The 144,179-nt window shown below is 47.5% G+C and overlaps 3 protein-coding genes and 1 long non-coding RNA gene across 4 annotated transcripts; 1 reads left to right on the top strand and 3 right to left on the bottom strand.

The window, feature by feature from the left end:
- Nucleotides 1–2,698: 2,698 nt before the first annotated feature.
- On the bottom strand, nucleotides 2,699–12,138 carry LOC128271586 (retinal homeobox protein Rx). Its single transcript, XM_053009172.1, has 4 exons — nucleotides 11,192–12,138; nucleotides 6,465–6,600; nucleotides 5,875–6,371; nucleotides 2,699–3,026 (listed from the first exon to the last, which is right to left on the bottom strand). Exons 1-4 carry the CDS (start codon nucleotides 12,136–12,138, stop codon nucleotides 2,699–2,701), a joined length of 1,908 nt encoding a protein of 635 aa, XP_052865132.1.
- A 21,479-nt stretch (nucleotides 12,139–33,617) lies between these two features.
- Nucleotides 33,618–34,165, bottom strand: LOC128274158 (uncharacterized). The gene is made up of 3 exons (XR_008269290.1): nucleotides 34,013–34,165; nucleotides 33,889–33,943; nucleotides 33,618–33,821 (listed from the first exon to the last, which is right to left on the bottom strand). It is a non-coding gene; the product is annotated as an uncharacterized LOC128274158 (long non-coding RNA).
- A 25,865-nt stretch (nucleotides 34,166–60,030) lies between these two features.
- On the top strand, nucleotides 60,031–70,305 carry LOC128274180 (mite allergen Der f 7-like). Its single transcript, XM_053012287.1, has 5 exons — nucleotides 60,031–60,116; nucleotides 64,116–64,245; nucleotides 64,316–64,468; nucleotides 66,459–66,610; nucleotides 70,065–70,305. Exons 1-5 carry the CDS (start codon nucleotides 60,031–60,033, stop codon nucleotides 70,303–70,305), a joined length of 762 nt encoding a protein of 253 aa, XP_052868247.1.
- A 3,279-nt stretch (nucleotides 70,306–73,584) lies between these two features.
- On the bottom strand, nucleotides 73,585–142,977 carry LOC128273367 (protein eva-1). Its single transcript, XM_053011310.1, has 10 exons — nucleotides 142,845–142,977; nucleotides 121,015–121,137; nucleotides 116,953–117,062; nucleotides 84,585–84,723; nucleotides 83,459–83,608; nucleotides 82,759–82,902; nucleotides 82,345–82,626; nucleotides 76,260–76,507; nucleotides 75,842–76,028; nucleotides 73,585–73,796 (listed from the first exon to the last, which is right to left on the bottom strand). The coding sequence occupies exons 1-10, from the start codon at nucleotides 142,975–142,977 to the stop codon at nucleotides 73,585–73,587; spliced, it is 1,728 nt and encodes a 575-aa protein (XP_052867270.1).
- Between the last annotated feature and the right edge of the window lie 1,202 nt (nucleotides 142,978–144,179).

Below are 144,179 nucleotides of genomic sequence, written 5' to 3'. Positions count from 1 at the left end.
ACGTGTATCCTTCGGTTTCGGTGCTTTAAGGTAAGCAAATAATCGACCCAACTGTCCGCTTTTGGGGCAGGGCACCTAACGAGGTGCAGCAACAAAGCCACCAGCCGATTGAGGATTGAAGCGGTTCCGATCGAGCAAAGCGGCCAGGTTCTAGGCCATCGGCTAACGTCAGCTTCCGGAAAGGAGAAGATTACGTTTCGGGCCCCGGTCCCGGATGAACTCAAATCCAGGACCGTGTACACGGGTAAGCTAGAACGGTCTTCAATAGCAGCTGGACGAGGTGAGAAAATCTCGGCGAGAACGGCGGCGGCGCCCACGAGCCGAAATGACCGACTGGAAGCGACTGGTAAATGCTTGATTGATTTGGAAAATGAATAGAAAGCGCAAGCAGGGGGCCAAAAACAGAAGGCATAGAGCATCCCCTTTTCACCATCCGAACCACGCCGGGACTTTCCACGCCGGGAGTTTTGTGGGTGCGCCTCGTACGCTCGAGTGGTCCCGATCGCCGCCGGGCAGGTACGGTTCGGGAACGCTCAAATCCTTTCAACCAGAACCAAAGGGGCCAAGGAAACCGTGGGTCAAACCAAATCCCAAACCAAACAAACCGACGTCTACTTTCGGTCTGTTTCGGGGGTGAAAATTTATCCGACCTTCGACAACAAAAAAGTCCTGGAACTCGCCAAAAAGAACCACGGCGCACCCGTGAATCCCATTTCGTGGCAAATTTTCGAACCAAACTTCCGAAAGTTCCCCCGACCGTATCTGCCGACCGGACGGGGGGCGGGATGGATTCGATTTCGATTCAAAGCCTTTTCCACGGGGTCAGAGTTTTCCACCTTCTGGCAACACCGGGGCGCCCTTTTCGGGTGGCGCCCTCTAGCCGCTCTAGTGTTTAATCGAATTTAATTTATTTCTATTTTGATTTCACGTTATCAGTCCGAGCCGGCGACCGCACTTCTGAAGGGTCCGACGCGTCAAGGGCCACCACGAAGCGCACCACCCGCGGTGCACCACAATTTAATGTGGCACCAGCGAGGATACGCATTTTTTTCCCCGGGTTCCCATCGATGGGTTTTATTTTGCCCTGCCCTATCCTGGTATCCGGTTCCCCCATCTACCACCGTGACCGAAATAATCGATACCGGCACCGGCAGACCGGCCCCCCGGCCCCAGTGTGGTCGATCACATCAAATGCGGACAGCCGCCGCCGCGTGTGTGTTTTTCGGGTGTAGTGGGCAATCTCGGGGCTCGGAAAAAAAGTTTGACCGGAAAAGTCGGAACCGCGCGCGCACCGGGTGGTGTCGATAAATCACGGCTCCCGGGCCCAGACCCACCACCACCACAAGTTCGGCCAATGGTTTATTTATTAGCCCCAGTGTTCGATGGAAAATTTTTGCTTTACAGCGCGGCAGCGCCCGGTTTGTTTTATGGTCCTCGGGCAAAAACCCCCTGGAATGAGCCCTCGCTGGACGGCTTGAAGGCTTTGAAGAGCCGATCAAACACTTGTTGTTCTTGAGGCGGCTTCGGTCGGGACACTCGACAAACGAATGGCCCCCGCGGCACACGGTGGAGATGTTTGCCGGCAAAAGGTTAAAGTGTTACTCACCGTGCCGGGACCTTTTAAGTCGTTTGATTTGATTAGACCGGAAAAAAGGTTGCTCCACGGCGGTTTGGCTCGCGGAGTGTGAAGTTTTGGCTATTCTTTATCTTAGCGGCTGATGAAGATGGTCCGTGGCGCCATTCGCCTTAATTCTAATGGGTTTCTCCTAAACTTCTCCTAGCTGAAGGGCCTCCTGAGGGCGCGCGCAACAGGGCGTTATTGGCGCACTACCATCTTGAGTGGGAACCTTTTTTTTAGGGCCCACCGTCGGTCATTTACCGGCACTTGGGCCATCAATATGAGGTTAATTATTCAACGCGCGCCACATTTCGCGCTAAAAGGATGATTTTTGTTTCGTGGCATTCAGGCTGATGAGTGGATCCTGTCCGGAACCGGACTACTGAACCGGCTGATTGCGGACCGACCTGGATGACCTGGACTGGACTCAATACCGCTCATAACTGTGTACGACAATCTGGTGCTGGTCCTTGTTGCTTGTCGAAAGAAAGCTGCTCCACGTCTGTTACCTCGTAGCGCCCGAGGTGACAATCGGATCTGGGCGACTTGGCGTAACAAACGCACAAATGCTGAATAATGAATTGCGTCTCAAGAAGAGAGTTTGCTGCCCACGGCACTGGCCCTCCAGAGAAGGGCGCGGATACGTGAGCTCTGGGCCCCGTAAAAGGGTTCGTCCTTATGGCGGCGGCAGAAAAGAAAAGCGGGCTACCGGGAACCGGGTCCCAAGCAAACATTCTCTTCCGCTGATAAAGCGGTTAGCGCGGCTGATAAGGGATACCTCCACCTGACGGCACAATGGTCGCTTTGGTGTCTGATTATTTCGCAGAAGGTTGGGTTGATTCGTGGCCGCACGTGGGTTCGATCCGGTTCGGATTCGGCAACCTGAAACCGGGGGGACCACCGGATTAGGGACCACCGGTCCACGGTGGTTCGAGAGAGAGAGAGGTTAGAAATGCCTAAACGACTCGAACCTTGAACGGCCAGGCGGCGGCGGCGGCGGGGGAGCGGGAGCGTGCGTGCGGGAGTGCGGGAAGGCGGGGGTTGTTGCTGCTGGTTGTGAACCCTTCCTGATGCTCTCGATCAGGGCAAAAAAGATGGAAGTACGTAGCTGTGGGTGACGGTTTCCTCGGACTTTACCATACCTAACGAATCGGCGTCATCCACGCCGACCCCGGCCGAACACTGGCCCTGCTGGGGCTGTGCCCCTCCCGGCCCTCCTTGCTGCTGCTGCTGCTGCGTTGGTGGTGCTTGAGATTGTTGCGCAGACTGCGGGGGACCGTAATGTCCCTTCATCGACGGGTCTTCCAGCTGGTGACAGTTACCGTACTTGGGATCGCCATCCGGATTGTAGTGCACGTCGACCGAGTGGATGTACTTCGCGTCGTCCACGTATTTCCCGTTCGTTAGGCTGTGGTCGGGCGAAAGCAAAGGCGTAAACGTTGGCGTTAGTATCAGTGTCAAATAGGTCCCTAGCGCAAGTCACACACAATAAAAGGAAACGAAGATCTGGTTTACTGGCCAAAAGAACTCCATGCTCAGGGCTTATTTCAACCAAAGAGCAAACCACCCGGCGGTTTATTAGCAAGGACTTCTGTCTCGATTGAATCAACGTTATGTCGCCGGCACCGACTCCTCGTTAGTTAAACACCAGAGTTCAGGGGGCTGGAAGCTGAAACAATTAAACTTATCAAGTTGCATTTACTTCAGCATTAAATTGAACAACCGCCCGGTGATGCCGATCATGAAGAGATAGTTTAGGGCGGCAAGGATAAAGTTCAGCCGGAGAGTTGACTTACAAAGGGTATGCTCGAAAAAAAAACACGAAAAAGAAAATCCAAGGGAAAAGTTTCCGCTTCCCAAGAGGTTCTCATTCACCCCCCGGGCTGCCGTACTTGTCAACAGCGCTTGAGTTGCAAGAGTCTGGAAAATTTTAATTATCCCTACTACCCGCCCCGACGGCGACTCTGGCGGCACACCTTGTGCTGACGGCGCGACGATAAACTCGGAGGTTAACTGGGAATCATTTACTCAAGTGTCATTATCTGAAGATGCCTGCGGAAAGCCAACCGCCGGCGGCGGCGGCGGCCCGTACTCTCGACATTATCACCGGGGGCATTCCGATGTTTCCGATCGCCACGGACGCGCCGTCGCGAGTTTACAGATCTCGAAAACTTTCCTCGCCAGCTGCAGCCCCAAGTGTTGCAAACGTCAAAACATTCCAGTTGCGCCAGGTCCAGGTGCGCCTTTTTTGCCCCCATGTTCGAGGAGTGCAACTGTTACTTTCTTCGTTTGTTGCAGCCGACCGAGCTGATTGTAGTTTGCAGTTTGCGAGCCCCGGTGCTGTAATGAAGCATCAGAAGGTCCTGATCACCGGCGGCCTTCCACTTCAACGGTTCCACGTTTCGGTTTCAGCCTTGTAGGTGTTTGAAATGCAAACAAAGTTTCACAAGACTTTCCAGAAGAAGTTCCGATGGTTCCCGGTTCCATGGTGGTCCCTTTTGTCCGATGTATGGTGCCACCGTAGCGCCGCCCGTGGAGGAATCCGGGCCGGGGTCGTCAACCCGACGCCCAGCTTTTCCCCAGGAGTTTCCAGGAAGTTTTGCTGCACTTTGCAACTTTGTTTTCCCGCCCCGTTATTTACGGGAACAGTGTTTTGCGGATTTTTCTCCTGCTTCGGAAGGAACCTTCACGTGGTGGTTGCAGCGCCGAAGCGCACCGAAAAACGAATATGATGGATGCGAATCCCGCTGCGAAGAAGCATTTCCGAATATCTACTCCCGACGTTCGGGAGAAGTCTTCCGCCAATTTATCGATATCCAATCGGGCGAAACTTGCACGCGCATATCGATTATTACCGGGATGCGCCGGGCCAGGGGTCCGGGCCGGTAGGGTTCGCATAAAGTAAGGGCATAACATGCTACAACATTTGCCGGTTGTAAGCGAAACGAAAGTTTTGCACAACCCATCCGACCTGCCGGGCGCAAGATAAATGGATGCGCCTTTGCAACGCCCGGTGGCTTCGGGTTCTTCAGGTTCTTCTGCGTACAAACCGTCGAAAGGGCTCGTTCTTTACGAGGTCTTCGTATAGAGTGTTGCTCAAGTTTCGATAAAATTTTTGCTATTAACTATTTCCCTGCCCCTTTATGGTTACGCCAGACGTGTGATAGGGACCGACGTTGCCGACGGCGGGCCCAAGAACATAGTCGACCTTAAACACCGGTTAACACGTGCTGGATGCAGAAGGTGGGCACGATGACAACGGTAGTGAGATCTACATGTGATTTTTATTCCGAGAATAGAAGTTTCTAGACGCCAAAGGTATCAATGATCAGTTTCTCAGAAGTTCCAATGGTTTCGTTTTCGAACTGAATTCCAATTAGTACTTGCTAGCACTGGACATTGTTCCATATGCAAGCAAAAGGGTTCTATTTGTTCTTTCTTGAGATTAAGCCTTTGAGGAACAGCGAGGAACTTGTGGTTGCATCGTAATGCTACATGTCGGATGACCTCTGGGGAGCTTTCCAGAAGTGGGCGGGTTAAGACAATGGTTGCCCGAAGTAGGCAACAACATCCATTCTCCGTTGTCTCAGATGCTCACAAATCAAACAGGAGTTTTCAGGAAACCGAGCACAGTGTAAAGTGCGTAACTATTCGGTTCTAATAGCTCTATGTCGGGAAAATGCTGCCTCGTGGACGTAGCAGATTCAGGTCAGTCAATAATCCACCTGCCAACCTTACGTCAAGTTTGCTCAGCCAGTCGTCGTTTGTTCGTCGCTTCCATCCATCGGTTGGCCGATGAGTTAGTATCCCGGCTGGCTAACCAACTACGTAGCGATTAGCCGTGCCACGCAACCGTCGTGCATCGGAAGCCCACCCCGAATCGGATGCGAAGGAATCGCCCGCTAGATGCAAATTGTCTATCGTAACAAATGTACTTCCGATTGGGATACTGGTACGGTACGGTACCACGGCCCGGTGAAACGGAAGTCCCGATGAGGATTCTTCACCATTTCGCCAAACGCCTTTGCACGGACAGAGTGCCCCGGAGGTCTAATGGGAGGCCGGTGTGCTGCTGCTTTGGCTTCCGATGGCCGGTGACGACAACCCGAAGTGGCCTCCGGACGGGCTCCCGGGATAAATACGTCTCCTGTCACAGCGGATTGTCTCTAAATCTCCGTAAATAATCGGCGGAATTGTTTCATTTCCGATTGAAACCAACCACACCGGGGAATGTTGCTGGGTGGAATGTTACTTACCCATCCGGTAGACCGGCCACACAGTGCGTATCGAACTTGTCGTCCAGCGACGCGTAGTGGTCAGTCTTGTGCCCGTGATGTACGTGATGCACGTGATGGTGGTTGGCGTGGTGCGGGTGCGGATGGTGCTGATGCTGTGGCTCGTCGGCCCCAGGACCGGAGTCCCCGACGCCCGGCCGGGATGGGCTGCCGTAGTCGAGGTGCTGGGTCCGCACGGGAAACATGTGGCTCTCGGGCATCGGGTAAGTACCGTATTGGGCGCTATACCCGTACGGGCTGACGGCCGGTGACAGCAGATTGATGTGCGGCCCAAGGTCGTACGGGGCCTGGTACGTGGACCAGCTGTCGACACTTCCCGGCGGCGTTACCGTTGCGGTCTGCGGGAACTGGGCGAACGACGTGCCGATCGGGCCGTTCATCGGGGCCGACGGGCTGTTGTTGCCGAGGTACGCCGACTTCCGGGGTGGTTCCCGTTTGCGCCACTTCGCTCGTCGGTTCTGGTGATGACAGCACACGGGTAAGCGATGGTAAGTAAACAGGGGCGGAAAAGGGGTGGCCAGTGGCTTAACGGGGACGGGGCCAGTTATTACCTGGAACCAAACCTGCACTCGGGACTCGCTCAAGTTGAGCTTCAGGGCCAGTTCTTCACGCGCAAACACGTCCGGGTAGGGCGCCCGTTCGAATGCATGCTCCAGCTCCTCCAGCTGGAACGAGGTGAACGTCGTCCTGAAACGACAGAGCGAGAGAGAGAGTGAGAGATATGTTGGAGGAATGCTTTGAATGTCTACTTCCGCAGAGACCATTTACAATAGCGTAATCCAGTGCAACATGCAGAGTCAGTGCCATCCTGGGGCGGATGTAACAGTCGGCGCCCGGAGGGGCTCAACAGAAACTGAAAGAACGGGCCGTTCCCGGTCCCGAGCACATCAATAGGTTGAGGGCTTCATCTCGGTCTGCGTCCAGACCAACACGGTCTGCGTCCAGACGGTGAAAGCCACAAACCCGGCAACCCACAAAACAATAGACAAAACGACGCATTATGCTTCGACACAGAACCGCCGAGTTCCGGTATCCAGCGTGCACGTGCCACGCCGGAGCTGGAGCCGGAACCTGGGCCAAGGTCTGGGCTGTCGAAAAATATGGCCAATAGCATTCCTAATCGCATTTGGTAGCGCAGGGAGCGACTCGTGGGAACCACCATGCGAGACGGGTAAGATTTGTGCCGAGACATTGGCCACTTTGGTTATTTACAATCGCAAACCAGTTCAACCAGTTCGGATTGTGGTTTGGGAGACTGGGTGACTGGGTGGAACACGTCTTTCCAGGAGCACCACCACATCGCTACACGGAAACTTGATAATAACAACAATATTCAGGTCAGTAGATCTTCCTCGTAGGTCGGTTCCGCAGCAGCAGCAGCGGAGGACGGCTAATGAATACAAATGCTCCGGCTCCGGTTCGCCGGGAGTGCGGGTGCGGGTTAGTGAATTAGTTCGATTCTTAATGTAGACCCGAAGGTCTGGAAGCGGAGCAGTGAAAAGGATTTTGTGGACCCGAGTGCGGCATGCCACCGGGCCTTCCGACGGCCACGTCTCCGAGGCCGTGTTGTACGAGGTCGTGCATGAAATTTTTATCGCTCCTCATCGGGATGCTGCTCCGGTTGCTGCTGCTGCTCGGGTGTTCCCGTTTAGGCCGGGACACCGGCACACCACTAATTAGATTGGGCCACCGTGACGTACTTGCCGTCTTTTCTCGCCCATCCGAGCTCAGGAGTTGGCAGGCTCCGATTGCTTTAGAACGGGATCAGTTCAAGATTTGGGGCTCGATTGGTCTAATTCGACTTTATTGTTGGGGTCGGTGCCGGGAAGGTTCGGGTACCGACCGACCCAACTCGGCTCATTTCTTGGCCATTGTGCCCTTCGTATTGCACCGTTTTTAATCTAAGGTGCGAGCATCTACTGCACTCCGAGATGCACTACCCTGCAGGAGCTTAACGGTGCAGTGCCTAAACTTGCGATTACCATAAACTGTGACCGTGCCGTACCGTCGGTAATGCCCTGGGGTAGAATGTTTAGTGTTAATGGTGAGCCAGCAGCGGGTATTTATTACGCCCCGAAAAAAGGCGTGCGATTAGTAGTTGGGCGCCTTCTGGGTGATTTGTTCCCAAGGAGACCGTGTGCACAGTGGACAGCGCATTACCGGACTCGATTGATTCTATTCAGGTCCGAACCGAACCGGAAAAAAGATTGATCACAATAGATCAATCCAATCGCTACCTCGGGATCCCGGTGACGGTGAACCGGGTTTGGCGAATCGGGTTAAGGGGGACAGCAGACGCAGTGCCACTTGACCTGCCCTGATACCTATTTGGTGCCTTTGGAATTGAAAAAAAGAGGAGAAAAAGGACGAAGGTGTAAGCGACCGAAACACGTTTACATATTCCGGCCGGTCCGGCCGACCTCAACGGATAAATAACTTACACTTAATCAAGGTTTACGGACCCGGCCCCAAACCCAAAAAGGGGCCACAAGAAAGGGCCGTCAAGGGCGTCCCGGCATCGGGACTATTTTCGGACGAATTGCTCCATTGTGGCGCTGCTGATGATGATTACAGTGTGCGGTTGTGTTGATGCACAATAAGCGCTCCGTGAGGTGTGTGCGTGCGGGTTTAATCGGATAAAGCCGGGGACGCGAATCAAGCGGTTGTTGGCAAGCGCACCCACTGAATGGGTGATTAGGATTAAACAAGTGCGTCTATCAAGCACTGCACCGAGGACACTTCGGGTGCACTTCCGAGCGCCGCCAGACATGACCTTTTTTAAAAAAACAGGACCCCGGACTGCCCGGGTCGATGACTCGAGTGGATGCTACACGAGATCCGCACAAAGCAAATGGCACATCGAACACCACGTCACGTCACTTGACGAGCCGTCCAGAGCCGGGCCCGGTTCCGTCTGTCGGTCTTGTTTTGTGTGGCCAGTTTTGACATTTGCCAGTTGTTTTTCGATCCCATTTGCGCTCCATCCGTCAGTAGGCCATTTTTCATGTCAAAAGTGGGACTGGTGCTGGTGGTATTTGCCAGCCCGCCCGGAATATGCTCAGTCATCGGAAAACGCTTTAAAGCCCACAGGCGGCAGGCCACGAGCGACCGACGGGGATGATGATGATGATGATGAATGTCGATAGAATGTGGCCACCACGCCGTGGCCGCTTTTATTTTCGCATCTTGTTTTCCGCTATCGTTGTTGTTGTTTTGCTTTCGTACACTTCGCCATTCGCGGCCCATTAATTGGGGCGCGAGAAGCCATTGTGATTGTGGCGCCGCTGTTAAGTGCGTGAAAGTGCGTAACTTTTGCTGTGTGTTTCCTTCGATCGCACAATGCACACCCATTACGGGGCACATTCTGGGGCGGGATCCGGAATTTGGGATCATAAACAATCCGCACGAAACGCACACAACAGGCCAGGACTCGCCAAGGTCCAAAACTGCACACAGTATCTAACACGCGGACGACTATGCCATTAGGGCCGAAGGGACCCTAAACAGTGTCACTAACAAACTTAACGGAGCCCTTCAAAAATACTCCAATTATTGTAACACATGGAATCTTTAAATTAACGACACAAAATCTGAGGCGATATACTTTACAAGATGCACAAGCCAACGTCGAATCCCAAGTCGTTGTTTAAAAATTAACCCCGAAATGTCATGGAAACAATCAGCAAAATATAAGGCTGGCCAAAAAGTCTTAGACGTTTTTCACGATAGATGCCTTTAGTGTTCGATATCTAGTGAAGTATCGATCGTACAGTTTCAAGTTGAGGCTCGTTTTAAAGTTTATAGACGTTTTATTATAGACTTTAAAAAAATGCTCTCATTGTTTTTTGTTTGTTCCATTCGATTGTAAGTTACAGGGTATTAACAATGGAAGTCCAAAAGGAATTAAATCGAACTATTTCTTAAACGGATGGGTGCTGGGGATGAGAACTGGGATAAATACGACTGGGAAACCAATCATGGCCATAGCTTGGTGAAGCATCTTAACCGGTGGTTAAACCAGGACTCACGGCCAGGAAGGTTCTACTACTTGGTAGGACTTGAAAGGAATTGTTTATCATGAGTAGCTTCTGTGTGGCCAAACACTAAATTCAGATCTCTACTCTCAAGAACTGCGCCGTTTGAAGCTAGTGATTGATCAGAAACGACCAGAATCGCCCAATGGAAGAGGTTTTGTGTTCCACCAAGACAACGAAATGTTGCACACGTCTTTAGTGACTCGCCAGAAAGTTCGGGAGCTTGGTTGAGAAGTTTTAATGCATCCAGCATATAGTCTGGACCTTGCACTAAGCGATTGAGACCTTTTTCGCACATTACAAAATTTCCTGAGTTATGGAAAACTGAGATCAAAAACATATGCATATTTGACACAAATCGAAAGCATCGAAATCGAAAGACAATTGAAAGCATCTTAAATAAAGTTATGAAATTCACGCAAAAAACGTCGATTATATACTTTTTCCCCAGCGTTATTTTTAGGAATACTCCTTGATAAGCGTCTAACCTTCCACACGCGAAAGCATAGGTTTCAAATGTGAAAAAATATTTCGAGGGACATACTGCTTCATCAACAGAAAATCCAAACTATCAATAAGAAACCAAATCCTTATCTACAAATCGTTAATCAGACAAATCATGTTATACGCGGCTCCTATCTGGCCCTGTTGCGCCCAGACACACTTTTCCAAACACAAAATTTTCAAACAATCCAGAACAAATTTCTAAAAACCATCCTCAACCTACCACAGAACAACAGACTTTCACAAAATGGGCAACATCCTCTCTTCCACCAACACTTTGCAAAGTTGACACAGAGTTCCCATCAAAACAACAGAATAGTTCAGGAAATAGGACACACAACTACCCAACCTGCTCAACCAAGTGCAAATTAGTAAGGAAATAAGCCAAATAATCTTAAGTTAGCAAGGAAACGACTAGGTTATGTTTAAGTTACTTTTAAAACCAACCACCGCAGGTTTTTTCTTGTACAAAGTTTTCCTGCATCTACGTCTCCAGCCACCAACAAAGGTTTAATAACAAAAAATGCGTTACCACCAGATTAGGTCTCAAATTCATATTGAGGAGAAAAAACTGTACCCATTAAGAGCCAAACTTGCAAAATATACTATTACTACTACTGCTACTACACAACAGCCGAAAACACATTCCGTCGGTCGGTTATCGATCCACGCGGTCCACTGAAGTCCCTTGTGAGGGTCCTGTTTTTAATCTGTTTCGATCGACCGACCAATCTCCTTACCTGGTTTTCTTTTTCTTGATCCCGTTCGGGTCGTTCTTCTTCTTGTCACCCTTCTTCCCGTTCCCGCCCGGCCCATCGAGCCCGGCACCGCCGGTCGTGGTGGTCGGAGTCGACGAACCGGACGCACCACCGTTAATGTCGTCGGTTTTGCGGGGCTTCGGCGCCCCGTTCATGAGGCCCCGCTCGTCGACCACCACCATCCCACCCGGGCCGGAAGTGGCCACACCGAGCTGCTGCTGGGAGCCGGGCGGTTGCTGCGGCGGTGGCGGTGCCGGCTGCTGGAACATGGCGATCGTCGTCTCGTAGTCCAGCTTGCCGCCGTTGCCTGCGCCGCCGCCACCGCCGGTCACATACTCGATCTTGGGGCCACCGGGCGACGACGAGGACGAGGTGCAGTAGTCCAGCCGGCCGGTGTTCCCGTTGTAATCTAGGGTTTTAACATACTCGAGTTTATTGCCGTGCTCGCCGTGGCCGGCGACGGGCAGCGCGGTGTAGTATTCGAGCTTACAGCTGACGTACTCCATCGGCTTGTTGGCCGGGCCCGGGCCCGGTTGCTGCTGGTGTTGCTGGTGTTGCTGGTGCTGCTGGTGCGGAGGTCCGCAGCCGCCCGGCGGGGAGTACGAGCCGTCCAGCTTCGTGCCGTTCGGCAGATGGTGGTACTCCACCTTGCTGAGGTTCGTGTAGTCGATGCTCTTGTAGCTCGGCGACCCGGACGCCCCCAGGATGCTGGTCACCTCCGGTAGGCGTTGCTGTTGGCCACCAGCACCGCCGCCACTGCCACCGTCGTGGGTCGGCGAGTGGCCCAGACCCATCATCACCTGAAGGTTACCGTGTCCTCCCGCCGACGGGCCCACGTGAATCGGTTTGGCGGCGGCGGCGGCCAGCGAGCTGAGCGTGTCGCTCGTGAAGTCACCGAAAATCTGGTCGTCGAAGGTGGACGCTTCCATCGCTTCGGTGGCCCGGGCTGGTTTCGACCACCCGTAAAAGTACGTAAATAACACCCCGACACCACGCGAAGTCACTAGAAGGTAATCCGGAACGGGAATGGATTTAACTAATTAGACACACACACACACAGACGAACACATTCTCCTTCTCTCACTCGTCGTTACACGGGGAAACATTTTCCGCACCGCACACACACACATACACGCCAGAATGCACTTCAATTCGATTCCCAACTTCTTAAACTGGCGGCGATGACTTCATGACTTTCCGATTGTCGGTGTCTCCTCAACCACACGCGTCCTTTCGCGCGCCACCACACCTACGCCGGAAGGTGGTGGTGGAGCAGGCTGTCCACTCCGGGGTCGTTCCCCTCACCTACGTCCCCTCCCCACCGGCACAAACACTCCGGGATTAACAACTGGCGTCCGCGGGGCGACGCGACCACCGCGCCCAACAACAACAACAACTGTAGGACTGCGGTCCCAGGACGATGACGAGGACGACAACCGGCGACGATACCCGGTCGGGTCGGATGCAAAATTATCAATGAATTAAATATTGCGCCTGATCAGCTTTTTATACCCAATTAAGCCCAATCAAGCAGACTCCGCCCTGGCCGAGCAGAGGCACCCTGCGGCGCGAGGGCGATCTGTCCCCGGGCCCGGGCGCGTACCGTGGACCACCGGCAGCCATCTTTGTTCCGCTCACGACCGGCGTGCTCTGGTGTGTGCGTGTTTCCGTGAGATCGGCCAAGGGGCGGAGCTACGGTGCGGATCCGATCAGATGATGCTGGTGGTTGAGTCACTTACGCAGGGTACCCTCGCTTGCGGGTCCTTCGGCGCCGCGAAGGGCCGGCGCGCACAGCATACGCTCCCATAAGGGTCACGTGTGCGCGTTGGGAAATCTTAGGCTGTGGGCTCGCGGTTCGCGCAAAGTATCTCGGGTCGGTCGGAACCGGGACGGGTCAGATGGTCGGATGTGTGTGCGCTCGGCTGTTAACCTCTCGAGCGCGTTTGGAAGGGGCCCTCATACGGGCGAGCGCGGTGACTTATGGACCAAGGGTCCCATCGCCTTTTCCCACACTGACACTGCGCGAGTGCGATCGGCCACGGGATTTCCACACGGTGCGCCGTGCGGTGCTGGTGTGCTGGCTGGACCGTCGCCGTGCTTCCTTCCTTCCTGAGTCGGAGCAGAGGGGACAGTTTTGCATTTGGTGCGGGCGTGATGTCGGCCTCTGTCGGTGAAGGAATCTTTTTTCCGCGCCGTTCCACGACGGTGACCACGATGCAGGGCGTTCGAAATCGTGCGGGAGCCCGGTCGAATCCGGAAGCCCGGGAATCGCGGGAATCCCGGATCGCCCCAGCCGGGCACTTTAGGTGCGACCTAATGCGACGCTGCGTGCTGGTGGTACCATTAGATAATGGTACGGTTCGAACCCAGGGATCTGATCCGGGTTGTCCGGGTGAGCCTTTTCCGTGGTTTAGTCACGATGATGGCACGAACTGACGCCTTATGGTAGGATACCCGAATTACTTTCAATCTATAAGTCAAAGGATGATGCCCTTAGTAAAAAGGAAATGCGTTTTATTTTTGCATAAACTTCTCGGATGCATACGTCTCGGATGCAAACGTCAAAATTTGATTAATTTTGTAAACAAACCGTGTGCTGATTACAATTGCAACTGTAGCAGCGAACCGTCGTTATATATTTCTACACAGTATGTCTTTTAAATAACGAGGTTTTCTTACGAGTTAGTAACATAAAAAGGTACGTTCTTTCTCCTTCAAACGCATTCAACTTTATGCAAATCGGTTGACAGATTAAAAAGTTGTCTGCGTTAATGTGTCAGTTAGTTTATGACGTGTGTTAAAAAGTAAACAAAGAGCCAATATTAAATTTTGTTTAAACATTGGCAACAACAGGTACTGAGATCTTCAATTTGTTACAACAAGTTTATGTTGAAGATTGTCCGAGAGAAGCAAGAGTTTTTGTTTCGTATAAACGATTTCAAGACAACCCTGAGGACTTGGAAGACAATGAAAGGCCTGGGCGTCCACAAGATCGAAACCATTCAGAAATGGTTCGAAAAGTTTGTGAAATCATTGTTGTGGACGGAAATTCCACTGTAAAGATATTGGCTGAAGAGCGTAATACAAGTAAAGGCAGTTTTTGGCAAATGTTAGCTAATTACTTGAAGAAAAGAGAAGTTTGTGCTTGTTTTGTTTCGCATGAATTAACAAACAATCAAACGGACCTGAACTGATCTGACTCCATCTGACTATTTCCTATTCCTCAAGCTCAAATGGGCCACGAAGGAATCCTAATATGACGACATTCCTGTGATTCAAGTAGCTGTAACACGGGCACTAAACCTACTGACACATGAACACGCATAACTTTGTAAACTGTTATCGTACATTTCAAACGATGTTACTCATAGCTATACCTGAATTTTATATTTGACAAAAATATAAAATCTCATTATTTAAAAGGCATTACTTTGTAGATACGCTTGTGTCAGTTGTGTGAAGGAGACACACTTGCCAAGCGATCGATTAAAATAAGCATTAATCAGCCTGAATGACGTTTCAATATAACATCAAACGTCGGAGCAGTATTTTCGAAGGTTTCCCTTTTGCCGGAAGCGTCGTTTCCTAGAGCCCCACTGCCCACGGATGCTCACCTCACCATGGCAGCAATTAGCTCGCTTGCGTGCCACAGGTCGCCGAATGTCAGGTCCTTCGCTCCGTCAACAATCTCGATGCCGGGTCGGGCCGGTGCCGGGATTGAGGATTTCTATTAATTCATCGATCGATCCTTCGAGTGATTTTTCATCACCTTGCTACGCCTCAGCGCCTTGTTCATTCGGCGGTCCAAGAATAGCCTCCCCCTCGGGTGGCATGTGCACCATCGAGCGATTCGGATGCCGAGACTTAATTACGCCCGGAAGGGTACATTCTTGGAAGGCCTGGCCTTACCGCTGATCGATGATTTGCCGGCCTTAACGCCTTCGTGAGTGCGGGATCGGTAGAAAAAACGAAAACACACTTGAGTGTCTCGTTGGACGGGCGGAAGGTACCACCATCACCTTCGTGCGAAAGGAGATGCGAAAAACCGGGAACCATGCAAACAAAGGTGGGAAGGCGCAAACCGCGTGATAAACATTGAATGTGCAAATTTGTGTAGCATTCGGTTTCGGGAACACCGAAGAACAAATCGATCAAACCGGGTTGGGTCGGGTCCAGGCCACGCCGTCTGGCGGGTGAACTAAAGTACACACAATTATGTGGCTTACCAGCGTCTTAAGAGCTTTCCCCGGGGCGGCCAGATCGATGGCTGACGGAAGTAGGGCGAATGTGGCATGCATTTGGCACACCCACTCGGTGTTGGGTTTTGTGTTCCTTCCCGCGAGGGCATAAATTAGGGTTTGCCTCGCCGTGGCACAGCTCTGTTCACGCGCGCGGTCGATGATAATCGGACAGGCACCGCGCGATTGGCCCTGCAGAGTGGCAGGACCCACCGGAGGATCGTTGAAGAACAAAAGCAATAAGTAAAAATCAATAAAAGCTTCTGTAAAATCCGCCCGATATTTATTTCAAGTCAAAGTGGCATTATTTATACTTGGCCCCGCCGTCGATTCGGCGGGATGGGTTCCTTCACCACTACAGCCACCGGTACTGGTGCTGCCGGAAAGCAATTTGTTCGCACGAGGGCGAGAAAGCGAAGTGAGCTCGTACATATCGATTTGGCGCTTGATTACGGAATGTTTTATGCCACGCCGTGGAGCATGCTCGCCTGTGATGCAAAGAACGGGCGCAAGGAAGCTGGAAGGATCGTATTCAATTTTTGCTCGTGTTCGTTTCCCTTCAGGACCCGGTCCGTGATCCGGTCCGTGTGTCCGTGAGCAGTGCGCTGGAGTGGCCATTTCTGGATATTGGCTGTACGAGCAGAGATCATCACTGTGAATGACGATTATCCGAGTGAACAAAATGAAGTGCAGGATTTACTAAATAACCATTGGCCCCGGGGTCGCGGGCTGTGACTCCCTCCGGGTGGGCAGGGATTGCGTCCCGGCGATACAATGCCGTTGGTTATTCAATCTGAATGAAGTGGTTGGTTTGGATGGTTTCCATTGTAGCTCCCGTCTTCTCGGAAGAGCCGCGTTCAATCGCGGGGAGACCTTCTTTTCTGTGGCGCGGAGAAGGTTCGCTTTCAGTTGAATAGTTCACTGAGGATTCGTGAAATTTTGGCAATCAATACAATCGTGAATGGGGCCGATACAAATATCTGGAATAGTGAAACTGTCTTATTAAGTTTTACTCCATCGCCATCAACTCGTTCGCAGAGCATTCGTCTACGCGGGAACGATAAAATGATTCCAAGGCTGGTGACGATAGTTCGTACTTTAGTAACGCTTCCAAGTGAAATTGGGAATCCGGGAGTGAAATTTTCTCACATCACAAATCTCTAGAAAACTCATCGAAAGACGTTTTAAAAATCATGCGAGCCACGACTACAACTCTGCAAAGGGACAAGGAAAATAGGTTGATGGTTTCTAGGGATAACGTGTCCTGAGAAGAACACTCTCAAGTAAGAGTTCTCCTCTTAATTCCAAGTCTTGCGGAACGAAATAAGGTTCATGTTGCAGAATTCGCTAGGCGCTAGGAGATAGCAGCCGAAGCGAAGAATGTGTAGTTCCCGGAGGCTATTCCCAAAAAGAACTTCTCAGACCGTTTCAAAAATTGGAACAAATGTAGACATAGCATAGAGTAGCGGATAAATAAAATGAAACGACATAGATTTAGATAAATTTGGGATTCCCGATAACTTTTGGCCACTTTAGTAAGTAATAAAAATATTATCAACAAATTCGAAGCCTCAATGCTGGCGACTTTGTTGGAAACTGTTCAAAATTGAACCGCTCGCTCGGAACATGAGCACTGATCCATTTGCGACTGACAGCCCCTAGCTGCGGAATGTTTAAAGAGAACTTCAATTCGCCCGTCCGTTAAATTTCATCGCACGTCGCCGCAATGGGCTGGAAATGAAAGAAACTGACTCGGTCGGACTCCATGTTTGTTCTACCATCACACGGGTGTTCACCTTTGGCCAAGTGCTAAACGAAGCTTACGGTCCTTACTCAACGTAGTGTAAGAAAAGCAATGAAAAAAAAGAAGAAACGAACAAAAAGCTGCCCTTCCGGTGTCAAGGATACACAACTGTTGAAAGAGCAATTCAGCCGCAAAGTGCCGCGGGCCCTTTTTGTGTGTTGTTCCTGATTGTTCCTGAAATGATGGAAAACCTCCGGCACGAGCCACGAACCGGCGTGGCGTGGTGTGGTCGGTAGAGCTACGAGCTTCGTCAACCTGTCGGAACCAGCCAACAGGTCCTACCGTCGCTCGGCCTACCTTGGCACGGAACCAGATGAAACAGTGAAAAATAAAAAACCACCGCACACTCGCCAAAGTCCACCGCGAATTGTTTCCTTTTCCTGAGGCCTGGCCGAACCGGGCGAACCTGCGAAAAAAACGAGCGAACCAATAGAAAAACGAGAAGAAAACAATCGTGTTTATTCCGCATTGGAAGGATGGCTTTGATGGACAATAATTTGGCGCTGATTGGCTCGCGGCTGGAGCAAGAAAGTTTTGTTTGAAAAATGGCCAGCCCATCTCCGTCCGGCGTAGGTGATGTAATGGGGTGGGAGGAAAAAATGAAACGCCACCAACAGCATGATGCTTATTTATGCTCCCGGGCGCGACGGATTCTCGGATTATGGCCGGACAGTTGTGTGTATCGATGGCACCGGGATCGGTGGCGATTATTTTTCTCCGCCGACGCTTGCGTTGACAACGTAATGGTCAGCGTTGATCACCTTCGCGAATCGCCTGCGCTATTAGCTTGGCGATTATCCGATTCGACGTGCCGTGGGCCGATTGCACCGATTGTTTGGCTAAATTATGAACACACTCAATCACGCGTGGAATTATTTGGTAAGCCGAACGGGAAGCAAAAACTGGCCGAGAGAATTCGCATTGCTCACGGCAGCGACGGCCGCGGCCTACGCAAGGACCTACGCAAACGGAACGATGCGCATATCGCAGACCAATGGCAGGCCGTATGATTGTTTCCACACATTCACCACCACCACCACCACCGCCCTCGCCCAAAGGGCTTCTGTGGGCTCGATCTATTGCTGTCCACGGGCCCGCGTTTATCTCGTGTTTCATCTCGTGTTTGTATTGGATTTCTTTATTTGATTAATATGTGATATGTCTGCTCCGTGGCGCAATCGTGGTGCGCTCCCTAAACGCGAACACGGCCCAACGGTCGCCGCTCGGGGCTGTTATTAATTGTTTTTTCCCATGAACTCCGGGCGATTATGGTGTTCCTTTTTGCGCTGCGCTGCCCCCCGCGGACTAATGTTGCTGGGCGGCCCGGACCCGGGCCCGGCGACCGGGCGGTTTTTGCTTATTTTCACCGGAAACGACGGATACAGAAACAAAGGGCCGTACCAAATATCGGGTGGCGGAAGCCACCCAGAATCCGAAGCACCGATGATGATGGTGATGATGGTGATGGTGATGATGATGTGAATTTAGATTCAGCCGCCCAGCGGCCGTCCGCCGCGCTCGGCTTTAAGTAGGATCCCTTGTTTACTTTTATCAGCAAACCGAAACCGCCGCCAGCGGCTTGAGGTGATAGGTTTTCAACTTCCATTCCGTTTCCGTTTAGTTTTCCGATTGGTTTATGCCCCCGTGGAAGGGCCTCGTTTTTGTGGCGCTTCTTGTTACGTGAAATTGCATTCGGTTTTTCTGGCCCCTCCGGTTGGTTCCGGTTCCGGTGGTAGGTACGGAACGTTGTACTCATAAAGTACCGTTGTTTGTGCGGCTACAGAACGAAGCCGAATCCCGGTGGGGCTGTTGAGAGTGTGAAATATGGAAAACAGTGGCCAACATTAGTTACCGACAGTACCGAGGATCGGATTGGGGCAGCCACGGGCAACGGGACACGGCTTTTTTCGGATTTCACGTCCGGCGATTTATTGGGTTAGTAATGAGACAGAAAAAGTCGTGTTAACACCACTTCTTCAATTTGGAGTGCGATCATTATGCTGTGTGCTGAGTTTGGACTTTTGCATTCAGATAGCGCAGGTTTCGATTGTGATACATCTAAAGTTATCAAAACAAAATGTCAGGCAGCACATGGCTTTAATGTTGTCTAAACGTTAGAGTAAGAAAGGATTTCTGTACAGGATAATAACAAATGAGTTGAAAAGTTATGCCCCGCCTAAAAGTTATGCCTAAAAAGGTTCAAAATTAGTTTTATTCATTAACGTAATCTCCTTCAAGAGCCACACAATCATTCCATCGCAGCTCTAACATTTCAATATCCTTTTTGTGGAACGATCTATTTTTTGCCTCAAAATAGGTTTCAGTTTCAGCGATAACCTCCTCATTCGAATGACATTTTTTACCAGTCAGTATGGTTGAGGTTTGCGAAAAACCAGTAATTTTTGGGACCCAAATCTGACGAAAACGGTGAAAGTGGGACCGACTCGAAGTTCAATTCACGTAGTTTAGCCACTATCTTGATTGACTTGTGACACGGTGCTTTGTCTTGATAAAACAATATATTTTTTTTCTTTGCCTTAAGCGGTCGTTTATTTGCAATTACGTACTTCAAACGCTACAAAAACCGTATATTCACTGTTGATGGTATTTCCCTGCTCAAGAGGAATGTTACACAAAGAACGCCCCAAAATACCGAGGCCACAGCCTTTTCAGCCGATCGTTGTGCTTTCTATATGTTAGGCCCAAAGCTTTTCAGCCCATGTGTGCATTATTTTAAAATTAGAAGAAAAAATGATGCACTTCAGCAATTCCAGATGAAAACGTTCGTAGGGTCTCCCTGGCTCAGGGTGTAAGGTCTCTCCGATTTGGTGGGAACAGCTAGGGACTATATATCAGGTTGGGGAAAAAGTAATCGACGTTTTTGGCGTGAACTTCAAAACTTTATTTAAGATATTTCCAATGGTCCGATTTACGTCAAATATGCACCGTTTTGTTGGAAAATTTGTTGCCTTTTTAAAAATATCTTCATATTGCCTCTTTTTAGAAGGCTTAGTCGTTATTTTGCGAAAAACTCGAGTAACCCATTTTCACAATCCTTTTTTGATCTCAGTTTTTCATCACTTAGGAAATTTTGTAATGCGCGAAAAAGGTGTCAATCGCTTAGTGCAAGGTCCGGACTATACGGTGGATGCATTAAAACTTCCCAACCAAGCTCCCGGACTTTGTGACGAGTCACTAAAGACGTGTGTGACATTTCGTTGTCCTGATGGAACACAATTTTTCTTCCGTTGGCCGATTCTGGTGGTTTCTGGTCAATTGTTATCTTCGAACGGTGCAGTAATTAAAAGTACAGATCTGAATTTAGTGTTTGGCTTCACGGAAGCAACTCATAATAAACGATTCCTTTCAAGTCCTACCCAAATACCCAGTAGAACCTTCCTAACCGTTATTCCTGATTTGACCACCGGTAAAGCTGCTTCACCACGCTTAGACCACGATTTTTTTCACACAGTATTGTCGTATGTATCCCATTTCTCATCCCCAGTACCCATCTGTGTAAGAAATTGTTCGATTTTATTTCGATGACTAAAATTGTGCAGATGGAAATTCGAGCCATAATGTTTTTTGGTGTAAATGGGGTGGTGCTCAAACATCGAGCTTCTTTGTGAATCCAGATTTGCACAAATGGCTTAAAACTGTCTGACGGTTAATCTTTAGCTCCTGGTCGATGCTCTGACTACTAACATGCCGATCAACTTTGATTATTTCTGTGATTTTATCGACATTTTCGATGACAGGTCTGCCTGAGCGAGATGCATCTTTAACATCAAAAATAATCGAAACGGGTCAACGAACCCAAAATTAAACGTTACTAGCTTTTAAAGTATCGAGACCATAAACACCATGCACAATTTCAGCGGCCTAGCATGAATTTTCGCCTTTATCGGACAAAAACTTTAAAATATACCGAATTTTCTCATCGTTGACCTCCATTGTTAACACCCTGTAACTCACAAACGAATGGAACAAACAAAAGACAATGAAAGCAGTTTTTGAAATGTAAAGTATCAGCTTTAAAACGAGCCTAAACTTGAAACTGTACGATCGATACTTCACGAGATATCGATCACAAAAGGCATCTGTCGTGAAAAACGTCGATTACTTTTTCCCCAACCTGATATTACGAACTGCTTGACTCCTTGGTGTTCTGCACATCAGGAACACAATTTTTTTGAGGTACTTCCCAAAATGAACGGAAGAATCGTAAATCTTTTTGAAACGTAACTGAAACTTATTTCTCAATTTGACATACCAATTTGCGTCCTCGTTATCGAAGATATTAAATTCCTCGCTCGAACCAATGAAACCTATTTTTGCCTTCTACTGCAACGCAAATTGGCTTGTTTCTTAATGCGTTGCATCGTGTTCACATCGCCACACCCGGCTGTGATTACATTTTATGCTTCGCTAACGATACGAAAGCCACAAACTCGCTGAGATGAAATGATTCGCATTTCAGCATCAAACCCGCCCGGCACAGGTACCACCCGCAGGGGAAGCCTTGATCTTGGCGTGCCAACGAATCTCGCATAGCCGTCGAGCCGGTATTCGCGTAGCACTCGAAGCCGGCAGCATTCATCAAATGTGCACCTGTCTGGTAACGGATGCGTGAATCTTACACACATACTCACGCTGGCTGTCAGGGCGCGCCATCTTGCCTGACGCACGGTTGTGTTGCGAGTTTCGATTGCAATGCCTGCCTGCGATCTCGAAGCGCCGAACGGAAAATAATTGAAGTCCTGCCGGTGAAGCGGCTCACAAACGCCGGTTAATCCTGGACGGGCTGCTCTGGTGAAATGTGTGATGTACGGAGCGTTCGGAGAAGTATTTCCGTCTCCGGCCAGTCGACCGATAATTCGACCACCGACCGGGGTCCTTACCGCTCCAGCACCCCCGGCCGGTATCTATATTATTACCTCATAATCATTTCCCCACCAGCCGCCATCGTCGCCGTCAGCATCGGTTGTTGCTTTAGCCCTCCTACCAGAATCGCAACACCGTGTCCGTGATTCACCCGTGTGGTGTCAGCCTCGCCGGCGTCACCATCGTTGTTGGTGTCTTCATTTGCAGACGTCGTTATGTTGGCATTAAAGAGCTACTAAGCCAAGCCATAAAACGTCTACATAGCTGGCCGCTGTCAGAGGCTGCCGCTGGGATCGCGGAAGCGACCGGGTTACCGAGTAAAGATAGAAATTTAATAGTGCTAAGAGGTTAGTTTAAGAGGTACGCAAGCCGTGCCGCGCCGCTTGCCTACCTTTCAGGCGCACGCGACCATCGCCGGGCGACTGGAAAGCAATCACCGGAACGCGGGCGCGCCCGCGCAGGTATCGCATTCAAGTGCCCTGCCGGAAGTGCCCGTAGATGTGGAAGTCAAACAAAATGAAGAGTGGCGTAAACAATCTTTTTTCACTCTCTCTCTCTCTCTCTGTGCCACCCACGACCTGTGTGCTGTATCCTGCCATCAGGCATTGGCAGGTCAGGCAAAAGGCTGTCGGCCACCGGAACACAGGGACAGGGAAGAAAAAGTGATTCTCGGCGGGCGCGCAAAAAGTTGTTTGTTGAGTAAATTCTCACAACTCCTGCCCGGCCGTGCCGTGCCGTGCCAATGGTGGCGGCAGAGAGAGAGGGAGAGACAGGGAGAGAGTGGGTTGGCCATCTGGTAGCGTCTAGAACCGTTCAACCATCCAGCCACGCAACCAACCGTGGAATGTTTGTGAACGCATTTCATCGACCGAGCCACGGTCAGGTGAGAAGCGTTGGTCCCGGGTTTTGCCCCCCACCACCCGGCGCTCCCACACGGCTCATCTTCGAGGACGTGGCAAAGCCACCGCCGTCGTCGCCTCCATCCTGGTCGACGGCCGGTATAAAAACGGCACCAACCGGCAGTGAAATGCCCGGTGTGTTCCGTGTGCAGTTTGTAGAGCGTGACAGGTTCTGGCTCCGGCACATGATACAGGATCCGTCCGCCCCGCTTTTCGGGTTGGTCAGGTGGGAGGGTTTTTATGCTACTCCGCTGACGTCGACCCACCACCAAGCCACCAACTGCCAGGCGCGTCTGATGAATTTGTCATGTTTATTGTGGTCGATTTTGTGCGCTGCGCGCCTGGCGGAGGCATTAGAATGGAGATGCAGTCACTTTTTACGACCTGACGGTGTAAAGTCCGGGCACGAGTGGTGCTGTGCCAGCGGAACGGGGTACGTTTTACGCCATATTGTAATTACAAAACAACCCGTTTCAGCGTTGGAACGTTTTCAACGAGCTGTCTAACGGAAGGATGGACAATGTAACAACAGTTCCCGGCATGGCATCGGGTTTTTGATTGGTCCAAAATGTTTATTCTCGAACACTTTTTCGCTAATGAATGCCATATCCGGTTTTTTACAATGCGTTAACTACACTAGCTCGATATTCTCGATCGGCTCGAGTTCCATTGGCCGGACGGATTTCGGTTCCTTATGATCGCATAATTGATTGGGCTGATGCGTGAATTATTTAACAACCGTGTTAGCTTCCAAATTATTCATTCTTTCGCAATGCGATACATAAACCACGCCAACCGGCGTGAATTTGTTTCTATAGTTCTAGTTTTTTTTTCACCCAGGACCGCGAAAGGACGGCTTTCTACAGCGTAAAAACGGTTCTTTGTTCGTATTAATTATTTACTTTGCATGTTTTTGAAAGTTTGCATATCGTAGTGCCGTTTTTTTGGAGGTTCTCATAATGAAAAGCGCAACCTGATTTGCCTGTTTTTCGCTGCCTGACCGACGTGTATGCGATTGACTCCGATAATGTGGGGAATTCGGTTTTTCGGAGCATGCATTTCCTGCTGCACATCATTACTTGCCTGTCAATCAACAGCTATCTGCACCCGGGTGTGACGGCTCCCGGTGTTGTTTCCGCGTGTTTCCGAAGTCGCTCATCAATTGGCTGGAAATGGCGTGAGTTATTCTTGTGAAAAGCCAGATTTTCTCTACTGGATTCGCGGGACTGCTCAATTCAGCACATTCAGCGGAATACAGAGTGGCAACGTGAAAGTGATACAGATACAGAAAGGGTTGCAATTATGTCATAAAAATCAAAATATGTTTTATTTCTCTCTTCTTCCTGTTTTAATAATATGTTACAGTAGTAAACTTACAATGTATTAAGTTCAATTAAAATCTTTCGCTTTTGTTTTTGATTACGGCCCGAAGTCGCTTTTCGAAAGCATCACACTCCGCACACACGACTTCGTTCGGCATTTTATCCCAGATTTTGACTAAACGATTCCTTAAAGTGTCCAAACTAATATGCTTTAGATCGCCTAACTTTCCTAGCATGTATCCCTAGATTCTAGAGTGGCTTCAAATCAGGAGACGATGCGGGTCATTCAGAGGAAGTAATGAAACCTGGCAAATTTTGTTTACACCATTTCTGAACAACCAATGCTTTGTGCGTAGGTGCTGAATGCTGTTGAAAGCAAAAATCTTCATCTCCAAAAAGTTCCTTGGCACAATGAAGCTTCTGATGCTAAATGGCTTCTGATAACGATTTGCAAGTACATACTACTCCTTGTTGATTTTCACGCCCCGATCGATGAACAACAGTGGTAGTTTCCCTTTTGCTGATATTGTTCTAACCAAAAACCATCACAGCTGATGCATTTTAATACCTCTCGACCTCTCGGCTGGAACATCACGATCGGCTGGTACATCACGAAGACTTCCGCTATAGATACGATCATTTTGGTTGTTCAAAGTTGCCTCCAAAGTAAACAATTTTTCGTCCGAAAAAATTATGTTGTGCGCAGCGTGCGTCTTCAGGAGCATCCGTGAGAGGTGAGATCCAGGAGGTGAGATCTGGCAACCCTGTCGGCAATATTTTTCAGAGATAATCTTCTGCTTCTTAAAAGGCCTATATTCAAGATCCTTTTTGATTATGTTTTGCAAAATTCGAGCGGGCCGGATTTCGCCGAATACGCTGATTCACCGCTCCTCGTTATCTAAATGTTTGTGATGTTTTGAAGATGCAAGATCTTGATTTACATCTATCCAGATCCATTACAATTTTCTGGTGAACGAAACACAAGCACTGACTTTATCACGTATGAATAAACTGCAAACATAGTACTTGTTCAAATAGTAAACAAAGTTCAGACCTAAAGCTGTAAAAATTAAAAAACGATGAGCACTCGAATGAGTGTATCACTTTCTCGTTGCCACCCTGTATGCCAGAGTTGCGAAGATGATGGACCCGGGGGTCCTTACGGTGCCACTTCCGTTGGTAGTGTTGGGAAAAAGAACCAGTAAATCGATATTCATCGAATAGCCTCCGTTAAGTACACTTCGGAGCTGTCGATGTAAGCTGTCGGACACCTGACCGGATGCGGTACCTCGGCGGCGCTTGTCGGAGCATCCGGAGTATCGGATTACGAGCAAGAATTATGCTTGATGGGACTTTTGATTGACTGGCTGTATCGAGCCGTTAAAATAATGGGCCCGAGAGCGCAAAGTTTGGCCGAGGATTTTCTGGCTGAAGACTTTGCGCTCCGGACCAAGGTCCGGACATTCGCTTATTTATCTTGGAGCGCCGGAAAAGTTGCGTTCGGAAGCGAAAATCAAAGGAAAGTTGCTGGGAGTTTTGAAGTTGGCACATCCGGGTTCCAGCACCAATCCGTTGGTGTTGAAGTAGGACACCGGTTCTCCAGTGAAATGTGTCTTCCGAGCCGGCATTCGACCGGCGTCCTACGTTCTTGACCGGCATCCGGGTCCGACCCATTCGGGCTGCCCAGCGGCATTATCGTTGCCATGGCCGCTTTCTTGGAAACGAACGCCGTGCTTCACGAGGACAGAGCTTCGTCGCGGTAGCGCTACTATGTCTGCCGGACGTTCGACGAGTGGCGTCGTCGAACGGGTGCAGCACTTCCGTGACGCGAACGGCGAACCGTTGATTGGTGCTCGGCGGAATGTGAGATTGATGGCCCCGTGAAGCGGTTGCTTTTCGGCATGTCCCCACCCCCACGTCGCATGCCGTCGTGACCTCCGGGGGGGCGTAATGACTGTGGCAGGCAAATGAAATGGCCTCCCGGAAGCCGCCGGGTCGCTCCGGTTCACGCTCCGGATGTGCGCTTCTACGGTCTTCGACTTGGGCTGACGCGCAATAGGCACATCACCGCCGACCTGGCGACAGAGAGAGCGAGAGAGAGCGAGAGAGAGAGAGAGAGAGAGGGAGCGAGGGAAAGATATGCGAGTGATGAAATTATGTTCACCATGATTCATTCATGTGCCATCAATTAAATTACCAGCCAACGGGCCTCGCTCGTCTGGGTGACTACGTAAACAGAGCATACCCTTTGGCCGCACATGGGACAGCCAAAGCCGGTGGTCCCTTTCGGGAGGTCGTGAGCAACCCACACACACACACACACAGACACGGACACGGACACAGTTATTGTGGGGCGCGCGTTTGCGTTAATCGCTAGGATTTAAAATTTAATCTAAAACATGCGCATCGAGCAAGTTGTGGTCAGCAGACCCGGCGGGCGTCGCATAATTTGGCGGACGGGGCTGTGGGACGTAGAGAACGGGCGGGCGGGTTAACGACTTTCGGTTATCCCTTTATCGGCACCGGAACGGGCCGACACCCGGAAAGTATGGTATCATTAAAATATAATTAATAGTTGCGGAAGATTTACCGTGGCAGGCGCAACGGTCCTATCGCGCCCGCCTATGACCGATCGTCGTCCTGGCCGGCGTGACAGATGGAGCTCGGCTGGAAACTAAACGTGACGTGAGGCGTCCCGAGTGGCGTGCGATGAAATAAGGCTCCATATCCTGCTCCGGTGGCATTTACATCGCACGGCATTCACACACCTCGGACCGAATCGACCGACTAACTCCGACTGCCCCCCGTTTACGAGCACGATCCCTGATTACCCGCTGTAGTAAGGCTGGAAAGTTACTTTCCACCGGTGGAGCCATTTATTGACGCCTAATTACGTTTCAGATTAGATCGCTATCGAGCGGCGAAATGATGTGGCAAAAGCGAAAAGCCGTCCTGACCGAATCAAAGCTACCTCTGGCGGAAGTTTACACCTAGTACCTGCCTGTTCACACGCCTGTTTGCTCAAAGCCCCTCCCCGGTTCCGGTAAATCCCGGTAATGGGCACGGGCAAAGCATAAGCGATTAGGGCCCTGCTACCTCACAGGTCACTAGTGTCACGCAAGGCATTTTTCAACCGAACCAGCTCCGGAAGGCTCCGTCTGGGGGCGAGGTTGCCATCAACATCGCTTCACCTTCGACCTGCGACCCCGGTAAACCGCTAGACGCTCCCATCTCCGGACGCCATTATTGATGCCTGGTGTGTGTGCCTGGGTCTAGTGGCAATCAGTTAATTTGCTAATCATTTATTGAAGCTTCACGCCATTTATAATGCTATCTTCCGTTCGGTTCTCGCCCGTCACCGCCGGTAAGGACTACCTGCAGGACCGGTTGATGCCGGTCTGTCTGATTATATCTGTGATCGTCGCACGGGGGATTGTCGCACAAGGATACGACCACTCCGACGACGACGACGATGATGATGATGGTAAGAAGGTCTTTTATCTCATCGAAACCATCTCGTTTTTCGCCCAGCAAAGTATGGGCCTGCATTGGCCGAGAGGACAGAAATCAGTCCGAAAGAAAGGCGAAAAAACGGTGATTTAGTACGAGGTTCCCCGAGGAGCCTGGTTCGCTGGACTGGGCCAACAAACGATAGCCCTCTGTTGCCCAATTTCGTATTGGACCATGTTAGTTATCCATCTCCTGAGGACGTACGACGCGACGGGCACTGCTTCGAAGTCATTCACCCCCCGGATTCATTTCTCAATCCAGCTCGCAGGATCGCATATTAGGTGCCACCGAGGGATGCATCCCCGTGTCCTGCCAGCATTCCCATGGCAGCAATGCAGCGGGTCGAGCTGGTCGTAGGGGTGCTATGGGATGGGCAATTTTCGCCGTGCGCCGTGGCGCGTACCAGCATGAGAAAAATCGCTGTCTTAAGGTTCGCGCAGTGAGCGACGCGACGAACGGTGACTTTGGTGGCAGTGATGCTGGCGCAAGGCACTGTGGAGTGAAAGTGGCCCCATCGCACAGGCAGGGGTTACGGGCCACAGTACCTGCTGAAACTTTTCATAACTCCGCAAACTTATCGATCGATCAGCACGCGGCGGCGGCGGCCCAGAAACAGATCCTTAGCGCCCCGGCACCCCGGGCTCGGTCGTCGTCTTGGCTGATTGAAAGTCGTACGTGCTGATGATGGCGATGATGGTAGCCGACTTTTAGTTGAAGAACCCACCGTTAGACTTTATTGTTTTCGCGCTAAGATATCGAAGGGAGGGCGTTTCGGAATCGATAGTTTCGTCGCGCATTGGCCTGTCGGGACGCACGGGACACGGGTTTGACATTGCCACATGCCAACTGAAGGGTAACTGACTCATTATTTCGTTTCATCTCTTTGCGCTGGCTTTTGGGCTTACATTTGCATCCTGCAGCCTTTATTGAACGATTAATTCTTATTGCACTCGATCAACTTTAACGGTCAGCGTGCAGTGACAGGGTATAACAATAATTAATTTGTTTCGTGCGGGTTGGTCCGATTTAAGGTCGATTGTGTTCCGCGGGACAGGTAGATAAATAAAACGTACGGGTCCCAGGTATCGGTTTAATGAATCCGGCAGCAAACAACGTGGATGCGGATTTTAAGGACACCGTGTATGAGATTTAAAAATAAATTAAACAAATTAAGTACTGTGGACGACAAATAACGGGATTTTGCCTATAACTCAAAAACTCTTTATTTTTTCTTCTAAATTCATTTCAACCATCTCAAAATAGTTCCACCCGGATACAATAAACTGGTGCTTATGTTTTTTTCCAGTTTTCAAAACATGGCGCAAAGTCTTCTTCCGGTGTAGCCTTCTATTAGTTTTCCCTTTCGGAGTCTATCTCTTCTATAGATTCAAAATGGTGGCTTCTTGAGTGTAATTTAATTTAATTTATTAGTAACCGGTGTTCGCCGTCAGGCTCGACACGGATTCTTAACACTAAAATATTTACAATAAGGGAGCTTACGTGTAACAGAGTGAAGGTATAGAAGGATGAAAGATGAAAGATGCGAATGGCCAACAGTCACATGGTGGCATGGTGCTGGTAGCGGTTGCGGAACGATATGTCAATTAGGTTAAGTTGCCCGTTGACTGTTTTTCTTTTGTAAAATAAAATAAAATAAAATATGGATCAAGTTTGTCACGAAACGATCACGAAAATGTGATGCAAAACGATCACGTTTTTTGACACAAATCCACATTTCATTTTTCGTAGGCGCGAAAAAGGTCAATTTCACTGGTCTTTACGATATCCCAGCAAGGTCAGCAATGTTTCGAACTGTCAATTGACGATTTTGGAGCACCAACTCTTTGATTTTATTGACGTGTAGCTCATCAGTTGATGTTGATGGTCGTCCTGGCCGTGTCTCGTTTTCAATGCTTTCTAGGCCCTCTTTGATGTTCACCGAAGGCCTTCTGCAACATGTTATGGCAGCAAATTTCATTCCACACACCTGCTTCCTGCTTGTTGAATAGTTTCAGACACATGGAAAAAAGAAGAAATTACTTTTAACTGTTTACAAAAGGATCCGTATCGCAAACACTAATTAGTATTTCGAAGAATAATTTGACACAGAGCTGTTGGTGACAGAGTTGCCAATATAAAAATAAAGTCACAGTTCAAAACCCAAATTCTCGTTACTTTTTGCCCACAGTGCTATGTTAACAAACAAACCGCAAAACAACGCGGGGGCACTGTAACCATACCGAAGCGAAACTATATCTTTCGCCAGCGCCACAATCAACGCCACGGAAACAATTGCATATTTATTGCCGAACGATTGATGATCCTTTTTTTGTCCTTTTCGCCCATAAACATAAAGCGCACGTTGCCGGTTCGCGCAAATCGCGTTCAAGTGTTTTTTTTTTGCTCATGTTTTACTTACTGTACTACCTGGCCGTCGGGGTCCATAGAGTAATTAGAGCTTTCGACAGATAATTTCACGCCGCCACCGAGCTGGTCGGTGCGGTGGCCCAGGGGGAAGCCTCGTTGCCGGAATGTGGGTCACGCGGTGCGGTGTGCGCGGTGCTGTCGGTGTCGGACTATAAATAGTGGATGCCCCCACCCGGACGCTCTCTTTCATCCTTCAAAGGCAATTAATATGAGAAGGGGCGGTGCTGAGGGGGGCGTAGTGGTGGGCGGTGAATGTTACTGTTACAGCCTCGTATCAGGTATGCCATCTTTCCGTTGCGTTAGGCTCCATTAGGGATCCACCGGGGCCCCGGCACCGGCTGATATGGGCCCCGGCGCCGGTGAAGTGGAAAACTATGGAAAACATCGTTTGTTTCCGGTTCCGGTTGGCCAATGGTCGGTCCGGGTCCGGGTGGCCCATCAAAACGGGACGATCGCACGATAGGCGCTGCGGTCGGGCTTGGGCGGTCAAAAATGTGCTTACACCAGTGTTTTCAATTAATTCGGTATGATTAATTCCATTAGTCCGCCCGCCGGCGGCCGTCTTTTAATCTGTGTCGATTAAGTCGATTGGGCGGCGGATTCGGTGTTAGGAACGCACTTCAATTAACCGCCCGGACGTGATTGCACACACTTCCTTCGGCGCAGATTGAAGGTCTTCACATTGATCTTGAAGTTTGTCCATTTCGCGCGCCCGCGTTCGAGCAATCAATTAGTCGCAGGGACCGGGACCGGGGCCGGGGTCTGTCCTGCCGGCAGCCAGACCCCGAACGACATTTATTGATTCGTGCAGACGCTTCGGGGAACGGCCGGCGGTTGATTGGATTACGCAATGTTGATGTTTATTCCGTTTTTAGCGATCGCTGGCCCGGCTGGTCGGACGGGTCGGGTTGTGCGGGTCGTTTTATAATTGTTACACGATTGCATTCAAATCGGCCCCACCGTTGTGCGTTACTTTATTTGTTTATTGAGCGTTCCTGTTGACCCCGAGCCACTGCGCCCATTGTTTCGCACAATCGAGTGCACCTCGAGCCGCATTGTTCGCGCAACATTTATCGCGCGAGTGGTTTGTGTTTTAACCCGCCCATCGTCAGGACTATGTTGCCGCATCTCGCTCGCCCTACCTCCAGATCGGCTCACCAGACAAATGAAATCCCGATCCTTACTGGAGTGTGCCGCGCACTTGTAACGAGCTGTACGGTGTATGACGTTGTCGAGCACTCGGGGCATCGAGTGTCGGGGAGGACACCCACCCAAACACACACACACACGCACTCCTATCACTTGAAGCGGTGAGAAACTGTTCACCTTAAGGGCTGTACCGGGGTGTTCACTAGAGCCCTTCACGGTGCAGCTCATCGGCCAACGGTCCCTGATTCCCTGGCAACGGTTGCGAGGGTGGGCATTAGTCAAGGAGCCGCTAGTTCAAAGGGTCCGTGGAAATTTGCATTTCGTTAGCATAGTTTTTCCCCCCAGTTCGCAGAAAGTAGCAGCAGGGCCGGCAGGGCCCGTTGGCCTCGGGGGGGTCTCGCGTTGCTCAAGGAGTCATGCTGGGGTCGCGCTGGGCACGCTGCCAGCTGTAGGGCCACGAGATGAGCAAATTGTTCCCGGTTCGCATTTAAACGGCAATGGCGGGCAGGGGCGTTTGGGGTCCGTTCCATCAAATACCGATAACCCGGGGCCCGGGGTGTCCTTTTTGCGGAGCCTTGATCGTTGTCGCTCCAAGTGGGATTTTGAAAGACGCCGTCGACGGGACGGTGTTACTACTCTTCGTTGGACTCTTCGACGACTGGGTAAAGCCCAGGACGCGACGAACGCTCCCGCTTTCGGCCGGATTCAGTTTTCGGGTATTCGCTATTTTTCCGGTCTTCAAATATCTCTTGCAGCGATGTTCCCTATCGGCCAGCCAGCCGGCTGATGTGACCGTTTGATGTTCCGGTCATGCTGGCCTGTCCCTGCTGTGTGCCCAGGCCTTCCTGGTAGCCCGTGAAAAAAGGGTTCACAAAATGTAAGGACTTTAGTGTCGGAAAAACGATTCGCCTACAAGAGGACGAGTGGCCGGTGTAAGAATCCTTCCGAAGTGACCCTTGCGTCGCGTTCCGGCTGCAGGAGCCTCAACTTTCATGCGGTTAACCTACCGCGCGGCCTACAGGGGTGGACAACTGCTGAGAAAAGGGTTACGCTGTTTGCTCAATATGTTTTGCGGGGCGAGGCCCCACCTGGTGATGGTTATCTTCGGTTCGGGTCAACGGAACTGAACGGTACTGAATATTTTACGCACACACACGTTGACCGTTCGGGGTGGTCTGTTTGCCTTTGCCACCCGAAACGGCTAAACCGGACCGTCCGAATTTGCATTCTCCTTAGCCCGCCCCGCCCCCGGCACGCCCCCCGGGGGGACCAGATGTCTCGGATTTCCCTCGGCGGAAACCAACCTCGGCTGCGGCTGATGAGCCGGGAAAACCGGGGACCGGGACGCTGTCCGGGCGCATTAGATTTTTACGGGATTGCGGTCCGATGACACTTTGGCGGGTTGGCGACCGTTCCGCAAACAACTTCCGGGGGACGGCATTCCCGGTGATTCGAAACGGGAGCGAATTTCAGTTCTTCCCGAGGCTCCCGGCAGCTGGCAGACCGGGCCCCGAGGGTGGGCGAATTAAAATTGAACTGAGACCGCAAAAAAATAATGGTGGCCCGGCACAGGGTGGTCGTTGACTTTGCGAACGGAAAACGGGAAGCCAGCGCTCCCCGTGACAGGATCACTTTTAATTGCATTTGAGTTCAATGCGACCGCCCCCCGGGCGGGCGGGAAGACGGTAAACCCGGCGGGGGGTTCGTGGCCGACGTCAGCACTAATCGGGGAGGGTAGGTGCCGATCGGGCGGGTGCCACATTATCATGATAAGAGCGTATTTGCAGTACTCCGGCGCGCATCCTGTGTGCATAGGATCCGGGGATCCTCGGGGCTCGGATGATAACGCGACGAGATGTTGGCGCTCACATTAGACTATGGTAAAAAGGAGTTTTAATACCCAGTGAACAATTTTGAGTGCCCGAGCCCGAAATTTCACGTTCCAGCTGACGGTTCGTTCACGATCCTATACGATTTCTTTATGGGTCGCTTGCTGTGGTTCGCCAGTGGTTCGCGAAAGGGCCCAACTGAAGGAACGTGAAAAATGAACTCTCGAGCGTGCCCCTTGTCTCCTCCCTCTTTTCTATGTGTCCCCTCTCTTTCCTTCGTACTCTATTTTCTTTCTCTTCTATCCCAACCCCAAAACAAAATAGTTCGTGTTTTCGAATCGGTATATTTTCTCTCTTTTTCGGTTTCACTCTTCGCACTTCACTCGTACATTCCTGGCGCTATGCAGCGTTGGCTGTGTGTGAGGTCTGCGTTGGTGGCGGTAGTGGCATCCGTCGAACACATTGTTCCGCGTACACACATTGTCGGTGGGTCCAGCCGGGTTTATGTTTGTGCGTAGATTATTTCACGCGTGGTCTTCGATGCATTTCTCTAAGGAAGAGAAGAAATTAAATTGTTGTTAGATTGTTTGCATTGCAATCCTGTCATTTTTTCTTACCTTTTCCACAAACTGACGAGACAACTGACGAGACACAGTTGTGACACAGTTGACACTGAAACGAGCAAAGTGAAAACTTTTGAACATTATTTCGCTGTCACTGAACACTGTCCAATAAACTTACCTGTATTATTTTATCAGGATCAAACATGATGGTACGAGATGCACTTGCACTTGGAACATTGCACTTAGGAGTAACAAATTGAGAAACTGGCACTTAGAGCAAGGTAAATTTGCAGAGCAAAATTGGTCTAAGTCCCGGCAGCATGCTTTCCTGGACTCAGACAGTTTTAGATTGCAAGCAGCAGCTTCGGCCGGCTTGCTCGACCTCGCTGTCTCTTTTTTTCTATTCCTTTCCCTTTCCCTCGTCCGTTCGTCTTCCACATGCTCGCGGTCGCTTCGCGTCTCGGCCCTTCAGCCCTTCCCTCTCCAGGTAATTCAAACCCACAAGCTCGCGTTCGTATTGTCTCTCGGCTCTGGCACCCTTCCCTCCCCGGTAAATGAAACCCACAAGCTCGCGCGTGAAACTCCCTCCTCTCGTGGTTTCCTCCGCTCTTTTCCGCCGCTGCCCACGAGCGGACCCTCATGAACCGGCCCCCTTGCCCCTTCTCGGCCTCGTCGCAGGCAGCGGGGGTTCGGTTTCAGCCTTCCTCGTCCCTTCCTCAGGCGCAGGGGTACCTCGGGCACTCAAAATTGTTCACTGGGTATCATCATTTCAAGTCTTTTTACAGGGGGTCCTTTTACGCAATCCTAAAGTCCAGTGCCCGTAAGCGCTTTAGGGCGTAAGTGGTGTGTTATCTCGTATTGGGTTTGCTCCTATCAAGTAATCTATTGTATATAACAAGGAATGAAGGAAAGTGAAATTTGTTTGGAAATTGCCTATCTTGTCCGAACGGATAACGAACAGACTCAGCAATATTCTCCGAGCTTGAAAAATGAAACTGGCAATAACTTGGAACCAGCCCAAGTATTTTAGAGTTTAGCAGATTATCATCAGAATGGGTAAGAGCTGCAAAAGCACCTAAAGACACAAAGCCCCATACATTGGCTTGGGAAAGGTTTACTGTACCGAACTGTAAAAGCTGTGTTAGTATTGGGTTTTGGACATGATCGAACTTGACTATTTATCTTAGAATAACTGATCGGTCAACCTGACTTAACAACATGAAATTATTACTATTATTATTGAATAACTCATGTCAACCAGCCGTAAGGTGTAATTGACTAGACCTTCTGAAGACTGGCTAAAGGGTAACTTATAACATACAAAAAGTAATACAAACGGATACAAAGACGCAACACAGATAACATTTGATTAACGTCAAAGAACTCGTTCCCTTGATAAAATCTTTTGCTCATAAAATTTTCAGGTTTGAACTGTCCTAATCTGGTAGAGTACATGACTGGAGTCGGTAATGAGAAATTCCTGAGCCGGGTAGATGACCTTGGAGAGTCAATATTGTTAAAGCAACATGTTAAAGCTGGAGAGCTTTAAAGCAGCACTGAGCGCGTCTGGAGTAAAAATATTCAAGTCCAACCAGAAGTCATCGGATGATGCCCAAGATGATGGTAAATACAAGAAAAAAGATAAGGAAAGTATAGTTTATTGTAATCTATTCGGCATATGTTATTTATATACAAATACGAGTATTATGCAATCTTTCGAACTAAGCAATAGCATCAATTACTCAATTGTAAAGTTCGTTAAAAGTTGATGTACTTCGCAGATTCCTAGAAACAGATTAAAATTTTAGCCATCCCTAAGGACCCCTCAAACTAATGGAACGATAAGCCTTCTATAGACAACAAATCGGGAATTAAAACTCATCTTATGATAAAAAATATGAATGAAGCTGCAAAAAATCCTTATAATACTGATTTCCAAGACTTTAGGCAATCTTTTTAGTCCCCATTTAAGGGCCCATCGTGACATGAACACTCACGGACTAATAAAAACGTAGAAAGTCCCTGAGGTCAGTAAGTACAATACAGGTATTTACGTCAGTATTAGGCTTATGTAAATATTTATCAGGTTTATAAATTGAAATAAAGTAACTCCCAAAATAAAGTAACTTGGATTTTCGCCGAATTAAGTGCATTCTCGGAATTTACTACCTTTGCTTTTTCAGTTGAAGAAAAAGCAGTCAAAGCACATCGTTTACTTTTGAAAGCTTGTGAGAGATAGTTTCGTCACTTTAAAACGACCGTTTGTTTTGAGAACCATAACCGCCCAAAAACTGTGGTTTTTGCCCTGATGAAGTCTGCTCCCCCATGGCCAATTTAAATCGTTTCTGTAGAAAAACGATGCACTTGGATTGGTGAGACCTCGAGGATATGGTGTACCATAAGCTTCTAAAAAACAGGCGAAACTTTGAGTACATGAATAAATGATTGATTTAAACTTTGCATTGGAAGAAAAAGGACCAGAATGGGCTATGTCATTTTACCGCATGACAATGGAGCGACGCATACCGCTAAAGTCGTGAAAGGTGCAAAAAGAACCGTAATTGGGAAACACTACTACCCGGTCCCGTCAGATTATTACCTATTTTCTTCAATGGTACATACAGTTGTAGAACAGCACTTCGCCACAATATAAAGATATCGAAAAATTGGTCGACGAATGGTTTTCGACGAAACCTAACAAGTTTTATTGGAAAGGAATCTACAATTTTCCTGAGACATGGGCAAAATGTGTCGGAGATTACTTCGAATAAAAATATGTTGAGATTCTCCTGAAAATTGGGTTTCTTCTTCGTAGAACAAACCGAACATCTTTAACGTGGACAGTGGACAGAAGTCCACTTAGACCGTTGACTTACCACCAAGTTCTACATTCACAATAATTCAGATGTGGAAGGACATTACTAGATGTTATGTTAAATTCTTTCATAAATAGAAAATCGAAAAGAACTAAAGAACAAACTACTCATTTAGGAGACACGTTCCATTAGCTGAACACTCTTCAGTTGTTAACTGTCATTAAGTTAAAGTAATACAGTTAGCAGTAAATATGTTTGTGGCAAAAAAGACAAGTTTTAACCAAGTTTTTTTCGGTCTACCAATTAGATTGATCAGTCGTATCAAGGGCAGAAACATTATCGCTCTGTAACGATGTGCAATCTGTTATAAATAAATGAAATACTGTTATGACTATGAAACATACGAAAGAATTCCCAGGATCGTCATCTTGTTACGAACGGCTGATGCTCCCTGTACTTGCCCTGCACTCGACACAGAGCCCCCCCCCATGAACGCGGAATGGCTAGCATCAACGTACCTAATTAATGCTCATGTACGTGTTTGATTCGCGTTATAAATTAAATCGAATAAACCCTGCGAGCGCCAAGCAATACAGATGTTCCCGGCACCTGGGGCGGTGGGTTAAGCATCACCTTCCGCGTTTTCATTGCCGGCACCTTTGCCCGTAAAAAACACAACACAACAACACACCGATGGCATAAAAGACTGGAAAAGCTCCCACAAGCGATCCTTTCTCGAGTAGCAGCAGCAGGGCTGAATTGAGGAATGACATTAAATAAAAAAACAAACACCCCAAAGTACGGCCTCCCTCGTTCTGCACCTCGTTAATGTGTCCTGGAGGCCACGGAGAGGGCGCATCCGAGGAACCGCCGGGTGGCCGGGCAGGCGGCCGGGCAGGCGGCCGGGCAGGCGGCCGGTTTATTTCTTCATTTAATGCCTAAACAAAGCGGATAAACCCGTAAAACGATTTTCGTTTACGGTACATAAAACCACCGTTTGACGTCGTCCGGGAGGCCTGGGGCCGTCGAGGGCAAAGTGGTCATGGTCACCAGGGGGAGGAGGACGGCGGTACGCACACACGCCGTTCCCAGCGAGAAAAACCATCCTTGACAAACGTCTCGTGAGGTGTGTCCGAGTGCAACTTTGTGTTCTGTGTCTGTTCGGGGCTTCGCTTTTGGTTTTCTTGTTTTGTCCCATCGCCATCTTCTAGCCTCTCGTTTCGGTCCACGAAACCCGTTCCCCACTTCGGGAAGGGTGCAGCATAAACTCCTCCAACAGTGGCCGGAGATGAACGCGGTCAAACGCGGATGACTGCCGTGGCCGCGGCGTGACAAACTGTAACACAATGACATGATATTATAATATTTCATCATTTATATATCATTATATATGTGCCCATCATCATAAAAAGCGGGTTACGGTGCGGGACCTCCCCCCCCCCGGGAGGGGGGCCGAGAGGTCCCGGCATAATGATATGGCTTCGGCCCGGCGGCGCACTGTGTGTGAGACAGCGGAATTTGACATGCTCCCATCGCCCATGTTGCCGCCATGTTGTTTAGGATTTTTGTACGGCTTTCCGTTCCACGCTCGGCTGCTGGGATGCTGGGATGGCGAGAGGGGTCCGCCAGAGAGGCCAACCTGTCACTCAGGGTATCCCCCGTCCCGCCCCGCCGCTACAGGTCGCGGCCGCGGCCTATGCTCGGCTCGGCGTGTATTATGTTCCTCTCGGGTCTCGGGCCGGTTGGTGGCTGTGTTGTTGCCCGGCCGCGGCCATTTTATTTTCGCTCGCCCCTCGGCCCTCGGCGGAGGTGATTTATACTGCTTGTTGTCACTGCTCGCTGCCCCCGTCCCCTGGGTTCGTGGTTCTCCGTTCGCCATCACCAGCGATCGTCACCAGCGATCGTCGGCGGCGATGCGCGGCCGCGGCTTCTTCGCTCGGTGCCGGCGGGATGCGGGAGCCGGATTTTTGTTGTTGTTGCCTTTTTTGTTGTGGGACTTGTCGGCCCCGAGAACTGGTCCGACCGACCGTTGCTGCTGCTGCTGCGAACCGCTCCGATGGCGCGCAGCGACAACAGTGCGCCGCGGCCACTCTGTCAACCGTAATGCCGCCTGACATACCCGCAGAGGGGCCTATTAAATAATTAAGCTCAATTGAAATCAATTAGAGAACGGCTCTCCTGCGCTCTCTCTCTCTCTCTTTCTTGCTCTGTCTCAGGCGGTGTCTCCGTCGCGAGCGTTGTACAAGTCAACCCGTGACAAACAACGATTTGCTGCGGTCGGTCGGTCCGCTGGACGTGGCTCGAATCGTTTCGGTCCGGTCCCGGGTTTTATGGCAGCCTCGGCTCCGTCGCGCGCGCCTCGCAGGACTGACGTCGGATGGCTGTTGGGAACGTGCTGACTTGCCCGGACTCGGACTTTCTCGAAGACGTCCAACGGATACGACACACATCAGCACCAAATTGGCGGCCCCTCGGAGGCCTGTCGAAATCCCGCACTCAGCAGGACATTCGACGGCGAGCGTGCTCAGCGGGGCCCGCGGTCATTAGTGCGATGGCGGGGGACCGATCCCGCGGACATGACTCCGGACCTTGGTTGCACAAGGAAATCAGTGGAGATGGAATGCGTGGTCCACGTCACTCAGGTTACGATTACTTAGGTCCTAGGCAGGGAGTTTAAAGAATGAGTCATTTCTCCATATCATACCGCGAAGACACGCCGAGGTCCTTCACTGGATCACTGTTGCCAACTTCCTTTTGTTGTGTTACTAGGGTATAAAAACGCTTAGTGGCATTGGAACATTTAGGGATTCCAAGGTCCACCTCGGTTCGTTCTCATAATTATAACACATGGGCGGAAAAGTCCCGAGCCTAAAAAAGAAAATGCGTTTGTTTGTTCAAACTAGGCTTCATTCAACAACGGAATCTCCATCAAGAGCCACACAAGAACCACCACCATTTTTACATTTCTGTACCACTTTTGTAGAACGATCTATCATTCGGGCGAAATTTCTTACCGGTCCGCATTTTTTGAGGTCTGTGAAAAGCAAGTAGTTCCTGGGAGCCAAATCTGACGAATACGGTGCAAGTGGGACCAATTCGAAGTTGAATTCATGTAGTTTTGCCTTTATCTTGATTGACTTGTGACGTTGTCTTAAGGAAACAAAATTTTTTCTTGTCCATATGTTTCTTTGCAATTTCGGCGTTCAAACTGATTCACTGTTGATGGCATTTCCCTACTCAAGATAGTCGATGAATGTTACACAACGTACATCCCAAAATACCGAGCCCATAACCTTTCCAGCTGATCGTTGTGCATTCGGGCGTTTTAGACGAGGTTCCCTAGTTGCTCTGCACTCACTTGAAGATCGTATTGATTCCAGAGTGAGGTGATGAATCCATGTTTGAATTTCCGTAGTGAAGTGATGCTCAGAATCGTCCAAACATTCTTGTTCTTGTCCAACAGCCTCAAATGTTCATGCCAACACCTTCTTTTGGTATCCTTTCAATGTCAGCTAATTCACGCTAAGTTTTCAATCATTCAAAACAACTATGTGGATTTTCACGCGTTTGAATTCAGCAAACCAACGTTTTATTCATAAACCACAAACTTATCTGTAGAATATTAAGACATGTTATTCGCTTCCTTTCGAAGCTTAGTACTAACTAAAAAAGTGATGAATGCAAAAACAAGATTAGCGCCATCCATGTGTTAGGTCCGCGATTTGTCAGCCCATGTGCTATTGGGTAAATTAAGTAAAATTAGATCTACACTTTGCGGACAACATCGTCCCTCAGCGATTGTCCCGGGACGGTCCCGGTATCTGTTGGATTCTAGTTTTACGCCACGGACCGCTAGGTGCGTATTACAGAGAACGGAACTTGATCAGGAGCAGACCAGCAGAGTGTACTGAAACAATTTATGCCGTAGCTCACGCACAATCGAGCCAAGTCCGTCTCCAGAGAAACACTGATTCCCACGAAATTGTTTCGTGGCGACTTCGGCGGTGAACGCCCCCCCACGCTTTGGACCTTCAATTGGATGGACTTTATATTGCTTTCTAGCTGAACCATGCAACTGACCGGGGGCCCTGATTTTCTCGCCAGGAAATGTTGTGGAAGGACAAAAGAGCCGCACGAACCGTTCGTTGCGCATAAGAAGCAGTGCGCCGGTCACGGGGGAAGCCACGCTTTGGTGGGTCCATTGTGCCATTGCACAATTTTGGGACATTGCGGTTCCCGTCTATCGCCGTGGCGCGTCCGGGATTCAATCTCTACAATCCACGTCCTCGGCGCTCGGCCCGTACCGGGTCCGGATCTCGGGGCCAGGCCACTGCGCTATGTGCACTGACGCTATGTGATTGGTGCCGCCTGCCCATAGAGGGCTATTAAAATCTTCCATCATTCACAGTTGGTGACCGGTGATTGCACTCTGCTCGTCTTACGCCTCAAGTGCGGGCGGTGGTGGTCCCCGTGGTCCCCGTTGCTTTGGTGAGCACCCGACCACCCAACCCAAGTGACGCCGAAGAACGGAAACCCGGCCGGTGGCCGGTGTAATAGATCTTTCCAAATAAATTAGGAACATTTCACGGAAGCTGGCGTGCAGGGCACCGTCCTGCTGGGCTTAAGGGAGTGCTCCGGCCGCTCCGGCGGTTCTCGGTTGGCGGACCCGGGTTTTCGGGAGTTCGAGTGTTCGACGGTGGCGAAGCGAGGAAGACGGGCAGGAAAAAATCTGACCCATCTCACGACGAGGCTTCGGAGAAAGAAGCCCCTCCGCGACTGTCGTTTGATGTTGGCAGCGGTGGGCACCATCAGGGAAGCCATTGGGGATCCTGCGCTGCTGCCCGGCCATACAGCGTTTTTATTTCACGGTATCCTGCGCACGCCACATGGCTCTCCGGCACGGTCAACAATTAGTAGTGCCTAGTTGGGCCCCACCAGCACTGTCCATAAATATCACATATTTCACTTTCTTCCGGGGACGGGGCCCAAAATGGCCATCCAGGGCCGCATACATACGGCCACAACAAGACACAACGTTGACAGTAATGGCAGTAATTCATCACATTACACACTAGAAGGCAGCACCGTTCCGGTGGCCCGGGTCTGGCACTTTGAGGGTGCTGCTTTCGATTCTTCGGACATGGACGGCGCGCTCTCTCGCATGGGAGCGTGACGTCATACACGTTACTTTAGTTCTTCAAAATTTTATAATTCTCTCAAAAGCTCTCTACAATCCCAGAAGATGCATGCGGACCGTTAAAAGATCGTCTTCTTCGCTCGGCCGACCAATTTGCTACTCATAATGTTTACTTATAGTGTTGTATGTCGCCATTATATTTTAGTTTTATTTAAGAAAGCCTAACGGCAATAGACATTATTGCGTTTGCCTTGTGGTGGAAGGCAATCTCGTGCTCTGTCACTCCTGGGAGCATTTGAACCAGCTCACTATAGGGAAAGACGAACATTGGACGTTATATTTCAGTTATACACAGTTATATTTCCTTAAAACAGATCCGAATTCGAAATTTTAGTCTTCTGGGTTGCGTAAATTCCGAGAATTGATCTGTCAAAGTCAAAAGAGTGACATCGTATATCCTTCTTTGACATGAAAAAATCAAATATACTCATTTCACATTTCTTGTACATTTTTGCATATAGAACACTAAGACAAAAATACGGTTTATAAACTTTGATAGCGCAGCATAAAAAATGCTTCACCTAAACTAGGTGTTTAAATAAAAATATAGTTTTATTTTAATGTTTCCAGCAAGTTTCATATGTTAGTTTTTGCTAGCTTGACCGCTATGGTTAATTTAAGATAACACTTCTTTGTACCAGGAAGGCCTGGTATTTTGTAAAACATGTACAATTGACCATGCATAACATATTTCCTTAATAAATTGTTGTTTTCTGCCTTGTCACTTTTGCAAATGTGTTGTACATTATTCTTTTATTGAGGAGAAATAGGTAACATATTTAAGTTTTTTTTTTCGAACAATTGAATATGCTTATTCAGGTAATACGCATTTAACTGATATGGAATATACGGTAGCATAGCATTGTTATTTTGTTTAATTTAGGGGATGTAAACTGAACTGTGAGTTCTGATGAACGGTAGTTCCGAAACTGGAAATATCGGGAACGTTGCTGTTGGACATAGTAGAGCACGTGTGTCTTTGGAGAGGGAGAATAAATGAAATGCTCAAATTATTGAAATACAAATACAGTTTGGAAGAAGTGATTGGCTTGGCGAGGAAAATGGTGAGAAAAGAAGGCAATTATCAGGTCTAATTTGTTAGGACGCTTTGGACGTCAACTTAGCAGGAAGTAGACAATATCGATATAAGTTTGGATGAAGAAATCAACTAATTAATATTACTTTGCATGCTTACAGCAATTACTGATAACATTTCTATCAGAATTTTGATATTTACAGATGACTATTCATTAAAAAATCATAACTATGATTGATATCCGAGCAGTTGTCAATATAGTATTCCTGAATGCGTCTATTAGCGATAAAATGTTGGATTTGATCAAACCACATGTAAAACAAACAAACCAGTTTAAAATAATCCGCGGATTTTTCCTGGAAACCACCATTGCCCGCCTGCCACATACAAATCCCTCAGAGTGCAGCTGCTTGGCGAAAACGTTTGAATCGCATCGTGAACGGGTTGTTAAGCTTTGTAAATGACATAACGATGAATAAAATTACAAATTGAAATGCGAAAAGCACAAAATGATGCGGTTTTGTTAACTATCGTTCCGATAGTCGGTGAACTGTAAGACATAAACTAGACCACTCACAACGTGAGTGTGGTTTTCGAGTTAATTATTTTGGAATTTAAATTAATTGGTAAGTTTTTCGTGGCCTTTGGTGCTTCAAGCAGTGCTAACTTCTCGGTGTATCAATATTCATTTATTAAATATCGTCTGGCGAACTGTTCATACGAAGCGTAGCTGGCGTGAAGTCGAGCGATGCTGGATGATGTTCGGATGAAGCAGCGCATTTAAAAAAAAAGTACATCATCAAGAATAACAAAAAAAAGGGGCAAAGTTCCAATTCGAAGTATTTGCTGTTACGCTCACTCGGCTCACTCGCTTACATGGAAGTGGCAGTAATTTGCGCTGTTCAAATTAATGCTTTCTAATTAGCCGTTAAAAGCAAACAAATCCTGTGGCCACTGCACAGCACCTGCCACAGGACCGGCAGGTGCTCTTCGGCGAAGCAATGTTGGGCGTTGGCGTACCCAGTGATTATCGGTTTATCGGTACCGGCCCGTCGACGTGAGGTTAATCAGCTCAAAAAAGCACAACAACGAGAGCCGAAACTCGGCGCATTCATCGTGGTGCGCTGGCGTTTATTGAAATCTGCATCGAAAACTAATAATAACGGTGCCGGAATGCGCTTATTCACTCGCGCCGGAAGCGCACCGAGCACGTGCCGGCCGCATAAACAGCACGCTGCGCCGCCGAACGGACACACCCGGCGGTGCATGGCAGTGGGATTCATAAATATTGTTTCGCCGATTGGCGCTCATAAACACCGCGCCGCGGTTAGGTACAATTGGGCGTGAGTCAGCCGACGGTCGGGCCGGGTTTCGGAAGGTTGGCGTAATTAAATCGCACCCCGATTTTCGCTGCGCGCCTTGTGGCAGGTGCCGATCCTGCAACAGGACCGCGTGCGTGTAAAGCGCACACTTTTGCTGCATAAAATATGTTTCTCCCAGCCCGCGTTGTGTGTGTGTGTGTGTGTGTGCGTTTGTTCAGGTGGGCATTTGGGAGACCGGCAAAAAAAAACAAACTCCACCGCGCGGCATCCGGTTCGATTGTACCGTCAAAGGATATTTCACCCGGCGGAAGAGTGTTTGCTCGATTAGAAGGGAATTGTTGAAATTCACAAAATCGCACCGAAAACCGCAACCAACCGCACCGGTGACGGCGGCCGTCGGCCTGGAGTGCGGTATTAGGAGTCGGGGACGGGGTGGAACCGCTATTGAAAGTTTTCGTCCGATGCATTGATAATGGGCAATGATGATAACGTGTGCGGCGAAAAACCGATGATGCACCGGAAGCAGGAAGGGGCGCACCGAGCGGGTGTGGCCACCACCCACCGTGTCAGATCGTTTATTGACCACTGTTGCATTTACATTCACGGGACCGAAATTGAATTAGTGCGATGCGAAACATTGAGCGGAAACGGTGTGGCTTGTGTGTTTGGGATTTGCAGGTTGTTTTTGCTGGTCCTTTGCGACTCTCTGGCCGGTAACCTGGTGCATCGGTTGAGGGAAATGGCAGAGTTCAACGAAGCCACTTTCCCGGCCAGGTGTCCGGAGAGTGCCTGGCGATGAGTTTTGATTGGTCTGTGGCGGCCTGTGACTTGCATTCTCTCGTAAGTGGCACCGTTTTGTGGTATGTGTTATGGGCAAATTCAATGACACAAATGTTACATTTGCTGCAATACAAATGCGTGGTTCAGACTTGTTTCCGACCTCAACATGGCGATGGCAGCACTAGTAAATCTGACAGATAATCACCAACATTTCAGCGATTTTGGATGCGCAGTTTTTGTGTAGCAATTATTTGAGTGAATTGATGCCAGTGTTTTTGTGAACATGGATTGATAAACGTTCGGGACGTCTCAAAACTGTAACTACCGGCGAAAAGTTCACCAAACGGGGCTAGAGGACCACCAAATTGAGTTAGGAAGATAGTAGATGTTATGAACATGTAAAAAATTGTCCGCGCGACTTTTTTGACGATCCGTCTTGTTCACCAGATTTAGCTCCAGGTGGGTTCGTTTTATTCCCTCATCTGAAAATGTCGCTCGGAGGACAAAGATTTTCGTCAAATGAAGAATCAATCAGCTTCGTGGACAATAATTTGAGGAGCAAAATAACCTCTTTTCCGAGTACTAAAGTGTGGTAAAAAAACGTACACTTTTGCATTTGTTTATCAACAAAAAACGATTGAATATTTTTCGATGCTTGAACTTTTATTTGAAAGGTAGAATCTTAACATTTATGTATAAAATATAATTTTGGTTGCAGAAAATTGGGAAATATGAAACATTTATTTTCAAAGTGATAGGTCTTCAACTCAAGCGGTGTGATATTTGAAAATCTCATTCCAATGAAGCTAATTTCTGCCTCGTTGGTTATGTTAATAGTTACGTAATGGTTTGTTAATACTTATAATAGTTACGCCAACAAACCAGCAAATATTGACAACCTCAAGACCGAAATTCAAGTTGCTACAGCCGAGATAGGATCACATAATGTCGAAAATGTATTCAAAAATAGGTTGACAGAACCAGGTACTGCCAAGCCAATCTTGGTGAACATTTGACCAAAATTGTTTTCCATAAAAGAAATGGTATGAAATTACCTTTCAAATAAAAGTTCAAGCATCGAAACATATTAAGCCGTTTTTATTTTATAACCATATGAAAAGGTGCACGTTTTTCTGATCACCCTGTATTTGGATGGGTTGCAGAGATGGAAGCATCGAGCATGGGAAAAGTGTGTCGAGTTACAAGGGAAACTAAAAAGTAAAATTCAGGAAAAATGTCTTTGTTAGGTCGGAAATTGTTCAAGTCACCCTCGTATTAGCGATTCAACAACCGGCGTTGGGTCTGGAAGCTGAAATAAAGCGCCAGCGATCGATCTGAAGACAGCTCCGAATTGTTCGTTTATTTCCTCGGTAGCGAATGCTTCCTTTTGCATTTGACAGCGTTTTCCCTTAATCAACAATTTCCCTAGCTTTTCCGATTAGAGAGCTACGCCATCAGGGGCAGCTTATCCGGGGCCGTCCGAAGATCCAGTGCAGGCCAAGGTCGCGAGACCATCGTCCCTGTGCAAGAGTTAGTGCGAGCCTCGAGCTACAGACAGATCTGACGGGCGGCTTCTGGCAGGCCAAAGGCCACGCCACGGCCGAGGTGCTCCAGAGGGAAAATAAATCTTTGAAGAAACGTATCAAAACGTGATACAAATAAACGATTTCCTTCGAAGACGCTTCCGAGCTCACCTGCTCGAGGACGTCCGGCATCCACTGCCCTATTTGTACAGCTCCTACAATCGATTTCGACATATTTCGACGACCAAATGAACATGCCAAGACAAAGCCAGAGGGCTCAGACAGCGGAAGAGAGAGACAGGGATCTGTTTGCTGGCTCGATACTTTCCTGACCGTCTTCTTTCCGGCCGAAGACAGGACACCCATCTGCTACCGGGCACCTTCGTCCGGGCGTCTTGTCTATCGAGCGGAGACTTCCGATCGCATCATCATTCGGCTCCGGTGTTTACCGGCTTCGAAGGCAGTGAAGGAAGCAAGCCGTTCCGTGCACCGCACCCGCTCGTCCCGCGCTACCGTCTTTGCAAATTCGTTGCAAATTTTCCTTGAATGTACAATTTCTCTGCCGCCTGAACACAGGTTCTCACAGGGCTCGGGGGTTCGTGTTGCTTTGCCGGCCAACCCGGGCCAACGGTGGACAAATAGCAGACGGAAATGCAAAACTGCATCGGAAATTGCAATTGAAGTTCAATGGTGCGTTGCCCGGGTGCTCCGTAGGGAGCGACCCGAGAAGTTTATCATTTCTTATGATAAAGGACCGTGTTTCCGGTTCGGCGAACGGCTTTCTTCGGCTTCGGCCGTCGGCACCGCGAAGCAGCCGCACCAGGCCCGGGGCATAGGGTTTTATTGTGAGCACGGGAGCCAAACCCAAGCTGTCAGCGAAATAAAAATCGTTTTCAATTCCGTCCGTGCTACGGCCACGCTATGCACACCGGCGCCGGAGAGTGATCATTTTTCGCTGACGTTAACGAGGGTCCCGAAAGCACCGCTCCGGTGCCGCTCGTCGTTGCTGGGGCTGCCCGGGGCTGCTTGCGTGAAGATGCTCCGTGGCAGCTGGCATCGCATCGAAGATGATCGACTGAGACAATATGCTGCGCTAAATCACATTTTGTTCATTGCACCGTGTGCACGGGAAATTTTCTCGGCGAGCTTCGAAAGGAAATGAATAGGGGATGCATCCATTTTTAATTTCCACCCCAAGTTCGGGCGCAGTTCGGACGGGGCGGTGCAATAGTCGACGTAGAAGCTGTCGAGTATTTATGTTCACGGTGCATCGATTCGGTGCCACATGATTAATTCCAACTGTCATAACTAATACAACGCTGCTTTATTTATGTCCGATACTAGGAGCTTTTCGTGAACTTACTAAGGAGTTGACTTCTCCTTGCTCCATTAAACAAACTCCAGTTTTTAGTTCGTTTCCACATAAATCAACCATTTGAGTGGCCATTATGTAAAGAATTGAATTGTCAAACTTGGCCCAAGTGCCACTGGTCATCGTCGGGTCTCCCAGACGCGCTGCAAATTTTACGTCTTTTGAGGAAGTTAACCCACACCCGGCAAACCCGGTCGGTGCAACTTCTTGGCAGGATGACCACCACCACCACCCACATAATCAACCAACCTCGAAGCAATCACTCGGATCGAATTATCAGTGTTTCGAGATCGAAAAGTTTCGCTCGGCAATCCGAAGGCAAATCATGCCGAGCGGAGAATCCTTAAGAAAACCACACCGGGCGGCACTTCGGCGCCCTCGGATCCGTGCCGGGGCAAGGCGTGAGGTGGATGCTGGCAATGCTTGCACAACTAATGATTTTCAGTGGTCTTCATTCTTTCGCTGGCTTCGATGCCGAGCAATCGGCAGCTCTTTCCCGGCGTTCTCCAGAGACCGTCGATCATCGTCAGTTAAGACGAGCGCCCCCGGTTCGCTACTGCTGCTGCTGCTGAGGGCTTTCATGTCGAAATCGGAAACTTTGGCCCGCAAGCTTTCGCCTTTTGCTGCCTTCGTGCCGTGCCGAAGCATCAAACGTTGATCCTTCTGCTAGACCGGGCTCGGTGGGTCCAAAAAGGAAAATATAAGAAAAGATTTTTCGAGGGAATAAAGCACCGATCAGCCCAACAACGGGATGTGGCATTTTTACCACATCCTCTTCATCGTTGTCGGCCATAGCGGAGCTGTCATGAGCTACGGGCGCTGGCTGGTCGTCTGCCGTGTCTGACTCTTCGGCTCGGATGGAGTGGGGAATGCAGAAATTGGCTCCGGCAACTCCGGTAGCCGACTACCCGACGGTGATTTCTTATTTTTGTGCAGCCTTTTGCGGGGAGCCCGAGAACGAAAAGAAGAATAAGCGTTACTCAAGCAATTACAATAAAAAAGCAGTTCACAAAAAGGGGGTTCAGTTGTCATCGCTCCGATGCTACGATGCTCCGAAGTTGCCGTCGTGCCCAAAAGGAAAAGCTGCTACTGGCCACAGTAAGTCGGAGAGGCAACCGAGTACGGCCTTATGCACATCCATCATAAAGTATTCATGTTTATCGAGCACACCCGGGTGCATTCGCCATTTTTCATTGACTGCACGAACCGCTGGCAGACTCATAAATCAAGCAGCGCTCGTACTAGAGAGACGCCCGGTGCATCATTACGGCATGGGAACCTCGGCTGCCCTGCGTCGTCGTAACTGCTGACGACTGTGAACCCTGAATGGACGGGAGGGTTGTTTTTCTTTGCCAAAGTAGTGCACCACCAATCTCTGCCCATGCTCCATGACCACGAGTGTGGGAAGGTAAGTCTACTCCACTCCACTCCCCCTCGGCCGTACGTTCTGGCGTATCCTTGCAACCAGCTCGAACGTCATCATTAAGCCGATACATCAATGGGGGACTAGGTACACCATCGAGGCACGATATTGTACTGCGGCAATATTTGGTCGGTTTCGACTCTGATAAGGTAATTGGCAAACTCATGGCTACCGTCACTGGGGGTACTTTGCGATCTCCATAAATAAACGAGTCTCGAGGAAAGGGGCAGGCACTTTCGCAGCTGACGAGATGATGAATCGATGCGTTACATGTGGAGACACTCGTCCCTCCTGCTGTGTGCAGCGCCATTATTTGCCTAACCTAACGACTAGTGAGCAGCGTGCCCAATGAACGGCCTTGTCATGTCTGGGCAGACAAGAAACGGGCTACTTTACCGATTGGCTCCAGAGGATCAACTTTTAAAAGCATTGCCTCGAGTGAAACTTCCCAAAAGTTGAATTCGATGTAGTTCAATGAGCAGATACACACCCGCTTCTTGGCCGCCCAGGATTCACTTGGTGCCCATGGTCTGGGATGTCACCCGATGGCTCGGTCGGTGTGCTGTGTACTCGATGTTGTGTTTAAGTTGTGGTTGTGGTAGTCGTTGTGAAACTCTTTGCTTACAATCATCACCACCAAACGATCAAGTGAACCCCTTTCTATGGTCACCCTGTGAATGGTGAGTGCAAAGTTTGTAATTACAATTTAAAATCGTTCAAGCTCAATATATGAGATTTTTCATTGAAGCGCTGCTCACGCTGGGAAACTGTAGTTTCATTACATTTTAATATTTTTCGAGTTTCGAGGTACATGTGCATGGATATTCGAAGCAATGTTTTATGTTCGAATTCATGTTTGCTCGAAGGAACTAACATTATGCCATGTATCTACAGGGTGTGTTTCACAATTATTTGTGGTGCTATTTAAAAACAAACCTTATCAAGTTTCTAGAAAAACTCATTTATTACACCCTTTCGTGATTTTATGGGTAATTTTTTTATTCTACCGAAGTAAAACTTCTGTTTACATAAAATTTGGCTATATTTTATGTCACAAAACATGCGTTAAGATTTTTTTCAAATCTTAGAAGAACGAACCTTAATAGTTAACTTAATCTAACCTAACAAGGTTATCTTAATCAATATGTCAATATAAATATTTCCTCCACATCAGAATAGTCTTATCCCGGGTTAACTCGGCTGCGTTAAGATTAGTGATATGTTTTATTTTGTTCCCAAGAGCCTGAAATGTTGACATAACCAGATACCGCGAAGTAAGATTTTTAGTAGAAATAGCGTATTTTATCTTGTATCAGTCGCATGACTGTATCAGTCCACATGGATCTTGGAAAAAAAAATTCAAGAGTTTTACCCTTTTTCCACTTACCTCAAGGTTTGTTCACCAATATTTTCTTCAAAAATAATAAACTGGTTATGTGGCATATTCGGAATCTATCCAATAACTCTTTTATTAATCATAGTAGCCATGAAACTCCTCCTCAGAATCATTGCTGTCGATAGTCAATAGATTACCGAAAGACTCAGCTACATCATTAACATGTGGATCATGTTCAATTTCATAAACTCTTTCTTCATAAATTGCATTCAATTTCTTCGTTTCATAACAGTTTCTTCATAAATTGCCGCATCCTCAGTTCCATCCAGCATAATCTAAATTCCTGTGTTCTTAAAAGACCTAATGACTTCTTTCTTGAGGCTGTCTCAAGCATGAAGGACACATTCACAAACTTGCTTGATACTAGCTCTATTTACTAACTAATAAGCTTAAATTCAGCTGTGTAGCAAGCGCGTTTACACTTCGCATTTATTTTGGATTGCAGATAATCGCAATCTAAAATTAAGAAACAATAAAAGTAGGAAGAATCAGCACTATGCATAAAGAAACGTTTATTAAGCTTGAGAAAAAACTTTCAACCTACATGTGAAAAAGTTTTCTTCGAGTGCAAGACATTTTAACTACCACTGTATGAGTCGAAAGCGATTTTTAAGCCCCAAAAAAGCGGACAAAAAGTGCGACTGATACAGGATAAACGACGGCACATTACTCTTTCTGTGTCCAGATTAATTGGGGTTTAATCGAGGGTCAAAAATGGTAATGCGCTTCAGCTTCTTACATTGTGCACGACGTTATGATGAGGGGCTAGATTTGTTGATTCCAAGGCAACGCTTTCCCAACCCACAACTATTCCGAACACTCCCGACAAACAGTAAAGTGCCTGCACCCTGCACCCTGCCGACGACTGAACGGGAAGGTAATTTATTTCGTTGTTTTTGTTTTGGACCGAAATGGCGAAAGCGCAACGGAACTGGCGAACGATATCTAAATATAATTAGTACAGTTTGGGGCGATATTTTGCCAGCCAGTCGCGCAACGCAACGGAAACGGAAACAGACTTGCGGGCCCCCCCGGGCGCCGCGACTAACTGCAAACTTTTTCGGGCCTCGCCAACCGCCGGCGGCAACCAAAAGTTTCCAAAATTCGGTTGTCACAACGGTCGTTATGGCTGCTTCATTTGCATCCCACCGACCAAGGACGCCGCCAGCCCAGGGACTACTACATTGGCCCGGTGGCGGTTTCGGTGGTACCTGTCGCACCTTTAGCGGGCCGGCCGACTTGCCCGGAATTTGTCACAAAAGTTCTACTGAAACCGTGGTTTGTTTCGATAAAAGCAAATCAACGAGGAAGTCCTCGCGGCACCGGCGGCGCGTGTGGGTACTTCGGCAGATTGGAAAGTCAGACTCGGTGAGGCTCCGAAATCTACTAGCAGCAGCAGCAGCAGCAGCAGCAGGAGCAGCAGCAGCAGGAGCAGCTGTCAGCAGCGTTTTCCGTTGACGGACACGTGAGGTAACCTGCGCTGCCATGGTGCGCGTCCTGCAGCCCGAGTGTCGGCTTCCCGTCGTGCTCGCGGCGGTGTGATGATACGCCCCGTGTCGCCCCGTCATCGGCTGCACCCGGAAGTGTGAAGCTCCGCGGTGAGACGCCATGGTTCGTGTGTGCATTTTCATAAATTTAAAGCCCCTGAATAAACCAGTGGCGATGCAGAAGTGAAGCGCATCAGGTTGTCAACGGCACCGTTGTGGCGGGCTGGAAGTGGGTCGTGTTATCCAGACGACGAACGTGGCATCACACGGTCGGAGCCTGGTCGCTACGAGCATGAAATAGGATGACGCCGTGAATAACTCCCCGAAGGCTGCCCGAAGGTTGAGCGTGGGAATAGAAGTTCGCGAGCTCCGGAGTAGTGATTGCGCTAGTCCTGCAAACCAATGTGCGTTCGCTGCGCTTCCGTCGACGGTCGACGATACGACGATGATGACGATGATGATAGATGATGTACGAGTTGATTTGTTTATTCGGTTCCGTGCTTTTTTACGGATGTTTCCCCATTCGGTGTCGACTTCTAGGCTAACGACGAGAACGGCGGACGAGAAACTCTTCACGAAAATCTCGTTCCAATCTCGGTTTTCTAGAGCACCAGTTCCCGCCGTGTTGCCAGTGCACATGTGTGCCGTTCCCGTTCCCGTGGCCGAAGCACTAATGTGCCAACGCGGTGTGGTCTTCAAGTTGCCGATTTTGGGCGGTCGTCAGGCGACACCCGGAGCGTAATGTCAATTTTTGCCCGACGTTGCTGTGTGGCAATAGGTGTTTGACTTCATCTGATGCACAGTGCAGGGAGGTAGAATTACAAAGTAAAACAACGAGGCAACGGCAACATTGTGAAATACAAAAATGTTCGTAATAATATGTTTTCTAGCCGGTGAATCTATTTACACAACAGCGATAAGTGGATGCCTCGTGAAAATGAAAATGGCAGTGTAGAGATTGGTGGCGTAACCTTAAGCTTGCTTTCGGGATTTTAATACTATGTCATGTGAAGGATTTCATCAACGTTCTCGCCATTTCCAGGACAATGTAGATGAATTCTATCGGAGTACAACCTCGGGGATTTCTCGAGGAGGTAGCTCTTTTAATTTCCCGTTCGACGTTATTTTTGGAGAATTCTTAAAACTTATTTCAACATATTTTGAAACAACATTTTAAAGCTCTAGTATGGATGGGTGGGTTTTGTGGATGGATTCAACGGAATTCGAATTCCAAAAGACTAGTTATTGAAGTATTCACTATCCGCGGGTTTGTAAGTAGCTCTACTTCAAACGCTTGGAACATTGGCCGACTTTTTGCCGATCGACTTACTTTAGAGGTTTAAACATGTATATTTTCAGAACGGCATAAAGCAGGATGATCCGACCTCACGGTGAGTTACAGCATCTGAACCCTGTAAGCCCCCAAATAATTTAAGTTTTACAGCGGTTTTTTATAGTAAAAATACGTTTTACCGTATAATTCTTGTAGAACTTTTCATATGAATTCGTATATAAGAAGCAGGGTTGTCTAATGATTCGACGGGGCTATAGTCTTGTAAAAACTATGTCCTAAAGATGAAACTTTATAGAACTTTCAGAGATGTTTCGATCCACTGGAAATTTCGTTTTTTGGGTGTTTTAAACGGACTTTGTCACAAACGTTAATTTATTATTTTACTAGCTGATCCCAGCGCGCGTTGCCACGCCTCATTTCATCCTCATTTCTCGATTATCCGACGTTTCAACGGACTTCCTGGTGACGTATCCGATCAGCTTCCCTTTGCATTTCCCGTTACTTCTACTTTTCAGACGATCGGGCTTCCCGGTGACGTATTTGTTCAGTTTCCCTTTCCTCCTCCCGTTACTCTGTTCCGAATGATAGGGCTTCCCGGTGATGTATCCGATTGGCTTTCCTTCCCGCTTCCCGTTGGATACATGGCAAAACTCGCACCAGCTAAATTTGACTCAAATTGTTTGAACACTTTTCGAGTTTTGCTTAAAATTTACCCTAATTTTGTATGGGCCCCACCCTTTGTAAAGTGGCGAAGGGTTTCAAAAATTCACCAGAACATTTCCTCTTCCCAAAAACTCCCACCTGCAGAATTTGGTTCGATTTGTTCGAAAACAACCCGAATTATGCTGAATGTTGTGTTACGTTTGCATGGGAGCCCCTCTCCCGGGAGGTGTGAAATGTATTTTTTCTATTATATGATCCTAATTGAAATCTAGAAGGCTGTAGCAGTCCGTTGCTATCTCTTTCTCTCTCTCTACCCATGTCTTTCTCTTTCTCTCTCTTTCTTTCTCTCTTTCTCTCCCCCCATCTCTCTCTCCCTCTCTCTCTTCCTCTCTTTCTCACCTTCTTTTAAAATTAAACGCAAACTACGCAGTTCCCCCCAACATCACACTACTTCAAGATGGATGGAATGAGGGGTAGTGATAGGTGGAAGAAGGAAGGAAAAGGCTTTTAAGTAAAACCAATCGATTTACAGACCACCAAAACCTAAGAAACCATACCCATATTGCCCTAGGACGTATTTTTAGGATTGGGGTTGTATGGGGACCCCCCCTTCCCCTCGTCCTGCAAGGACCAAATTTCGTCACATGGTTTCTCAGGTGACCAGCAACTATTGTGCAAGTTTTGATTAAATTCGATTCATAACTTGTGGAGTAATTGATGTTTTTAACAGTTAGTTGTATGGGTGGGCAAAGAAAGAGGGGGGTGAGGGGTTTCTAACCTTGACTATTGCACTCCCCGGCCCCAAAAACCCTTGTATACCAAATTTCGAGTCAATCGGTCCAGTAGTTTCGGAGTCTATAAGGAACATACAGACAGAACTTGATTTTTATACACTGCTTTTCCTAATGATAGAATCACCCGTTTTTTCAGACTGAGGCTAAGATAAAACGCTGAACCGATTTTTCGGAAATGAAGAATCGATTTATTTAGCAAAAGAAATAATATCCATTGTTTGGTTTTGCGAAAAAAAAATTATTTTGACTTGGGGAGCCAAAAAACGATAAAACGGCTGTTTCAAAACGATAGACTCATTATGTATTATTCAAGAAAATAGGGCCACCCAGTAAAAATGAATAACAATTATGATGTTTTAATAATCAGTGGCCTCTCCACTACGATTTATTACTTGAAATATCCTTTTTGGCATACTTTCGGATAGGTTCTTTAGCACGTTCATCGACAGGGAACGCCAAGCATTTCTAATCGCCACTTTCTTTTCGTACTGCTTGCCATCCGCATAGATCTCTCGGATTAGAATTCCCCAAACATTCTCAATAGGGTTGAGGTCTGGAGAAACAGCCGGCCAGGTCATTAAATTGACTCCCAAATGTTCCAAGTAAGCTTTTGTGGCTCTACTTGCATGGACAGGTGCATTATCCTGCTGGAAAATTAGCGGGTGGTGGTTGAAACGATGCAGGTATGGCTTCAAATTACTCTCCAGAATGACTATATAGCCTTCACTGTTCATTCGTGAAGGAACTATTGCTAAATTATATTTAGCTTGCCTGCTAAACGCACCCCATATCATGATGGAACCTGCGCCATAATTTCGTCTTCTAAAAAAACGAGGTTCCCGTCTCAAATCTTGCCAGTAGTGGCAAAAACCATCAGGCCCATCGAGATTGAATTTCTTTTCGTCACTCCAAACGACCTGAATTAAAAAAAAAACTCAAATATTGGAAAGCTCAATGTATCGATAGCTTACATAATTCCATTCGTCTTTCCATGACATATGCTCGTTCGCAAATTGCAATCTTGCTGCTTTGTGGTGGGTCTTCATTGCTGGAATTTGTCTCATTGATTCTCTGACAATGCTTACAGAGGAACTAAGAGTTCTCCAGATTGTAGCATAGGAAACATTCATGTGGAATTCATTCTTAATACGCCGACAACTTTTCGTAGTGTTAGACGCAGCTTTAACTACTCTTTGTTCATCGCGAGGGTTAAGTAATTTTGGCCGGCCAGATTGGCCAGATGACTTCCGAGTCCCACATTTCGATGGATCTTTCAAGTAATTATTGATAACCTTTGGAGATCGTTTCAGTAATGAGGCTATTTCATGATTTGACTTCCCAACACTACGGTACGCTTCAATTTTCCCTTTTTGCCTTCTCCTAATTGAGTTCCACGACCCATTTTTGATCAAAATGGCCAATAAACTACAGGAAATATGCGAGACTACTGAGATTAATAAACTCAGTTACTTGACAATTCAACTAGTGTTAGTAGGACTGGACTAGGACCGAGTTTTACAAGTGAGTCTATCGTTTTGAAACAGCCGTTTTATCGTTTTTTGGCTCCCCAAGTCAAAATAATTTTTTTTTCGCAAAACCAAACAATGGATATTATTTCTTTTGCTAAATAAATCGATTCTTCATCTCCGAAAAATCGGTTCAGCGTTTTATCTTAGCCTCAGTCTGAAAAAACGGGTGATTCTATCATTAGGAAAAGCAGTGTATATATAGAGATAGAGATTTAACAAACGAATTTGTTGTCAAACCTCAACTGCGCATCATTTCGCTACTAATTCGTTTCTCAAAATAATTTTTGACTATCGCCCATCCCGGGAGCGAAAACAACAAACCGGAGTCAACAAAGTAGTTGAGCAGTGCTTTGCAGTCAGAAAAACAAATCGGAAAAGGGCTAAGAAGAGACAGACCACGCAATGTCTCTGCCATGTCGCAATGGCGGCGGATGATGCAAGGGTTAGCTAGCTGGGATCGTCTGTGCCAGGGGAACCGTGGTATGGACGGGCGGGGGAGGGACGTCGAAAAGAAGAGGTAAAACCTGTGAAAAGTAAGATTCCGTAACGGACATAAACGCCTGATCATGTGCCTGTATTTGTGATCACTCGTTGCCGTACGGAGAGCGTTTATGTTGGCCGCGCGTGGCCGTAGCCGCGGTGTTTGGCAGCATTCGTGAGTGCAGCACCATGCACGGAGTATGCGGGACCTCAATTAATCTTAATCAATTTTAATTGATGGTAGCTGTAGTGGTGAGGTCCGGTCCGGTTGCCGTCGCCCGCGGGGCGGCTTTGAATGCCGTCAGTTTCATGGATTTTTTATGATCGCTGGAACCCGCTGGTCAGTCGTTCGTGGTTGCTGCCGATAGACGAAGGAACGCTTCTTGGTTTTACAATAGATTTGGAGACCATCGTTTGCATTTATGGCATTTGCCGGCGGGCAAGGAATCATCCGGCATCCGGCGACAGCGCGGGATGGTGCGGGCCGCCAGATATAGGACCATAAAGCGTGTCCTTACTCTTCACAACAACAATACTTCCATCTGGGCGTGAGCAAGCGACAATCGGCACAAGGCGCATCGGCTTCAGGGCGGCGGTTGGTACATTCGACGGTAATTGTTGCTTTGTCCACTTGCTCCACTCTTTTGCTCCGTAAGACCAACCGAATGGGATTTGGTTTACGCGTAGTGTGACAAATGTTGCAAGCCACGTTGATCCATTTCCAAACCAGTTTACTGGCCGCAATTTGTCGGATTTTAGCAACACAATAATTCTGTTTGTGTCTTTCTTTGCTTGTCGAAGCATGTTTTATAATTCACGAAAGCGATGCTTTCAGTGTTTGTTTTCCGTTCGCTACGCGCCAAAGGGTTAAACATATTGGCTCAATCTTGATACACCGACCGACGGGGTGTATTGCATGGGAATAATATTGAAATACCGAGAGTAAGCACGATAATAACCAAAAAATGACCCCCGTCTGGCTTGAGGGCTTCGGAAAATGATTCCGCGCCACCCGATAGCGCGGCTACCGGAGAGTAGGAGTGAGAAGCGTATTATATCGGATCTGTTACAGCCGCCCTGGGCACAATCCGAGTTGAGGCCCTAGCGCCCATCGGTCCCAGCTTCACCGGTTCATTGGGTCTCGACGAAATTCGACAACGGTTCAACGATAATTCTTTTTATTAATGCATTTTGTTCGGGGCCAGAAGTTTCGCTCGCGAAGTTTCGGAACTTCTCCGAAAATCCCTGAGTCTGGCGTCTGGTGGTGGTGAAGTGATGAATAAAAAACCAGCACCGAGCAAACTGGCACAGTATTCGAGGGTTCCATTTTTGCCTTTGCCAGCGGGCAGCCAACTAGTAATCGAAAAAAATCGATTTTTTTACGGTACACGTGGAATTGTTCCCCCGGTCTAGCCCCTTGGATGCACTTTTCCAGCGAAAGCGTTAAATAAATACTGAAACGAACTCGAAACAAACCGGGCCGCGTTTGGGGATGTCCTGTCCCTACTGTGTCCCTGCCCGTGGTCAGATTTCGCATAACGGTCGCTCCGGGTCGCACGATCGGTTCCCATGGTTGCGCCGGAACGGAAGCTGCGGTACAGTGAAACTCCGAACATTAATAAAGATTAGAAAGAAAATTTATTATCATTTTTATCAGTTTACCTATATTAAATTCCGTAGCCGGTGTCAACGGCTCCGGCCGGACCGCCGGTGCGAGTCCAGGGAAATCACTTGACCACCGCCAGCCGATCACCGCCTCTAGCGCCACCTGGGCGGACCCAAGTACCTGTTAGAATCACACGAAGAGTCGGTCGGCCATTTTTGCACGAGGTCGCGGACGAGCTTGGAAGAAGTTCATCCCGACGGCGATGTCCTCGAATGCAGATTAAAATAAAGACAGGACAAGCAAAAAGGAAACCTAATACCACTAACAGCTTTTACTCGACCGTGCTTTAGACGGGAGCCCGGGAAAGGACCGAGACGCCGATCCGGCCAATTCGTTGGGATCGGTTTCACGGCCTACGGGCTACACGGCCCTCGGTTGCCAGGTTGGATCATTACACTGCGGCGGCTTTGGCGGTCTCGTTATGGCGTAGACAGGGCGCGCTGCCATTTTTAATGAGACCGACAGTACCTCCCGGGGAACCTGGCTGTCTGGGTCGTTTTTTTAATATTCATAATTTGTGTTAATAGCGTAAGGGTGGTCCGAAAACACCTTCTTAGCGTTGACAGCTCGAACCACGCCGTTAGCGTCATCCTTAAAGCTTCTTGGTCCGGAGATTGCGCGACGGTGCCTCGGTGCTGGGCCGCCGAAACATCGAGTTTCTGGTGAAGTTTTCAATTCTACGAAAGTAATTCTTTGTGACACCGCCTCGGGGGACCTCAAAGTGCCAAGCGGTGCCGGCTAGTTGCGCGTAGTTTTGGGGTTTGCGGTATGGCGTCGAACTTTTCCAATCACAGACCCTTGGCGACACCGCAACGATAGCTGCAGTCCCGTGTGCAGTTCGGTGTCATGGCTGCGAAGGGCAACTCCGCACTGACCGAGCGATGTTCGATGTTCAGTTTCGATGATAGATGTTCCGAAGTTCCACCATCCAACATTGGGCCCATCGCTGACCCAACCGCGGCTGGAATAAGGCTAGTCGGTTATCGGGTTGGTCGAGTGGAAGCAGGTGTTTTGATTTGGGCTTCGGATAACAACAGGATAACCGACCCGTTTGGGTCCACCGTCCGTCAATTGTTTTGATTCGTAATCTGCGTAATCTAGCGCGGCTAATCACGGTGCGACCGATTACGGTTCGCGAGTCGGACGATAAAGTTCCAGGAGGTCCAAGGTTTGCATGGTTGCTCCGAATCGACGGGTAATCTTATCGAGCTGCAGCGAACGAACGGCCGAATAGAGGGGCCCGGAATGCTTGGGACATCTTATCACGGTAGCTTCCAAGTGCGTGGCCAGGTTTATAAAAGATGTCGCGAACGTCTTGGAAAGGTTTCAGTACAGGCGGCAGTGTTGGGCATCGGTGAACTCTTCTCCAGCAGTGGTTAGTTGTCGAGTGTGTGTGTTAAGGTTTCGTGCGTTCAGAAATGCGTGTCCTTTCGGTGGCTGCCTTCGGGCTCGTGTGCGTCCTGGCGCTGGTCGGTGCGATCGGTACCGAGATCGAGGATGAGACGTAAGTTCAGCTTCAATGTCAATTCCCAGGGGATTCCTATAGTCAAATCGATGGTACGCATTCTGGAGAATAGAATATCTCCATTGGAGTCTCCTTCTGCCACGGAAAAGTCAACAAACCTGTTTTGGTTTAAGTCCACCACCTAAACTGGGTAGTTTACTGTTTTGATTAAAACTGGAGTTCATTAAGGCCCTTAAATGAAGTGTGCGTTACATTCGTGGCGCAGAATGGTACCGGAAATGGCACCACACCGGATTGCCGGAGGCCCAGTGCTCAACACCTCTGTGAACAGCGCACTTAGATTAATTAAAACCGATAAGCCGAGCCCAAAACGAGCCTTTGTTGGCCCGGTCCCCGGCGGGCGGTGGGGTTGCATGGGGTGTTGCTGGGTGTAATCTATGACAACGGATTTACGGCATCGACCACCACGACGGTAGCCGGGTTGGTCCGTGCGTCAGTTCTCACATAGTGTTAATGATTGAACTTTGAGTTTTTGGATCGAAAGCCCAGTCCCACCCCGATAACGGGGGGGGGCATCGGGTGAAGGATGTACTCGGAGGCGGCGGTGGCAAATATGCTTCACACACAAAGCACGCCTCGTTGGATCCGGATTTTTGCGATGCGGAATGTAACCAGGGATGGTTGTTGTCCGGGAACCATCCGGATCCGGTTCGGATATTTATTGGCCCAAAAATATTCACTGACCGGGACCGGAGCTTCGGAATATGGAAACTTTGGCCAAACTGAATAGAAAAGATCAAAGAATTGGTGCTCACCGGTGCAGCCCCGAATGCAGCGCGTCATCCATTCAATCGCCATGATTTGTTCGTCCCTTTAGAATATGGTTGTGAAGGGATACGAGGAATACCCAGGAGGAGGCCAACTATTCTTTCGTGTTATGACCGTATATTTTATAGGACGTTACTAGGTTGTGTATTACGTTTTGCGGGTCGCTATCCGAGGGCGCTGCTACGAGCCTATTTTTTTTGCTATATTGGTGCATATGAACGTTTATGTAGTTTCATTCCAATCGGTTTCTTAGTTTTTTTTACAAGCCATTTAGTATCGACGTGTCACAGTACTTTTTACAATGGAAATAATCAAGTATCGTGCAGTGATTTAATTTTTTTTTTAAAGGTTCAAAAGCTAAGGAAATTTATGAACGAACATTGAAAGTATTTAAGGACTCTTTGCCTTTCATTAGGGGGTTAAAACGTGGGTTTCTGAGTTTAAACGTGGTCGTAGTATCCTTCAAGACGATCCACGTCAAAAACGTCGAAAAACAGACACAACATCTGAAATCATAGAAAAAATACAGGATGTCGTATTGGAAAATCATCGAACCACTGAAGGAAATATAATACAGGGTGTCCAAACAAGCCTTCTTTTTTTCATTTTGTTATAAAAGAGAAACGGCTGAATATTTTTCGATGCTTAAACATTTACTAGGTGTGTGCGTTGAGAAGCGAAATATTTTAACACACAAAAAATGTTTCTAAAATTTTTATGCAAATTTCTTTTTTATTCGAAGTATGTGCCATCGTTAGCTATACATTTCTCCTATCTCTCTGCTTAATCATGGATTCCCAGACGAAAGAATGCTTCGACTTTTTAAGTAAACTAATTAGACATCCAATTTCGACTTCCTCGTGGAAAAACGAAGGGCTGCTCAGCCAATACATGTCCCATCGATGAAAATGAATGATATTCGGAAAGAACCAAGTCTAGTGAATAACGCGGGGAGGGATAGCAGCTCCCATCCAAGTGATTTGATAGTATCCTGAAACAGTTTTGTTTTTTGGAGCGCCTGGTGCTTGATTCCACGGGCCACCAGGCGCCCCCATTGGAACCCACTAGAATTGCATTTTGGTCGTTTTTCGATCAATGCATGGTTCAAATTGATCATTTGTTGTCAGTAGCGATCGGAATTAACGTTTCCATCAGGTTTTAGGAGCTTGTAAAACACCACACCTTTCTGTCCCATCAGAAAGTCCGTTTTTTGGAGTCCTTCGACGCTTTTTTTTGTTAAGTCAAAATCGCCATTTTGAAGTTTTTTAAACCACTTCCAAACGCGATCTTCCAAAAACAACGATCTTCCAAAAACAACGATCACAGCGATCTTCCAAAAACAAGTCCCGACAAGCATTTGGTGCGATTCCGAAGCAGTTTTCTTCAACAGGGGCAGAAAAATAATAATCCCCGCAAAACGTCAATTTCAGGCACAAAAGTTGGCATGGTCTAACCCTTTCAACGGTCGTTTAATAACTGATTAAATTTTTTGCGACCTGGACTGATTTACCTGATGTCAAAATGAGTTAATGATGAATGAACCGCAAAACTGGGAAGTCCCAATCGGCAGGTACAGCCATCATTCTAAAATTTCACTTCTCAATGCACACACCTAGTATTTGAAAGGTTGATTCTTAAATTTTTTTTATGAAAAATAATTTTGGTCAAATGTCTACCACAATTGGTTTGGCAGCAGCCCATTCGGTCGACCTAGTTTTGAGCACTTTTTCGATTGTATCTGGTCCTATTTCGGCAATAGCAACTTAAATTTGGTTCTTGAAGTCGTCAATAGTTACTCGTTTGTTCGTGTAAAATGAATATCAATTGTGGCTGCCGATGTATGGCACGTAGCGCCGTCCTGTTGAAACCATATGCCGTCCAAGTTCTCAGCTTCAATTTCGACGAAAAACCAATCAGCCAAAATCCGCACCAAACAGTAACTCGTTGTGGGTGCATTGGCTTCTCTTGCACGATATATGGCTTTTCCGAACCATAATACTGCTTATTAACATAGCCACCGAGGTGGAAATGACCTTCAATGAAATGTGCTTTTGACGAATGATTTGAGGACCTACCACTTTGGAAAATTTTTTTTCATATTTCCTAATTTTCTACAACCAAAACTTTATTTGATACATAAATTCTAAGAATCTGCCTTTAAAATAAATGTTTAAGCATCGAAAAATATTCAGCCGTTTCTGCGTTATAACGAAATGAAAAAAAGAAGGCTTGTTTGGACACCCTGTATAAGGCCTAGCCATTTCATTGAGCAGTATAACCAATATTTTGACTGTTCTTTCTTGACAACATTTAAAGCGTTTTCGATAAGATTAAGTGGATTTTGTGCATTGAATCATCACTATGGATGAGACTTGGGTCTATCACTATGATCCTGAATCTAAACAAGTGGCTGAAGAGTGGTGTGAACTCGGTTCTTCAGCTTCCGAAACGAGTTCGTGTCTAGCAATTGCCTAAAAAGATGCATCAGCATCAGTTTTGTGGGATGCGAATGGAATTTTGTTAGCGGATTACTTGCAAACTGGTAAAACAATAAATTTTGATTGTTGTTGTAACATTTTAGACCAACTGAAAGAGAAAATTCGTAAAAAAAAGACCCGGTCTGCCGAAGAAAAACAACCTCTTTCATCAGGGCAATGCACAAGAGCAATTTGAAAATGGCAAAAATCCATGAACTAAAGTTCGAATTTTTGGAGTATTCACCAGATTTGGTCCCTAGTGACGTCCATCTGTTTTCAGACCTAAAAAAAATCGTGCGCGGAAAGCGTTCTTCATCAAATGATGACGTCATAACATCTGTAAAAAATACTGACACGTCGATACTAAATGGCTTCTAAAAAAATTAAGTGACTGATTTAAATGAAACTTCATATACGTTCATATGAAGAGTGTACCAATGTAACAAAACAAAAATTAGCCTCGTAGCAGCGCCCTACAGTATCGACCCGCAAAACTTAATGAACAGCCTAGTACGTTTCGTGCATAAAGTTCGACGTTGGGGAACTGGTTAAATAATGCGAAACACAGGATACAAGTTTTGGGCCAACTTTTATGGCAACACCTGACGCTCGTTGTGAGACCGCTTAAAGGTGATAGAGCTGCTTCAACGAAAACGTGTCCCGGCGCAGCGCTGAGATTCGCCTTGCCTGGGCTGAACTAGACAGTAATGAGCTTCCATCACTCACCACACAGGCAACGCAACACACCGACGTCCGCCAACATGAAAAGTTACGTCGACGTGATTATGATCCAGGTGGGACCGTGGATGAACCAGAATCTCGTTCCCATGGCGCTGCCCGATATCGTGGAAGGATTCGAGCACGTATGTAGACCCCGGGGGGCCCGAAGGCTGCGTAGCCCTATGTTTCTAACGCTTCCAACGGTGCTTGCAGCGCCCCATTCTGATCACCTACCACGGCGAGCTGGCCCTCACGAACGGCGTCTTCCATACGATCCACAGCGTGGGCCGCGACGGAAACGCCATGATGCACTACGATCGCCAACTGCTGCGCGTGACCGTCGGTGGCAACATTCGTCAACTGGGCGTAAGTACATCGGGTCGGGTCGGGATGGGCAGCGCCGGTTCCATTTGACCCCACGCCGGACCACTGCCGGGAAAATTTGTTTTACTTAGGAAGAGTCCGCCGGCCAACAGAGCAACTGTCAATTGAGGATACGACTTGACGGTTACCGCCTGGTGAAGGTGATTATAGCACCTTTCCCGAACCTGACGCGGAAATGCGCCACAAGTTCGGGTACACCTTTCCACCGAGCTTGGCGAAGGAGCGTGAAATGAGTTTTGCTATTGGCGGCGGATGTATATGTTGCTGGCACACTTTTGGTCCGTGGCTCGTTAACCCCGGCCAGGCCGCCAGGTGGCAGCTGCGGCATTCGGCTGCACGGCTCCAGATGAATTATTCAAAAACCCCCAAAATTATTCTTCCCCGCAAGGCAGCTGCAGCGCCGCGGAGCGATCGTCAAATGGCCGCCCCGGAAGGACGCTGGCTTCTGGAAGCACCGAGCTCTCTCAAGGGGTTCCATTGAAGACGCACCGCTCCAGGACCGCAGATGAACCACACAACCGGACCCCGGGGGGGGGGGGACCTGGTGATTTATTCAACGCAAGCGCCGCCGTCGTCGTCAATTGAGTCATCCTGAGCCTCTGAGCGTTCGGGAGTCTTGGAGCAGAAACGTGCGAGAGTTCGTCAAATGCCGGCGAGGTGCGTTGCCTCGCTGTCAGATTACGGCGAAATTCTTGCGGTGTGTTTGCGTTTAAGGCGATCGACACCCCCACCCCGTCCGACTCGCCGTCGTCCCTGGGCTGAAGAAACTGGAGACGGATACGGGGTATTTGTCGGGCACTTCATCGTCCGTTCGCTCTCCGCCGCCAGGTGTGCGGTTATCTCGCCCCGGGATGGCCGTTAGATGAGGTACACGCGAATGTGCAGGAAAACAAATTTGTCTAAATTTATCATTTTAACGACCTGCGCCGAGCGTTGGCGTAGCGCGTCACCCGCGTACACACCGCGCACGATTCCGTGCGTGCGTGCTGATGAATATATTCGCGTACGCCAGGGAGCCTGCCTCGTACCTGGTGCCGGATGTGGTGATACTGCGGAGCGTCCGTGTAAGTGTCCGTATGCTCCGTGCCCTCCAAGGAGCCATCAAGCCTCGAAGTTGGCAGACTCCAAAATCTTCGCTCGTTCGTCGGTGGGTGTGATTAAAAATACTTGAAAATTTATTACCTCAGATTTGCGATACCGTGAACAAGTCGCATTTAATTTCCCACTTTTCCACTTCTTGCCAGTGGTGCCGACTTTTTGGGGAGGAGGGTTGCTGTCGCCAGGGCCACGGCGACATTACCGGAAGCCACCGCCGATGGCAGTTGGTCTCCAAGACGTCTGGCGCGAGCTCCATTTTCGAGCCACGTGGTGCGGTGTGAAGGACCACCCTGCACCCACCCTGTGGGGGGACCCATATCCATAAGGCCATTAAAATCCGATCCCCGGCGCAAGATACGGTACGGTGGGATACGGAAGGTGTGCCAGACTCTCCGGGCCACTTTGCCGTGAAAGCCGGCACCGGCGACGGCGAAAAGTTACCTTTCGAAGGAGTTTAGCAGCTTGTGGAGTGGATTATATTTTGCGCGAACCCGACCGAGAGGTTGGCAGCGGGAGTCTTCATTTTCTGGCTTTTCCTCCTCTGGCCGACCCGGCCATTGAGACAAACATCACCGGCGAACGGCAGCACGAGGTAGGGTAGGTAGGGCAATTACTTCGCCGAAGAACGGCATTCGGCATATTCGTGGTCGAGTTGGGTCGGGGTGGCCAGTGTGTGGCTGGGGCGGGGAACGCGAAGATTCGTTAAGCCATTTTTGTCCCGCCGAGTTTTCCGATGGAAAAGTTTTCGTCGGCGGCTTTCGGTGAGGCAGGAACCGGCAATGCTCGTTTGAGGCTGCTTAATACACAGGACTTGCTCTCTTCTCTTTCGCCTTTCGGACCGCCATTCGCCAACAACGAAAAAACAATTCACCAGTTCACCTACGCCTACTCGGCACACATCATGGACCTGGGTCCGAACGGATTCGTTGACGTCGACGTCGCTACGATGACGTTCGCCAGCGAGTTCATCATCGATCTGACGGATTTCCACATCTGGATGCAGGACTTCCGGCTCACCAACATGGGGTAAGTGTTCGTTCCTTCCTTCTTTTGCCGTCGTCCGCCCGTCTTCAGTCCGTCCTCAGCTCACTTTTGATGCTCACCACCGGTGCTGGTGAAGCTTTCCGCAAATATGTTCGAAGGATGCGCTGGCGAACACTCATTGGGTTAAACACTGAGTAGCAAAAGTTCAGCTCGACGGGGCGGCTCCAGCCAGCGGAGCATTTAATTATGAGCGTGAAGTTTATTTACGCCCCACACACGCGCGCGCCTGTCGTGGGTGGCAAAGTTTCAAGTGAAATGGGAATACTTGGTGTAAGATTACAATTCAATTATCCGCGGGTTTTTCTTTTCTTCTCATCCACGGTTTGAGGGGGAGTATTTGTCTTTGGCACACTTTAGCGGAAATGTGATTCCATTTGCCTGTGGTTATTGGTCTTGGCCAAGTGACACCTAAAGGTGGAAGTTATGAACCGAGAATTCGCATTCGGTGTTCATTCCTGGTGCTTTTTGTGTTCAAACATTTATAAATCAACTTGAAGTCAGTGTAAGCATCGAGAAGCTTTCTTCATGGAGTGATGGCGCCGTTTGCTTCGACTTTCCCAACGAAGCTCGATCGATCCGTACCAGAGAAAAACCAATATCAATTTCGAGCGAACAGGAAGCCCGATTTTTCATTACGTTGTCGAGAGCGAGATATTCAGGGTCTTACACGATTGCCGTGTGATTTCAAAGTACGCATGATGAAGCACAATAAACGAAACTCAGGGCACTGTCTCAGGGCCGTCAATCGCAATAGAGAATTACGGTTACATGATCTCAACGTTCCAGGTGGAAGAAACATTTCGCTCTTTCGATGATTGTCTGCATTTTCCGAATAGCCTGATGATGTTTTAATTTGGTTTTACTGGTTTGGGATGCAAGGTTGATGAAATCATTTTTATTGTCTCGCTCGCTTCATAAACACAGTTCACAGTAATTGCTATGATCTATTTCTTGAAAATAGTTCAACCATTTCGATTGTTGGAAATTGCAGAACTAATTTTAGCAAACTGCTTAAGAAATTAAATGAAGCATTTCGGTTGCCGACAGCAACAGTCAACTGGCGTTCCTGGCGTTCCCTCAGCGTCGGGAGCCGTTTGCGAGCGAGAACAAATAGGAGCACGAAACTAGTTAGATAAACATCATTGTGATGTGACTTTAGGCACCGATTGCATCGTTCCGAGGCGAGCAAGCTCGGGCTCGGGATGTCGTAAGCTCGTACCTAACTCCCCAGTCAGGCACCTCGGAGGAATAAATGTGCGATCGTAATCGGTAACAATCAAATTACTAATGCCTAATAGAGCTTCCTGCGCATTTCGCTCGCATTCAATAGGCAGGCATTCGGGGGCAGGTTCGTGAATCACTCATCAATCGTTTGGTGGTTCTACTTTGATGACATTTCACGTCGTCGAAATGATTACCGCCAGCGATTTGAAAAGAGCTCCACCGTTTGCAGAAACGATAATGGCTTCGGCAATTACCCGAGCACCCAGCGGGCCTGACTCGCGGGCTTTGTTTAATTTATAAATGGAACATACAAACATTCAAGAAAAATCGAGAAAACCCTACCGTACGGTATGCTTCGTATAGAAAACACTCTATTTTTCCATCAAACGCCCGATGTCCTTTACGATGCTAATTGTTACGGAAGCATCTGGTGGGGCACTTTAATGTTGATGGATGAATTCCGCTCGTAAACCATGCCAATAATTCACACGCTGACTGGACCTGGACCTGCTGTGTGGCGCTCGTAATGTGCTGCGCTTATCCTGCGGTCAATTGGTTCGGACAGTCATTATGTGGGGCGTGAAATATTCACGCTCGCAAATAGTACGCTTAAAGTACGACCACAAATGGGCCGAACAGAGCCAGAGAAGCATAGGTCCGGGTGTGATCTGATCCGCAGCGCATTAAAATCCGCGCCACGGAGGGATACGTAGGGATGCGTGACTGGTCGGGAACCTGGGAGTGTACGGTTACCGGCCACACGGGAAGTGATGTGCTCCGACGGTGGTAGTTGCTTTAAATTCGATATTTCATTGAAACTGTTGAAGCATGTTTCGTTCTTTTGTTTTGGTTCAACTCTCCGTCGGCGTGACACAAATTGACCGGTCGGTTGAAGTCGGTTGACCAATTGAGCATTGATAAATGTGGTGCGTGCGACGCATGTTGAGTAATTGCCAAATCAAGTGTAGCCACCGGCCTTAGTAATGTTTGCAAGTAGCCCAAAACAATCGGAAACATTCATCTACAACTTCAAACTTACTCCTAGATGATTAGTTTAGTGGCAGAAGTCTTTAAAAGGACTGTTTGAATTTAGTGAAAAACAAACGAGTTTACCACGTGTCCTCAAGCCTTGACCATCGCCATTTGTAGAGAATAATACTCGCTACATGCGAGGCCCAGAAAAGTTGCGAAGTTATCAGCAAGCAAAATCACGTGGCAGTCCTGGACACCGGACCTCGGGCTTTCGGTTCGCTTGAAATCACTTCAGACGCTCTGGAGCGGATATTATCTGCGAAGTTCGTTTTATCGTTCAGGTTTATTTATTTTTCATTGTCTTCTCGGACACAGTCTCCCGGTTCGCCTTGCAGCATTTAAGTCGAACCGATCGAGCGATACCGGGTTGCAAAGTTTGACCCTTCGCACCGAATGGTACAGGATTCCAGCGAACTACACTCCCTAAAATGGCACCAAATTTTTCCTCATAAATTTCCATCACTGCCATGCAACAGCACTAACCATCGGCGGCGTCAGCTCGAATGGACAGCAGGAACATCATTGATATCTTGTGCGAAGAGTAAAACAACGAATCGTATCGTCCGAGCTGGAGCGGATATGCGTTGGTGGTGGGATCAAGCGTTTTAAGAAACGACGAGAAAAGTTTCGCGATTTTTGTGCATGATAAAGCTAATGTAGTGAAGAGGACGGAGAGGTCGCAAAATCGTGACAATCACCTTCGGCATCGGCCATGTTGACCAGCCGGGAGCCGGGTCGTTGGGTGAAGCTTCGGCCAAGCTTCGGGGGGTTACAGGTTTATGCACGCCGATCGTTGCCGGATAACACTGTTTTGCGAACTAAGATTTATCGTTGGTTTGGAAACGATTTTTTTTAGTGTTCAGTCTCCATCATTTTATGCTGCTGTCCATTCGAGTGGACTGCCTGTGTTTTTTTATGTCGCTGCCACTTCGTGCATATTCGGCGACAAACGACAAGGAACAATTACGCTTTCGCCTGCGATCATGTGAAGAGCCATCAACTCGTCATCACAATCGCGATTGACATTACTCGACGGCATCAGGGCGACGGCATCGGGCTCGCCTACTGCGTGCCGCTTTTCCGGATTGACGTCGCTTATCCGCCCTTTTTGGTTGCTTTTCGTTTTCTGCGCCCACTTCGATCACTCTTTTTAACCATTCTTCCGTTCGCTTGTTTGCAGCAATCTAAACATCCGCTTCCGTGGCAACATTCTCGTCGACTGGCTGATGAACATTTTCGTCAGCGTCATCACGACCATCTTCCGGAACACGATCACCAACGTCGTCTCGAGCGGAGTGCACGACTTCCTGCAGGCCACCATCGACGCCATGAACGCTCGCCTGCAGGGAGGCGGCCGGGCCGTCAGCGAACAGGACGTGGTCGTGTTGGTGGAAAATCTGAAAAAACTGCTCATCAACTAGAGCAAATAGATGGCGACGGCGGCCAGGACCATCGGCAACGATGTCGACCCCTGATGGCGGAACGCGGTGCGCGATGATTTCGTTTTTTTTTTTTTGGGCGCCGTTGCAATCGATGAAGTACTTTCTAGGGTTTTCGATCCACATTTCGTGGTTATACTTTTACTATCGGTTTACGAATAAATGAGTTGCAGTGAGTTGAACGTTTCCCCCCCCAAGCATCTGTGAGTGAATTCGTTTCGCAGCTATGAATAGCGCTGCCGTGCTGATGACTGTTTCCATTTTGAGGGGCGAAGAAAATGTGGCATACCGAAAAAAGTGACAGCTTTCAAGGGACCAGCATGCTCACGAAAGGCTTTGCAGTACGTTTGCTGCTGCAAAGATTAGGAACGATTCTAAAAGTCGATCGTATCAAATCGTTTCGTTTCGAAAAAACACACTATTGAATCATGTAATGAAAACGAAAAACATATTTCGGGAGAAGTGCGTCACGAAGTCGTAAGATTAACCACTCTTTAAAATAAGGATTTTTTAAATTACAAAAAAGTTACTTACTTACGAACACAAAAAAGGCTTAGTTTTCCACAGTTTGTTAATATGAAATGCGAATTGATTTAAAGCATTATTTTTTTTAAATTTGGGATATCATTCGCCATCACCATCATGAAATATTTACTCACGGTGCCTGAAGCTACTTACTACGCGTCGCTCACTGCGGCGATGTGTGCAATGATTGCATCCGGATCCGGTCGGTTTAGGGCTTCGGGCATGTCGCCGTTCGGTGCGAGAGAAAAGGAAGTGTAGCGATTTTATTAAAATACTTTATTTACAGGTTCACGGTTTTGTTACGCTTTCTCCCCCTTTCACTTTTACTCCATAGGTGTTGGCAGCAATGTAAGGGAAAAAATGAGTGTTTGAAGACGTGCGCTTCTGTTTGGCTCTCACTACCTTTGGAAGGGTGAAAAATATACATATATATTCGTCCGGGGTATAAATAAATAAACTTAACTATCGCGTCTAGTTTGTTCCGCTCCGGATGGAGAATTACCTCAGTTCCAACCCAAACGCGCTCTTTTGCTGTGGGTTTTAATTTCGCTAACGTTTTGTTGTGTGTTTCGCTACGCTTTCTTCAACCAGCCTTACCACCATTGCTTTATGTTCTAGTCATGCTTGTCGGCCACGTCTTCTGCCACGCCCGTTTTCGGTGCATTTTACTACTTTTGGACTTACTAATATGTGTCTTACTTTCTTCTCCATCTGCGTGTATCGTTCTATTAACTTTGTAGGGAAAACCATCCTGTGGTCTGCTTATTTAAAGTGGCCACAGCACTGACTGACGTTGGTTTCGAATTTGGAAAAGCAAACGAAAAGTGTTCCAAAAAATCCTTGTACTGACTTTTTGAGGAGGTTTAGCAATTCCTGCCCAATTCGACCATTTGACGGCGGGTTTAGCAACGGTTGTTGCCATTTTCTTACAAAAACTCATATCAATTGTGAAGATTCGCAGATCAAATACGCTGATTCTGATCTGATTTGAATACAGGAAAAAAAAACTGAACCCAGACCGTATGTGCTTTCTGTAACAAGAATTGGGAGGACCTTGGCCAAATCCTCGGCTTCTCCTCGCGTTCTATTGCTGCGAGAATTGCACAAGCGTGCGTGGCAGTCCGTGGATTTGTGAGGGCTTTCCTTTTCATTTCCTGCCACTGGCCGCTCGGGCGTGGTACGTTTTGTACGAGCACCCTGATTACCAATTCAAAGTTGACCCAAAACCGGACCGGGCTTCCGTAGGAGAATCCGTGTCCGCGGCGGAAACCCGTTCGCCGCTGACAGGCAGCTGTCAGACGGTTCGAGTTTCGACGACCACGACGACCTCGGGCCGGAGCAGCTTTTCGGTATTTCGTGTTTTGGGTTGCTTCGGTTTTTTTTGGCATTTCTGCGACCACGGTGCGCATTTTGTTCCCCGTCGTCGGTGACGTGCTCGTAAATCGTGTGTTTGGTTTGTTGTTTGGGGACGTGGTCACGTGTTTCGTCTGCGGGTGCGGCCCTTTTTGGTGAGTGTCTAAACTTTATGATACATACATAAATCCGTACGACGAAACTGTGTAAGAGTAACACCGTGCACGCCGCGCCATGTTGCCGGTGGTCGCCTTGATATTGAAAACTTTGTCGCACTGCTATAAAACGGCGTCATGCTATGGAAAACAACTCTCCACAAAACCCCACATCGGAACCATACCGTCACCGCCGTCAATGATCCTTCTGACACTCCTCGCTCGTTCACCGCACTATCGTTTGTCTAGGTTGATTTTCTACAGCTTTATCCTGCCCGGGCCATTCGGCCCCATTCCGTTGCGTTTGCCGTTTGGCTTTTTGGTTTAATTATTTTACACATACACACAGACACTGTCACCTAGCCACCCGCGGCCAACAAACGGATGGTTTCGTTACTTTTGATTTTAATTAACAGTTTCGAATTGCACACAACAATTGTTTTATATTTGTCTATAGCTTAGAGTTTAGTGCTCGATCGGCCACTTTGGGCATGCGTCGAACGCGGGCACAAAACCGTTCCCCAATCGTCCGTTTCGTCCCGGTCAGTCCCGGTGGGCCTCTGTCCAGCATCGTCCCTGTCACCGTGGTCACCTTCTTTCTCATTAATTTCGTATTGCACAATCTGTAGTTACGGAGTGGCTAGTCGTCGGAAGAAGTCGGAACATGGTTTTCCGAAGATTCGCACACCCAAAAAGGACGCCCGACCAGTGACCGATGGCTCGTGGAGGACGGTGGAACGCTTCTTCACGCGCCCTCTCTCTGCGCTTATCAGCACGTCGCCGATCGGTGCCGCCAGTTCGGGACTGAATGTCACTGAAGTTTAATTAGCTACCTCGCGGCGAGCTCGGTGTAACCTCACAGATACACCAGGTCCTGACTGGTGGCCGCCGTCTTGGCGGCGGCGGCCATGGCGGTGGTCGTGGTGGTGGTGGTGGTGGTCGTGTGATGCTTCCTGAGCAGGATTATGCCGTAGTTCTAGAAACAGTACGTTCGATTGGGCGGACACATGACGATGGTATCTTCCAGCTCGCTGATCGTTGGCTCCTTGTTCTTCAGGATGGACTGAGGTTGCAGATGGTGCTGCGGCGGCAACGGCGGCAGCGGTTGCTGGTGCTGCTGCTGTTGGGCGGGATGGGACGATGCGTGCGACGCACCCGGACCCGGTCCTGGTCCGGGCCCCATCAGACCGGACGCTGCCATCAGTGCCGGCTGCGACGGCACCGAATGTCATCCGTAGTAGTACTGGGCGTTGGTCGCTCCTCTGCTCAGGCTGCGCGGTGTGTTACCGTCGTGATCGCTCGACAGCCGCCGCAGCGTTTGCGTGCCGATCACCGAGCCTCCGCCGATGCCGCCGAGGAACCCGGGCGGCAGTTGCTGAGCGTGGGCCTGATGGGGCCTCGGCAGTGTCGTCATGGCTGCCAGCGGTGTCCTTATGGCACCTGTCGAGCGGTCGGAGAAGGAAAGACGGAGAAAGGGCAGATAATTAACAAGAAGGTTCGAAGGAAGGTTTTTTTGTACTCCTTCACGAGAAGGACGAACTCCACAGCACTGCAATGTCAACCGGTGGCAGAGTGAGCAGCAAATTAACATTAAATTTGCATCTTATTAGCTGCGGGGCCCGCTTTTCGGTTTCCGCATCAGTGTGGATGAAGTTTGTCACTTTCTATTTTGGTGGCCACCGGCCACCGGTGTTTGTTTACCGTCCCCTCCTCTACGGTCCAAGAAAGAGCGCCGTGTGCTTATCCAACTACAATGGATTTGTTTCCACCTCCGACCCCGATGGCTTTTTTTTCAATCAGACTACTTCAGAAAGGGTTTTAAAGTAACGGGTCCGACGTGTCTGAGTTGAGAAGAGTGCCGGCGGCGCTTCGTTTCGGGAGCAGCTGTGTGCATTAGGCATGAATTTGGCTAATTAAAGTACCACGCTTTGGGAGCACGACGGACGGATGATGGTTATTTTGAGATCTCCCGGGAAAGAAAGTGGGATGCGCGAAATGAGCTGTGAAAGGTGGTCGAAAAATGGTCGAAACGCTAACGCCGGAGCCGGGAGTTAATTATGAAGGCCAGGCCGAAAGCGTGAGCCAACCCAGGCCCCCGGGGCAGGGTCCTGAAATTTTACAAATTTCTTCAAACGAGCAGAAAATAAGAAACCAACCCAGATTGCTGGAGAAAGACGGTAAGCGTGAAGCGTGAGCGTTTCAAGAAGATGATGAAATTAAAGTCCAAAACAGGCATTTTATTGCGCGGCCAGCGAAGGTACGGCGGCTGATGGCGTACAAACACAGACAAACCCTACTTATGCTGCGCCCGCGTCCGTAAGGTGTTTTAAAGTGCCGTGAGAGAGTCCGAAATGATGACTCCAAAATACCGGAAGCAGACGATTTCGTGTCGAGATCGGCAGTTGTTGGCAAAGTGATAAGAAGTTTGCTTCAAACCGTTTCTCGGCGAGCATCGCACGAACGGTCCAAAAGACCATCAAAATGGCCATTCGCATTCCGGGTTTTTGTTTTCCCGTTAACCGAGGGTGGTTTAAATGGTGCATAATTTATTTCGCAGCAACTGTGTGGCACCGCACACCGGTGCCGAATAGTTTACCATGCTGGGACCTGATGATACACTCGTCGAAAAGTTCTAATCTCTTTGGCACCGGGCCTGCCGGATGTCTATGAAATTGTTTCTCGACTCAATCGTCCCATGGACTGGACGGCGGAGAGAGGGCCCTGCAATGTTGTGCCGTGCGGAAGCCAGGCGGAAAATGGATGTTTTGTTTAACTTTTTTCTCTGCAAACACCTCGCAGTCGTGAACATTGAATATTAATGCTGTTGGAAATCGTTTTTTTTTTCTCGGGGTGAACATGGAGACTTTGTGTGGCGTTTTAAACGAAGTTTGCGTTGTTCCTGGGATCATGGGGTTGGCGCCACGAGTTGATGGCTTCCGCGAAAGGATAGCCGCGTTGATGTAACTTTTCAATACATTGAATACTAAAGTCGTTAATGGGTTTGGGATATATGGCTTAGGAATGATGCTATAGTGTGCTAAAATCTTAAGTTTCAAACGGCCACACTTTACACTTTCGATCGATAATTAAGACTGCAGATTGCAACAGAACTATGACCGAGATGAAAATTCCCCGTACATGTGTAATTCCAATTTGCCAATTTTCATTTAACTTTAAAACCGTAACATTTTAACATCTATATTACAGCGCTTAGGAGGATGCAGTGTTTGGGCTGCATCAATTGTTTAGGAAACCATTTAGTTATGATTAGCCATTTCAAAATTATAATAAAATTGACAGGAAGTAGCAAAAGGTAACATGTAAAAACGTGGGATTGGGTTCCGTTCACCCATATTTCAATTTAATTTTAGTTATGAAATAAGGTTCCAAACTTTAACAGAATTTCCAAAATTCGTGATTTCCTAAACTTCCCGGAGACCAATATTCCAGTGAACCGAACGGTGCTTCCGTCGCCCAACACTTACCTATGCTGGGACCGAGCTGCGATGGCATGATGTTGATGGGGCCGCTCATGTAGCCGGGGGGCTGCGAAGTGCTCATGATGGTGCTCATCGAGCACGGTGGCACCAGCATCGTGGTGGATGTGTGCGAAATGTTCGAAGGACCAAGGTTACCGTACGGTCCCGGCGAAGGTGTGTACGGTCCGTAGCTCTGCGGGCAAAAGCGAGAAGGTACACCAAATTCTTCAGCTCTCCGTTGTTCGACAGGGGGGAATGAGTGGCAAATGGAGAGGCGAAAAAATAATGAATCGAACAACAATCGCAAACATTCTTGCGTTTCGATCTTGCGCGTGTTTCAGATAGTTGACTTTTTACAGAGTTTTTTTTTACTTCGGAAAAACCCCGGAGACAGCTGGACGAGCGTTTGACGCAAAATACTTACGTCGCTCCGCGACACGCTCGGCACCGGAAGTGGGGTCTGCAGATCGATGTCCGCATCGATTTCCGATATATCATCCGTGAAGCCGTTCGGGAGAGTCGTTTCGCCGGTGTTGGAGGTCTGGAATTTATCGTCCTCCTTTACGGCCCTCCGTCGCTGCAGCAGCAACCGTCCGATCACGATCGAAACGCAGAGCAGGATGGCCACCGTAACCGCCACGATGAGATAGAGATAGAATTTCTCCTGATTTTCTGTCCGTCCGAAATGGTTCCATTGATTGTCGATGCGGTGCAAAACCGAAGAACGAGATAGAAAGATGGAAACAATTGAACATTAGAATGGGGGAGGGAGAGAACGGCAGCACAACATTGGCCATGTGTCGTCTGTGTGTTGTGGCGATTTAGATTTTCCACTTCCCGTGCCGTGCGCCATCGCGACGGGGTTGGTTCCGGGGGGGGATCGAGAATGAATGTTACCATTTATTTATCGAACCATTAAATCAAATTAACTGCACGACCTACCGGACCACGCTTGCCCGATTATTTCCCTCCACCAGCTCTCCCGTTCGTCTCGCAACTCCAATCGCAAGGAAACGCGTTAAGGAGACCGAACCATTTGCTCCCGATTTTCCTTTCGCCGGCGTGCTCTTTGACTCGTGTTGCTCCCGGCTGCAAATGGTTTATTATTGAATTCTTTTTCCCTTGAGCGTGTATAATTTTGCACTAATTGGTTTCCGGCCCGTTCCTTGTCGGGACCGAACGACGGAAGGCACGACTCGGCATCGAGCGTCGCTTCAACGTACGCTCCCCGGCTGGTGATGTGTGCAATTTAACAATCCGATCCGATGTTGGTAATAAAAATAAAATTTAACGAAGCCGGTAATGTTTACTAAAGAATGTGACGTTTGATGGACTATTGAAAAGCATAAGCCGGTAACAAAATAAGTGTATCCACTTTGAATATCCAACGAACACCTTTCTATCAGTGTGTAAGTAATTGTTATTCGTTGCGTCATGTTTGATAAGCCAACTTAAAGGCTGTTGAATATGTGAATTGCTTTTCGAAAACACCGCATGTCCACAAATCCCCGTTTCTGGATGGCCGTTACGTACTTACGCTGAACGAGTTGGTGCAATCGGAACCAACATAAAACCAGCGAGTGCGCGGCTCGAGTGTCGGCCGATGTATTGGTGTGTTGCGGATTGCCGCCCTCGTAGGCGTTATCGGGCCGGTGAGTCGTTTCGAGAGCAAACTTTGGCGTCGCTGTGCTGTCATTTCGATCGGCGCCGGCAATGCTTCCGGATCCACGGTGAAGGCCAGTGGGCGCTGAAAATTCATGCCTGGCCAACTTTGCGTCTATCAAAGTGCCTTCCGTGTGCTGTTTGTTGCGCTTGTAATTCGGATGGCGCGAGGCGATGGTTTTTCTGCCATTATTGCTACCACTTTCCCTATCGGTGCTGGAAGATCCGACCGAGCGCCCTGATGCGTGACATGCGTCATGGAAGAAGATATCGATTTTAGAGCACTGCCGGAACATAGCAGCAACAACATCACTGCGGTGGGCTTTGCGGTGGCGTGATAATTCACGAGAAATCGCCATGGAAAAGCGTGAAGCGTGTGCATAACGCGTCGTTGCGTGTCTAACGGTAGTACAGAAGCTTCGGCCGTGCCATGGCCACAAACAGTTTTTGTACAATAACACAGGAAAATGCATTGATAAAGAGATGAACCATTCCGTTATCCGCATTGTTTTTGTGGAACAATAGTGTAATGTGCCCTATAATACAGTGGTTTAAGGTATTCCCACAGCCAGATAATATGTGCAAATTTCTATCAACATCCGGATTCCAGAAATATTTTTTTCTACCCATTTACGAGTGCAGCTGTCAATTACTAGTATTCAGGAATTATTAAAACTTTTATGCTAGTATTTAGAGTACGTCTATTAGAGGGCTCATAAGAGCTTATTTTTTACACTAGGATAATTGCGAGAGAAAACGCGTTGAAACTTATAAATGAAAACAAGTTGTGTGAACGGGGAAAATCTCCTAATCCCAATAATAACGGATGCCAAGAAAAATCCTTGCTTGAAAAGTGCAAGAAAAATGTTGTACTAATTAGCCCATTTCTACGAGCCACGTAAGGACTATTTCGCACGAAACCCTAATGTTTTTCTCGTGGATTCGATGCGCGCTGCGAAACAACCAAAGTTCCTTTCCTTTGAAACCAAAGTTCTGCACTTTCTGCAGAATATCAGCCCTCAGTGTACACTGCTGGACACATTATGCTTGTTTCTCACGTAGCGTAGCTTTGTATCGACTGGCCTGCGTACCTGGTAGTCCAAGGAACCAACGAAGGAAGGTTTCCAACGGTCTCAACGCTTGTTGTTTGAAAATTAGGTTACCGCAGTCCGCAGTTCAACAAGGTGTATTGGGCAAGAAACAAGAAACAAGTGGCAGCTTGTATTCCACCAAAAGATAACGCCACCAGGACTCCGGTGCCTCAAGAAACCATAATCTACATCACACCGTGCCGCGTGCATGATCGAAGAGTAGGAGCATGCTGCGTCAGTTACAGTGTCAGCATAAATTTTCTCACGGAGAGAATTAGAGAAAAATAAAACAATAACATAACAAAAACAACAACAAAGGTGGCTCACATCCCCGGAATATGCTGGAGGCGGCGTCGTAAGGAACTGGAGAAAAATTTTAATTAATTTCCGTCCTTCCCTAATTGCATCAAGATAGCGACTCAGCGCTGGAGGTCCGTGTCGAGGTTCCCGAGGAAGAGGAAGCGCCACGTTCGATGAAAGTTTTGGGAGCACCACCACACCGAAGTAAGGATTTTTTTGTTCACTTCCAGCATAAGAAGCCGTCGCAACCTGTTTGCCAGCGGTTTCGCAGGCGGTACGTTTCCGGTGCATGAGCAGGACGCTCCAGTGCCCCGGGCGGAAGGATGGACAGTGATGGAAACACTTAGCAGTACACATAACAGAATTACGTAACCTGTCACGTAGTACATCTTCAAATTAGCCTAGATTTTCCATCCCAAGTCCCGAGTATTCGCGGGCCCCGCTTGATACCCACGTAAAGCCCGGTGCACGATACGAAGCTAATTGGTTTATGCTTTGAGCTCGGGCTTGGTTATTTAACGGGGGATGTTAATTTACTTTCGTCGGTGGTGGTACCTCTGCCGGAAGGTTGCTGGTTGTTGCTGGCGAAGGCAAAAGGAAAACCGCAGCCCAACGCAATCAAACGAACAGTGGAGTGGATGATCGTTACAAAAGAAAGAAATGGAAACTTCTTCGAAAGCGAACAGCGACCGGCACATTGCAGTTTCTGCAGATCATTAGCCAGCTCGCACACATTACTGCCACGTTTCTATCCACGTCGACGTGAAGTGGACCGAAGTGCAATTGGTGTTTCGAATGACCAATCAGAAGTTTTTCATTTAATTCCAATTGCAGTCACACCGAAGCACCGGCAGAATGTTCAATGAGCACGGTTGAGAGGCACGTTTGGTAAGCACCTTTCTGTTGTAATTTTCGGAATGGATAGATTGAGTGGATAAATTGGTGCTTGAGAGCGATTCATGTCCGGAAAAATCAACTTAACCAACTTCATAGGCACGCTGAAGTTATTAGCAAAATAACTGAGATAGTTCAATAGTTTGGTTCCAGTGTTCTGTACCTTGTCCTGTAGGCTTCAGTCTGAGTAGTGTGAAGCTGAACAGAGATGATGGCTTGCGGAGTATTTCATAGAAATTAGTATATTATTTTCACTGCCTACAGCTTGCTTGCAATTGCAGCTGACTGTCGACTAATAACGGCTGCGTCGGTAATTTATGTATCATTAGTCTGCATTTTACCGCTCTCGGGGTGAGTTATGTCACCAACCGGAGAGATACTGCCGGCTTTGTGGGTCAGTAGCGCCGGTTCCCGTCACTTGACCCCGGAACGGAAGAGACGCATTGGTCGCGTTCCTTGGACCTTCCATATGCCGGTGTCAAACAGCGCCAGCGTGTTGTCTTAAACCGACGCCACATCACGACGCCCAAAAGGACCTTCGTCGGGCCGGTCGGTGGGGCCAGACCGGTAGCACTACTGACACTGATTGCATTCGAACGGCCAGAAGCACACATACAACGTCTCGCCAGCAGCAGGAGTTGTGTTGAACATTTTTTAATGTTCTACAGCAGCCGGTGTGTTCGTGCCATCACGACCGCTGGCCAGAATAAGGTTGGCCAGAAATTGAAACAAACTGGAAACTGTGCGGCCAGCGACAGGATACCAACGACAGTAGGTAAGCCGGCCTTGTTGGATAAATGGTTTTCCGGCGAGCTTCGTCCACAGCGACGCTCTCTTTGTGGGCCGAGACAGATATTAAAAGAGGCGGCCCACAGGATGAGACAATTTATTTTGGCCTCTACCGGCGGCGACTTTAACGGCTTGTCTGGGACTTTGCTACTTAGAACCCCCGATAGAGAGAGAGAGAGAGAGAGCGCGAAAGTGAGGAAGAGAGCGAGAAAAATGGTTATAACTCAGGCATATAATGAATGTTGGTTGTGGTTTCGGGTACGGTTTGCAGTTTTTGGCAGCCAGGTTTGCTTCTCGGTCACTACCCCAGTTTTGTGCGTTGCTTGGTTGTGGCCAATTTTTCGACGCCACAAGCCCAGCAGCACGGGACTTGGTCAGCGTTCCGAGCGAAGGCATTAATGCAGTCGCTATCGTTGGATTTTGCTAGTCTCGGCTTAATCTTGCTTCACGGCCATCGCCGTCTCCATGCCATTCTTTCCTTTGATGGACTAATGACTGGAAATAGAAATCGACAGTCAAAGTGAGTCGAGTCAAAATGGGGACCACTCTCGGTCGGTCTTGATTGTGACCGGATGGATGGACGGAAAACTTCATTAGTAAATGATATTGAAGAGTGCCCAGAGGGCTGCCGTTTGAAGTGGTCGTTCAACGTGATTTCTCCCCGGATAGTTTTTGACTCGAATTGACAAGACATTGTTGAAACGATATTGTCAATCCATTTAAGTATAGTTGTGTTTGCTTCGAATGAGAAACATAACATTCTTGTGTAACGTACAATCGGCCACATTTTGCCGAAGAACATTTTGGAGATTATCTTTTTTAATCTAGAAATTTTGAATGGAGGCGCCTTGTCATCTGTGTCTTTCTGCCAATGGAGACGCCTGGTGGTTTATTCAAAACTAGCTTAAAGAAACTGCGTAAATAAGCAAATCTTTGTCAGATCAATCCACTTTTCGTAGGAAGTGGCGACAAAACAGAGAAGTATAGCCATGAAAAAAAAAATTTAATAATACAATAAGGCTATGACCTAATTTGTTGCGTAAGGTCACGAAACACCATTGTGTTCTCAGGAACACTGTCGGCTTCGATATTGTAATTTCTTTACCAAGATCGAAAAAACAACTAATAAAACTAGACAACTGGCGTGCTTCATCATATCGTTTGAAGTGACGAGCGCGAGAAAGAATTCGCTTGCGATTCCATGAACCGGACTGTGCAAAGCTGCGTGGTGGCCTCTGCTTTCCCTAGGAAAGCAGAGGCAAATTTTATGATCCTGGCTGTGCTACCGTCGTTTCTACGGAACAAAATTACAGTGGATCCTTTGTCTGCGTGTTGCGCAGATGGGCATATTGAGTCTTAATTTGTGCCTCATTTTCTTTGATGTATTATTGCTCGCGTGGCCTTGACGTATCTTGCTTTGGAAGATTGTTCCCATTTGAAGGCGCTCTTTTGAGACTTTCGACCTTATTGCAGTACTTCCTTCTAACCATAACTCAACTGCCGGTCATTTGGTACGGGTGGAAACTGTGGCTTTCAGTGATGCTTACTGACGTCAATAAACCTGACTGAAAACGAATAATTGCTAAGGTGTAAAATTGAGGTGGCGTTGAAGTGTTGTAGTGTAACATTAAAAATCGTTTTGCAACTTTTTTCAAAGTATGGTAAAGCGTGTGGCTTCCAATGTGTACTGCCGTGGGAGCGCCGAGCGGTGAGCGTGTGTCGTGCAGTTAACAGTCCCCGTGACTTGGAAAGCAACGCGGGTTCACCACCTACCTCCAAACGGAAAGTCACCATCGTCCATGATGTCCTGGATGGAGCGAGGGGGCGATGGAACGGTACTGCTGGGAGCACCTGCAAAGATGGGTACATCCGAAACGCGCCCGTTGGTGGGACCGCCCTGCAGCTTCGGCGCCGGACCGGGCGGTACGGCATCCGATTCGCGGAAGAACTGATCCTCATCGTACAGCTCGTCCTGGTCCTGCTCGAGGTCGCTCTGCAGCGGCTCATCCGGTTCCGGGGCGGCCTCGAAGCGATCCTTCAGCACTTTCCTAGGCACTACGGGGGTAAAGAAACGCGACCGATGAGCGATGGTGTTATCATTTTCAGTTTCGGTCACGCACGCTGCAGGACGGGGTTTTTGGGGCGGTACACACGCCACCCGATATGAGATATTGCTCGCATACTAACCGCATGTGTAAACAACTTTTAAATACATCCTAGAATCGGGTCGGCACGGTTTACCGAACGTCGTGCTGTCGGCCGACAGGGTGCACTTCCTCCGGCCATGACACTTCTGCATAACCGTTTCCGTGGCGTACGACGCAAGGCAGTCTGCAATCGGGAGGGCGAGGAGCAAGCGTTAGTGTTTGGGCCATATTTTATAGAAACTTTTCCAAACTGGGGATTCTGGCAAAGCGTAGTTTTAATAGGCGCCAAAAGTGGACCAACCCGCTACGGCTGGAGGCTCTGTTTACTTCATTCCGACTCGAATTTATTCGAGCAAAGGACACAGGAAAGGAGAGAGAGAGAGAGACTGGTAGAACATGAGGGAGAGAGAGGACAACTCCCACCGTAGCGGGATACGGTTTCAGGTCCGATTAGTTGGTGCTAAAATGGTCCTCGGGGAAGGATCTTTTTCGGATCTGGCACGCCTAACGGATGGACGTGTCTGTTACAAGCCCCGGGGCACTATTTTCTCCCAACTAATCTCCAGCCGGCCTTTTCGGGCCCTTTTTCTACCACCCCCCCCCCGCCTAGACGGGTTAGACGGGCCCCCAGGTAAGGTTCGTTACGTTATTCGAACGTTAAGTGCTCGCCAGCTGCTGGGCCTTCAAAAGGCCTGGACGCGAAGGTGAATCCGGCTGCCCCTGCCTGGAACTATACTTACTTTCCTCCTTCACGCCCTGTGGTTGCGCGCACTGAAGACTCTCGTACTCCGTCCGGCCGTAGTTGGCACTGTAGATCGCTATCCGGGAGTATGGGTTGCAAATTAATTGAATTACATCGTTTTCGCAGGCGATTTTGCTCCGGAACTCGTCTGCAATTGAAGAAACCCGGAATGGAGTCGTCGTGAGTCGTTAAGCGCGGGTCGGGGTGAAGGGTTTGGTAAAAGGGCAGTGGTACGATGGCACTAATTAGGTGGTTGCATTCGGGCGGTAAAGTATGACTCTCTATTACATCACAGTGCCGCAACTAACAACTTTAATTGATTTATCGCGGTTTCTACACTGAAACCAGCTCGTCGGACGACCCAAATAAACTTTTAGACCGTACGAGTGCAATATTCACTGGAATCCTTTCCAAGGCTCCAAGGCGGTGGATGGTTTCTGAATTTAATATCTGTTGCCGATGAAAGCACCCCAAAAAACCGGGAACTGATTTCCCTATGGTGAAGGCAGTAAATACGTCAATTTTCACATAATAAGCTCCCCATGACTTATCACGTACTTTATCGTCGGCCTGACACCTTGCGCGGTGAGGACTGATTCCCATTCCGACTAGCCGGTGTAATGATTTAAAAATTTTAATCAACCTCACGGAGACCGCCGATGGCGACAATGAGCCGTGCGGCGTGTGAAGGCGCCAGATACTCGGGGGCGCTTTATCTGCATTCGTAAGCGGAGCATAATGTTCCATTCATGTGGCGGACATTTATGAGCTCTCAGGGAACTGATGACAACCGATAACAACCTCCGGCCCGGGGGCTCGCCAAGGCTCGGCTGCGGTCGGTGACGATTAATGGTCTGGGTCGGTCGGGAGCCCGTCCATTCCGGGGTCGCGCGCGCTCGCTGCCTGGCGACAGGATGACATTTTTGTTGGTCAGCATAAATCTGAGATCAGCAGTGCGGGGGGCACCGCCGGGCAGTCGAGCCCGCCAGCTCACCGTGACCGAGCGCATCGACCTGAATTTCTCACACAAATCGCTGGCACCGGAGAGCTAGGGAAGGGCTTTCTAGATTTTATCGTGTGTGAAATTTATGGAGCAAACGGTGGCACAAAATAGGTGTACTTACACGGTCGGCACTTGTACGCCACCTCGATGAACTTCCGCTGGCCCGGGCACGGATCGCCGCCGAACGTTTTCGGCGAAGCGAGAAACTTGCAGTGCCGCTTCTTTTGGCAGGCTTCCACCACCGTCTGCAACAGCGAGTACTGCAAAGAGCGAGAGAGAGAGAGAGAGAAAGCATGAAGAGCGACGTTTAATGACACAGCATCGGAGGTTCGTGGCCCGCCGGTGGACGAGGATGACGGGAATCTTCAATTGAAAATTGGTACAATTCCCGAATTCGCGCTGGACGTGCACTTCAGCGGCACGCAAACTGCAGAACCCAACCGCACAGCCTAACGATCGCGATTCGTTTGGCTTGCGGTTGTTTTTAAACTGAAATTTATGTCACCATTTCGATCGAACCCTGCCTCGGGTGACACAATTGCTTACTGGAACGTTTCGCGAATCATTTTCGTTGTACGATGGCCGGCCCGGTTGGTATGGTGTCCCCGGTGCTGCGGAAAGTAACAACAGCACGGCCAACGACATCGTTTTTGCAAAGGGCTATTTACCGAACATTGTACGTCAACTGATGGGAATATTAATTATGCACCATAATCACATATTTGCGGAGAATGAAAAATTGAGCATAAATATGTGGAAATGTTTTTTCGGGCTACCGTTGCCCGAAAGATGCACGGCTCGGCACGGCTGATATATGCACTGGGTGCTTCGGCCTGGAAGCCTGAATGTTGGCGTGAAGAGTAAATTAATCCAACCAATTTTGCGTTGCTGATGAAGCGAACCTCCCGACAAGACTGACGAGGATGTCGAATGTAATAAATTCATCGAGAATTGCGGTATAATCGGATTAATCATCGGACCACTGGAGAGAGTGCTGGGGACTGGCGACGATGAGTTCTGTTTATCGTGCGGGAAAGCTCGAAACTTCACCATTATCTGCTATTTTTTCCAACAGATTTGTACTGGAGAGCAAACTATTCGTTGCTGCTTGTTAGACAACACCGTGTTGTGGTCCGTGCTTCGAACCCATTGTGCGGTTGACGATGCGAGGATTTTCCAGGAACCAATCCAACCATTTCCCAATCATTTACATAATCCTTCCCGGCGACTGCTGAACTCACCCCGTCAGATAAAGGTCACCCGGTCCGGCGTGGTTATGCTGTAGTTTCTGGTGAAAATTATCAGGAGAATATTGGGCTTCACTCATTGTTTGACATTGACCTGAAAGGGCCTATTATGAATTAATCGCTTGCATCATTAAATGCACCACCCTGTTTGGTTTCAATGGGCTCAGCCAACGCCGGTGAGCTCATGGTAGTCCGCGTTAATTCTGATTCAACATGGCTGCGTGCGACTTGCCCGAATGTCCTTCCCAAATTCCGCGAAGTGTTCGCGTGAATAGCGACGGCCGGTTCCAGGGCAACCGCGCAGTATCTCGTCTAGACGACTTTCGGCGTCGCTAGGTCGCGGGTAAGCTACGCAATTCCGCCTAAGCAGAACGAAATGGTACTCTATTCAATATTCGGTGTAGCTGTTTAGGGTGTTCGGTGCACAGGCTTTCGAGTCGGGTATCGAGCCATTCCAAGGTAACTGGTAGCTTCGTTAGCTTGTAAATATGAAAAATTGCCTTCAGCAGTTCCGGCAGTTCGCGGCACTACGTTCCGTGAAAGTGTTTCGTGGATTTCGTTCGCAGCAGGCAATCGCGTTTACGTAATGGATAAGGTGGAATTGATGAAATCTCCATACTAACGCGCCCGTTGTAAGGATGCCACCGCAGTGAGGCAAAACCGGTAAAGTGGCTGCCGTCGACTAGTCAATACGCATTACTTTGGCGCACGGTAACGATTCGCACAAATTGTTGAAAGTTTTTGCCACCCGTGATTCATTTTTCGCCGAAAAAGTTACCGACATTGTTAATGGTCCTGCTTTCAGGCTCTCTCTCTCTGTCCCTCTCTCTTGATTGCGTTTGATTTGAAATTGTGCTTGCAATTGAAACACCAGCGATGGCAGTGATGGGGCGAGTTTTCTGTTGTTTATTGCTTCACACAACTCAACCAATTCACAGGCATACCGCAATTAATTTGCACAAAAACGGGATCAACTGTTCGGTTTTTTTAAAAAGGGGTTACGAAACTGGTACTGGTAAAAATCGAATTGTATGATAAGAAATGGTCCTGAAAGAAAAAAGAAAACAATCAAGATAAGCATCCGCTGCAAACCGATCTGCTTTAGATAGCAGTTTGCAGTGGGGAATGCTTTTATCCTTTCCTCTGCCCGACAGTCCATAAATTATTTCACAAGTTTCGGCGAAAAGGGTTTTTTTATGCACCCTCTCCCGCATAAGCCCTTCCCGGAAGTCCTCTCGAAGGGGGGAAAATATGAAGAGTGTATTTTTATCGCAGCAAAAACACCGAACCCTTTCCGACCGCCCGCAGGATATGAATCTTCGACAGGGCGTTGAAAAATGATTCTGTTGTCCGTAATGGCCTAATGAATGCATTATGCCGCATTTAGCGAGTACAGTGAGGTTGACTTTTTTTTGGCTGATCGTTTTGCGATGAAAGTTTTTGTTTGTCGCCCCGCCGAACGGGTCCAAAAAGGTCCAGAAAAAACGTGGGGCAAACTTTTGTTTTTGTGCGAAAATTAGACCAAAATTCGGCGAGAGTGTTGTGAAGGTACGAAAATTTTATCTAAACAAGCCACGCCAAACATGATTTCCTCGGTTTCGTTGTAAAAGCAATAATGCGATATTCGTGGAAAAAGTGAACCGGTTTAGCCGGAACCCCGCATCACGGTGTCGTCAGGCGATGGACGTCGCGATTATGTATTATTCAATTCTCGGTTTCTACGAACGAAACGATTTCTGGAACTGCCGCGCTTTCGGCGATCATGGTCCTGCGCCATGCTTTGCGCGAAGAGTTTCGTTTCCGGGCCGCGGGGGCCGGCGAGTCTTCCGCTCCGGTGTTGCCTGGTGACACAGCGTGGTGCGCTGCCGAGTCACGTAGCGTCCTGTTTTTCTGGTGCTATTTGGTGTGATTTGTTTGCCGAGTCGGTTTTATTGTTGGTTATTCACCGAATTCGTTTTTGCCAATCAAATATGGGCTTCTGATGCCGGCCCGAAATGGCGGAACCTTTCATATTTGGCAATGTTGCGAATGCGAATCGCCTCCCGGTGACCCGGAATCCACGGAACAGGCCGCCACGGGAAGGCAACATATTGAGGTGGTTCAGCCCACACGGCGCACGATTATTTTATAATAACCCTCACGACACACGAAGATTGCTACTCTTGGCCATTTCTAGCCCAGGTTCGCTAGTCCACCGCATGCCCCTCCCCACCGGTCTCTTCCTGGCACGTCACCCATTGGCCCGAGGGCTAGCCGGCTAGATTGTGAAGCAACATCTTCGGCCGCAGATAGCCAGCTGTTGACAAGATAGGTCTAATTGAGATAAATGTTTTTCCACGGACGCCAAGTACCATCGTTACATCCATTCGGTTACCATAGTTTTTGCCGTCAGAGATGCGACGAGGTGGAAAATATGTGTGCTCCCGGCACCGGTCCACGTGGCCAACATTGCCACGGATCTCGACGGACCGGCAGATTAACTAAACGAGAACGGGTCCAAGTAGCGCACACCGTCGCCGCTAGTCGTGCATGGGACAGCTTTATGAATAGGGCTCGAGGCGTGGCAACAAATTAATTTCCACAATAAAGCTAGTTACAGCTCCAGGGTTTTCCCACTGCCGGCGTTGACGGTGTGAGGCAACGTTATCACCGCAAGCCTTTTTTCAGGTGCGTCTCAGGAGAGAACGGTAATAACTAGACTCGACCCGCAGAGCACAACCCACCCGATTTACCACAGGGATGCAATGGCGTCCTTGAACTGCTTAAGGAAGTCGCTAGAAATTGCTTGACAGATAAGAGCCCCCTCCAGCGCAAAAAAGATAGTATTGAGGCGCGCTGTTTGGCCCCAAAATGGTGAACCCGGCGGCCCGTTCGGTTTTCGCCCATGGTTCGAGCGATTGGGCGTAAAATACGGTCGTTTTTTCCGAATTCCCTCGAAAAAAAAAACCACAAACCAAGGGAACCGTCTATCGCTCGGGGCAATCGCACCCGATTCGGTTGCCCCAGTGTAAAACCGCCCGTTGCATAAAAGCAACTTTTTTGCTCCATTTCTTTGGGAGTTTCTTTTATTCGCGCCGTGCGCGGTGTAAGGGCGCTGCTGGGAAGATAAGGGCTAGAAGGATCATGCCCCGCTTGGCGCGGCGGCGGCAGATATCTCGGCCAACTTTCACGGCGCGTCCCGTCCCGGTGCTGCTGGTGCAAATTCGTGAAATGGTTTCGCGCGGTTGCTCGCATTAAGTGCTAGGGGCGCAGCATGGCGCTCCCAGCAAAAAGGAGCCACGCTGGGTTCACGAAGTCAGCGAAAATAGTTATGGATTTGCTGCTGATTCTTATTTAATGATTGTGAAGAACTGTTGTGGGAGCCTATTATGTGGGGGCAGCTTCTTGCCGTGCCCGGAAGAACGAAGAATAATGCTTAACGCGCCGACTGGTGAAGGTCTGCGGTAAGTCTGCGTGAAGACTGACTGGGAAGAAAAAATAACACTGTAAGGACCCATTTGTTTGTACGTTGTTAGTTTCGCCACTCTGTTTCGTCGATTATCGGGTCGTGTAGTTAAACAATGCCAAAACAGAATATAAAAATTAAGAACCCCGCTGATAGTCATCACTCGCCTGGCGCGTGTGCTCTAGCGTAAGCTTTTAATCCGATTATTTATGCAATATTTAACTTTCTTCCGATTCACACACAAACACGAGCGCTGAGGAGAGAGCTTTGTTTTTCGCTGCTGTTTCAGTGTTCTAAGCCGAAGCGAACGCAGTCCGCATGCAGCGTAGATTGTTAATGGGGGAAAAACTTTGAAGATTGTATTAAATGCTGGGATAAAAAACTATTCCATCCTGCCAGCTGCGCGAATCCGTTACATAATTTCATTTCATTCCGCGTTCACCGCTCTCGAGTAGAAACTCCCGTCCGTGTGCGCGTTATGCCGGGGTTTCCGCTGCTCCCAGTTTCCGGCACATCAGATCCTGGCGAAAGGCGGAAAATTCACAAGCTGTGCATAATTTAACTGGTTTCGGAAAGCGCATTAACGCTGTTGTGATTTTGTTCCTAAGTTGGCGTGGCACTGAATTTTCCGGACTAGCTGCTAAGAGAGACTTCCCCGGGCAATGTTGCAATGTTAGTCCGTGGGGTCGGATTATTTGGTCAACGGCTGACTGTTGGGTGCAGGATTCGGATTCGTCGTGTCGCCGATTCATTGTGTTTCTTGGCTCGGCTCTGAGGGTTTGCGTATGTAAGCATCGCCCTCGGTTCTCTGAGTATGCCTCAAACTGTACGGAGTGTTGTAGTCGGTAACCTGTTCTGGGTCTGGGAGTTTTGTTCCGAGCAAGTTGGGTTGTTCGTTGGTAGCTGCCAGATGCAAAGGGAGTTGCTTTAATGGCGTGCAAAACAGAGAAGGAGAAAAAGAAAAGCAAAACATCACATTTGTCCGGATGGTGTCAGTCCACACCGCAAGCAAACACCAGAAGACGAGACGATGCCACTTTTTGTCTGCTTTAGACGGAAACTTAACTTTTTTTCCAATTAATATTTCGGAACTCAAGTTTAAACACACATCACAAGTTTTGCTGCAAACTTTCTCCACTCCGAACGTACATCGTTTACAGAAGGCATCAAAACTTCAGGTACAGCGGCCTGGCCTACAAGGGCGTGATAAAAGCTATTTGCCAGCAACAGGTTTTTCGATTCTTTAATGCAACTTTTTTGTTTCATATTTGCATAATTCAATTTTGATAGTGGTTTTTAAGCAGCAATCTTTGAAATTTTTAGGTAAATAAAATCTGTTTCTTTATGACGGATCAAACAGTACTAGAATTTATAGTGATTTTGAGTTAAAAAGACTTAGTAAGCTTAGTTTGTGATATGTAAACCTTTGCAAGGTCATATTTTTAAGCAATTTTAATACTTAGCCAATCTATAGCTATTAGTAGTTATTATTTATTGATAGTAAAACGAGTAGAGCGGTTTCTGTACAAAGCACCAACTTAAAGTTTCGTACTTTTCTCTGTTAAAAACCGATTAATCTGTTCAGCGAGACGGATGATCTAAGGACGAACCACAACGAAGTCTAGTTGAGTAACATTGAAATCATTTCACTTAGGTAGATATGCTAATACTCATAGACGAAAAATTAAAATGTTTTCATGCTTTCAATCCATTTATCCTAACATAATGCAATAAAAATGTCAATAAACCACAATAAAACTTTGGACCGACTCAAACGGCAGGAATGGAGTGCAGAAATATGGAATAAATAGTACATTGTTAAGACTAAATGACTGTTTTGAATAAATATATGTCTTGTACTCAGTTTGGGCAATGCAAAGAACCAGTAAACCTGGCGCATCATACTGCCTAGCGAGGCCGTTAAGTAGAAGTAGAAACTTCAAAATGACTCCGCAGAAAGCAGCCACGGTACGTGCTGGAAAAAGAAAGAAACGAATCCATCATATGAACTCTCGGTTCATAGCTCAAATCTTTTTCCTAAATCCGCCGGATCCTTGATCTTGCCGAGTGGACAAGATTTGGTGCGTGCCACGCTGCAGCAGGACCAATTTGCGTCACGGAAAGCACACAAACACCGCTTGTCCTCTTATTTCATTAGCGAACGAAACCCATACTATTGATTATAGCGTGTGAATGGGAAAATATGGACGAAAGCTGCAGGAAGACGCAAAAAGCGTGCACGTCAGACGAGCCAGGAGCCAGCGAGGAAGGCAAACAGTTTTCCACCGACAAATCCGGAATTGGAACCGACGAAAGCCGATCGGGCAAAGGCGGAACACGAAATAACGCAGTGGGAATCAAATTATTTCCGCCTCAGCAAAACCGTCCGTCGGTGATCCGATTTTTTCCGAGTCCACCCAACGTCGGTGTCGTCGGTCAAGCGTTCTTAAAACAAACGACCTCCGGAGAAGATGTAAAGATCGTACCGATGGACCACGACGGTTGCTAGCCTGTCGGACAAAGCGAGAACCTACAGTTCTACTGAGATGTCCACACTACGAATCAGGCTTGCCGAAGCCCTGTTCTACGTTGCGAGGCGAATTTCGGTCACCCATTCGCTGGGGAAATGAAATCATCCCGGGGGGAGATGATGTGCGAGTCCCGGTGAATCGAAAGTATCTAATTTGGTATTCATCAAAGTCCCGGCGCCACCTTGCCGCGATGATGCATTTTTTTTTTCGATTTCGCCAGTGGCCATCATCTTGTCGTCATCACCGTCGTCGTCGTCGTCGAAGGAACATTTATCCGATTAAAATACGCTGTTTCCGTGCCGCTAGTTGGCCGGAACGTCGGCTGCAGAACTGCTTGCGTTGCATAAACGGTGTGTCGAAGGGGAGCAAAAACTGAACCAAAGACAACCGTACCGGCCGACCGTTGTGGCGCAATAGAACGAAAGAACGAATCCCGGAACGGGAATGGCCAGTGCATCCGCCTCGTCCGGCGAAGAGGTGTTTTTTTTTTTGGGCGGGCAGGGACTGATTTCCAGCCATCATGCATCGTTATGGAACGGACGGGAGAGCATAAAATGGACGGCGTTTACCGTGGACGTGAACTGCACCCGAAGCGGGCCGCCGACGCGGTCGGATCAGGCACGTTCGAAGGACACAATCTTGTCATAAATCGGACACTTCCGTTTCGGTTCCGGTGTCCGGAGCGAGGGCGACGGCGCCGATCGATTGCACGACCGAAGAGCATAGTCCGAAGCATAGTAGTCGCAGCCATGGTTCATGAAACGCTCGTTGTGCATGAAACACTTACTGCTTTCGCTCGTTGAGCACGAGCAGCGCGCCGGCAAGTGGAACCGGTTTATGCTACCCGCCACGGCACGGCGTGAACCGGAAGGAACGGACAAAAAAAAATGCTCCAACATTCCCGAAATGCAATGTTGCATCATTTTTATTATGCTACGATGGATGCGCGCGACCCGGTGGCCACCCGGGGTCTCGGGCGAGCGAAAATGCTGAATCGTGACGGTAATTTGATTTGGATTATTGGATTCTAGTGAATTAGATATTATTTTCAGCCCGTGGCGTACTATCAGCCCGGAACGAGCACGGAAGCGGAGGGTAAGATCGCCCGAAGGCGGCCGATCGTTTCGGGCCGAAGCCAAATTTAATGTTGAAAGGATTTCGATCCTAATTGGATCAACGACGAGGCGGTGCCACACGGAAATGTCCAGCATTGGGTACTGGGTAGTGAAAGTGTGTGACGCTCATATGCGAACAGAAAAGAAAAACACTTATATCCAGATACGACGTACGGTCAGGTGTCTTTTGAATACACTTAGACTCCCTTTCCTGGTTCTTATACCGGCTCTTCCGACTGAGCAGACTAGAGCGTGTCAGAAGAGGGGTTTGCCATCGATCTACGGGCACAAACAGTATTCATTAAACCTATTCATTCAACATTTCAGAGTTGTGATGATTGGATCCAAGCATTCATCGAACAAAGTCTTTCAACTCTTCAGAGTTGTGGAAACGGAATTCGGAATTTGAAAGTTCAAGCTGTATTTAGAAGATTTTTTTCCCTTTTTTAGGTTGTATTTCCATTCGCTTCACATTTTATGATTACTTTCAAATACTCATTCAATACTCTAAGTAAACCCTCCAGCAGAGTATTTGCAAATCAGTGTGAATGTGACCTTATTCGAAGAGATTCAATCCGAATGGTTTTTTAATACAAAATTAAACTGCAAAACAAAACTAATTACTTATTTGGGCCGCAGCGAGCAGATAAAACTCGATCGATTTATCGGAAAAGTGCTCTTGGAAAATGGTACCTTGTGGTTGTGAGCTAAGGATGGTGCCGGGGCTAAGGAAGGTATCGAACGAATTCGATTATGCTCGCCAAACTGTTGCCGGATTGAAACAAAATCCACCGCCCTAAATCTGCTACCCTCGTTAGGGCTGTTCGGCGCTTAGGTGTTACGAATTTATGTGCACTTTTCCAGCGATTTTTCACGCACCCCGGAAGCGCCGGAGGGAGCGAATAAATTGAAATATCGAAGACTCCGGTGCGACGGTATCACTTTCATCGTACCATCGTCGAATCAATCGTGCTCGATCCGATAGGAACGAACGAACGGAACAATTTACGTCTTCGGGTGCGAGGCGCGAAAAGTGTTGCATATTTATGGTGTACCACGGACCAAGTGCGGAGCGTGTTTTTTACGCAAATAACACTTTACGCTTGCACACTGCGTTTGCCCGACCGAATCCGCGATTGATGCGCTTGTTTGGAGCTTTCTTTTCGCCGGAAAACCGGAAGCTGCTTCGGTGACGCACGGTGACGCGGAAGACCATCTCCGACCAGCCGACATTCTCGAAGGCCAGCATTTTTTTTGGAACGCCTCGGTCGTCGATAGGGATGAACATAAATTTTGATCCTGTGTATTTGGTTCTCTACCCTTGCCAACGGCTTGCTAAATCCTTACAAAACCGAACCATCGGCAAAGGAAGCGCGCCACAAACGCGGAGTTAGTTTGGAGCGAAAGGTTGGGTTGCGCACAGTGCGCTCAACGTTATTATCCGAGGACTTTTGCCGGAAATGACATAGCCGCGTGCCGGGTAGCGTACCGGTGGGAGTAACCGTGTTTTGCATTCTCCAGAGAACCGAAGCTCGCGAGCAGTGAGCTGTAATGGATCATAAAGAGGGCGGCGCATTTTGGACATGGCTGTTCCATCAATGCAACATACCGGCGGATCGGCGGACGCAACGGCATAAAAGAGCGCAGGCCAGCCCAGGTCGCTACCTCGTTTTATGTCCGACGCGAGGCACGATTCCAGCGAACCCACATTCCTGAATCAAATGAATATCTTAACCAAACATCTCCACCGGGACCGACAGCGGAGTGAACTGTGTGGATGCCCGCTTTCGCTTGCCACCGTGCCGTTACCGAATCGTATTCCGCGACTGCACAGGATGCCCGGTACGGCAGGATTCGAAATGGTGCGATATAATAAAGGATAACTACCGCACGAGCTTCCGGGGCATCCGGATGCTTTCGGGAGCGCCGGTTTGTTATGTGTAGCAAGCAGAATTGCGTTGCCAGAATGGTTATGCTTGGAATTATAACGTCGAGAGCCGAGGGCCGGGGAAAACTAAACAGATTTTGGAAAGTAGCAACTGAAACCAACCGGCACTTGTCCTCCACCAGGTCGTCAAGGTCCGAACTTTAAGAATACAATCTTGGAGTGATTTCACTGAAAACACAACCAAAATTTTACCCCAAACGATTTGAAAAACAAATGTTTGAATACAACAGATTTTGCTAAGAGCACATCAAGCCTCAGCACACTTGAACAATTCAAAAATGATTGTTACAATCCTGCAGTGTGCGTACAGCACAGCGACAGCTTACAACCCGTTTGTTCGCCTTTTGCGCTACCCCGTCTTGTTTAGCTCTAGTAGCTACTTTGTATGCCGTGTGCGTGAAGGCCACGGCGGTGGACGAAACGGTGGACGCAAAAGATGCTCCGCAGCACACAAAAAGGACGAAAAGAAAAAATGATAACAACGCCGCACAAACGTAACCTTCAACCGCAACACGACGGAAGCGTTCCCAACAAAAAAAAAACCATAAAATTTTAACACATAAACAGATTTATCCCGTTTCATTTTGAGTCCACACCGGCACACGGGGTTTTTGTTCCGTCGTGTCCTGGACCGGCTGGACACACACGGCATTCGCCCGCTTTTTATGGGCGGCACATATGTGTTTGGTCCGTTTGCCGGGGCCGCTAACTACATCGCCCGTGTGTTTGCTTTAATAACGGTTAAAGCTTAGTCACATCGACCGACCGTTGGCCAGGATGCCCAGCACGCGGACGGTGTATTTTTCGCTCAGCTTCGGACATCGTGGATGGCCAGATTAGAGCGACTTGGGAGCGAGCTGTCGTTTGTTTGCTCGCAATGCACAATGCAGTGTCGCGCGAAGATCCCGAAAGTGGCACGGGGACTGGCTTCCGTGAAGGTCCGACTTCAGGAAGCCGGAGCGCGGGGCAGACCGGAAACCATCCACCATGGTTAAGAGAGTATGCTACGATCTAGCCGCCACAATAACATTCCCACCGGGACATCCGGCAGCTTCCCCGGAAGCTACGCTCTCCGAGGGCAGATTGTTCGGTCCTGCTGCTGCTGCAGCTGCTCAGGGTGTGCTTTCGATTGTCAGTCTGACATCTACCGGCGTTTGGCGTCCGTTTGGGTGTCCTGGGTACCTAGCTTTGCTCGGTAGGTCGGCTCGGTTGCTTTTACCGTTTCAATGATTCTGGAGACTGTACGAAAAAAAAACAAACGATTTCGTACAGACAGACTTTAGTCCTTCACTCGAGACGGCTGCCAAATGGTAGGAGACCATCGGAAAAAAGTACCTCCGCAAATGGGAATATTGAAACAGTTAACGGGGCCGGGACTTTACCTTTGCCCTCGTGGTTCGATCACCCGGATGTAACTGAGGTTGCAAGCGCCATTATTGCTCATTGCTGATTTCCGTACTGGCGTCCCTCTCGAAGGAAGAAAAAACCGAAGCGAAAGTAAACGCCGGCAACGCCGGGGACGGGAACAATGGAGTCGCATGACAGCCGTTGGTGCGATTCATATGATTTCGCCTTTCGCCTTATGCTCCCCGCGTTCTATTATATGTTGCACTCTGCCGGTGAGGTGCGCATGGGTGGCTTTGCTCTCGACTCGCAGCCATCCACAGAACTCTCGAGAGTGTCAATTCGGTACACAATTGCCATTTGCTGCTGCCGCTTGGCATCCGCTTTGGGGTTGAATCGGAGGTACAATTCCATTGCCACTGCTGACGCGCGGGGATTCTGGGTCCTCGGAGGGAAAAATCGAGCGACCGCTTGCAGGATTTCCACCGCCGGCTTTTATGCAACTCCACACACACACACAGAGTCATTCAATTTTCCACTTCGCCAGCACCGGTTCCGGATGTGGTTAGTTGATTTCGTGTCATTTTCTCTTAGCCGCCGCCGCCGAACCGAGTTTTGCATCGGCAGCACCAGGAATGAAGTGGAAATGGTGGATAATGCAACGACCGCAAAGTGAACCGGTGTGTGTGTGGGGGGGGGGCACCAGAGAGTTGGTGTTGGTGGTGAAGAAAAGGACACTTTTTGCTTGCGGCACTTCGCTTCCACAACGCAGGGCAGAGAACGATCAGTCTGGTCAGGTCCCGCGCTATTCCGTGAAAGTGGACTGAGTGGATTAAAACTAACGTGCAGTTTTACTCACACCGTGCACCTTTCGGGGACGGGTTCGGGAATCGTGCACAAATTCAATAGGCCACCCCTTGGCCAGTGTGGTAATTCATTTTTCAACAAGATGTCGTTAGCGATTCCTCACACACACACTGACGGGCATCTCACATTTGTCATTCCAAATCGTCCCACGGAGGGCACTAATTGCTTTAGCTGTTTAGATACGGCGGATAAACGTAATCGCCCGGATGGTTGGATGGTCCTTTTCGGGGCCCGATCAGTTATGCAATTTCGCGCACAGCGCACATGTTTCGATTCGCGCCTTTCAATTTCACCACCGCCCCCCCATCCCACAAACCGCATTAGAGATGCAAATTGAATTTTGCTCGGAAGTGGGAATGATTTTCCTTCAACGGGGTCTGGCCGGGCGCGCAAACCACTTCGATTTGCGCCGATCATAGCCTTGAATAATTCAATAATTTTCATCCAAAGTAATGGGCAAACCGTTGATTGGATTCGATCTCGGAGCGGACGAATGTAGCGGATCGGAATTGTCATAGCCTAAGTGTGTCCTAAAGTGCAACAAGTAGTTTTTCATTTTCAGCTGAAAGTTTGTTTTCCATTATCTTTATACTAGTGACGAAATTGTTCCGACCGTCCTTTCGACGAATTTAAAGCCCCAACGACTTCATAATCCAAAGCTGAGCCGCCTTCAAGGTCAAAGGGATGCTTCAAATGGTTTCAAACGCAAAGCGATTGAGACTTTCCATACACTGCGGGAACGACTTCATGATGCTCTAACCATTGGAGCCGACAACGAGCGCCAGCGAGCATTAAATCGAATCGTTCATCATGTGACACATCGACCGGAAGAAAGCGCCGTGCATGTCGAAAGCATGCGCCCCGACGACGGACGGCTACAGGACGAAGACATGCTGGCGTAAATGGACAACGCTTTCCCCCCGTGTGTCACGTCGGTGTCACGCGCTTCGCCGTTCATCATCAACCATGCGACTGACTCGCCGAGTCCGGGTTGACTGATTGCTGTGGATAGGTGGCCTTGGCCGCCGTGGGTCTGCATGTGTGTGTATTGGAAGTAACGATTTTTCGACTCAACCCTTCCGTCGGAAAAGAGGGACCCAAGGTGTAGCGAAAGTAGCGAACCGGATCCGGAAGAGGCGCCTACACGAGGGCCTTCAAATTTAACAACCTTTCGAGAATCGCGATCCTTGTCCGAACGTCCCGCGGGAGTGTCGCGTTTCCGGAACGTACGAGGCACATTAATCTTCTTCAGTGGGTCGCACGAAGTTCTGACACGAAAGACCCTTCCACCGGTGTCCAAGCTACAGCCCGGGCAGGAATCCAGCCCTGGCCCTTTTTCGGAACCATCGGAAGGAGCTGACAGAAAACTGAGACGAATTATCGAGTTAGTGGGTGCTTTGGAAAGCAAACTATACAGGGTTCTAGTGTTTCTAGCGTAAGAATGTCACATTCGCCGATGGTCACATAATGGAAGGCGAACATTTTGCTAGTTCTCGAAATCGACTCACCTTTTCATTTGCCCAACGCCCTCATTTTGTGAGGTCCGTGTGCCAGAAGCCGGTACCGAATCAAATGAATGAATTCGCACCATTGCTCTACATGGTTTAACTTGGTTCCACAGTTCGTCACTTCATAATTGATTACCAGTAACCCCATCACTCCCAGTTTCTTCCCCAACCACAGAGCGGGAACTTCGCATAAACGCCCGCACCACCGCTTGGTTGACGAGACGAGAAATGGCCGAGAACTTGCACCGAGACCACTTGCATCGTACGTGAAGGTTTTGCCGGGCGAGTTGTTGAGAAAGGAGAAATAAATAGAACCATGAACCAAGGTGCTATAAAGACCAAGTCATTCTACGTGTGTAAGGCAAAGACTTGCCCAACCGTCCGGCCCAGGAGCCCAGGGCCCAGGAGTGCAACAAAAATTGCGGTTGAAGCACATCGTACTCTCGGTGAGCTCGGTCGGCGGCCCCCTCGGTTCGTTGGGAACATTTTTCAAAATTGCGCCATTTTCAAGTTAACACCCCACAGCTTTACCCGGATGCTTGGGAGCGGAAGCGGCGGTGAGCCCCAGCAGCGGTGCATGGGTAAGACCGACCAACCCCGGAGCGAGACCTTGGACAAGTTGAAGACGTTCAACCAGAGAAGGGGGGGGCAAAGAAAACTCGACTCGACGGACGGACGGACGAGATTTTATTGTTGTAAATTACTCTGCTCACGCTGACACTGACGCCGGGGCGCTTGGTCAGGATTCGCTCAGGAAAAGTTGAACCGGCCCGGCCCGGTGGCCCGGTGGCTGTGTGTGTTCGTGCGAATGGAATATGCATGTAGAAACAGTAAACAGTCATTTATATGCATGAAATATGTAGCAATGTCCTATAAAAATGTAGAATATATCCATTGTCGTAAAACAGCCCCCGTGCCGTGCACTAGGAGGCGAAGTGTCCTGCAAACTAACCCGTCCGATGCCGGCAAGCAACTGCCAAACAACTAAAGCGAAAACAAGACGGACGATCATTGGGCTCCTGGGCGGGCAACAAAAACTTGCATCGGATTGCACTTTACAGTGAACATGAAAGGGACTTTCTCGGTCCCGCCCGAGAAAGTTATAAAAGTGCCAAAATAACAGAAAATAAAATAAAACGAGCGACACGGACAGCAGCAGCCGCATCATCCGAACACCAAGTAGCGCTCGATGATGGTTCATGCAGGAGAAAGGATATAAAAAGGACCCTCCCGCACACACACACACGCGGTCGGTTTAGTTCACTCATTCATTCATCTAAACATCCTGCGCGCCTGGAGCATCCTCTATTCATTGCCAAGTGAGAGGGAAAAGAGTTCATATCCGGATGGCAATGAAGTCGCCACACACCAACGGAGGAAACATTTGGGCAGATAATAAAACCGACGCCAGCCGCCCGGAGCTTGCCGAACAAACCGCCATCCATTCGTCCATCCATGACTGACTATGTTTAGCCATCAAGGCTCGTCCTTGGTCCCTGGAATTGTGTGTGCTGCGGCGGCGTCTCGTTTGGGAATATTACCACGAACCACCATTGGCCATGCACATGACAATTTCCCACTCGTCACCCGTCGGGCGTGTGTTGTTGATTTCCGGCCCGAGATATTGTGAAATGGTTTTGAAATGTGCGCGCGTGTGTGTGTGTGCCTGTTCCGTGCATGACATGACTAGATTTACGATCGTTTTGAAGCCGAAGCCGAAAAATGCGCCGTAATGCGGCGGGTGGTCAGCTTGAAGAGGGTTTCGGGGATCCCGGGGCCAGGATCCCGATGAACTTCGTGGCTTTGGGGGTGCGCAAAGTATACTCAGCATCTTCTTGTGCCGTTTTGCCGTGGAAAAGAACAAACCGTGAAGTCATCATACGAGCTGACTAAAGGATGGTTACTGTACTTGACGAATGAGATATAGATAAGCCATCGAACGGTGTCAAAACATGCAAGTTTTGCTGAATGCGGATGGAGAATTTGTGGTCTCTTGCTTATTTCACGCCTCATGTGCCCTCATGCCGGGTACAGCAAAAAAAATGCTAGGAATCGATGGGCCGCTACTGGAAATGGAATTTGAATCACTACCGTTCTTGTACAACCGAGCCCACTTCAAAACATCCTTCTTACAGAGAGCACGGAGCACGGACTTTCATTCAATCAAGCATCGATTTACAAGTTTCTTCAGCCTGCTCTCAGAAGCCGATTTATCAAGTGGCACTAGAGTCCGGCAATTGTTTTATGATTGAAAATGTTTTGCATTCTGTTGCTTCCGGAACCGATGCCAACTGTTCCGCTCAGCTTGTTTTTATCTTTGTCAACCATACCATGTCGCAAGCATGGGACACATGCAAACCAACACGATGACTGTGCCGGTGCCACAAGTCTTCATCCTGGCACATGTCCATAGTTCCCGGGGGATTTTTTTCTAACCCGGAACCGGGGCCTTCAACGTCGTCACTGGGGTGCCGTAGAGAAGTTTGTTTCGTTATTCAAAAGCTGCTTGTGTCTCGTCGAGTCCCCTTGCAAAAGCTTCCTGGGCCTGGGTGCAATCAAGCGTCACAGACGGAATGAACGTGTATAAACGAAAGTTGCACACTAAAAAATTCAATATTCTTTCTTCGCGCCCAGCGTGGCGAGTCCTGACGCTTCCGACTAAACACCATGGACGGAACATGAGTCAAAGGAAAAGCACACACACACACACACAGATAGTGCTGTGGAAAAGAAAATGGGCAAAACAATACAATAATGCATTCGCTGAGCTCCACGTTTGCGAACGATGGTCGACATGGGATTTTGGATATAAGACGAGCAAAACGGCGAAATGAAAGCGCCTCTTAACATTTCTTTGTATGGTAAAGTAGAACGGAGCACGAAGCAAAGTCGTTTTCTTTATCAAACGGGTGGTAAAAAAAAAAATACCCGTGGTAAGCTTTTTTCACACAGTTTTGTGTTATAGAAAGGGAACTTTTGTTTACTTATGCTTTTCCATCATCTGCGCAGTTTTTTTTTTTTTTTGACACATTACGTCTTTCTCGAAGGCACCAAAGCGATAGAGCAACGAATGGAAGCTTGTTGTTTGGTTCCTTGTTTTTCCCACAGTTTGGCATGATTTTCTCACTTGCACCTTGTTCTCTCATTATTGTGGAGCGTGGACCGTGTTTCTTTAAACTCATTTGTTCTTGACTTTCATTTCAAGTTCATTTGCATTTCGTTTTAAGTTTCTTCATTCGTTTGCGTAATTTTAATTCAAAACGTTGATGTTGTCCGAACGGGCGAACTAGGGCAGTGCTTAAGGTAAGAAAATTGAAAGTTTTGGGTATATTTTCCCAAACTTTCGCTATCTCGGTATTTGTTTTAAGCTTTTAGTTTTCAACCGTTTTATTGTACGCATATTAAGCCCTAGATTGATATGATCGGTAGCCTTGGTTTGGCTTTGAGAATAGCGTTCTGAAATCAGGGACGTAACAACAACGATAATAAAGTCTATTAAGGGTGCGCATATGAATCAGTCGGTTTGCTGACATTGCACCAATTTGTGCTACTTCTGGCATCCTCGTCCTTACTTCTAGGCCAATGCTTTGTGACAGCAATTCACCTGAAAGGTCGAACTTAAAACGCCTTTAGCAGCATTTCTACGATAGCGAGGCCACTTCAACTGCTTCCATTTTCGCCACCAAGCCTGTGGTGCATTGTGTGTGATCACTTTTCTGACGCCCGTGGCGTGGCGCGGGAGCGCGGCACAAAAACATAAAACTACCACCACCCATCGAGAGGAACTGGTGGCCTAGAATGCGAATGCGCCTAATGAATGAATCGTTCGAGGATACCGGCAGAGTCTCTCGAGAAATAAGCCTTACACATGCGAGACGAAAAGCATATGAAAAACTAACACACCTAGAGCCGTGTGCCATATTCGACCATATTCGTACACAAAGCAGCACCCTACGGAGCCGGATTTTGCAATCCGGCGCCACTCCGGAAAGATCGCTTGCCGGAGATAGATGGTGTGATATAGAGCATGATCTCAGCACGGTCGAGGTGTGTGTGTGTGTGCCTACCACGCAAAGAGTGCGAACCGAAAGGGCGGAAAGCGAGAAATTGAATGAAAATTTAGAAATCTGCCAACCTAGTTGGCTGCAAGCGGCCCGAAGCCTGAAAGTATGCGCCTGAAAGTAGGCAGCCGTACGGGCACCGGCGTGTTAATACCGAAAAGGATTCTAATTTAATCAGAGTAATGAATTCCATTTTTGTGCCCACGTCCTGCCTGCGCCCTGCCGGTCCCGGTTCGGACCGGAGGGGTGCCTTCGGGGCGTTTCCCGAGAAGCGCACAAACGTTTAATTAACATTATTGCGCCCCGGTGTTATTTTCCGAACGACGCGCAGCGGAATGAGCTGTTTATACGGGAAATGGATTTCCTATGGGTGACGGCATCGAGATGGGACGGAGCGGCACCAACCGTAGCCGTACTCTAGACGTGGGTAAAGCTCCGTCTCGGGCCACGGGAAGGAAGTCGCGGTCTAGGAACTCTCATCTTCCGATATGACTCTGTGGCCGTTCAGCCGATGTGTGTGCGCTTGGCACCGACAACCATTTCCTGCATCCTCTGTTGTCTCACTCCGACTGCAACGCATGGCGGTTGTAGAAGGAAATTTCATTTCAGTATTTTTTTCCGATTTTCCACCCGACGCACTGCAGGAACCCCGAAGAGTACAAACCTAGTGACAGAAAAAAGCGGAAACGAGGGAAAAGAGAAAAATGATATCGGCCGTAATGAAAGTAATGCTGGCGCTGGAGAGAGGAAAAACTTTTCCCATTACGCCCCACTCGCACCGGGTCGTACAAGTAAAACAGGATGTGGTCGATTCTCAACCGACAAAGAAGATAATCAATTTTCTAATTTACAATCAATAATCTTGGGGCGAGTAGCGAAGTGATGTCGTAATAGGCGCACGAGGACGCTTAGTGGAGTTCACTGAAATGTTTCCACATATTCCATCTGTTACATTTATAAAAGATAAAAAACTGAATTTACTACTAAAGTTTATACCAAAAAGAATCCTTAAAAAGTGGATTATACAAGTTGTAACAAATTACATGTGCCTACGAATTCATTATCGATGCTATTTTCTTATGCTATTCGAAGATATTAGGTAGTCTAAAAAGAAATCCATTATTTTTGCGTGGTCTTCAAAACTTTATTTAAGATACTTCCGATAGTCCGATTTACGTCAAATATGTACCATTTTATTGGAAAATTTGTTGTCTTTTCGAAAATAGGCTTATCATGCCTCTTTTGTAAAAGGCTTAGTCGCTATTGGCAAAAAACTGGAGAAATCCATTTTCATAATCCTGTTTTGATCTCAGTTTTTCATCACTCAGGAAATTTTGTAATGCGCGAAAAAGGTGTCAATCACTTAGTGCAAGGTCCGGACTATACTGTGGATGCATTAAAACATCCCAAACAAACTCCCGGACTTTCTGGTGAGTCACTAAAGACGTGCGTGACATTTCATTGCCCTGATGGAACACAAAACCTCTTCTGTTGGCCGATTCTGGTCGTTTTTGGGCAATTTCTAGCTTCGAATGGTGCAATTATTGACAGTGGAGATCTGAATTTTGTGTTTGGCCACACGAAAGCAACTCTTAATACACGATTCCTCTCAAGTCCCACCATAAACCCAGTAGAACCTTACAGACCGTCAGTCCTGGTTTGACCACCCTGTAAGCTGCTTCACCACACTTAGACCACGATCATTTCCTCACAGTACTGCCATATGTATCCCATTTCACATCCCCAGTACTCATCCGTTTACGAAATGGGTCGATTTCATTCCGTTTGGCCAAAATTGCGCAGATGGAAATTCGCGCCATCATGTTTTTAGGTGTAAATATGGTGGCGTCCAAACATCGAGCTTCTTTGTGGATCCAGCTTTGCGCAAATGGCTTAAAACTGTCTGATGGTTAATCTTTAGCTCCTGGCCGATGCTCTGACTACTAACATGCCGACCAACTTTAATTATTTCTGCGATTTTATCGACATTTTCGATGACGTGTCTGCCTGTCCGAGGTGCATCTTTAACATCGAAAATAACTGAAACGGGCCAATGAAACCAAAATTTATCGCAACTAGCTGTTAGAGTATCGGCACCACAAAGAACATGCGAAATTTCAGCCGCCTAGCTTGAATTTTCGCCTTTTTTAAAGAAAAATTGTAAAACGTACCGTATTTTCTCTATGGTGACTTCCATTGTTAACACCCTGTAACTCACAAACCAATAGAACAAACAATAAACAGTGAAGGCATTTTTTTAAGTGTAAAGTATAAGCTTTAAAACGAGCCTAAACTTGAAACTGTACGATCGATACTTCACGAGATATCGATCACTAAAGGCATCTACCGTGAAAATAATGGATTTCTTTTTAGACTACCTAATATGATTGAATTGTGACCTTTCTCGTTTCAATACACAAACTAAGGAAATGTTGCCTACTTCGAAGGCAGCGTCACGTATGACTACGACTAAACGTCTAACGAAAAGTCGAAAGTATTATTACAAAATTCCACAAAATTTATCACAAAACTTCTAATGGCCGACATTGAGAGTTGTCCTGTTTGTTACAACCTTTCACAGTCATAACGTTCATTGAATTGTCCTTGTGATTTTGTGATCTGTCGAAATGGTACCAACGTGAACGGGTGGTGCAGTGAAGGGTAGAGCTGGGTATCCAAACCTTGTAATATGTTGAAAAGCGAAGGCAGTAGCATTAAATATTAAGCTTCCGCGATTCGTCGATAGCAGAGCCGGCCGGTCTTCTCTACTATACAGCACGATGCGCGCACATCAAAAAGAATAATCTCTTCGACTTCAAGTGAACATTGACGCGGTAACCGACGAGGCAATCTGCTGCGGCAGCGTAAAACTCGCTTCCAGCCCCGAAACGCAACTTCCAGTCATGCGAAATTCAAATCATTTTGCTACAAGTGACTTTAATGGCGTGGCTGGCGAGACTCATTAGGGAAATAATTACTTTAATAGATGGAAAAGGTAATTGAGTTAAAATTATCAACCTCGCGACACCTCGCGGCACGTTGACGACGGCGTCTGGAGCGGAAAAGCTACTAAAGAGTTGCGAACCCAGGTTTGGTCTTGCTGAGCGCTTGGGTTTATACTTTCAACAGATGGAGGATCAAAACGGTAAATAAGGCACGATTTAAAGAGTTTTACAGTTTTAGGTTAAGTTTTAAGTTTTAGGTTAGTTCCCAAACCAGGATAGGTTTACCACAAAGAAAGATTATAAATATTATACCACAAAAAACCTCCACAAAGTAAATTTAATTTTTTTTTTGTATTAAACAAATTCCACCCTGTTGTCAAGCAATGCAAACATTATTCAATTAAAATGGCATAAATAAGAGAGTGTTCAATGTTGATGTTTGTGCAGTCCAATACATTGCAGCACTTTCCAGTGCGCTCACCGGAAACCATGATTAGTGTCGCGTTCCTGGGGATGGTTTAAAAATAATTTATTTACTAAAGCTCGTAATGCAACGGCGGGTAAATATTTGTCCTCGTGTCCGCAGAGCGAAGAGCTGCGGAAATGTAAATTGAGCATGATGTAGCATGAACCGTGAGCGGTCGTTTTCGCATCTCATCGGCGCGGCAGCACCAGGACATGGCGACGCCTTCGGCCTTCGATGTGTCCTCAGCGCCTGAGCAGTCCAGCGTCCTCCTGCTCCCCATCATCCTCATCATCATCTTCATCTCCATCAGCCATCAGCGGACTAAGCATCATCGTGGCTCCCGTTGCCCAAAGCGATCCCGGCGTGGGGCCCATCACTTAGAGGTACAACGGTGTTTACAGAGCGGCGCGGAAGGCGCTGCGGGACGGAGCGAAATTTTGTCCGTCGGTTTGCGGTCACGAGTGAGGGCCGGTGGGGGTGCAGTGGTGCCAGAACGAGGCAACAGCAAACGGTGCCCAGGGGAGCTGTCCGTGGTCCGGTGGCAGGATAATGAAATTATATATTACACCCACCCAGGTGCAAAAAGGTACTTAGCGCTAGGTTTGTAGGCTAGGGGCACCTGCCGCTCGGTGGAGTCGGTCACTACGTCGGTTAAGTAAACATATTTTCGTCCGCTTCGTCCGGGTGCTGTGACGCTCGTAAAACGGGAACAGTCAAAGTTCCTGCAGGTGGTTGTAGCATTATTTTCTTCGCCGAAAGTCAATCGAAATTGCTTGCACTTAAGCGAACTTGCAGTCAAATGATTGCGCAGGCGCAGGCGAAGGAGTTGATTTCAGGGTTTTTGTTGCGTTTCATGTTGCTTCAATTTGGGGCACTGCTCTGTAGAGAGTAATCACACGCACTATTACGATCGGTGTAAGGGAGTGAAGTAGCCAATAACTATAGAACCTCGTACTGATTACATGTGTTTTATTCCTCCTCGATTGTGTGTGAAGCTCTTCGACTACTAAATAGCGCCAATAATTTTTTGCGAACATACATAAAACTTAGTCACTGCTTAAACGCTAACCAATGCTCTACACAACCCCGCCATGGTATGCCACCATTATTTTAGAGCGCAATTTGTACCCACTTCAGACTTTCCATTAGGTGTTTATATTAATTCAATCACATTTGGACGCACTCCACACATACATCGTGGTGCGCGTATTGCAGCACTAGTGGCAGGCACTAGTGGCAGGACCTTCGCCGGGCCCCTGGGTTTAGACTCAAAAAACCCGAAACAAATCACTTGACGCATTTTGCCGGTGGTGCCCGGCTGGTGGTTGGGGACATGGCACATTCGGGCGACATTTTACTCGCAACTGCTCGGTGCCGAGTGCCGAGCGGCCCCGTCGTCCGAAGGGAAACCCGGGGACCGGGTGGGCCAGTGGGCACGGGGCGTTATCGGGTATAACGACTGGCTATAAATTTATTAATTGAATTGAGGTACCCGTTGTGGTTATTAATATTTTACAGTTCATTTAAAATGCCCGACAGTATATTACCGGTCGTTCGGCGGCCCCGGCTGTTCCCGGAGTGTGGCGTGGCAGCAGCACACATTATCGGTAGGGAAGGCGGTCGGCGGCGGCGACCGACCGGGTCCTCTGGTTTTGATGATTTATTTGATGGCCATCCGAAGGTGAGGCAGGTCTCGAGCCCCGGGCCGCCCCCTCGCTTCGGTTTCGTCGAGCTTCGCTTTCAACGGGTAAAAACGGGAGCATATTTTAGGGAAACTTCTAGCCCACCCGAACTACTTGGGGCTCCACACGGATCTTTGGGGACCCCAAAAAAGGGGATTGTGTTCACTATGCACACACACACGCACGTACGCACGGGTTGGTTCGAGGTTCGCCTTTGTTCTAGCCTCTGCCACTTGTGCCCCACGGCAGCCGTCCTGGGGCGTGAAAGGACGTGAAAAGCCGTGATGACTTCACACGGCAAATGGACGGGACGGCTTTTGGGCGAGTTTTACGACGTGAAATGTCCTGTCGTTTATGTACCGACCTATCATGACCGTGCCGTAAAAAAGTGTCCTGAATGGGGCCGCCCCTTCGTGGGCAGGCCGAGGAGCCGTCCGAAAGTGAATGATGGATGGGATCCAAGAAGTTGCCAAGTTTGGAGTCGAGTTTTACAGGGTGTCCTCCGCGCAGCTGCTGACGGCTGTCCAACATGTCCCCGGTTCGGCTTGTTGTGACGCGCCGGTGTCGGTGATAAACGAAACCATCTGGTTGTAAAACACTAAATGAAAATCTGTTTGATGTGATTGCCAAGATTATTTAATTTATCCAAGTTCCAAAGGGTCAACGGTGGCCCATCAAGACGTTAATCTTTCTCCGTTCCTTCTTTGGTTCTTATTTGCCGTGTAGCCGTATGTTCCAGTGTTTGGTCTTTGCAGGATTCCTTGTGCCAATAGCTCAACGGATTGAGTGGTTTACTTTTATTGGTTTGATATTAAGACTAAGCGATTGCGATTGCTATCACTTGTAAAAGAAACGGCTAAGTATAGGGTTATTCGTTTTGCAGTTTGGAAATTACAGGAAGGCAAAAGAGCATTTTACAGTTTTCGAATATATCTGTCAACCAAAGTGTCAATCTGAATGTCTACCATTTTAGAAAATGAATCGCTTAGCTGAAGAAAAACTTGTTAAAATGATTAAAAATTGTGATTCGAAAACCAAACCAAATTTCATCAGCGACGAGATAATTTTTCACTTGGCGGCTACTTAAAATAAGCAAATTTGCCGCATTCGGGGCAGCGCAAGCCCTCGATCGATTTAAGAGATGTCGTTATATCCAAAAAAGGTGCGTATGGTATTATGGGCTCTCGTGTCATTGAATCCTATTTTTTGTCTAAAAAGACGAAGGAACGACGACTACCGTCGATTCCGAGGGATCCGCCAGATGATAAAACATTTTTTTGGTCCACAATCGAAGATATGGACTCAAAAGGTCTGTGGTTTCAGCTAGATTGGGCACCAACATTATGCGATTTGACACCGTCGGACGTTTTCTTATGGGGCTACGCGAAAGATCGTGCTTATGCTGCCACGATACTGTGTTTCACGCATACTGGCAAAGTACAAACTTTGTGGCGAAAAAAAAATCACTAAAAACAAACACTTTTCATGCACTTTCTCAAGTTCTTTCTTGAAACTAGTAAATAAATATCCCTACATTAAAGGGCACAAACTCAAAGCCTTTGTTACGTTACGCCTTCAGCGAATCGACATCAGCAAGCACCTTAAATATCGCTCAAAGCAACTTCGAACATTTACAGGATTAACTGCCAAAGTTTGCGGAGATGACAAAATTGGCTTGCGCCCGAATCCTTTTGCCGGCTAGTAATTTCTACCCTCAAGGGATCGATCAATACACCGTCGATGGCAGGGGTGAAAAACAAAGAGAACACAGTGAGCCGTATGCGTCAAGTTGAGGGCTAACGGGACCGTGGCCCAAGAAACAGCCGAAGGAAAATCGCAAACACCTCACTTTTCTTCCACGGACCAGTGCCAGCGAAAAGCGACCGCGCAGCTGAATGAAAGTAATTCCATCGATTAGTGGCTCGACGCTGCTGACAGATGTTCTCAATTTCAAAAGTTATCATCGCACCGATCGGTTCGAGAACTTCGCTTCGGTCGCCGACGCCAACGTTCGTTGCGGAAATAAATTGCCCATGTGGTCGACACGTGACACGGTTGTCACTCCGGGCGTTCCGATGGCCTCTGGCCCGGAATTTGTATTTGCTTTCGAGTGCTCCCCGGAACGTCCCACGAAGTTGGCGTCCCACGCCTGCGATTCGGCTACAATTTTGATCAAGTTCGGCGGTCAGCCTGTCGGGCAAACGGGGTTCGGAGAAACGGGGCACGGAGCACCCCGAGCGCAAAGCCATGTGATTTATAAAACGTAAAAATATTCATTTTTCTTACGCCGGAGAAAAGGATTTCGTTTGCACGAGCTGCTGTCGAGGACGAAGGAAGCATATCAACTCGTGGCCGCGGCACGCTGTACTCTAACGCCCCAACGGGGGAAGGCGTTAAGCTGAAAGCGTTGTATTTCATCCATTTTCGTTACACTCGAACTCGAACCTCTAGTTCGCCATCTGTTTTTGCGTTCAATGCTCCATTCACGAACGAAATGATTCGCCCGGAGTGTGTGAAAAACTTCCGAGTTCTATTGCGATGGAGGAAAGAAATCATGCAAATGGTGCCCTGACTTTCGGTAACTTTACTTGACGACATTTACACTGGAATCTACGGTGGTAGCCACGCATTCGCACATTATGAGCACTCGTCCACCGTACAGCGTTCCATTAAAAAGTATGAAAACCGTTACCGAACCAACCCTGAACCGACTGCAGGAAACTCCGTGAAACGATATGTGACCGGAGTTTGAGCGATTTCGCTGGTCTGTATAGCGAAGCAAAAAAAAACCCTCCAACGAGTTGAGGCCGTACGGGAAAGGATCATAGAAAAGGCCACAGCATCGGATCGGAGCAAAAACAACCTAGAAATCGTTGGTCAAAAATCTCAATGTCACCTTTCTCCAGTGTTCACCAGCCAGCGAATGTATGCTGCTGGCGTATGGGCAAAGGCAAGCAGAACCGGGTCGACCGACGTTTCCGCCGTTCGCTCCGACATTTCGCGTATCGTAGCAAAAATGGAATCTAGAGGCAGCATACTGCGGCCACCGAATCTCGAAGGTTCATACATCGTTCAACATCGTTCGTTCTTTTTTTGTTTTTTCTGGTGTGTCTCAGTCCACGATGTAAGCGATGAAACTAAAGGGCATGGAAGCAAAAACAAGAGTTGGTCATTTATCAAAACGCTTCGATTCGAAAATACCATTTATATAAAATCAACATACCATCAAGCAGACCCGGTCCCGGTGAGGTGAGGAATTGCGAGAATAAAAACGGCAGTTCATCCATAAATTTGCAGCCCAAACTCGTCACCGTGTCCCCGTACCCGTCGGCCATTTTGATGTCGTTTTTCTTCGCTCGCAACGGGTGCCAGTGACGCCCGGGCTTTGGGCTCGGTTTGGGCTTTGGGTTACGGATGGTTGACTGAGTTGGTTCCGAGCCAAACCGAGACGGAGAAATGCTTAGCTGTCGCAAAATCGTGCCCTTCAAATTCAGCATATCAGTTTTTTGTGGTTCCATTTCAATCGTTTGCCTTTGTGCCTTTTTCCTACAACCCCCCGTGTGTGTGGTGAATGGTTTAATGTGTTAATTTTTTACCTCGAACCACATCATTATAGTTAGTGTTTGAATAAAACGTTTTTTATTCCGTGGCCGAAGGTGACTTTCAGATGTGTAGATGCAAACATAAAGGGACCGGCATGCACCACAGGTAGCGCACAGAGGTGCGACACTGTTTGATCCTGGCCACAGTATGAATATTTATCGAAAACCTGCTGAGTAGCCTGTACCGTAAAGTGTAATTGGCGCAATACTCAACTCATAGAAATGACTACAAGAAAGTGGTTTATTTTTCTTTCCGATATGGCTTCTTTTGAATGTGTTAGCGGGATTCTAGTATGTCACCTGCCTGTTCACAGTTGCGGACAACAGTACCCTCATTTTAATGTTATGATTAGAGTGCTCTTGCTTTGTCCGAGCCGATTAACTATATTCTCCTTTGCTTTATCCGCAGCTGTTTTCTACGGTGGTCAAATCAGAGCTTCTTTTATAATAAATATTTGCAGAAATCGTCTAAATTTGCATTATCTAATCGAGGAATTTTACAAGGACAAAGATAGCAGAGTTTGCGTGTTACCATGATACTAGCACATTGTTATGATTTTCCTTCAATAGTTGGCAATAGCCTAAATTCACTACGAGTTAAACGAAAATAATACCGATATATCCTGCAACATATGCTTTCCCTCTTTGTGTCATTGTCCCTGCTCTCTGTTCTGGCTAGGGCGTGCTGATGTATTCAAAATATCGGATCGAGCACAGCTCCCTTCGAATGTTGAAAGAAGCGAATTCGCAAACAAAGAAAGAAGACATACTGTAGCGAGGCAAATCGATTCTTGACCCATGTCTTGCAAAAAAGTCCACAATCCCCGCCTGAGTTTACAAGGCGTGCATGTGACAGATAAGTAATCGGTTAGTATCAAACCGAACGATAGATTCTATAATGTTTTTTAGATTAAGAAGGGATCAGTATGATTGACGCGAAACAATTTCTTATGAGGGAACATTGTCTGATTAAAGATAATAATAGGAAAGAATATAAAAATTTGATAATAGAAAATAAAGCATTGTTTTACTTCGTTGCTTCTTGGCTGATGATTAATTGTTTTATATGTTTAAAGGTGTAACAAAACTACAGTGAGCGAATGGATCGCTCAGTGACCTGATATCGTGGTGCCTAGTTGCAAAGCATTACTTTCCAAAATACTACTGGTTTTTTAATATTTCATACAAACATATTTTATGTTCATCGACTGAGTGCGTTCAATAGCTCTGATTGGGGGCTGTCGATTACTGCAATGTCTGAGGTCTTGGTCGAATCTCCGGAAAGTCAACATAAATACAAGGCAACGTAAGAAATACTCGACGTCGGAATCACTGCCCTTACGAGACACCCTTAGTTTTACGGCCCAGTCTGTTGGGCGGGGTTCATAAAATATTAATTTGAGCAGTGTTCGACGGTAATGCATGCATCCAATGCAGTAAAACGGCACTATGTCTAGCGCAAAGTAGTCCAGTAAATCTTGGTACCTTGGCTAGCAGTTGGCATCCGGTTGTCATTCCCCGCCAGGCACCGGTCTTAACGTCAATGATGGCGGTGGTGGCCGTAAATTTTAGTGCGCATAACAATAACGGGTGCCGGTAACGTTGGTAGTTTACCACATCAACTCCATGATGAAAGCCCTTGTAAGTTTCAGCCGCGGAGGTGGTCTGGAAGATCCTGGCTTACCGGGTGGCTACAGGTGAAATTAATGTCTTATATTCTTCTCTGCTTGTTCGCCGACCGTGGATATCTGGTCGTGCACCATTTGTTGCAGAAACCCCCAAAAGGTTAGACTCCCCCGAGGTTATGGGTGAACTGAAGCAAGATGATGAAACATTTTTTCGAGATGCCACGGTACATCATTAGGAAACGAGAAAGCGAATCACTTTCGTAAAATGGGAAACCCAAAAATACACCTGTTGTCTACTTTTAATTAGCGTTGTTAACAGCCGCCAGTGATACGTACCGACGACCCGAATTTGCCACAAGCAATATAAAGGGCACCCCAGATGTTTTCCATTTAATCATCAAGAGCGGAAGTAGAGCGGAAGAAGAAGATCCAATGTCCCTCGGAGCACAGGATGGATGGTTTTCTTAGCCAGTGACCACACCGTGGCGCTGTCGTAACGCCATAGTCACGGAGCTGGCCGTTACTGCTTTCCCCTGAAGCTGTCCTAGAAATGTGATCTAGCTCAAAAGTTCCAAGTCTGTGTCTGGTTCTGTGGTTTAAAATCTCAGTACTACGAATCGTGGAGGCATAAGTTTTGCGGCGATACGGTTGTTAGTACGCGACGATAGCGCACATTCCTGCCCAGTGTCACTGCAATACTATCATCTGTTCTATCCTCAGGCGTAATAATAGGATTATAAATAGCCCGACCAATTCAAGGAATCGCAAGGAAGCTTCTGAACGACAACTAGAAAAGCTCCGAACATTGCCGTACATTTTTGTGCCTTCTCGCCATGTGCTTCAAGGCGTTGAGATAGTTCGCCAAAGAAAAGGAAAGCAATGACTGCTTTCCGGGAAACCATGAGAAACCGCAAATCCGGGCGGTTTGCTAGGAGCGGACGACGACGGTGGTGACGGCCCGGCCTCGATGGGCTAATGTTTCAGGAAAGGATTATGACAGCTTTCGTCCGTTACTGGACGTGAGTTGCTGAGCAAAATGGAGTTCCACGGATTTGCGAGGCCAACCGCATGAAGGATGACAGTGCAAGTCCGTCCGCTGCGTCTCACTGGGCATTACATTCTCTCGTGGCGATTCTAACGCAGCGAATGTCGGTCCAAAGTATTCTGCCAAATGGTATTTCTTCTTTCCGACGAACTGTTATTTAATGGCCCCAGAGATGTGGTCATTTTGCGCTTCGTGACCTTGTATCTCCGAAATGGTTGATACACTGCTTCCTTTCTGGGAAACATCTCCCAGATGGTTGGGAGAGTGCTATTTTTGGGATTCATCATTATCCTTGCCCGAAGGGAGCAAACCGTTGACCTCTTCACTAGTAGGCTACGGGGAATACGGAAATACGGTTGGTTCGTACTCATACAGTCTGTAGACGTGAAAAGATAATACAAACAATCTAGATCCTAGAGATACTGAAAGATACAAAATACTGAGTTCTTGAAAAATAGTATTCAAGATAGTGTTGAGATTAGATTTCTATTCGTGCTCTCATCCAGTTATACAACTACTTAAGAGCTGGTAGGATTGCCCTCTTGACTGAATCCTGCATCTAATAATATCTCATCATTTTACAGTAATCACTAGACGGACTCTGAATGTACCTAAAAAGGTTTGTTCCGGAGGAATTTGTACAGAGCATGTTCCGTAGGAGATCCATTATTGGCTGACGTTCATGTCCACAGGGGATAATCTTCCGAATTAAGCCTTGACGAGCCTAAACTATTGCACTATGGTGGTCACAAACGGAACCGGGTGTAGTACCAGCTATATGGCGGTACTTTTAGGAGGGGAAAAATGATAGAAAAATAAATTTGCATCGCAGCGTCTCCTGTTCAGCACCCGTCGGCATTAGAAGAGCGTTTTCATGCACCACTTGCCTACATTTAGGCGCAAACGAGTTCGGGCCACGAAGGGTGTTTTTCGGTCCTCGGACGGTGTTGCTGACGCTGTCGAAGTTGTTTTGATGTGTACGCACACCAGCCTGGGATCGTTATCCTGTGTGTTTTCGTAGGTGGGTGTGCCTGAGATGCAGGCAAAATGGCGCCACCTAACGACGTCATCTTCGTCAGCTCAGAAGATCGTTGTCATGTCAACGAGCAAGATGACGGAAGATGGATGCCGGGGCAGTAGCGTGCAAACACGTCAAAGCACTAAACAGCACTAGTAGGGGCAGAATAAATCTCTACCAGGCACATGTTCTAGGTTATTGCAAGAACAACGGAGTGCTACGGCGATCCCTGTGCATCGTGACTAGGAATGTAGGAGCCGGCGATAGAGCCGGTACTTCATCATACATTATCTAGCGTGATTAAAGCCCGGGAATTGCACTTAGGCTTGCAGAACGTGAGTAGTTTCCTGCCTAATTCCTCGTATCTTCCGAGAACTTTGTAATCTTTTTGCTACGTGGGTCGTGTCGGAAGGATTTTCAATGTTTGCGAACAAACCACCCGTGGCCGAGCAAAGCATGATCAAATAAAACCGGAGACATTTGTTATACGTTTTGTGAAAAAAGATTGTGACGAACCTTGGGAAAAGTTAGTAAATTCTAATACACATTCTAGCACTAGGATTATCTTAATGTCGTCGAGCAGATTCAGTAATTAAAAAAAAGTAAAGTAGCATAATGCACCGTTGGTTAATCCTTGTCAAAAGAGCCTGGTGCCAAGCGCCACTTATCGTAGGCTGCTTTCGAAAAACCACTTGGCCCAAGGTTAAAAGCACCACTCCGGAATCTAATAATCGCTGCCGCACGCTACAATCATTCGTTTTTATTGCCGGCTTTATGAATACTTTTGAAACTTGAGCACACAACTCGGAGTAACGGAGAAGAAAAATCGTAAAAGTAACCGCAAAAGAATCATCCCTTCCCGTGGCCAAGCTGCCCGTGGTGTGGCGGGTGTGACGCAACTTAACCGACGAAAAGTTTACGCAGCCAGCACACTCATTAAAAAACAATTCACCAAGAAGTGAAACCATTATCGAATATTAGCGAAAGTCACCAGCGCCATAATTCATTGCGGCCCGTCCTGCGACAGATTGGCTGTGGAAGCGTGGCCAAGAATAAAAACTGTCACAGTGGCGAAGGAGCAAAGGCGTCCTGGCTACACGGCTCCTTCCCACTTTCGGCAGAGAGCTTTCACTTGGCCACCTAATGCCCATGTGAGAACTCCTCCGCTGGGCGTCGGGGACGTTGGTTTGTTTTATTTTTATTTGTTTTTGGTCCGCTGGGTCCTTTGACTGGAGATAAAAGCAGCTAACGGTGCGGGGCGAGCCGATTTCGCTGGCCAAGCCATTCCCAAAGGGCCCTGGGTGGGTTCGAAATAAATTAAATTTCATCTGAAAAGTGCCTCCAGGAGTGGCAAAGTAATTGGAAAAAAGGCGCCGAGCGTTTGCGGAAACAAAAGCAAATTTCCATTATCGCATCCGAATCGAAAGTTCTTATCAAGTGCTTCGCCGCGCAACTTCAGCCGCTAGTCACGAGTGACTGGGTAGGTCATGACGAAAAACCGCGACTCCGGAAAACTCCGACTCCAGAGTCCAGTACGTGGCCCATCAGTTACGTTGGCCCATCATTCCCAGCTTCCCAGCTGGCGAGGGGCAGCCGGACCGTGCAGAATAAATTATGCATTCTGACATTGGCAGTGTTTGCTAATTAGCATAAATTATGATTTATCGCGCTCTGTGTTAATTGCCTTCATTTACGACGGATTGGACTCGGGTCGGGACGCTCTGGTCACGCGGTTTCACCGAACAGACTTGCCGGAAGTAGGCATCTGCTGTGTGCTTTTTCTTTCATCTGCATCTTCCACGAAGCCTTTGAGCTATTTCTTTACAGTTTTTACCCTCGAAGATGCGCGTTTGTTTTGCTTTCGGTTTTCACCTCAGTTTCATTGTATTCATTTACCTACCGCTGGACGGTGGCTTCGAGCTGGAGTGTTCACCGCCCACATCAAATAAAGCTTATCGTTTGGTTTAAGGGCAAAGGTAAACTTTTTTCACACGCACTCAATATCCGAGAAGGACCGTATCGGAGCTGGAAACTCACCTGCAGGGCATTTGGCCAGGTGCAACTCTCAGGAGCTTTGATCTCTATTTCCGTTCCCGGTATGCTGATGTCGAGCGCATCCTCGGTGCTGGCAGGGCAAAGATTTGCATCTGAAAGAGAAAAAAATTAAAGTAACACAATAATTTCATTAAAGGTCTGCCATACGTCTATCGGAAGTTGTTTCCTCCCCACTACATAGTTGGGAATGTCGCCAGTAAAAACAGATTTCACGGCCGACGACGGTAAATGAAAACTCCGTGGGAAATGCATAATTGCGTTGCGTGGACAAAATGAGTGATTTCAGCTGAATCGAATTACACGCTAATGGGATTATACTGGCGTGAAACAATTGAACAATGGAGCATAAACATGGGAAATCAAATGAATAAAAAAAACTGCTAATACAATAAACCATCCCCGATGGTTGCGGTTCATCAAATAGCCGCGGGATCATGTGGACAGAAGAAAAACGACCAAAACCACTTTTCGCAGCGTACACGCTGGGTTTTCCTCGCTGGGTGGTGTGCGAAACGTTTGGGAGGAACTGAACGAGGATGGCGTGAAAGCATAGAACAACAAAAAATGCGCCATTTGCTTTCCGGCCCGTCGCATCGCGGCTTTATGGCCATCATTTGTTAATGCTTCTCAATTAGTTTCCGCACGTACGGCTTCCGCATCGGTCGTTCCGGTGGAGCCTCGCCGGGGCCGAGAGAAACAGAATATCCCCTGAAGACGGTGGAGTCGAATGCCAACCGCGCTATGGGATATAAATCAAAACCAGCAAATCCGATAACGAGCCGTTCATGCTTTTAGGCAACATCGAGTCATTCTACACCCAACAGTACCCGAAAGCTGCCTTGAAAGTAACAGAAGATCGCATTTTTCATGCTGCCATCCCAGTGCGCAAGTTCCGTAGCTGGCGCATTAACCGATAGTATCGATACGTAGATGGTGATAAATGTTTCTTTGAAAAGATTGCAGCAAATTAATTTCCGCAGCAGAGTCAATTTTCCAGCAGTCGCTCTTCAACCTGAAAGCGACCGCCCAACACGGGTTGGAACGAACCGAAAGCTGCTAAATGAAAAATATGACGAACCCAAGCATGAAGCAAGGACATAATAATTATTTCACCCATTTATATCGCTGTGCTACGGCACGTGACTTAATGTTTCAGTTGAAGGGGTTTTCCGTATGCTATAAGAGTAATTATTGTTAGCGGTATGGGCGAAAGCTGCTTAATTATTTCCATAACAAAACTATGTTCGCGCTACTGTTTCCAACAAGCATTCATAACTTTGCAAATGCATGATTTGAGCTAGTTTTGTAGCCACAATACCATCTTCTTTCGTGTACTTTTTTAATAGCTTTAATAACAGAATGTCTACCTTTAAAAAATGAGGTTAGTTCCCGGTTAACTTTAAAGAGCATTTACTGGAAACATAAATCCAATGTTCTCGCCAGAGGGGTCGTAACCGCAAAATTATTGTACGCAAAACCTGCTGGGCGATGACTGCGTGCAATTAGAAAAAGTTCACCCTTGCCCAAGTTCATTGAATGTTTGTTGTTTTTATAGTCATTATGTTGTAGCCAACGTAGCCGCCAATCACTCAGAGTGATTTCGTTATCATTACTTTTCCAAACTAATCCAGCTCGCCAGACTAATGACCCTACCCGCAATGTTGTGGTTGATTCAACTTTTGGCGAATTACTTTCGTGATTCCAAATTGCGTTCAAGCTTCAAGGGGTTACGCGATGTCAAAGGTCACGAGGGCAGCCTGAACCAAGACGAAGTTGGATTCTATTTATCTTTCATCAATGGTAATGATTTGGCTGTTGAGGTTTTGGTTCGGTTCCAATTGATCGGGGTGACTGAAAGCAGGAATGAAAAGTTCTAAAAATGAACTATTGCCACACTGCCTGCTTGCGATAATTAAAGCCAGCTTAAAGTTGATTGGAATTTTCAAAAGCAATCCAGCCGCCAGATTATGTTTTATGGTGGTATTCAAACCTCACTTTTAATTTCATTCTACTTCTAATTTTTCGGAGCTATTTTGGTCACTGAACTTTAGTATTATGAAGTTTGTTCTTTCGAAACTAGTTTCGAAAAGGATAAGCATATCTTCATCTATGTTTTATCGTTTCTTAAACCGAGTCCTGTTACTAATAGAATGTAGACAATTTTGAGCCCTTTTTAATTTTGAATTAGATTTTCTTAAGGAGAAATACTGAAGCAACAATGGGCTTGTGAAGCTCAGCTAAATAAATGGTCAATAAGCATGACACGTGGCAACAATCATGCTCATCGATCATCAAAATTTCAGCAATACAGCGCAAAACCCGTTCATTGACACTTGCTTAAATCGTCATCAAATAACATATTTTCACGGAAAAGCACTGAAGCCAGCGAATTTGCAGGCAACATAATTGCCATGATGGAAAACCTTCAAATTCAACACCCTTCTACGTTCTCTACTTTTTCTCGAAAGGGCATACGCAGTTAAGCTTTCCCTAGAGTTTTGTAATACTCGGCGACGTATCTGAACTGATAAACGAACAAATTGCATCGTAATCTGGGTTTATAAACTTAAGAAATGCTATGGACCTTTGGGGAAGCTTTTCTTATTCGCTCAAAATGCGTCAAATGAAGGAGAGTGATAATTGTTTTCGCTAGAATCAGTGGTTATCTCAGTTTGTAGTATTCTCCAGTGCTCCTTTTTCTGAGCACAGTGATGGGCAGGTCTCTGAAGGAAAATATCCATTACGGAAAGCCGTGTGGAAAGCGGAACGGTTCAAGTTATTGAACCGACGAAAAAGTCAATTTGATTTCTAAAGCGCCTCGGGAAAAGAGTTTCCCAAGGCCCAACTGCTTGACGCTCGCCGAACGACGGATTGGATTGCCAAATGGGTAGGGATGCTTCATCACAGCGGTTACGGTTTGATGATAGCGACAATTCCGGGCGGTTCTAAGGTCAAAATGGTAAGCATTTTGTGATTTCACATTTTTTGGTTCTGATGTTGTAGCAAGAAAGTGGGTTTCGGGAAAATGGGTCGAAGTAAGCGAACGTAGTTTGCTTCGTGTACGAGCAAGTTTTTAATTAATTTTCCATTATTCATTCATTGTTTGCCACTGTTTTTGCCGCTGCTGAAAGTTCCACTGGGTGACTTTTGGGCTAAGGGCTAAGACATTGGTTCGGAAACTGTATCGACATTTGCATTGTCAAAACTGGTTACGCCCGGGCGACGTTTTCCTTAAGGGCTTAAGAAACTACACTTCCTTCTCGCCAAGTGGGATGACGCTCATTTAGCTTAAATTTGAGTGTCCTTCAGAGCGCCTGAATGGAGCTCGAGATGACTAGAGAACCGTGGCCTCTGCTAACGATTGAATTCAGGAATCCACGATGATGGAAATTGATTGATTACGCGTGAACGAACACGGAGCAGACACAGTTTGCACTCAATCAGTTCAGCGTATATTGCAAATAGTGGCTGTGAAAAAGTATCGCTTCGTTTAACACTTCATCTTTCGTTTCTTTCAACTTCGGTGAAATACCCGTTTCTCAGAAGGAGTGCTGATGGTGCAATCTGGTAGACAATTTGGCATAGTTTAGAAATTTAATGATTTTACTTCGGCAGTCGTAATTAATAGTCACCTCAATCCTAGCATTGAGCAGTACAAAAAAGGCCAGCAAGCTGGGCGGATGTGCTCCTTTGTTGGGGAAAGCAACGGATACAAAGTAGTCAACCGACCTGTTTTGTTTTAGATAACAAAAAAACATCCCAATTATCTTGGCACAGCGAGCAGTGCATTGATTAATGAAAAGTACAGAACGTGAGCATCGTCACCGCCATAGAATAGAATAGACAGTAGAGTAATACGAACGCACATTAATCATTCGATGCCATTCGTTCGGCTGAAACTAAAATTACACTTCGCTTATTGTAATCCTTAAAGTGTAATGGTTTCGTTGTAGAGAAGGAGAATTAGGGCATTAAAAGGAGTTTAAGATCTAATATTCTGTTTCAGTCTCATTCTTAAACGCATAGTTTGAAAGATGTACTTACCGCCACTCCGTCCATACTGCGCTATCTCGATCGAGATGCTCGTTCCCCGAGGACAGCTCAACGTAACGTACTCCCGATCACAACCTGCCCGTTGATATGTGCGCAACGTTCCCGACAGTAAAGCTGTAATAGTAAAAAAAGGAGACTGTATTCGTTGCACTCGTATGTAAAGGGTTATTTTAGTTGTGTTTGATTATTAAGTTTTCATTAAAATCTTTCATTTTTGTCACTTGCATCCTTCTCTAATTTGAAGCTTTACACATGCTTAATTTCACTGCAATGATCACGGCAAAAGGTATGGTAGACCAGGTCAAACCGATGGTTTATTTATCCAATTTTCAAGTGACAATTGATTTCCATCGTTCTGTGTCATCAACTAGATTGGACAGCGCTTCTCACACCGCATTGTAGTTGTGGGATTAAACCGAGCCCCGGGAATGCTGCACTGCTCGTAGAACGATAAATTTCACCGACGTAGTACCGAGAAACGAGTTTATCAGCTGGAAATCACTCCATATCCATTGCACACCGGGTGGTCAAAACGGATGGAGTGAAAGGAACAGTTGGTCATATCCGGTGTAGTCTACGACTCAGACCAGGAGTGTGATGGACAACGTTTCACTGTCCTGACCAGCAGCTGGGACGACTGTCTACGAGGCTGACGGAAACGAACGATGTTTGGTGTCCGTTTGGACACCGAAAGCACACAGCAGGAAACACAGTGGTGACAATTCACTAATGTTGAAGCAACCACCGTACCATGGATTTGGGGAGCAGAGCATGGATCAAACCAAAGGACAGCCAGTGATGAAGATGTTACCATTTGTATTTCTTCAATGTAGTTCAGTTGGGGTTAGTTCAAAGTTGTTTTTCAATTTATCCATATCACAGCTGTCCAGTGGTGTAAATTGATGAGTTAGAGATAAGGACTGTCAAATTTGTGAACAGGAAAACGTTGTTTTACAGTGCAACTAGCATTTATGCCGGGACATTCTCAACAGATTTGTTCGTTTTTTGTACAATTTTGCATAATTATCTGGAAATTCCGGAAATTAGTGACACTATGACGCAAAAGTCAATACTATATCAGATTGAAAATTTGTCCAAATCACCACACATCTCTGTTACACAAAGCTAATGTTCAGCCAGTTTTGGGTTTTATTTGAAGCAAAAATCAAAATCAAATTCTCGGTCTGTCATATGATTTATGACTCGTATACCATCAATGAAGTCATGTTCATTGAACTAAATGACCAGACCAGTGGAATGATAAGTGGAATGAAGGTTATTTTCAACATTTCATGATAAACATCTGAATTATGTAGATAATTGATCCGTTTTAATTTCACAAGCGTCCGCAGCGTAATGAGCTCGTTTCATTGAAAAATGAAACAACGAGGAGTCAAATGTGGCCCGAGCAAAATAGTAATTCGTAATTATTGATTGGATTCCGTTAGCCATAACGCGGTTTACAACCACCGATGTAATTTGTGGCACCTTAACCAGCGCTCCGTATTGGCCTTTCCGAATTGGAAATTGTAAAGTGGAAATAAACTCACCACGAACTCGGCAGAAAAGTTCGCATTTTAAGTACTTTGCCAAAACCGATCATTGCAACCGATTTTAAGCCGATTAATAATTATACCCTAGAATGAATGGGAAAGCGAACGAGATTGCGTAAGTCATTCAAAGTACGCTCGAACTTCCCCATCACACCGAATGGCTAAGGAACGGACACCCAAAATATGCCAAAAGGAGCGTGAGCTGAAGAGCGGAATAGAAAATTATCGACCCGTGCTTTGTGCTTCGTTGTGCTCTCACAGATACAGGGTGAGGCCGCTAATTAGCTTTCGGTAAGACCATTGCGAGATATTTCATTTGGATTTTACAATCGGCCGTTTGTGCGTTCAAAATATCCGCTGACACTAAGTACGAAGCAAACGGGTCGTGAAGCAGAGTGAAGTTGGCGTCGCGATGAGAAAGTAACAGGATAGCATAACCGGATAGAAACGGCAGCCAAAAACGAGACACTGCCGGCACCACCGCGAAGGCAGCACCGCGGGCCAACCAAATTTACTTGTGGCACCAATTTGGGCGCGCGATAAGATGCTCGATAAGACGCGAAATAAGAGGAAAGCTTTTATTTGGTCGATGTAGTCAGCGGCGCTCGTTGCTCATTGGATGGATATTAAAAACTTGTGCCTGCTTCGGTGGCTCTAGGGGCGCAGTAACTTTTCAACCGAAAAGTCCAACAAGTGCTCTTTGAGGAGATTAGGAATACTTCACGATTTTCTTTCTTCATGAATTACCCGAGGGAGCCGCTCACGTCACTGCGGCACTGGGATGACCCACTGCGAGAACGGAAGAAGACGACACAGAATTCCGCCAAAACATGGACCAAAAGACGTGACAAAGGCAGGTTTGAGAGTCGCCAAAGAGAGTTTGGTTGGCTTGTGAAGCAGTAGAAAATAATAAAAAAAATCGTCAATAAAATAAGTAATCCTTTGAGAATAAACGAAAATCTTGTGGTTTTTTTTCTGGGGTGTTTCGTAACAACTTTTTCGTGTCAGGTCGATGCAGGTCTTAATTAAGGTGATTGGGTCTACAAAGCCTACATGGTGTGGTTAAGTTCATTCTTATTTAATGACGGGGATGTTCGCAGAGACTTCCTCTGCTCAAACTGATTCTGGAAATGTTAAACACATTTCCTGCTTCTATACATGTTGCACTTTCGATGGAGCGTTCCATGCTTCTATCTTGGTAACAACCGATGTGCACCATAACTCGTAACGGTAGCCACCGTTGCAACCACCTCAAATGAGGCTGGTTGAGGTTCTCTAAATACTCGTTGCCCGTTATTCATCTACCGAAGAAAAACAAACTCCACGTAGGGCCGCCGCAAGATGTGTACTTCATGCGGTTCGTGTGTTCCGGGAACAAACTTTCTCCTTCGTCGCTGATGAATTTTGAGCCACCGTGCGTCCCACGGCTACAAATCATCGCCGTACTTAACAGCTTATTCCAGAAATTAAATTTCCACAACTTTTCCCCCGCTGATGGTTACATGCGTAAAACACACCTCTTCGTCTGCGGGGCCCCCAAACCCAACCGGACTAGGCCAGGCGATTGAGGAAAGCACCGAGCCGTCGGTCGGCGTCGGACCTGAGACAAATGCCCTTTTACATAATGGAGCCTCTTCGCGGGGCGGGATCCCGCCGTAGCGTCACCTGGCCCGCGGAAGGTGCCCTCGGGCGCCGTACGCTCTGCCGTAGTCTGTTTCTCTCGCTATCGTTGATAAATCACTGACAACGAGTCAGACGGTGTTGTAAATTATATGCTCCATTTCGCAAAACTCCCATCGCCAAACTCAGGTTTCTCCTCAGGCCAGGTTCGGCGTGGCGTGCCCCCGTTGGTTTGCGATGGGTAGTGGGTCTGCCGCGACCCAAAGATGAGCATCACATAAAGGGACCACGGATCCCAAACACAAAAAAAACCGAAGGAAACAGGAAACGAAAAAAAAAAACCGGAACAAAAACCCGGTTCCGAAATTCCATTCACCGTACAGGTAAGGTGGGCGAAAAAAAAGGGACATAAAGCAAAACAAAACATCCGATACCGGAGGAAAGCGCGTTTTTCCCGCCACACAACGGTGGAAACCATTCAAGCGGGCCGAGTGAAGGTTATTTTTTTGACGCTTTCTTCCCGTGAAACAAAATCCTCGCCATTTTCGACGGAAAGTTGTGAAAGTCATCTCGCATCGCTTCTGCGTTGCCAGTGCCATCTCAGCACCTCCGTTGTCGAACATAATTTACCAAACAACGTGGCGGCCCGTGGTGGCCGGCTCATCGAACGGCGTCTGGTGGACGAAAAGTTTGCTAAAGTATTCCAATATAAATTGTTCCCGAAACACCCAAGTGCTGCGTAAGTAAGGTGCTACTTCAAAAAAAAGGCAATGATCTCAATGACGTGCTATCAACTATCGCCCAGCTTCTGCTGAAGTTGTGATGCTGATAGAGTGTGAAAGTGAATGCTGCTAGCAACCGCACTGGAAGTTAATGCTGGAAAATCAACCCCCTTGGTTTTGAATTTTATTTTTTTGTCAACTATTTATTGCATGATGTGGCCTTCGGTTCGTTATGGAAACACGCAGGTATAGGGTCATCCATTGCGTAGTGAAAAATGGAAAAAAAACACATGAAAAATAGTTTCTAATTAAAATGGTTTTACCATAAAATTTGTACTTTGCCATTATGCCTGAATCACAATATCGTTCAGATGGCCGCCGCTTATGGCAACAACTTCGATGGGACCTATGACAACGGTCGATTCTGATACGATAATTTTAAACGAATTGTTTGTACATTCCTGGATGTACCTCAGCCATCACTTGGCGAATGCTTTTTGTCAAATTCTTCAAAGTTGCAGGCTTGTCAGCAGACACCGCTAGCGAATAAAGCACACCATACCGTCCCTTTTTCGGGATATAAAGGCATCTCTTTAATTGATAGAGGGTTTTCAGTTCCCCAGATGTGGCATTTTTGCTTGTTTTACGTAGTTGCCAAGTGAAAAATGTGCCGCTGAAGACAATTTTGCTGGAAAAATGAGCGTTTTCAAATCGCAACTTTTTGTAATAAGTTTTGATAATTTTAACACGTTGTTCTGTTGTTAAGCGATTCATTTTCATTATCGGAGACATGCCATTTTGAAAAAATGCCAGCCCTGTGATTTCGAAACTACGAAATGGATTACTCTGTATATCAAAATCAGCAACGCATGATGCTGCTTTCGTTAGTTTGTATTTCATGTATTGTAACTTGATTATTTAATTTCTATTATTATATTCAAACAGATTTTTCTTCGTGTTTCAAGTATAATCTCGAAAGAGATCCCTTCAGCGTTGAAAGTCTATACCAAAACGTTAAATGTAAACAGGGTACAATCCAAAGTTAGGCTCCTGCTTACGCACTACCAAAATCCAGCACACTCTCTGCTCCAACTCTTGGGGCTAAAACGGTTTAAAAATGATTTTATTGATTGCACAAACAACAGCTTCCTATTGAATGCTTGTGCAGTCATGTTGAGGCACACACTTTTTGCGGAAATGTATCAATTTGGCGGACCTCCGATCGACAAACATTCGCTTCCGGTATTTCCATGAACTCTCACCAGCGTGGCTGGCGACGGTGTTTGCGTTTCATGCTTCAGCGAACGTCGAGGTGTTGATTATGCAAAGGCATACCGAATAACCAAAACAAAAACCACCACCGGGGAGAAGTAAAGCATAAATCACAAATTGAAAACCAATCCAAATCTAAGACGATGCGCGCCGGTGCCGGATGTGGCACGGCGATTGTTTGCGCTCGTTGCGCCAGAATGGAGGAAACCATTTTGTTATGCTTGCAGACCGCAACCAGATCGTTGTGACTCGTGCCGGCATTGTTTTCGCATCCGCCATGGCCGGCCACTAAATTTGGTTGGCCGGAAAGAAATTGAAAGCGCAGTATCCGGGGCCTTTCGCCGGCCGGTCGCCGGAAGTGCCAATCGCATTGCGTTTGTGAAACGAGGCCGTAACAGCGGATGCAAAATTGTTTCGGATCTCGTTCAGTAAGCTGGGCGGGTTTTACTAGAAGTTATGTTAAAGATGGGTACCGTTTCAGAAAACTCTGCCTTCCCAACTGCCTTCCTGACAAATCGATCGAAGGCTCGGTGTCAAGAGGCCAGCGATTCACGCTTCTGGCCGTCCTAAGCCGATCACAGCAATATCTGTCGGTTACAAATTCCTTGGGAGTGCAGGGCATGTCGAACTTCACAACGCCGATGGCAATCCGATCAAGGCATTCTCGGAATTTGTAAGAAATTTTGTGTTTTTGAGTTGCTTTATGAGTTGCACTATTTCAATGTAAGACTTTGAATACGTTTTATCAAAACGGTTTTGAGATTTTTATAGCCATAAATCACCTATCATGTGTAATTTTCTGGCACAAGCATTTAGCGTAAAGCAGGACTGACGAAAAATAAATTGGAGTCAGCGTTATGGTTTCATTTCAACGTCTACCATTGTGACTTCACATAGCTGTGTTACCTATTTTGCTTTCCTGATGAGGTGAAAAATCGTACACGGTAGGTAGTTTCTAGAAGAACGGAACGGAAGCAAATTTAAAGACACGCCACAAGGCATACGACAAATGTGTTGGTGCAAAAAGAAGGGCGCGAAAATTGTCAACTTCTTTCAAGGACCTTTCTTAACTGGAGTATCTGGCACTATCTCTCGAAGCGAAAACCGTTGCTCTTCCGACTGCGCAGCTCTCGTGGCGCACATTCTTTGGTTCTGTGTCGTTCCATTACCTCCGCTTCTCGCCGAGTTTTACACTTTTATTGAGTGTTTTTTTCCACTTTCCTGGCTTCAATGGATCAACTTCAACTCTACGCTCTGAATTGATCGACGAGAAAATGAAGAAAAAAATCGAGCATGGCAATCCAATATTGAAACTTTGCGACGGCGACTAGCTGGAATAATTTATCTGTGAAGAAATTAATCCAATAAATCTTTTAACCAAGCGCTGCCGTTACCATTACACGGCACATTACCGGTTCTCTGGCGGAGTCGTGAAAACAAAAATGTTTTTCGTGAAGGTTTTAAGGATTTACGTAGTTTACAAAACAGGTAAAACTGTATTGATTTATGTACACTGTACGCTTATGTATACAACAAACAAACTAACGCTTACGTTTAACATTCTTCGACGTATGCCGAACATGTTTCGAATCAACCGTAACGGTTCGTCGAAAGATAGCGCCTCAGCGTTGATCCTTAAATTCCGAGATGCCGAGAAACTTTTTTTTCCCCCATTTCAAAGGTGTGTGAATGCAATTTTGAATGCGCTCGTTAAGGACTCTTTTCACATTCATAAGGTTTAACCATTCGTCGAGCTTTTGCTCACCGACCCTTGCGGTGGGTCTCATTTCCACTGGGCGGGTGTAGTGGTAAACTTACAGTGGTCCCAACGATTTCTTCGCTATCCCGTAGGCAATGGTTCAGAAAAGTTTCCCGCGCAGAAAAAGTTTTCTTCGGCTCAGTTGAAAGTACGTGGCAAAACTTCTTAGTACCCTTCGAAAGACCGGGCTGTGATACGACGAATTTTTATTACATAGATCAAGTTTTACGTCGCCGCCGCGCCACTGTTTTCAACTTTTCCAGATCACCTCACTAGAGTGCTTTTACAACGGATAGGCGTTTCATATGTATTACAAAATTTTGTTCGGTGACGAATTGCGAAGACAGTTTCTCTGTCGCCTCACTAAAATAAAAATGTGTTCTTATCGATCATCGATTTTATCTTCCTTGATTGTTGAGTGAACCGGTGGTTTTTTTTCTATTGTTAGGCACTTGAAGATATTAGGTTGGGGAAAAAGAAATCCATTATTTTCTCAGTTGATGACTTTAGTGATCGATATCTTGTGAAGTATCGAAATTTTTAATTTCAAATTAGGCTCGTTTTAAAGCTGATACTATCCACTTAAAAAAATGCTTTCACTGTTTATTGTTTGTTCTATTCGTTTGTGAGTTACAGGGTGTTAACAATGGAAGTCACCAAAGAGAAAATTGGACACATTTTACAATTTTTCTTTGAAAAAGGCGAAAATTCTAGCTAGGCGGCTGAAATTTTGCATGTTGTTTATGGTGCCAATACTCTAACAGCTAGTTGTGATAAATTTAGGTTTCGTTGACCCGTTTCAGTTATTTTTGATGTTAAAGATGCATTTCACCCAGGCAGACACGTCATCGAAAATGTTGACAAAATCACAGAAAAAATTAAAATTGGTCGGCATGTTAGTAGTCAGAGCATCGGCCAGGAGCTAAAGATTAACCATCAGACAGTTTTAAGCCATTTGCGCAAAGCTGTATCGACAAAGAAGCTCGATGATTGAATGCCACCATATTTACACCTAAAAACATGATGGCGCGAATTTCCTTCTACACAATTTTAGCCAAACGGAATGAAATCGACCCATTTCCTAAACGGATGGGTACTGGGGATGAGAAATGGGTCACTTACGACAATATTGTGTGAAAAGGATCGTGGTCTAAGCGTGGTGAAGCAGCTTACAGGGTGGTCAAACCAGAACTTACGGCCAGTAAGGTTCTACTGGGTTTATGGTGGGACTTGAGAGGAACCGTTTATTGTGAGTTGCTTTCGTGTGGTCAAACATAAAATTCAGATCTCTATTGTCAATTACTGTACCGTTCGAAGCTAGCAATTGACCAGAAACGATCAGAATCGGCCAACGGAAGAGGTTTTGTGTTCCAACAGGACAACGAAATGTGACGCACGTCTTTAGTGGCTCACCAGAAAGTCCCGGAGCTTGGTTGGGATGTTTTATTGCATCCACCGTATAGTCCGGATCTTGCACTGAGCGATTGACACCTTTTTCGGGCATTACAAAATTTCCTGAGTGGTGAAAAACTGAGATCAAGAAAGGATTGTGAAAATGGATTGCTTAAGATTTTCGCCAATAACGACTAAGCCTTTTACAAGAGAGGCATTATAAGCTAGCCTTTGAAAAGACAACAAATTTTCCAACAAAACGGTACATATTTGACGAAAATCGGACCATCGGAAGTATCTTAAATAATGTTTTGAATTTCACCCAAAAATAATGGATTTCTTTTTCCCCAACCTAATATTATTCATCAGTTATTTGGCAATATTTTTATCGTGTAACATCTACTGTTCAGTAACGATATGCGGCACCAGGTGCTTTTGTACTATGAAACCAGCGTACGAAGGGGTGCATATTCGAGATCGAAGAACCTGGCGAACCCACCTTAGACATTCTAGTTGCGTATGCATGGCGCTAATCCTGCAGCGATGAAGTGTTGAGTGCTAAAGTGAAAAATGCAATTGAAAAGCGGTCCTGCATCCCTGGCTTGGTGTGTTCTGCTGCAAATGTGCCCCACATTTCGGAGTGTGGTGCTTTGTGCAGGGAAAAAGACAAGACCAAAAAAGCTACACAAGAACCAACACGAGCCAGACTTTGGCTGGATTGGCAGGATGGAGTAAAGTGGAATTTAATTTTTCATCCTCCTTCGCTCACAGAACCCTGGACAGACTCCTGGCCCTGGCCGACGCCAGAGTTTTCGGAATGAAATGCACATTTACTAACGATCACGTTAGGCGTTCCTCACATTCGCACGGAGCGAAAGTTTTTTGTTTCTTTGCTTCGCCCATTTTAGGGTGCATCCGTTTGCGAAGTTGACTTACAGCTGGTATTCCCGGCTTTCCACCCGGGGAGTGTTTTCCAAAAGGGTTTCCAATGGGGGCTATTGCAAATGTTGCACGTACACCATCCAACTGCACGACAATGGGTCTTGGAGCCAATCTTTACAGTTGTGCATCACGTTCATCGGGAGGCAACGCTTCGTTGAACGACGTAGAGAATGTTCGAAACGGAGCATCGATTACGCGTCAGCTGCACGCCGGTGTTCTTGTGTGTTTTCGAAAGACCCTACGCTAGAAGAATTCCTGCACAATTCCTGCAAACTCGCCGAGCAAAAACGACCCATTGGCTATCGTTTTACAAACCAGCATTCTAGGCTAGTTGTGCAGCATACCCCGTAGGTAGGTCTACCGTGCCGTTTTTCGGACAGATTTCCAAAGGATCTTCGACGGGCCAGCTTTGTCTACCGGCAGCACCAGTGGCTCCCACTTTGCATTTCACAACCTACATGTGTGAGTAATAATGCGTATATATCGGCTCAATACGTCGGTAGTTGGCGAGGATGTAGAAGGGTGTTCGCTTATCAAGCACTCGATAGGCAATGCCACTCGACCGGGCCATAGGCAAACCCGGAGTGGTACAGTTCGTGCGATGGCAGCTTCGGAACATTTGTTCCTGACAGTATTTGAGAGATGCTCTTTACACCCTACGCATTGTGCATGACCCCCGACGAGCTGGTCTAGTGAAAGGTGTTGCAACCGAGCCGCAAAGGAAACACCACTTCAAACTGAAGGCGCCGGAGCCGGAGAACGAGCACTACTGGCGGGTATCTGACGATGCGAGGATAAGTGGAAATAAATTATTCATTCGACTTTACTGGAGCCGTGAGCCGTGAGTTCTAGAATCGTACGATATCCGCCCGTCCGGTGACAAAACGAAAGTAAGCAAACAAAGGTCCAACGGAGAGCTTTAAAAATAGATCATGTAAGAGATTTGCACAACAATTCTTCGAAGTTTCAACAACGAGGACATTGTGGTTGACTCTGAAATATGAATCTATTCAAAGTCGCCGTAACCACACGGTTGATCCTACGGTTTCATAACGCTGTGGGCATGAAATGAATCCTTATTGCTTTGCCTAATAAAGTATACGGCTGATGAAGAAATATTAATTCGTTGTTTGTTTATGCATCACATAATTTCTATAGCATTTGGGTTTCATATATTCGTTCGTACACATTCGTTCAAATAATACGAATTCGAACCCATTGTTACCTGCTTGAGTTAAAATCTCAACTCACGTAACATATGCAAAGCCTTAATGGCTTTGTAGAAGTTACATCATATTTAAAAGTTACATGATTCAACGATAGCCATCTAGCCAATTTCTTCATAATCTAGGTTTCTCATTTCCTTACATGATTTGAAAGGCAATCATACTCCCCATACATGGTACAACCTTCCCAGTAACAGTGCAGCTTTAACACCATTAATTTGCGGACAGTCATTTGTAGGCGTCATTTCCCAGGAACGAATTGACCGTCTTTATTGACTAGCTCTCGCACGAGGCAATAGTGTCAGCCGCACGCGACATACCGAACAGCGACTGAAATTGCTTTGGCGTTGACTTGCGTTACGTAACCGGCTCGACCGGTCAACATGTTTGAAATCTGCGTCTACGATTCCCCGGCCGTGCGGTCGAACGGCTAATAATACTGTTCGACTGTCCATGATGGCCGAAACTGGCGGCATCCTTTTCTGCCTTCCCGTGCGCCGCGCGGCAAGGCAAAAAAGAAGCTGTCGGTGTTGGAAATTGAAATAAATGTTCATTACTTTTCTCACCAATGACAACCAACTCTTCGCGCTGATGGTTTTGTGGCTTAACTCCACATTCCAGGAAATCGGTTCCCCCTGCCCGTGCATGCCGCAATCGGAAATCGAAGGGTTTGCGAAGAACCGCCATTTCCAAGCTCCACACGCCAAAAGCAAATTTGCTAAATTACCCCGGGATAACTTATGAGCTAATAAAATTTGTTGGCTCGGCCATCGGCCCAAGGCCCTATCTGCTGTGAACCAGCAAAGCGTTCCAGCAATTATCGAGTCCCATTTTTCCCCTTCGCTGGGTGCAGATGGAGACGCCTGGTGGTGGAAGCGTTAAACTTTCACTTGCTCTATCGTTCAACGGTAATGGAGGGCATAATTCCGCTAAACGGGCCAGAGCTGGGCTGGAGCTGTGTCAATAAAAATATTATTTTTTTTTCATCGCCTTGCCAGACAGGGCAGGGTTACGGAAATCGGAGATATTTACCGAACTTTTCATAAAGGACTGGAAGCGTTAATACAAATATGGACATAATACATATCGTTCATTTTGAGAGATATTATTATTTGACACTCTTTTCTTTTTACTTCAGGCTTCAATAACAAAGAAAATAGTTCACCTAGCCATCTGTTCGATTGCTATAGAGGCAAATTTACTTTTACCTTTCTTCCTTCAACGAGTAGAAAATGTGTTTGACTTTGATCACAACGCATTGCTCCCCGTTTTGCCAACCATGACCAATAGTCTATCGATCGTTGACAAGTAATACTTTGACGATGCCCATAAGCAGCCGCTTCCCTCACCTCACGCTCACCGAATTTATGGCCAATGAACGTTGTTGTGTAGGAAAAATATTGGTTTTTGGTTTTCCCACTCACTCAAGAGTGACAGCATATTTTTGCTGCTTCAGCGCCTTTTTTTAAGCAACACTAACACCGAAGCCAATACAGTTAACAAAAGGATGTAAAGCAAAAAAAAATCTTTTTAAAAACCCTGGATGATTAATATTACGGGCGACGAGGAATGAAACAGACCGTTTTTATCTACTGGTAGCAGGATGAGACTGGCGTGTGCGAAAGTCATTTCTGTTGAACAAAACACAAAATACAATGACGAAAACGGCAATGAAAAACCGTAGCACTGGATTGCTGGACTGCCAAAAGTAATGAGAATTTCCATGGGCAAAATCTCCGACTAAGAGACCAAAGCTTTCGCGGCTCCGTTTTGATTCGTTGATTAAGTACCTTGGGCATTGAGAAATTGCCACTTTGGAGGAATTAATTCAATCAGTAAAAATTTGCAGTTCGAGAAATGCATATTTATGATCCTTCAGATCCTTTATTTAGTGTGGTTCGGCTATTTTTTAAATATTGTTCAATGTTCGTTAACATCAAACATCAAGGCAATTGGGAAGAAAGTGAAACTTTATTGATCTGGCGACTAGGTATCGAGCTGAACGCTGGTTCAAAAAGATCGTAATGAAAACTACACGACTGCACTATGTGAATTAAATTAGGTTAGCAGGCCAACCTGCTGTCGATAGGGGACCAAATTAATGCCGGGACATTCCTGTTGGGTAAGCGGGTGGGCATCCATTGCTCGTGCGCGCGGCCAGCATTCGCGGATCCGGCACAATCCGGTGCAAGAACCACGGCCAAACGGTTTGATCGACCGAACTAAATAATGGGTGGTGACCGTAAAAATAGACCACCAACGACAGTGGTCCGCAAGCAACGCGATCCGGTCGGATGTTGCGGCGAAACGTATGATGCCAGCGGTGGGTTCTCGTGACTCGCATTATGAACGCTTGGTGGTCTTTTCAGGAGTTTGAAATCTTTCGTTGCTTTTACGCAACAGTAACAATTGATACTTTTCCATCGATTGAACGTGCTTCGTTTTTTGTGTATGTCGATCTTTATTTATTTTCTTTGCCCACTTTAAACGCTACTTTACCCGAAAATGCGACTATTGATGCACGAACAGTGTGAAACACCTATGTTCCGCGTTTTATTGAAAATAGCCGCCATGAATAAAAATAAATTGATCTGATCGTTCAACATGGTCAAAATATAGTATGTGTTATTCTGGGATGTCAGTGGGTGAAACTCATTAGAATAACATGAATAGCCGATTTCATTTAATCCAGGATCTGCTCCCCGGATCGGGCCGGAAATGTATTGCTTTGTTCCACAAATTTCCCAACCCAATTGGTCAGGCGATCAGTCGCGGTGGATTGATCCCTAGAATGCGGATCCCGAGAGAGAGCGTTGGGTGCATGCCCTAAGCTCTGCACCCCCCACCACTCCCCGGTGAGCTGCTTGAACCGGCCGGCTGGCTTGCGATGGTTTGTTTACGTTTCGAGCATAATTTCGAGTTTGCAGCATGGTCGGAGAAGCGCGGAGGAGCTCGACGGTTTTCCTGCTATTTTCGTACTCGCCTGTTCGCTGACTCGTGTCACACCGGTTCACGCTGTGCTATTTTCGTGACAACGGGCTCACGTTTGCGTTTGCGTTAGGCCCTCCGCAAGGGGCAGCTTGTGAAAGGAACGGGAAAGCGAGGCCCCGAGCTGGCTTCGATTCGATCGTCAACGAGCGGTGTTTACTCTCGTCAGCAACACTCGCCGCCGAAACAGATGCGAGGACATGCTTGTCTGATGACTAATGTTGAACTTGTCCGTTTGTGGCGGCATTTTGTAATTTTTGAGCAAAACCCCGCACTCGGAAAAGTATGTTTTCTTCTTCATCGCCTCGCCTTTTCGGCTGCTACGTCGCTGCACAGCACGGTGCACCTGTGCACCGATTGCGGCGAGACAGAAGCCAGAGCAAAAATAGTTTTTTAGCTGCAAAAATAAAGAACGGAGATCAAAAGACTTTCATTACGCTTACATTTTCCCATTGTGTATGCTTCCAGCTAGCCCGAAGGTGGCGGCTACGTTCTGCTCTGGGCCATCAACGGCATCAGCTTATGATCTCAATTTTGCGTAATAAGTATTTCTCTTTCTGCGGGATGAGGTTTTTCTTCACTGGCTTTGCCTCATTTACCTGAAACGCTCGCTTTTATCTCACTGACCAAGGCTTTGCGCAGCACTAATGGGGAGCTAAGCATAAAACACAACAAAATGAAGCAATAAAAGAATTATACAAAAAAAATTCTCATCACCTTAACTTCCCTTCTTCACAAAAACATGCTGTTGCTAACGTTCACGTTAGATGAACATGAAACATAGCATTTCTTTAAGATAAAACCGCCAAAAGCAACCTCGGTTTGCGGCAGCATGTTTCCGTTAGTTTTAATTATATTTCGAATCGAGCCGCGGGAACCACGGATAGCGCGGCGCATTTTACGAAATCCCAAACGTGTTATGTTCATAAAATAACGCTTCCTAAATCTTTATTTTCGTTTAATGGCCCGCAATTTCAAAGCAATTCAAGTGACGTTAACCACCCATCGCGCCTGATCCGACAATGGCCTTTCCCGGGGTCCCTTCCTATTCGGGCGATCTTTCCTTCGATTTCACTCATCTGCCATGAGGCGGAGATAAATAAAAGTTATAGCTCGCTGGTGCTTTATTGCCCTCCGTGTACTGGCCCGAGTTTTGTGGCTAAATTTCGTTTTCGGATATTGTACAGACACCTAGCGCAGGATGTTGAAACGATCCCTCACGCTGTCGTTAGCAACTCGGGGCAAAATTTATGATAACAATCGGGTTTCCACCTTCCACCGGATCTTGTTGTGCCATTGAAAAACACGCAAATGCGGCAGCTTACATTTCAATCAAGCACATATTTTGCATAATGAAATGTTGCCTGTAGGCTAGTGCAAAGAACATTCTACATAACATTTTAAATTATTCGTACAGTGTTACTAGGTCTAAGAGTTGAGAACTGAACTGTTAAAAAGATTGCTCTATCTGTCGATTTGGACTTCCCAGTTTTGCTGTTTATACACCATTACCTTGTTTTGACATCAGGTAAATGAGTTCAGGTCGAAAAAAAATAATTTCGTTTGCAACCGTTCCTTGAAAGAGTTAGACCATGCCAACTTTTGTGCCTGGAAATGATGTTTTGCGGGGATTATAACTTTTCTGCTCCTCTTGAAGAAAACTGCTTCGGAATCGTACCAAATGGTTGTCGGGACTTGTGTTTGGAAGATCGCAGTGCTTCAAACGGTTTAAAAAAATCCACAATGGCGATTTTGACTTTACAAAAAAAAACCTCCAAGGATTCCAAGAAACGGACTTTCTGATGGGACCGTGTGGTGTATCACAAGCTCCTAAAACCTGATGGAAACGTTAATTCCGATCGCTACGGACAACAAATGATCAATTTGAACCATGCATTGATCGAAAACTATCAAAAAGCCGTTCCTGTTTTCTGAAATGGAGGCGCCTGGTCGGCCGTGGCCTGAGGCTTCCATGTCCCCAAAAAACAAAACTGTTTCAGGATACTATCAAATCACTTGGATGAAAGCTGCTATCCCTCCCCGCGTTATTCACTAGACTTAGCTCTTTCCGAATATCATTCATTTTCATCAATGGGACACGTATTGACTGAGCAGCCCTTCGTTTTTCTACGAGAAACTCGAAATGCAATGACTAATTAGTTTACTTAAACAGTGGCAGAATTCTTTCGTCTGGGAATCCATGATTTAGCAGAGAGATAGGAGAAATGTATAGCTATCGATGGCACATACATAAAATAGAAAATCGCATTTAAATTTTATAAACGTTTTGTGTGTGTTAAAAACAGTTCAGTTCTCAATTCTAAGACCTAGTACTTATTCAAATTATTCCTAGACACTCCACTGGAAACAATTAAACACTTATTTAGTATGTGAGCTCAGGCAGAATTGGTGTAGGTCCAGATATAAAAGTTTAATCATCATTTTGTATAGATGTGCAAAAACATTTGAATAACATTTTGCACTCGAACGGTGTGCATCGTACCTGTTTCATTTTAGACGTTTAAAAAAGGCCTTTCAACATGGCTGTAAATGATCCACCGAATTAGCAATCAGTCCGGTACAACACCCACAGGCACAGTGGCCATTTTATAGCATTGAAAGTTGTGCAATAGTAGCCAGCATGGCAGGACACTCGGCACTGGCAGTCAAGAGGCGCGCATGCAATAGGTTTCCACCTAACGCTATTGTGTGAAGCGCACTGCACGAGCCTCTTTGCGGTGGCTGTGGGAACTTTCGACAAACCCGATCCACCATCAAGGGGATGTTGAGCAAATAGTTTCACTGTGCACCGAGTATACTCCGGGCGCACAAAGGAGCATTCCAGCGAAGTGTAGGATTGCTGCATCGCACCCGGTTTATTGTCGCCTGGCTGGAAAGTGGCTCTCCATGATTACATCGTCGAGTACTATTGGCACAATTTGCTTATTTTTTTTTTGTACATACTCTTTCTATCCACAAATTTGGTTCGGTTCTATTCAGCAATCGGTGTGTTTAATGGTACCTCCGGTAATACTCGTCAACGCGATTCGCCATCGCTGGGCCATGCTGCAAAGTTGCGGTCACATGTAGCGCGGCTTGGGATGTCCTCGTTGAAAGTTTCTCTAGCGCCAGCTTCGTAATACGCCACAAGGGCCGAGTGGTAATTTCATCCCTCAAACTCAACGGCTTAACGGATAGCTTTTCGTTTACGCCTCGGCAGTGTGGCAACGAAGCGTTTCGGAGCCGTAGGAAAGAATTAAGAGGTGTTAACGAGAAGTTAACGTCAAATCAATTCACGAAAACATTGTGACGAGGGTCCACCAGCCGACATCGCCACCAACAGAGCGTAAAATACATTCCAACCAGCTCGTTCCAAGGCTCTTCATCAATAAAACATGACTGCTTTTCGTGGATTTTCTGTGACATTATTTCGATCTACGCCCGCATTGCGCGCCTCAGTTTGCCTGTGCGATGAGCAAACGTCTAGATGGATGATGACGCGCACCGGTAGATGTATGCTACACGTCGAGCTACAGAGAGAGAGAGAGAGAGCGACAAACGACAGTTTTTGGCGAGCATAAATTGAATCCGGCAGGCTCCAAACATTCCACGGCCACGGGAATGCCAGTGTCCACCAACTAACAAGCGGTCGGGTTATTCGGTGGAAAACTATTTCTGTTGGTTGGTGTTTCGTTCGTTCGAGTTCGGAAACGATTCTGGTGGAAATTGACAAACAATTTAAACCTTTTTCATCGCTCGGGTTTTGTTTCGAGCCGCCGAGTTGGCGGAACCAACGTTTTTATCGCCGATGGGCCCAAATTTCCATACGCATCACGCGACCGAAATGCAAAAGTTTTACAGCTGACGCCATTAGCCAGCGCATTCCTGTGCAGTGTTTCTGATGCTTTTACGATCATTCTTTCATGAAGTATGTCGTTTATTATTTCCTACCCCTGCGCAGCGGGCAGCGGAAGTATGAGGCGCAATGTAACTTCAGCTTTGGGATATTGTTTGTTTATTTTTGGTTTTGCTTTTCAGCCTCATCATGAAACTGCCCGGTTTTTTTCCCGGAACTGTTTATTTATCACCTTGCGGAGCGCAATGAAACGATTTAACTAGGCACGGGGGGCAGTGCGGTTTTAAATGTTGCACGATTTATGGTTGGGCCGGTCCGTTCATTTGGAGAGCCTTACATATCGCCCACAGGGCCCGCAGCACTGTCCCGGCCCCGCTAAGGGAAGATATTTTCGAGAACCCATAAATCAAGCTTTTCGAGTGCCTCATTCTCGCCATTTAGTTGAGGATCAATTGAATCTAAAATTTGCAGCCCGGCGCCACTCGTCATTCGAAGGGCTTCGCAGGCGTTGACGATTTATTTACTCTAGGGATTCCGGATCAATGCAAAGCCCGGCCCAAAGCGGTCGCCTGAAGCGCTCCGAAATCATCTTTATTGAATCAACAGCTAGAGGCATAAAAAATATGCTTTCTTAGGCGCGCATCGTTTCACATTCGGGTGATAAAAATTTAAATGTTATCCCCCCATTGTTGATGAGCTTTATTCCCCGGAAAGCCGGAGTTTTTGAAACATTTGAACAGTGTAATCCCGGCTTCCCCGGCCACGGTTGCCCGGTGTCACGGCCCTCGTATGCCCTGCCCTTGTCGCCGAAGTGGGCGTCGTGAGGCGTCGGGCCAAGCGCCTAAGCCGTACGGGAAGGACGAGGTTCTACGGAACGGAGGTAGCCAACGGAAAAGACGTTTGGTTCGCCTCGGTGGAACACTCGACGTCGAGTGAAGCACGCAGAACGGGTTCTATTCTGACAGGGTTCCAGGCCAAAACCGGCCACCAGCCAGCCAGCCAGTCGGGCGAAAAAAGTGACAACGCTCCATTTACATAATTCAGTTACATGTTAAAAGTGTAGCCGGTGGCAGTAGATTTAATCCGTAATCCTTTATCGGACGCTCTGCAGATGGGTGTTGCCCGTGCGTCGGGCATCGGGCATCGTAAATTTAATCAATCCCGGCTCTCCACTTCCTCCTCAAAAACCCTTTTCGGGCTTATTTGGCGTCCATTGGCAGCCCAAGATCTCCGACCAAGTACTGGACACACACACACACTCACACGTAAATGGGGCTGCGAGAAGACTACTCCGACCCGAAGCAGAAGAACCTGGCTGGTGGTGCTGTAGCTGTAGGGAAGGCCGAATTCTACTGTCCTCGGCCCACAGCCCCGGCCCGGCCCAGATCAAACATAATAAAAAGTCATCTTTCGAAGCCAGCCACATGGCAGATATATCATACGGAGCCGCTTTTTTGCCGGCGCAGCCAAATCCGCTCGCTGCCACTAAACTACGGTATCCTCTTTCGGTATCCCAGAATGTTCGTGGCGTTCATTTTTCCAAAGCCGTCGCCAAACCCCCCTCCTTTCGTTGAAAGGTGCAATCGGCGCTGTGCCACCGGACACTGGTCAGGCCGGGTTTTTGGTATATAAATATACCAAAGTCCGACGGTCCACTGCGAATGGGCGGCGCTCGCCTTATCGAACCCCGCTATGCACACTCCGGGACGATAAGTAACGTGTCCACATGGCGCATGTCGAAGGGTGGAAAAAATGCGACATATTTTTCTGACTTTGTAACGCCTCTGCACGGCGCTCCGGCGGACGATTGCAGTGCACGATGGGCTCGATGGGCCTTTCGGAGAAATTTCGGAAAGTTGCAGCAAATATGAAAATGAAATATTGTAACGTTACAATCTCTGCCCGTGCGTCGCGCGTTGGTAAGGACTTTAATTTATGCAAAGTGAGAAGAGAATTTCATTTTGTCAGTCGAGTGTAGCAAATTAAAATATTAACTTTTCGGTTCGAATCGCAAATGGCTGGACACAAGGACAGGGCACAAGCCTTGCGCTCCTGGCTTCTCGAAAAGTGAAGAATTACTCCAGTGGTCAGTGGCGATCAGCAAACGGACTTATTTCTATCTTTCGAACAGCGCCTCCCGATGATGGGGTTCCGAGTTCTGAGGCAAAAAAGTTCACCAGATTCAACAGTCCTCAAACCGCTCCACTCCGTCCGTCCGGCCGAACCAATGTAAACATGTTTCAGAAAGTCGTACCGGTCGTTGTGTTTCATTTGTTGCTAGTTGCCACACATCAAACCGCCACCGGGATACACATGGGTTTTATGGGCTCCTCTTCGTTTACTTAGGGCCGAGTACGAGTAGGGATAATAGTTTGCAAACAACGAACCACCATCACCACCAAGACCCAGGCTGTGTGAGCTAAGAAAAACAAGATGTCGATAAAGTTTTCACCAACCGACGGTCTTGGCCGACCCTGTTGGTAGCCGAGAGGGTAGAAATGTCAAAATTCGAGATCCAGATTTGCGTTTTAGGTCGATCCTGGGTCCACAACTGGTGCTAAATGAATTGAATTTGAGCGAAAAGTTTATTTGAGGCCCACGCATCGAGTTCAGCTGCCCGAACCAGGTTGTTTTTAATGGCGGACGAAGAAGCTGGACATCAAACTACGCAGGTTAATGCTTTGTTCCCATCACACCATGCGAACGGGCGTTCGATGGGCAAACTTTTCCTGGTTTCCTGTTGTTGGGTTTTTCGGGAAAACATTGCCCGTGCCCGAGCTATGCACAGATTTGCCGGAAACATTTCAGACAAAAGTTGATGAAAGTTATTCAAAAAACCATTGACAGCAGTAACTATCTGCCAACGATTGCGGCGGACAGCCCAAAAGGTTTTAATGGAACAGCATGGTCAGTCAGGTTAAGGAAAATTAAAGCATGGTCCACTTAGAATCGGGAACAATTTAATTAGCTCTATCTCGGGGTTGGTTTGACTTAGAAATCATGTCAAGGTATCAAAATAAAGGTATTGGAGGTTTAAGAGAAAAATTTCATAAATTTATTTTGTTGGTCGTTGGATGAAATCTCGAACTTTCTGTAGAATCCGCGCCATCATTTTCTGCACAATTTTCTGGTCCACCTCAGATTTTTTCCAATTTCTCGACATCTTTGCAGCATTCCGCATTACCTTTCCAGTCTTCTTCAACTTCGATCTGGTTATTGCCCAATAATTTTCAATTGGGCGGAGTTCAGTGCTATTTGGTGGGTTGATATCCTTTGCGATGAAAACCGCCTTATTGTCACGGTACCACTGAACTACCTCTTTGCTGTAGTGGCAGCTTGTCATATCAGGCCAAAACTGAACCAGACCTTTGTGTGACCTAATAAATGATTAAACTCGCTTTTTGAGGCACTCTTCCTTATACAGCGTTGAGTTCACCGTCGTCTTTGTGGTGAAAACAGGAGCAAATTCCTTGCTAGATCATTAGTTTCCCCGCACATTTATTGGCGAATATAAATTTGAACTTAGAAGCTAGAAGACATAAAACTTTTCTCGACTCTAAGTGGACCATGCTTTACAGCCCAATAGTCCTTATTTGGGTTTCGAACGAAATATTCTGGACAGGTTCACGGTTAGTTTGTCATTGTCCAAAGTGGGACGAGTTCCTTCTATTTTTCATGATAACGTGTCAAATAATTAACTTCACAGCCACAAAACCGACTGGTCACCGACCGAGTGGAGGTTTGCAAATGCTTAAAAAGACTCTCTTCGAATCAGACTCGGCTCAGACTCCGACCGCTGGTCGAAAGCTCGCCCTAGAGCTAGCCGACCGAAAAGCTCATGTGTGTTTAATTGATAGATTTATAATCGGTCGCTGATGGTTTGTTGTTCAGGATCGCCGGGGTTGTGTTGGGGAGGCCACACAGTAGCTCCCGGACAGAATGATGCTGATGATGCATAGGTTCCTATCGTCATCTGTGTCGTCCAATCGCTCATCCATTAATCATGCCCGAGGCCATCACCGGCTACCGCTCTAACTGGAATCGATTGTTGCACTGCTCTAGTGCTTCGCACACGAAAGCGCAAGCTAATGGTGGGGTGAAATGAGTCGTTCAACCCAACCCAGTGTCCGGCCGGAAGCCGCGGCTTGGCCCTGTTTGCTGTGGTCGGTTCCTGCAAATGATTTGTAGTGGCATTTGAGGTAGAACATGAATCGAACACCGACTTGCTTCCGACCACCGAATAACTGCTCTCACCACCGGGGACCAAAATCCAAAAAGGGCGGATGTAGCTTTTCGGATACATTGCGCGGAAATTGTGGTGGTTGTGTAAATGGGCAAATAAACACAAATGTTTAAAGAGATTAACAAGGGCTCATATAAATGTTGGTCAAAGTCAGTCGAATGTGTTACGACGAGCGTTCATGTCGTTCAGTGAATAAATTGCTCGAGAAGAGTTACAAACACATGCTAGTTCGGTTGAAGGATGCTTACCAAGCGGATCCACGCGGAATATTTGTGTATCGGGTTCCGCCCGCAACGTCGGTGGCCATGCTGTCAGCAGCATGAAGATGGAAATCCAATCCAATGGACTGTGTGGGATCGCTTTGAGCTGCCTCAATTCCATACCGATGGCCGTTTGGTGGGTAAGACAAGTAAATTTGCTGCTAAATTCTCACTTCAAGAAACTTTCGCCACAACTCCGCTCCGATCCAACACAACTAGTAACAACGCGCACTGGGTACGATATTGCTCGAAAAACAGTGGAACCTTCCTTACACCAACACACTGCGATCACTCAAACGCACACATGTACACACTGGCACCATCTTTTTTCATTTATTTCACACTGTATTCAACAACAATCAACACACTCCATTTACTTTCGCTTATTTACTTCACTGTAATGCCCAAACCCCAAACGTAATCCCGTGGGCGGGCGGCTGGCTCCCTACGAAACAGATTTTATGTGGCTTATCTCCTTTATTCATTTTGTGGTCATTATTAAACTTCACCGAATCCCCCGTGGAGTTGCTGCTGGATTTTGCTGCCTTTTCGTGTTTTTAATTTTTCACTCATCCATATTTCACGCCATCCACTCACACTGTCGTAACCGGCGGCCCAATTTGTTCCGTATCCGTGTCTCCCGGCAGCACCCCCCCCAGGGGTAGCTTCTACACCTTGGGCGAACCGGATGCGGTTGGCGATCTGGCGGTTTCCCTTTTCGTTTCTTTTTTTTGGTAGATTTATGTTAATACGCTGCTTAATTCGGTGACCACAATGAATAAACACGCCGTTGGTTGGTCGTTTTTCGTGCGCACTTTAATTGTGTTCGAGTTTTAATTTTCGACCTCAACGTTTCTGGATCGACCCCTGGAGCCGGACCCAGCCGGTGCGTGCTGATTTCGCCGTTACCGCCGAACCGTTTCGGCACGACATCGGCGCAATGTCAATCGTCCTTCCCAGTGCCGGGATCATCGTAAATGAGTAAAACGTGCGCGCCGACGTGTTTGGCTAACCATTAAGCACGGGCCGGGCGTCCAACACAGCACAGCACAGCGGCAATTGTTGACGTTAAAGCGAATTTCCACAATTATCCGCAATTACAGTGTGCATCATTTCCTTTCGCGGCGGCCATTTCTTGGCTTCGCGCACCGTCCTGCCCGGGGGCGTGCATTGGTTTAATTTCGCTATTATCTCGCGCTCGCGTTGTATCCGTTCCTTTTTTTATTTGGCGCAATTTTAACACTTCCACCGTCGGGATGATGATGACAATTCAATTTGTATGTTTACCGGAGCGTGGCGGCAGACAGTCGGCAAACAGCGCTA

This window comes from Anopheles cruzii, chromosome 3 (assembly GCF_943734635.1).
Source record: "Anopheles cruzii chromosome 3, idAnoCruzAS_RS32_06, whole genome shotgun sequence".
Lineage (NCBI taxonomy): Eukaryota > Metazoa > Arthropoda > Insecta > Diptera > Culicidae > Anopheles > Anopheles cruzii.
This window is presented reverse-complemented; position numbering and strand designations above follow the sequence as displayed.

What these genes read in the sequence shown, in the direction of transcription:
- LOC128271586 (XM_053009172.1), bottom strand. Translation starts at nt 12,138, where the DNA reads ATGGAAGCGTCCACCTTCGACGACCAGATTTTCGGTGACTTCACGAGC. An exon ending in ATCAAGAAAAAGAAAACCAG is followed by an intron (nt 6,601 to 11,191) that starts GTAAGGAGATTG and finishes CTGTCGTTTCAG; the next exon opens with GACGACGTTCACCTCGTTCC. An exon ending in GTGGCCGGTCTACCGGATGG is followed by an intron (nt 3,027 to 5,874) that starts GTAAGTAACATT and finishes GCCCGACCACAG; the next exon opens with CCTAACGAACGGGAAATACG.
- LOC128274180 (XM_053012287.1), top strand. Translation starts at nt 60,031, where the DNA reads ATGCGTGTCCTTTCGGTGGCTGCCTTCGGGCTCGTGTGCGTCCTGGCG. An exon ending in ACCGAGATCGAGGATGAGAC is followed by an intron (nt 60,117 to 64,115) that starts GTAAGTTCAGCT and finishes CTCACCACACAG; the next exon opens with GCAACGCAACACACCGACGT. An exon ending in TCGTGGAAGGATTCGAGCAC is followed by an intron (nt 64,246 to 64,315) that starts GTATGTAGACCC and finishes CGGTGCTTGCAG; the next exon opens with CGCCCCATTCTGATCACCTA.
- LOC128273367 (XM_053011310.1), bottom strand. Translation starts at nt 142,977, where the DNA reads ATGGAATTGAGGCAGCTCAAAGCGATCCCACACAGTCCATTGGATTGG. An exon ending in GCAGTATGGACGGAGTGGCG is followed by an intron (nt 117,063 to 121,014) that starts GTAAGTACATCT and finishes TTTCTCTTTCAG; the next exon opens with ATGCAAATCTTTGCCCTGCC. An exon ending in CCTGGCCAAATGCCCTGCAG is followed by an intron (nt 84,724 to 116,952) that starts GTGAGTTTCCAG and finishes CGCTCTTTGCAG; the next exon opens with TACTCGCTGTTGCAGACGGT.